The sequence below is a fragment of the Amblyomma mixtum genome, chromosome 3 (assembly GCF_055824585.1).
Source record: "Amblyomma mixtum isolate Tamu chromosome 3, ASM5582458v1, whole genome shotgun sequence".
Classification (NCBI taxonomy): Eukaryota; Metazoa; Arthropoda; class Arachnida; order Ixodida; family Ixodidae; genus Amblyomma; species Amblyomma mixtum.
This window is the reverse complement of record NC_143014.1, coordinates 305,580,457-305,723,170: the sequence shown is the minus strand read 5'-3', so window position 1 is coordinate 305,723,170 and position 142,714 is coordinate 305,580,457. Positions and strand designations below refer to the sequence as shown.

Here is a 142,714-nt window from a genome sequence, read left to right as displayed (position 1 = left end):
AGTCAAGGAAAGGAATTGGCCGGGGCGCGTTGCCCGAGGCGACACGGGGATCGGGATGACACGTGTTCGCTTTGCACCGGATCATGCGTCGTGCGGCGTCGAAGGCTGTGATGTCTTTACACACGGGCACTGAGGGGTTGTCATGTGCTGACTTGGCAAGACGATCGGCTTCGTCATTGCCGCACACACCCACGTGAGAGGGAATCCACTGGATCACAACGTCGCAGCCACGCGCACAGAGGAGACAAAATTTATGGTAGAAGCACTGCACACAACTCGCGTTGCTTTCAGGTCGCTGCATTTGCGTAAGAGCGGCACGAGAGTCACACATAATTTCGACCAGGGTGGATGTTTGGCGAGTTGGTTGCTCATGATGAAAAAGTGTAGCGCTCGAGACGAGGACACAACGCATGCTGGCGGATGTGTTGTGTTGTGTTGTCGTCTTCGTTGTGTCCTCGTCTCGAGCGCTATAGTTTTTCATAATTGCGACGTCGGTGAGCTCTGTGTGTTCCGAGATGATGTCGGCTGTCAGGTGGAGTCCAGCGATTTCGGCAGTGGTGGATGAGGAGAAATGGCGTATACGGCACTGCCTCTCAACACCCGAAGCGGGGACGACGCATGCAGCGGTGGCAGAGTTCCTGTTAGCAGAAACGGAGCCGTCTGTGTACAGATGAACTCGCGCGCTGTAGTCAAAGTCACTGCGCTGTGCGGTTTCCTGTCGAATTGCACAGGTTGAAGTGGTGCGTTTGGCTCGAATTCCTGGTATGGTGAGCTCGATGCGAAGGTTAAGTGCTGGATGCGGTGGTGGGAACGGAGGCGCAGCAAGGGAGTCAGCCCCAACGATGAGATCAAAGTCACGTAAAGCTTGCGCCATGCGTGACTGTGACGCGGCGCGGATGTCGTTAAGAAGTTGTTGGGTGCCAGGCGCTCGGTGGTGACGTTCAAGGTGGTTGAGCGCGGTGCGTTCTGCTCGGAGTGAAACAGGCCACACACGAAGTTCGGCATAGGTCGGGCCAATTTACGAGCTTCGGGGTAGGCACGCAAAGCGTCGCATGGCGATGCGCTGATCAGTGTCAAGGGTCTTCCACTGATTAGGGCGTAGGCGGATTAGCGGGAGCGCGTAGAGAATGCGTGCAGTGGCGATACCTTCATACAGGCGAAGTGGGAGGGTGGGTGTTACGCCCTCTCCACGAGCGAGTAGGCGAGATGCCATGGCTGCTATGCGCTTGTGAGCGTTGCGGAAATCTCCGACTGCGGCATTGAATGCCAGCTTCCTGTCGATGCTGAGTCCCAGGTATTTGCCGCTAGCTTGCCAGGGCAAAGGTGCTCCCTGTAGTTGCAGGGGTTGTGTAAGCTTGATGCCAGCGCCGCGAGTAAACACTATGATGAAGAGAGCCAATTGGTTGTTGCTTGCGACTTTGTTCTAATTTATTCCTGTAAAATCGTTGCGATAGGGCTGCAGTCGTGGCCGAGCGGTTAAGGCGACGGACTAGAAATCCGTTGGGGTCTACCCACGCAGGTTCGAATCCTGCCGACTGCGTTTTTATTTTTTTTGTGTATATTTTTACGTTTTTTTTACTAATGATAGTGCCTACACGCTAACCGAGAGCATTCTGGAGGATATTATGCTTACGTTTTGCGCTTGTTTCAAATTCAAAGCTGCAACAATAACTGATTACATTGTGGCGCCATCTGATGTAATCAACATGAACCATGTATGTCGACCGTGGCCTCCGCGATTATGCGCGCCGTTGCTCTGCCGGAGCTGATCTCAGAGGCCACGAACGACAAACCAGCCTATCCTATTTGAGCTTGAAGCGGCCAAATAGTTGAACGATAGGCACTATACTGTAAAAACAGTAATATAGTATTCGCGAATTAACCAATCTATGGGGCACCTGGCGGCGCAGGCAAGCAACGAAGAGTGGATGTCCAGTAGCAGACGCCCCTAGCCAGCCTCACCGCTACACGTTAGCATAACGCTCATAAGACCGCAAAAACCGAATAAAGCGAACGGGAAGCGAAATCTTAACCGTTCCGCAGTCCGTGAAACGCAGTGACACATCATTTCATAAATCTCGTTCGTGCTGTAACGATCGGCGACGGATGATTGGCCGTATTGCGATTTTACGCGTATCTTGAAAAAGTCACATCGACAGTACTATTTTCGCCAGTTATGCTGGTACGATTTCGTCTTTGCTATTGTCGACTATCTCTTCCTAAAGTTACTGAGGTGCAAAAGCCTTGCGCAGCTGTTATCCTCGTACTCACATTTGCTATTGCAAGTCGACACGCATAAACGAATGCAACTGGGATCAGAGCGCATCTCAAGCTGCTATTACAAAGTTAACGTGTTAGCGTGTAGGCACTACCATTAGTAAAAAAAACGTAAAAATATACGCACAAAAAAAACAAATACGCAAAAAAGCAGTCGGCAGGATTCGAACCTGCGTGGGGAGACCCCAACGGATTTCTAGTCCGTCGCCTTAACCGCTCGGCCAAGACTGCTTTTTTTTTCTTTATTGCCTGGCTTTGGCTCATGACATTATACAACAAAAATACACATAACGCTATATACATACGACACTGTCGTGGTCAGCCAGCACGAGACTGGCTTCGTCAGCTTAAAATTCCCGCAACATACACAACGGCTCTAGTCTTGAGAGCCACTGGGGAGGCTCCGCAGCTGCTTTTTGGATTGCAAGAAACCAGTCCATGCTTTCCCGAAAATAAATTCGGGCCGGTCGTGCGTCTTTGTCACAATGGTAGCCTGCCATTCTGGAGCGCCATATACAGTGGAGGCCCAAGAGCATTATGAGATCAAAAGGTGCCCCATCCTCATTATCAGTGCTTAAATAGCGAATTCCGTGCGCGTCAAGTGGTAGCTCTTTCTTTATGGTCCTTTGTAACGCGTCCCAAAAATAAACCTCTTCCCAGCAATGCAAAAAAACATGGTCTATTGTTTCAGGCTGTTTACAAATTAAGCAGTTCGATCCCCACGGTAAAAATAAATCCTTTCCCTCTAGAAACTTTTTAACTGGTAACGTCCCGGTGTGTAACGTAAAAAAGAAAGAAGTCTTTACTCCTGGTGGCACCTGCATTTTCTTCACCCTTTTTAAAATATCCCCCCCCCCCCCCCCCCGGGCCTCCACTGTACAAGGCCCTGTACATGGGCTCTGGGAAAACAATATCACAAAGATCATTGTACAACTTTTTCCTTTTACTTTTCCACAAATAATCGGTGGAAAAACGTGCCGAAAGAAACCGAACGCTTGCTACAATCTCTTTGTAGTAACCAAAAGTTCCACCAGAGAGCTCTTCTGTGGATACCACAAACTCCGGCAGCAATCGCCGCAGCTTCACGTGGCACACGGTGCGCAAGAACGGGTCTGTGACGTCGCGAAAAAACAAAAAACGGTTCACCAGCTGCCTTAAAAAGAGGTGCCCTAGCCCTAGCCACCCGTCTTTTACCCGCCGGAACAGATTCGTTCTGCTATAACGTTCCTATTCGGACGCCCATATGAAAACTGCAAAAATCCTGTGTAGCCTCTGAACGTTCACACGCGAGCAATGCAAAACCTGCATCACATACCAGAGTTTGCTAATAAAAAAAAGATTGCAGACTGTAGCTCTGGCGAAAATTGAAAGGCTGGTGCCTTTCCATTTCCCAGCTCGGTCACGTGCGTCTTTAGTTTGCTCTTTCCAATACTCTTCGCTATCGCAATAAGCATCGAGCGGAACGCCCAAATACTTGCCCGGGGTCGTCGCCCACGGTACGTTGGCGAAATGGTCCGGGTAGGATGGCCACCATCCATGGATGGCCACCATCCAACGCGAAGGCTGGGCTTGTTCGCATTCGGCATGCAGAACCATGGCGGTCAGGTTTGCCGTTGGGGGCTACTTTGCGCCAGTTTGGCCACTTTACGACCCCGTTTCGGAATGAAGTTTTCAGGTTGGCTGCCTGGCCACTCTCTGGCTACTTTGAACTCCTATTCTGATGCATTTAGCTTAGATTTTCTTATTTTGTTAATCACACCATCCCAGCCGATGGGAATGCTAATTGAGGCACCTCCACCTGTGTCTAGGGCAGATAGGGAGCGTACATGCGGGCGTGGCACGATTCTGAGGGACGTATCGTCTTCAGACAGAAGGTTTCATAAGACCAAAGGGGCCGTGAAATAGCGCTGCTTGCACTTCTTGAGGGAAAGAGCGGTACAACTCGTACAGAGGCTTCCAAATGCCTCGTCGGCACTTCGGAGACTGCATGCTATCAATCCTAGTGATACAGGAAGCGCGAAGAGTCATTAGAAGCTGCTGCGGCATTTTTTTTAATTTTTGATGCTGCTCCATCGACCTGGAGTCACAAATACGCCAAGTGCAAACAGTTAGCGCGAACTTGATCGTACGTCATGTATGATTTTGCGACACGCAGCGGGATCGTAAAAATACACTGGCGACGAATGCCTCTTCACACCATTGGCACAAGGCACATGAAAATTCTGCCAGTTCCAGTTTGTAACGCTCATGCTGAGCCGTGTTCTCCTGTGTGAACGTGACAAAAAATAGATGCGCAACAAAATGAGGCTAGACTACCGGTTAGCGATTTCATGAATTAAGTTCCGTCTACGGCCTCAAGATCTCCAACGCCCTACTGGCTTGTTGTCTAGAATCAAGATCCCGAAGTATACACTCTTCTTGCCTGGCAAAGAAGATTAAAAATTTTGGCGGTCCCATTTAAATCGCTCTACCATTCCTCCACCTCAATAGCTCCCGAATCAAACTACATCCGTTCCTCTCCTCGTTCTTGACTATATGCTTTTGACATGCCCAACTGGGGTAGTCGCGTTTTAGCTCAGCGCTCTGAGTGGTCGGCAAGTGTGTCTCGCCGCCTGCACAATACAGCGGAACACGCATTCTACTCAGATGCATAACGTAGGCCTCTGCAGCATGTGACGAACAAAAAAAAATTGGTGCGGTATAGCTCTGGTTAAACCTGTTTGTTGCGAAAGCAATGGAATGTTATCCTTGGTCACACAAAGACGTGCCTCCGCTTGGCTTCGTTCCGTTTAGCTTGCCTAACCCCAGCTTCTGAACTCAATACAGCTCGTTTAGCTGCTTCGGCTTCTCGTCGTTTCCGCAGTCGTTCTTCTTCTTGTTCTTCCGTTTCTTGGGCACGTTGTAACCTCATTCTTGCACTATTTCTAGCTTGCTTGGCTGTCCCTTTAGACTTAAACTGTTCGAGGCAGTAGAGAAACGAGATTCAGATATAGACTCTTCGTCGGTGACTTCCATGGCGAGACTCCTCAAGGAGCGTGGAACGACGAGCTCCTCCTGGCTGCGGTGGAGAGAGCAAGCTGATGTCACGCGTCGCCATAGCACCGGTGAGGCTGACGTCACACCATCTGTTAGGCGCGGCGGCGGCTCCTCGAGGTGAAGGGGGGTCCGCGGGCCACGGACCACGTGACGAGCGGTTAGACCTGGCATAGTATTGCTTTCGCAATAAAAAAAAAAGGGAGGAGGATCAGAATTGTGACTTCGAACCATTTCGCCTGTCGTGCATGCAAAGACTTCATGTGCTAAGACTGTAGCTGCACCACCAGAGATCCTTTTGGTGCGTTTTTGCGGGCAGTGCATTGCTGTTAACATTCCTTAGAGCCGCCGGGCATTGACATTCTTTTACCATAAGTGGTATATAGGCCATAGCTCACGCCATATTTCCGGCTTCTTCGGGATTAAACGCCCAAATATGTGCCTGTTGCTGGTTTCATCTCGATTCTACGGTATATGTGCTGGATCAAAAGAATTATTTGCTACCTTCCTGGATGCTTTCATCAGGGGTAAAGTTTCACTGAATACCATGACTCTGCGCTTTTGAGTGTCACTTGCTGATGGGCCGTAAGCTTTAGTGCAGTCTTGTGTTCTAAATTTTGTGCACACCTCGTCTGGAATGTCTGCGTCGCGTCAAGGGGAGGCCGGAAGAGGCATAAAGCCCGTCGGTTTGGGTGCCTAATGCGGTCTTAGACGTGTTATGCAAGAAGTTACTCCGTAATTTTCTGGGGTCTCTTCAAGATGTTGTCGCATAATCATTCCCTTCAATCGTTAATTCTTCGGAAGCATATATTTTCCTGACGACAAGTAGGGGCCTTTTAATACCACCATCCCAGAGAATTGGAATGTTTCGTGTCGAGTCTGTATATTGGCGAATCGAACCTTTTTGAGCCATCTTTGAGTGAAAGATCAATCTTCGAATTTTGCTTCACAGCAAAACTGGAATCTCGAAAGCGGCCCTTTTCCTGTGCGCAACTGGCTTTTACATATTCATTCTAGCCCAGGACAGTAGCTGGGTCAACGCGCAGTAAATGCGCTTGTGTTTGTAAAATGATCGCGCCTCATAATCACACTATTGTGTACAGACCTCAGTGCGTGCAGTTTTAAGCAGTGTGTGACCGCCTCTCAACCTCTGTGACGGATTATTCGCGTCGCGTTCTGAACCATGGAGTTCAGTGGTGAGCATCCTTCAACTTTTTGTCTTTTGTTTTTCGAAAGCATCCGTTGACGATTAAAATGTAGCATTGCACTAACCTTCTTGCCGTGTAGCATTTCAACCAGAAGAAGATATATTGACATCAGCTGGCGTGATATTTCCAGCTCCTTCCTTATTACAGGCCCTGAATCTTTGTCTGTTTACGCTTTGATCTCTAGTCAACGGTATATTTGCTGGCTCAAAAGAATTCTTTTTAACCGCTTAGGAGGCTTTTACACGGGAGTGCAGTTTCACTCTAGGACCACGACTTTCACGCGTTTGTGTGTCACTTGCTGATGGGTCCGAAATTTTAGCGATCTTTAGTGTTCTAAATTTTGCGAAGAAATTGTCTGTAATGTGCGCGTCGCGTCTTGGAGAGGCCCGAATAGGCATACAGCGCATAGGCGCGAGTGCCTACAACTGATCTTAAACGAGAAGAGCGAGATGTTGGCAGTTATGAGCGAAATTATGTGGGGGACCTTTACCAGGTCTGAAGGTGAAAACACCTAAACAAATCACAGAAACGTCATAACCTTCATTCGTTAAAAAGTCGGTAGGATATTTCTGCCTAACTTGTTACTAACGCCCCTTACTCCCCCCCCCCCCCCCCCCCCCCCCCCCAGAGAATCACATTATTCGGCTTGAGTCCATATCCAGGCCAATTTAGAACCATTTTCATTTGCTGTTGAGTGAATAAGAAAATTAATTATCACAAAATTTTGTTTCAAGCCAACTTTAAAATCTCAAAATCGGCCTTTTTCGCTCCCTTAACTGGTTTTAATGTGGTTATTCTTCTCCAGGGAAGTACCGCAATAACCGCAGATTGCGCGTTATAATCGACACTGTTTTGTAGAAACCTCAGTGTATGTAATATCTCGTGGTTCTTCTAGTATGTTTTTTTTTTAATTCAGAGCGCGCTTGGCTTTATAGAAAACCCCAGAAGAACGCCATATATTTAATGGCTGGAATGAAACGTGCCCCTCGTGGTTTCTTCCTCTTTCAGCCCCCCTCAATCCTGGAGTACAGTGGTGAGCATCCATCATATTCATTCTTTCTTTCTTTTTGCAGAAGCATGCGAGTGTTGTTTAAATTAAAGCATTGTAGTAAGCGTCACTCACAGAGGCGTTTCGGTCAAAATGAAGTCGACACACAACTACAGCCTAAGAGCTTAGTACCGCATTTCTGGACTCCTAAGCCGGACGGCATGAAAACAAGCGCTTCCTGGGTATATGGGATGTTTTCTCGTAACTTGAGCCAAGGCTTTGAAAAGGTTCTAGAGCGCAGCTGGGTTGAACCAACGACTTAATTTTACCCATCATGTGGCACTGCCTAAAATGTTTTTATATTCCGTCTAATTAGTTAAAATACAGAGATTAAAGATGTAAAACTTAAAATATTCGCTTTAGGGCCAAGTGCGTTCCCTTTACTTGCTGATGGCATTTTGAAAGAACCTAAACAATTTTTTTTTTTACCACGTAAGGGGGGAAAAACACCGGTGTATGGAACGAGCGAACTGTGTTCCACAGCTCCCAAAGCCGCTGCGAGCAGGAAGGCAAAAAATGACGATGCAATCCTATGCGTGTAACTGCACTTGCTTGCATCCAGACCATTTTTAACCAAATGTTATCGTTAGATATCCCGTGTTCAGCCCGAAATGCGCCCAGGACGTGTTCTACACAAGTATTTGGCCCTTTGTTGTGCCTCGTGCATGCTCCTTTTTTTCAGAATTTAAAGAAAGCCCACAAAACACTAAAGAAGATACCCGATCACGCGCTACCATAATGAAGCGCTCCCAACCAGGTTCGTAACGAACGTGATGTGCGCGCTGTCCATGCCCAAATGAGCGGCCGCCGCACACTTCGACGGGCTGCACATGACTAGAAAAGAAAACGCAGGCTACCCGAATTCTCGGTGTGCTACTGGCGCTCTGCTGTGCTTCGCACCTGCGCTGTGGGGCTAATCGATGTTCAGCTTAGCGCTATGCGTGTCCACCTGCCCACCTGTATCCACGGCGGCACACACGTTCATCGGCCACAGGGGTGCCTCTGGGCTGCATAGTTCCGTCTTTGCCCCACAGCGGAGGATGAAGAAGCGTGTGTCTTGCGGAGGCGAGTCGGAATATGTCGATATACTGAGTGGATGGGAAAACAGCCGTAGATGGCAAAATAGTGTAAATTAGGCGAAGGAGTTGTAAAGAGGAAGACGCTTAGCAGACGGAGCAACAGAACCGATGCGCGGGGCGAGGCGAGAAGACGACGATCGGCAGCTGAGGCAGCAGAACCGACGCGCGGCGCGTGGTGGGAGCATCAACTGTTCTGCGACCGGACCTGTCCTTGCCCGCTCTAACCGGCCTTCACAATCAGTCATCTCTTGCCAATAAAGGCCGCTACAGAGTGAAAATAAGACTTCAAGTTAATTGAAATGTATTTATGAGTGATAATTAATAAAGTAATAAGTTTCGTCGACATAGATTGATTAGCTAAATAATTATCAGCAAAAACCATTGGACGGTTCAATCGGTTGGACGAGGATATTGTAAGTGGACAGGAAAGCAATCACAGCGCCAAATTTGAAACACCAAAATGATTGATCGAGATAAAAGGAGGTATCATCAGAGTAAATAAATCGATCTTAATTAAAGCACAGGATAATAACGCTAATTCTGTAGTTAAATTCACAAACAAAAAAAATGATAAAGAGAGGCAAAGAGGCGACGAGTGGCGAGGAGGCGTCATTGCTTTTGCATTCTACCAACGCTGCTCGCCGCAGTGATCTCTCTCTTTTTAATTTTCTGCTTACTTTGGACTAACAAAAAGTTCTAGCCACTCCTTTAGGATGCTCAAACTTTTCTACATATATTGCCGCGAATCTTCGAACTCCTTGTTTGTTCATTCTTCAAAGGTGCAGACATGCAGCTTCTTCGCTTTGTTTGTGGTTCATGACGCGGCCGCGCCCGGATTGATCGCATCCTGGCGGGGGCGATTGGGGTTTGCTCCACCCTGATGTAGTAACTTTGTACGCCCTATCTCGGAAGTTCACTGCCTGATTTAAACTGAGCACGACCGAGAGCGTCTGCATTCTGTTCGACGACCACCGAGCACGCTTGCTGCTACGCCGCCGCCGTGTCACTTAGCTCTTTGCGGGCGCAAGTCATCCCAAATAAATAGCTTTGTTTAGTAGCCATTCCTGCTGTCTTTCTGCTCTTCGGACTGCAGTCACCACTACTGACAATATGATGCCTTTTATGGGAGGCCATTTGACGTTTTTTCCAGCAAACAACGCCAGAGACGTCCAGTGAATGTACTGTATGAGAGTCTGTGGCACACTTCAGGAGCTCTACCATAAGAAAAGTAAAGCAACTCTCGAAAGAGATTTGAATTGCACTTGACCGGAGTCGCGTGGTTCCTACCAAATTGCCCTTGAAGAAATATCCATGCTATGTTGTTACGCAGTGTGGCCTATTTATTTGATCTCGGGGCCTGCATCGACCACACAATTTTTATCGCAACGGTATATGTGCTGTCCTGAGTCCAGTTTGAATTTCCCGCCCGGGCGCCGTCTTCATCTGCGGACACTGAACTTCTCTCCTCCCCGCTCTTTCTCTTCCTTCCCCCCGTGCGCCTTCCCTCTCGCCCGCGTCCTTTCTCTCTCTTTACACCTCCCTCCGGGGTGTCATCTTACGTAACTCGTGCGTGTCTCTTTCGTTCCTTCTAACGCGTTGCACGACTGTGGCAGCACCGCGTTTTTACAAGTTGTAGATGCCTGGATAAATGTTCGATTTTCCTTGGGTTTGCGACCTGTCATCTATCTGAGGAGTGGCCACAGCCCCAACGCGTGCCACGGAATCAGAATAGTAAAAACGCGATGATCGTTGAGTCGGTGTCGCTCTTCGAAAGCACCTAGGCTCTGCTGGCTGGCTCCGCTCTTCAGAAGTTCCGTTTTCGCATCGCAGCCACGGACGACATGGCGTCACAGGACCGCAAGTCGCCCGCAGCTCAAGTGAGTCCGGACCAGTCTCATTTTGCATGCTCTGAGAAAACAGCAAGCTATGTGCAGTCACGGCATTCGTCGCGCTCAGCTCGTTCGGAGCGTTCGGCAGTCTCGACAACGCCAAGCATGCTGCCCGCCAGAGCAAGAGCGGAGGCCGCGGCGGCGCGAGCACACGCTTCTCTCAAGAAGAACGAAGCCGCGGTGACACTGGAAAAGGCCATACTGGAAGAACAAGAGAAAAGTGCGGCTGCGGCAATCGAACGCAAGAAAGCCGAGCTGGACACAGAGTTACAAGTCATGCAGTTGGAAAGAGAAGCGGCCGCCGCGGAAGCGCAAGCAGACGTCCTGGAGGCTGCCGTAGATCAGCACGGCGGGGAGCATCACATCTGTCGGACTGTCTCCGAGGCATCCGAAGACCGCGCTCAACGTACTTTTGACTACGTGCTTAACCAGGCTCACGTGCGCATCGGACCGCGCCAGCAATCGCAGCAGCATGACGGCGGGGAGAATTACGTCTGTCAGGACCAGGGTGTCGAACCGGAACCGTACCTGAACCAGAAACCGGAACCGAACCAGAATTTTTGCCCGGAACTGGAACCGAACCGAACCCAAATTTTTTTCGCCATCTTGGAACTGAACCCGAACCGGAACGATTCAAAGGAACCGCTCCGAACCTGTTCGGGACTCGGTTCAGCCGCACATTTTGTGGAACACGGCATACTTTTTTTTCTTTTTTTCAGACCAAATGGCATATGCCAGCGCGCAGATTTACCCAGGGAAAGCTGTCGGCGCTATGGAGTGCGAAAATGGCATCCAGTCGAAATGGCATCCATGTCAACAACAAAACTGAAAGAACTCTCGTAGCTAGGAAGAAAGCTAATTGGCGTTTCCGCAATGTGCTTTTGGTAATTCTGAAGTATTTTAGGCCAGATTTACGTGAAATGTTGGATTTTATAGTATCCCCCTTTCACATGCTTACGTACAGCTTTAATCGAATTGTTAGCACTGCTTTAACTCGTAAAGCACTGAGTGAGAATGGTTTCCTTTTCTTTGTGTGAAGTACCATAAATATGTAAAGCATAGGCGCAATGACCCAATCACGTTGTGCAACATTTACTTTCTGAGGCATTGCTTGTCTCACATAGCAGATAATGAATAAGACCCCTCACGATGGCTGAGTGGCTGTGGTGCTCGGCTGCTAATGCCAAGGTCGCGGGTTTGATACCGGTGGCGAGGTCGCATTTTGATAGCGACGAAATGGAAAAATGCCTGTGAGCTGTGCGATGTGAGTGCACTCTGAGTAACCCCAGCTGGTCTACGCTAATCTGGAGTCCTCCCCTACAGCGTTCCCGATAGTCTCCGCGCCGCTTTGACGCGTTAGAACACACATAATACTATTATTACAAAGCAAAGAAATATACATATGTGTTTTCTTTTTAAAGAATCCGAACATTCTTTGTTGCACGCGACGGATATAAGCAATGAAAGGTGGGAATGTAGCAGCGGTACGATACTTAGAAAAAAAAAGTGATTACACAAAGAGGCAATGCGGAAATACATGCGATCGCTGAGATGTGAAAAACGCCTAGAAAGGTGCTACTTAAATGAAATGTTACTGCTATGAAGTGATTTTCTGTTATGTCGATGCATTGAAATTGTTCTGCTCATATAAAAAAAAATGTCAATCGCTAGCAGGCAGCTTCGTCCCGCTGTTCTCAGACTGCTGTATCTTGAATTCTCTGACGAGCGGCTTATATCTGCCTCTCTCTGCCGCTCATGAGGGAAGCCAACAATAACAGAAACCAAGGAGCATAGGGGATGTACTTTTTTAAAAGTAATTTGTGGTGTCCATCAATAGTAGCTTAAAGAGCAATTATTTTTAACGATAATTGATGAAACTGAAAAACAACACATGCCCCCAATAAGATCCGAACCCTTGACCTCCGAATTTTGCGTCTGGTGCTCTACCAACTGAGCGACGGCGACGATTTTTTCTTTGCTGCATGGAAACAGTGCCGAAAAAGAAAATCGCAGTAAGTCCATGCCACAAAACACCAAGCTGTGTAATACGAGCCCACCATACCCTTGGGGCCACGGCACTGCTCACGAAATGCCTCGCCACTCACCGTTCCTGCTGTTCCAGGTGCTGGTGCTCACCGGCTATCACCTGCCTGTTGCACCGACTTGCCGACCGGTTCCGCAATCTTGCGGCGCTAGCTGGTTTCTGGACGGCTGCGGCTGCTCATCCGATCATCTGTGCGCACCCCTGCCGATTTTGGACACTTTCGACGGTCGGGCCTGGCAACATGCTACATTATCAGCTGACGAGGACACCTACATAAAGCACTCGGATTTCACCGCCCCCTTGGGCCATGGCACTGCTCACGAAATGCCTCGCCACTCACCGTTCCTGCTGTTCCAGGTTGGTTATTACGAGTGTTCTTGTTACCGTGATGATGATGTCTGTCTTGTATTGTAGCAGTGTCGTGGCCACCCCATATTCTGAAACGTTTCCGCTCGGCGGCAGTGTACATTTGGCGCATTTTGGTCCTGGGTGGGGACGTTGAAACTAACCCAGGCCCTATGACGAAGGGCCAAGAGGAAAAGCTCGAACTGGTATATGAAACTGTTCAAAGGCTTGAGATGAACCACACGAATATTCTCGAAAGTGTTAACAAGATTCTTACAATTCATATTGGCTTGCAAAATGAAATGAAGACTTTAAACGATCGTGTGCATGAACTTGAACTTAAAATCGAGTCTATTCCAGTTCTTCAAAGTGACTTACAGTATTTAGCTACCCGTGTGCAGGAACTGGAACTTAAAGAACAGTCAGTGCCTACCACAGTATCTGCCACGAGTTGTACACACGATGTATCCAACATTCAAGTAAAACTTGACGACCTGGAAAATCGTTCCCGCCGGTCTAACATTCTTTTTTATGGTGTTCAGGACGCTGAGGAGTCTGAAACTTGGGAAGACTCTGAGCGTCTTGTGAACGAATTCTGCTCTAGTAAACTTGGTATCACGTTGTCTTCCTTAGCCCGTGCTCACCGCATAGGCCGTTTTTCTCAGGAAAAAAAGAGACCCATCATTGCAAAGCTGTTCAGCGAAAAAGAAGTCGAAACGCTTATGAGTAAGGGCTATAAACTCAAAAATACCGATTTCAGCATTTCGCGAGATTACTCGAAAACGGTTCGTGAGAAACGCAGCCAACTGTGGAAGTATGCCAAATCAGTAAAAAAAGAAGGTGACAAGGTCCGTTTGTCTTTTGATAAACTGCTTATCAATGGTGTCTCGTATTTCTGGGATGATCAAACCAGTAGCGCAGTGCGCGTGTCCCTTGCCTGACGCATCCCTTCCAGTTCTCGTAAAGTGGCTGGCAAACCACCCGGGCGGCCAAACGCGCAGCGTTGCTCCAATTACGATGTCAGTTTTCTGTACGCTAACATAAGGAGTGTTCTTTCTAAAAACGTAGCTCTTTCTTCTTTAATTGATTCATGCTGCTCCTCGGTCATCGCGCTTACCGAGACTTGGTTAAATGACATGGTTCCTGATGATGTCATTTTCGCCTGTGACTCCGAATTCAACATATTTCGTTGTGACCGCACGGGCCGTAGAGGTGGCGGTGTTCTTCTGGCTGTCAATAAAGTGCTCACTGCTCTGCCTATCGAGGTCACGTCGTACATAGAATCGGTATGGGTTCGGTTGAGTTGTGGTCCCACGGTCGCCATCATTGGCGTCATTTACCGCCCTCCGGACATGAATTCTTCATTCGCAATTCAGTTTTCTAATTTACTAAGCGATCTTACTTGTCGTTTCCCGAAATCAAGCTTACTTTTACTTGGTGACTTGAACTTTCCGGCTATTAACTGGTCGTCTTTAACAGCTCCTGCCAATGATCCCGAAGCTCAGGCTTTCCTCCAGTCCTGTCTCGATTTCTCTTTGCAACAACTTATTTCTGAACCTACGCGTCGTTCCGCCACTACAGCCAATATTCTCGATCTTATCTTGACAAGTGATCCTTACCTTTGCTCCAACATTGCGCTCTTAGAAGGCCTTTCCGACCATTCCATAATCACGGGTAACCTGAATTTTGTGCCCCATAAAAAGGTAACTCGTACTAAACAAATAAGGTGCTACAACCGAGCAAACTTCGGCGAAATAAACGCTCAGTTGTCAGTCTTTGCTGATCATTTTCTTCACGAATTTTCGTCACGCTCCGTGGAAACGAACTGGAACCTGTTCAGCGTGAAACTGGCTACTCTCATTGACAGATTCATACCCGTCATCAGTATCCCTTGCACTAACACAGCGCCTTGGTTTAATAGGCATCTACGTCGCCTTAATAACAAGAAAAAGCGCCTTTACAGACAAGCCGACAAGAACAGACACTCCGAATCTTGGCAACGGTACAAACTATGTGATAAGGAATATCAGTCTGAGTTGATATCTGCACGTAGGCACTTCTTCACACACGATCTACCGGCAATGCTAACAAACAATCCACGGAAGTTCTGGCAGATAATAAACCCCGCTAATCATCCTGACATTACTCTTACTAACGCGGAAGGCAGCAGTGTTCCAGTGGCCGAATGCGCCGAACTTTTCAATAACGCATTCACATCCGTTTTTACCCGTGAAGATCTCCCTCTACCTCCTATTTCTGTCAGCACTTCTAATACATCAATGTCCGAAATATTTATCAGTGAGACCGGTATCTTATCCTTACTAGGGAAGCTTAAAACAACATCAGCATCAGATCACCTTGGCTTTAATAACAAAATACTCAAAAATTCATCTGATGGTATTCATCGCATCTTGTCCGCTATTTTTTCACAATCTCTATCATCAGGTGTCTATCATCTATCATCTCTATCATCTCTATCATCTGGACTGGCGCCTAGCTAAAGTTGTGCCAATTTTCAAGTCTGGCGATCGTTCTTCACCGCTAAATTACCGACCCATTTCATTAACTAGCACTGTTTGCAAACTTCTTGAACACGTAATTCACTCGCAGGTAATTAACTATCTTGAAGAACATAACATTATCTTTAAATATCAACATGGGTTCCGCAAAGGTTACTCTTGCGAAACGCAACTTGCCGGATTCATTCAAGACATACATTCATCGATTGATGCTGGCATTCAAGTAGACTCCATATTTCTTGATTTTTCTAAAGCTTTCGACAGAGTACCACACAACCGGTTATTAATGAAACTAGCACTGCTTAATATTAACCCTCTTGTCATTGCATGGGTTAAAGATTTTCTCTTTTCCAGGTCTCAATTTACAACTGTCAATAACCACAATTCGTCTTTCAGCCAAGTACACTCTGGCGTCCCACAGGGAAGTGTGCTTGGGCCCTTACTTTTCCTAATATTTATCAACGATTTACCGGATTCCATTTCTTCCCATATCAGACTTTTTGCTGATGATTGTGTAATTTATCGCAAAATTTATTCTAACACCGATTGCCAATCCCTTCAATCTGACCTGGATTCAGTAACAGCATGGTGCTCAACCTGGCTTATGCAACTTAACCATTCAAAAACTAAATTGATGTCTTTTACTAACCGAATGTCTCGAATTCAAACAGCATACTCCTTAAATAATACCTCACTCGAGCTAGTCACCACGTATAAGTACTTAGGAATTCACCTTCATTCAGACTTAGCATGGAACCACCATATTAACCTTATGCTTGCATCTGCTAATCGGTCATTAGGTCTCCTAAAACATAACCTAAAGCATGCTCCTCCTCACCTCCGTGCTCATGCCTATACCACTCTAATTCGACCTAAAATTGAATATGCCTCGGCTATTTGGGACCCTTACCAATCTTACCTAATAAATAACATTGAATCATTGCAGAACCGCGCCGTTCGTTTTATTTACTCCGATTATTCACGTAACACCAGCGTCACAGCCTTAAAGAAACGCGCAGGTCTCCAGGATTTATGTCTCCGCCGTAAAATTGCACGACTGTCACTTTTTCATAAACTTTATCATCATCCATCACTTCATAACGACTTTTTTTCTTTGCCTACTTCGATTTTTGACCGCCGCGATCATCCCTTTAAAGTTAGACGTTTCACGTGCAGAACATTTATCTATGCGCATTCATTCTTACCACGCACAATATCTGACTGGAATACTCTGCCTTCACATATCGCAACCACCACTGATCCTGATAAATATTTTAAACTTATATCTTCAATAACTACTGCTTAACTCTTCGCATACATTGTTATTTTATTTGTTCATGGCTTCCTTTTTTGCAGGGTTTGTGACTAAAAAGATTCATTGTATTAGTGTTCTGTTTGTATAATTTTAATAATGCAGTAATCTTCGTTCTTTGCCGCGCTGCCATTCTTTTGATTCTTTTGCTTACTTATATGTCATGCAAAGTGTCTTATTTGTGCTTTTGATTGATTCTTTTGCTTACTTATTTCATCCAGTGTGTCTTATTTGTGTTTTTGTTGTTTGTTTTATATTTGTGTTTTTTCTTTTATTCTGTTCAATTGCCTGTGCCCCCCCCCCTATGTAATACCCTCTCGAGGGCCTTTAGGGGTATTCTGTATAAATAAATATAAATAAATCCCCACCTCCCTAAACATCAGAAGTCTGAGAGGCACACCCATGCATCTAGATAGGGGAGCCAGCAAGCGGCTCTTCTAGGGTCCATCATATGGCTCTGGAGACTAAACAGTCACAGAAACAGAAATAGATCACACGACACAACACAGTTTTTCTCCACTGGCAAAAAACGGGTACTAATCCGTGTGATTTCAATGTCCTTCTCAAGTGTACGTTCGCCGTAATTATGTCCCAGAAGAGCGTAGCATCATTGCACAGAATAAAACAATGGTCAATGGTATTTCGCGCATTGCGCAGGCGGAAATTTACCATCCATGACACAAACATCTCCTCAGCATGAAGTAATAATGCATTGACAGGCAACGTCAGTGTGTGAAGTTCAGAGAAGAACGTTTTTGCAGCAGAAGAAATAAATGTACATTCGCTGTTAAGGAACTCCATAAAAGGCTGCCGATACAACAGTACAGGAACCAAATACCCTGTAAGTACATGAGTCGTCTGCCTTCTGGAGAGGCTATACAGGTAGTCTAAAGAAAAGCGCACAGTGAGGAAATTTAAGGTGTCCGCTACTTCCGCGCTGCGGCGACGACTGTCTAATCTTTTTAGCTTTCGGGGGCACTTATGTGTAGTGCAACCGAACCATGAGAGTGTTCCCCAGCTCCACCCTCGTCAATAGTAGCGAACGTAATGCATCTTCTTTTACCGAGAGTGCCACATAAAAAACTTAGCCGGACGGTGAGGACGGAAGCTGTGCAAGAACCTTCGCTTCGGGCTGTTTGTGTCTGAGGCGAGAGGCTTAAGGTTGGTTCACATGCAAGCGAATGGGCGACTGAGCGGCCCGTCACAGCGAAAATTTCCAACTTGCAACCTCGCTGCTCACCACCGCGAAGACTCAAAAACAAGTTTTTGCATTTTTTCCATCGCGGTGTCAAGATTCGCTAGCGTTTTCGCGTTCTTTTGTGGAAAAAAACGCTTTGCGACGGCACACGTGCAGCATTCACAGCATTCCACCTCAGGTATATCGGCTGCAGGTAGATGGCCCATTTTAAACCGCAGCTCTTATGCGCCCGTACCCGCGTTCCGCGTCGTAGTCGGCGTGACCGGTTGTCCAAGTAGCAGAGCGAATTAAACGCCACCTAGAAGGTGGATGCCACGGGAAGACCCCAAGATTGGCTAGCAGCATAATACGCCACATGCCAGGTAGCGTGTGATGAGTTGCGCTTAAAGTTCGCAATACCGACAATTGCAACCGTCTGTCATTTTATCGCCAGTGAGTGCCCGGATGTGCGCCGACCGAATTGTGCACGCCTGTGCATACACATGCTTAAGCGCACGCACGTACACGCACGCACGCACGTACACGCACGCACGCACGCGCGCACACACACACACACACACACACACACACACACACACACACACACACACACACACACACACACACACACACACACACACACATACACATACACATACACATACACACACACACACACACACACACACACACACACACACACACACACACACGTGCGAGCGCAGCACGGAAATTTTTGAATTTTTGAGAAAGGAGACTAAACTGCTAACGCAGTAAAGAAACCGACTAAAATACTCTAACCTTGAGTGGGAATCAAGCCAGTGGCGGCGGGCGCAACAGAGAAGCTTCGTTTACTGATGCCTTATTAGGCTACTCGGCCATCTTCGAAGATTGTTTTTATTGTTGCCGCATGGAATATCAGGAACCTCCCTGACCTCGTCTTGCCTTACTTGAGTGGATCGAATTCCGCGACCTCGGCATACGGCCTAATGCCACTATCACTCCCTTGCTCTGCCCGCACATAAAAATCCCTGAAGGCGCACATGTCAAGAAAGGGTGATCAGTCAGGAGGTTGAACTTTCGCAGCATATACGTTCTCAGCTAAAATGAACTGTTCTCTGAACAGTGTCCTCGCCGAAAGTGGCGATTATGCGTGTCTATCAATCATGCGGCTTCTTCACACGCCAGAGCAGTCTTAACAGGAAAAGTTCACACGGAATTCCGGTGTACTTCATTACTGGCACAAATCTTATAGTTTAAGGCATGATCTCAATGTCCTTTTTAAGAGACTGATGAGGTGTGCTTTGTCTAAATCGAATATAGTGTCACAAATAATTTCGTTGTTCAATAGTTCCTCCTTGCTTGCAGATGTAGCAAATCACTGATCATGGCACAAACATCCGCTTGGCTCGATGGCATGTCCTAACACGTAAGGTCGACGTTTGAAGTCTAAGAAATTTCTTAGACTTAGGCCCCAAAAGCCTTAGGTTTTTGGGGCCTATTGAATGTACATCCTCTGAACTCGCCTTAATATAAGGCCGCCAAGAAAGGCTAGGTAAGGCTGCACGTAGAGGAAGTAATGACTGATCATAACTTTTGTCAGCTTCCTTCTGGAGAAGCCGTACAGGTAATCTAAGGAAACACGAATATTTAGGAAATCAAGTGGTTGGTTTATGGTTTATGGGGTTTAACGTCCCAAAGCGACTAAGGCTATGAGAGACGCCGTAGTGGAGGGCTCCGGAAATTTCGACCACCTGGGGTTCTTTAACGTGCACTGACATCGCACAGTACACGGGCCTCGAATTTCTCCTCCAAAGAAATTCAGCCGCCGCGGCCGGGATCGAACCCGCGTCTTTCGGGCCAGCAGCCGAGCACCATAGCCACTGAGCCACCGCGGCGGCAGGAAATCAAGTGTGTCAGCACAAAATTCCTTCACGACTATGTACATTAAAGACAGATGAGCATTTAGTCACCTAATAAGCACAGCTGCCAGGAAGCGGTGGTTTTCGGTTTCGAAAAATAAAAATCATGAAACAGGTTAGTGGGCAAAAACTGCGCGAAAGACTCACCGTACTGTATAAAGGTAGCATGAAATTCTGTCCACGCATGGGCTCCCTTTTAAAGCGCCCCAGAAAAGTCACAAATATTCTATTTAACGAATTTACGGTCCTCCTCTTGTTATGCACCAATGGCAACATTTTCACAACGCAACGTCTCATCGAAGACGTCACCAGTTTGTGTCCGTACAGACACGAAGTGCACCCAACCAATGCAAGCATGCTTTTTTTATCATATTGTTTTCATCAGAGGAAAAGACGGAGATGACATCAGCATAGGCCAACATTTAGTTTTACACTGTTCTAGCGACAAGCCATGATTAGCTGTGTTTTTGAAGAAACTGAGCTATAGGTAGTCGAGATATATAACGCGAGTTACAAAGGCGATGTAGAGCAGGGGATGAAAACATGGAGGAACAGGGGATGAAAACAGTTCTTTCCTTCCTCCATGGGATGAAAATAAAATATTTTTGGTAAACTCTCTAGATGTATGCTGCAGGTGTGCCAGAGTGTGTGTGTGTGTGTGGGGGGGGGGGTGACTGGCAAGCTGCTTTTGGTGCGACAGAAAGATGTCTTGGCTGTATATACCTCCAAATACAAGGAAACTTCCGCTCATTGTGGGCGCATGCAGCGGTCCTAACGGCGCCCGCTTAAGCATTTTGCGCCGGGGAAATTCCCGATTGACACTACCTTCAAGAAAGACCTATTACTCGCCTCACGGGGACTCCGAAACTGCTGAAGCTGAAATGTTTTGTAGATGAAAAATCCATCAGCTTTTCTTTTCATGTATCTCATCAGATAGAGTCTAGTATACGTAGCCGGTGTACACTAATTCTGAGTTCTTTTGATTTCGCGGCCCTTGCGTAAATTTAAATCTTTTTGCCGCGGACAGTAAAACATCTCGCATTGAGCAAATTTTGCAGTGCTGTTTTATATGCTGATATCATAAAGAAAAGTAAACAACAAAACAAGGTTGAATAAAAACCTCATTCAGAATTTTTTATAGTCTGAACCCGTTTGAACCCGTTTGAACCGGTTCGAAGCTATCCGGAGCGGTTCGAACCAGAACGGAATGTCGCTCCGGAGCCGCACCCGGAGCTGAACCCGAAATGCGTGAACCCGAACCTGAACCGAACCCGAAAAAATTCCGGTTCGACACCCTGGTCAGGACGCCGGTGAAGCACCTGAAGATCACGCTCCATGCACACCAAGCGCTCGCAGCCAAGGCATCACGAAGAACATTGCTCGTCATCAGAGAGATGAAGCTAACTCTCCTGAACTGACCGCCATGGCAAAGTATCTGATTCGACGCGACCTTGTGAGTATCTCGCTTACGAAGTTCGACCACTGCCCTGAAAACTACCGTTCGTGGAAATCTACGTTCAAGGGAGTGACTCGGACTCTCGAAGTCACGGCAAGCGAGGAACTTGACCTTCTGGTGAAATGGCTTGGTACCGAGTCGTCAGGCTACGCGAAGAGGCTGCGTTCCGTGCACGTCGACAGCCCAGAGGCCGGGTTAAAGGTAGTTTGGGAAAGACTTGAGGAATGCTATGGTCGCCCAGAAATTATAGAAGAGGCCATCTTTCAAAGAATTTCGAGCTTCCCCAGACTGACCGACAAAGACAACCAGAAATTGAGAGAGCTGGGGGACCTGCTCCTTGAAGTTGAGGCAGCAAAATGTGACCCTCACCTGACTGGGCTCTCCTATCTCGACACCGCAAGAGGGGTAAACCCCATGGTAGAAAAGCTGCCCCAGCGCTTGCAAGACATGTGGATCGCGAAAGGCTCCAAGTACAAACAGAATCATCAGGTCGCCGTTCCCCCTTTCTCGTTCTTTGCCAGCTTTATCAGGGACCAAGCGAAAACGAGAAACGATTCTAGCTTCAAACTCAGCTCCGCAAGCAGCACCCCTTCAAGGCTCACGAGAGCAGACAAATGGGCAACGGATGGCAGCCCGAGAAGAACGCCCATCTCAGTGCAAGTGATGGACGTGGAAGCAAGCACTGACCATCCGCCCTCAAACGCATTAAAGAAGTGGCGTGATACAACCAAGTATTGTCCTCTGCACAAGAAGCCTCGCCCCCTCCTGCAGTGTCGCGCATTCAGGGAAAAGCCGCTGGATGAACGAAAATCTTTGCTGAAAAATTTTGGGATGTGCTACAGGTGCTGCACTTCGACAGACCACTTTGCAAGAGACTGCAAAACAGTTCTCAAATGTGACGATTGTGGTACCGATCGGCATGCCACGGCGCTTCATGCTGGAAATGTCAGCCACAAGCCTCCTGTAGCTCAGAACGATGCTGAAGATGCAATTCTAGACAAGGATTTTGCACTTGAGGTGTCATCTAAGTGCACAGAGGTCTGCGGTCAAAGCAACGGTGTCAAATCCTGCTCTAAGATCTGCTTGGTGAAAGTCAGTCATCCGACTCAGCCTCACAAGACTGCAAAAATGTATGCCATCTTAGACAACCAGAGCAACAGGTCCCTTGCAAGAAGAGAGTTCTTCGACATTTTCGGACTCAATGGTCACAGTTCCCCCTACACACTAAGGACATGTGCTGGAACTACAGAGGCGATGGAAGAAGGGCGTCTGCCTTTCTCATAGAAGACATTCATGGCTCCGTGAAGTTTCCCTTGCCAAAGCTTATCGAATGCAACGAAATGCCTAACAACAGGACCGAGATTCCAACACCGGATGTAGCATTGCATCACCCTCATCTCAGAGCTGTTGCTAAATTCATTCCTTGTTTGGACCCGGAGGCCAAGATTCTACTTCTCCTCGGGAGAGACATCCTCAGAATACACAAGGTTCGACAACAGCGCAACGGACCGGCTGATGCGCCATTTGCTCAGAAACTGGATCTGGGATGGGTCATCGTAGGAAATGTCTGCAGAAGTCGAAGTCGCACACCGGACTGTGTCAGCAACCTCAAAACAAACATCCTCGAAAATGGACGTCCCTCCCTTTTCGAGCCATGTGAGAATCATTTCTTGGTCAAGGAGAAGCTCACTGCCATGCAAGGGTCGTCACACTGCTTCCAACCAGCTCAGCACGCTGCTAGGAAACACAGCTAAGACGATGGGATCGCTGAAACGCTGTTCCAGACAACGGAGGATAACAACAGACCTTCACTTTCTGTCGAGGGGAGGAAGTTGTTGAAGCTGATGGACGACGAGTTCTCAAAAGACGAATCCATCATTGTGCGTTTTGCGAAGCAAGCTACAAGAGAAAACTGGTTGAAGAACAAGAAGAACCTAAAAGATAGCGACCCGCCCATTTTCATGCAAGAAAATTTAACACGCCGAAATAGAGAACTGCTTCAGGCAACTAAAGTCTGTGCCAAAGAAAAAGGCTATAAGTTCACTTGGTATGTCAATGGAAAGGTTTTCGTTAGGCGAAGTGAGGGAATGAGTGCCATTCATGTGAAGGGAAAGAGCGATTTGGATCGGCTATAGCACTCAGCATGGTATCTTTCGAGCTTCTTCTTGAAACATAATCGACATGCAGCAGATGTATTATCTGCCGAGTGACTTGAACCGCACTGCTTCGTGTGTTGCGCCGACAACGCTTAACGCTATTCACCTGAACGCACGCTCTGTAAAAAACAAGATATTGTGTTTAGAGGAGTTCTTTGGCGAATTTTCATTTGCTTTTTCTTTGATCATGCTCAGTGAGACTTGGAGCACAGATGATTCCGACGTTTTCAGGATGACCAATTACAAAACTTATTACTTGAACCGCTCCGGCCTCCGGGGGGGTGGACTGGCTTTACTGGTGTCTGATGACATTGAATGCGACAAGTTGTACTCGTACAGTCTTATTACTGAAGATTTTGAAGTGCTATCAGCCTGTACTGGAAGGTTCGTGTTTTCTGTTTGCTATCGTCCACCGAAGGGAAATATGGTTAGGTTTTTGGAATTTTACGACTGTTTTCTTTCATTTATAACAGATAACAAATACACTCTAATAGCTGGAGGTGATTTTAATATCGATATGTTGAAAGATAGCTCCTCTACTAGAGACTTTAACGCAGTCTTGGCCTCGAACGGATTTATTAATCTTATTAACGATCCAACACGGGTAACACAAGAAAGTGAGTCACTTCTTGATCTGCTGATTACGAACACTTCCCAACCGATAGTTGAGTCGGGCGTAATATCATGTGCGATCAATGACCACCTTCCAGTGTTTGCATGCATAAATAAGACTAGACTGGTAAAGTACCGACAGGAGAAAGCGAAGTACCAAAGTATAACCAATGCTACCCTCAATTCATTTCACAGCTCACTGGAACAAGTTGAGTGGGATAGTATTGACGTTACCAGTGACGCAAATGAGGCTTACGATGAGTTCCTCCGAGTATTTAAACAGCTCTACCATTCCTCTTTCCCGCTAAAAGTGCGTGCGATAAAGCGTAAAACTCGCAAACCTTGGATATCTTCTGAGTTGCGCCAAGAAATTAAAACGAAAGACAAACTGTACAAAATCTTTTTTAAACACACGTTCTTCAGATGACCTAAGCATTTTTAAGAAATACAGAAATAGATTAACAAAAAAGCTACGTCTCGCTCGTGCGGAATACTTCGCGACATTTCTTGAAATTAAAAATGGTCGCCACGATCTGTTGTGGTCAAGGTTGAATTTCTTACTGAGGCGTGAGCAACCACAGGCTGCCCCGCGGGCTTTAAAGCTTGATAATAAAGATGTATCCGGCAGAGAGTTGGCAGATGCCTTCAACAACTTTTTTACCACCCTTGCCCATAACACCCCGTCAAGTGATTTCAACACCTATTTTAGCTCTTACAATAGGGACACAATATTTCTGAACCCAGTTACGACAGAGGAGGTTATATCAGTCGTACAAAGCCTAAATAACAGCCATAGCTGTGAGATTGACGGCATTCAAGTGAGGCCTGTCAAGCATGTTATAAGAGTTATTGCCCCTGTTCTTGCAGATATATTTAACTTATGCTTTACTACGGGCACATTTCCTAAAAAAATGCAAATAGCCAAAGTAACGGTTTTGTATAAGAAAGGAGACCGCAATGATTTAGGAAATTATAGACCAGTATCGATACTCCCAATCTTCTCGAAAGCCTTTGAAAAAGTTCTGTATACACGGTTGTCTGATTTTATTGATAAACATGACCTTTTGTCACCTAATCAATTTGGGTTTTGTAAAAATAAATCTGCCGAGTTAGCACTACTCGAACAAAAGGAATATATACTAACACAGTTTGAAAATAAGGCCTTTGTTATTGGTGTCTTCGTGGACTTCTCGAAGGCATTCGATTTAGTAAACCACAGTGTACTCCTGAAAAACTTGGAGCGTTGTGGTATTCGTGGACTGGCTCAAATGATCCTGAAATCATATCTTTCGCATAGAAAACAGGCTGTAAGCATAGACAATGTGACATCTGAACTAAAACTTGTTACTTCTGGCGTTCCCCAGGGTAGTATATTGGGACCATTACTTTTTAATATGTACCTAAATGATATCTCCAACATTAACTCCGCCGCTAAATTTATTATCTACGCTGACGACACTAGCATCTTTTTTACTGGAAATGATCTTGATCTCCTGGTTCGGGAATGCAATGACACCTTGAGTGAATTACAAAAGTGGTCCGAATCCAGATACATACGTATAAATGAGAAGAAAACAAAAGCTGTCATATTTCGTCCTAAAAACAAAGTACTTCCTTCCCCCATCGAGATTAAACTAAACTCGCGACGTATAGACATAGTTGAACAATTTAAATGCCTTGGAGTAGTTTTTTCTTCCAGCATGTCTTGGGAACACCACACGGACCATATTGTCACGAAACTGGCTCAAACAACCGGAGTCATAAGTCGGCTCAGATACGTCATTCCAAAAACAGTAAAGTTACTCCTCTATAATGCACTTTTCTACTCCTATTTAAACTACTGCCATCTAGTGTGGGACACAGCTACGGTTAGCTGTCTTCAGCGTATCTACATTTTTCAGAAAAAGTTTCTTCGTCATGTTTACAATGTCCCCTGGGACTTGCCAAGCAAAGATCTCTTTCTACAAAGTGGTGTGCTAAAAATACACAACTTGTATAAATATCGCTTGAGTGTCCGGTTTAAACTGGAAACACGTAGAAATGTAAACCACATACGTAAACTTGCTGAACTACGTACCCGAGATGCAAGCTACACAACAAGGTATGCGGAGAAATGGATAGTCCCGACCCCACGGTTAAACTCGGGTAGAGAACGCCTGCAGTTCACTCTTCCGTCCCTGCTAAACGCGTATATATATAATAATTTTGACCTTTTCAGTTCGTCAAACAGGTCTTTGCGTGCTTTGTATGCTAGCATGTAGGATTTTTTGTCTTGTGCTTTTTTTTCTTCTTTCTTTTTTTTTCTTTGCTGCCATTACCTGTGTCTGCCCAATGTGAATATTGTGTCAATATTGTATAATGTTCCTTCGTTTTCTCTTGTACCTGCTCATTATTGTATACTTGTTATCACGCTTTGCAACTGCCTTTTGTATTAAAAGCCTTGCTGTCAAGCTGCTGCCAAGCGAAAGGGGGCTGCGGCTTAGTCAAGCTGTCTCTCAACTTTTTCTGCGCCTCCGCTGTCTGTATCTTTACAAGGCAGAAATAAAGAATTTGAAACAATTTTGAAATTTGAAATTTGAAACAGTTGGATAGCGCCTCTTCCCTTTCGTTCTCCAAGGCCTTGGCTTCCGAATAACAAGTGCTTGGCCACGTCAAACCTCAAGCTCCACAAAATAGCCTCTAACTGCTCTACAGTGTTGGAAGCATTTCCAGAAAAAGACCGTGCCAAGGATTTGAAGGATCTTGACTTGTGCAATGGCACGCCGCCAATCTAACGCAGTCTGGGAGTTTCTTGGAACCTGAAGAAGGATGTCTTCACATTTACGACTCCAATCCAAGAGAAGCCATTCACTCGGCGCGGTGTCTTGTCAGTGGTGAATAGCCTTTACGATCCACTTGGGTTTGTTGCTCCAGTCATCGTTCAAGGGAAGTCCCTCCTCCGAGAGCTAGTCGTTGGGACATGCGACTGGGACTGTGCACTTCCTGAAGACAAGAGGGCCGCGTGGGAGACGTGGAAAGACTCCTTGCAAGTACTCGAGCAGCTGGACATACATCGCACCTATTCCCCTGTCTCACTCACTACCGCACAGCGCAAGGAACTGCGCATATTCTCCGATGGATCAACGAAGGCTGTGGCTGCAGTGGCTTACCTCAGAGTGACATATCCGGATGGTGCGTGTCATGTTGGGTTCGTCATTGGAAAGGCTAAGCTAGAACCACATCCGGAACACACCATCCCAAGGCTTGAACTGTGCGGCGCGGTGTTGGCAGTGGACCTAGCAGAGCTCGTCAGTCGTGAAATAGATATGGAACTTGATGCTGTAAATTTCTACACTGACAGCAAGGTGGTCCTAGGTTACATACATAATGAGACTTGGAGGTTTTATGTGTATGTCAGTAACAGGGTCGAACGCATCAGGAGCTCTACACGGCGAGAGCAATGGCACTACGTTCCTTCAGACATGAACCCTGCGGACCTCGGAACAAGGTGTGTGCCAGCAGCCAAAATGGCAGGGTCGGCCTGGCTGATAGGCCCGGAGTTTTTGTATCATCAAGAACACTGCTCGCGGGTATTGAGGGGAAAGTTCGACTTGGTCGATGCTGATTCCGACACGGAGGTGCGGCCCCAGGCAAATGTTCTCGCAACCAGTGTAGACCTGCAAGAACTCGGCAGCAGGCGGTTCGAGCGCTTCTCGAGTTGGATTAAGCTGACTCGTGCAGTTGCAATGCTTGTGCGGTTGGTGAGCAAATTTCGGGGCACTTCTCACAACGTGTCAGACTGCCCGCATAACAGCTCATCTCGACAACTAGGACCTTCTACAGAACACCTAGCCCGAGCCAAGGCAGTCATTATTCTGTCTATCCAGAAAGAAGCCTTTTCAGAAGAGTTGAAAAGCTTGCAACTAGGAAAGCGACTTCCGAAGTCAAGCCCTCTGTGGAGGCTGGACCCATGGGTTGATCCGACGGTCTTTTGAGAATTGGTGCCCGACTAGACAGAGTCAACCATTTCGACCAGCAACAGCAGAAACCCATCATCATGCCAGGGCGGCACCATGTCACCAACCTGATTGTGCGGCATTACCACGAGCAGTCAAACACCAAGGACGCCATTTTACTGAGGGAGCAGTCAGTGCAGCTGGGTTCTGGATCGTCGGAGCTAAGCGTAGCATCGCCTCATACATACAGAGTTGTGTTACGTGTTGCAAGCTCAGAGGAAGGCAGCTGCAGCAGAAGGTGGCAGACCTGCCCGCAGAAAGACTAAGCACCGAGCCACCTTTCACTTATGTCGGACTAGATGTATTTGGCCCGTGGCGTGTCGCGTCTCTTCGGACCAGAGGCGGTGAGGCCAACAGCAAAAGGTGGGCCGTGCTCTTCACTTGCATGAGTATCCGCGCTGTTCACATCGAAGTGATCGAGAGCATGGACACGTCAAGTTTCATTAATGCTCTCCGGAGATTCTTCGCCATAAGGGGCCCGGCAAAGCAGCTGAGGTTCGATTGCGGGACGAATTTTGTTGGAGCGTGCTCACAACTAAAACTGGACACCAGTGGCCCAGACCACGGGAAGCTAGGAACATTCCTGTCAGACCAAGGATGCACTTGGATATTCAATCCCCCTCATGCTTCTCACATGGGAGGAGTGTGGGAAAGAATGATAGGAGTCACACGGCGAATTTTGGACTCCATGCTTCTTGAGAGTACCTCTCGTCGCCTTACTCACGAAGTCTTGGTAACTTTCTTGGCGGAAGTCTCGGGGATCATAAATTCCCGACCCCTCGTTCCTGTCTCATTGGACCCCGAGTGCTGGGAAGTGCTGACTCCTTCAACACTCCTGACCCAGAAAGTCGGCGGCAACACAGTGCCACCACCAGCCTTCGGTGGAAAGAATGTGTATCGGCGACAGTGGCGGCAGGTTCAGTGGCTGGCCGATGCGTTTTGGTGCCGTTGGCGACGCGAGTTCCTTACCACCCTGCAGAGTCGTCGGAAGTGGCAGGGGACAACTCGAACTCTCAAGGCAGGTGACCTCGTGCTCCTGAGAGACAGCCAGGTTCATCGCAACGAGAGGCCCATGGGGCTCATTGTGAACGCCATCGCGAGTGCGGACGGCAGGGTGCGAAAGGTCGAGATCAAGACGGCGACACGGGGAGTGATAAAGACGTTTCTCCGTCCTGTGACTGAGACAGTCCTGCTTATTCCGTGTGAGGACTGAACACATCACATAGTGGTTATATGTATAACCAGACGGGGAGTGTGCTGTCCCGAGTCCAGTTTGAATTTCCAGCTCGGGCGCCGGCTTCATCTGCGAACACTGGACTTCTCTCCTCCCCGCTCTTTCTCTTCCTTCTCCCCGTGCGCCTTCCCTCTCGCCCGCGTGCTTTCTCTCTCTTTACACCTCCCTCCGGGGTGTCATCTTACGTAACTCGTGTCTCTTTTGTTCCTTCTAACGCGCTGCACGACTGTGGCAGCACCGCGTTTTTACAAGTTGTAAATGCCTGGATAAATGTTCGATTTTCCTTGGGTTTGCGACCTGTCATCTATCCGAGGAGTGGCCGCAGCCCCAACGCGTGCGACGGAATCAGAATAGTATAGTCCCACTGACTGATAACTACTGCATCCCCTTCGTATCGGGGCGGTGGTGAGTGCCTTCTTGCCGAGTAAATTAATGTAATTAATTGTTTTATCTTATTTTTACTCCGCCCCTATTTTTTTTACTTTCAATGTTGTCCTGTTCATTATTTTTTTTCCAGTCAAGTCTATTTATCATGTTCTAAGCTCCTTTAATGAGATAGCCGAAGTGTTCACGAGGAATGCCGGCGTCTGCTCGTCCGCGTCCCGAAAAAGCAGGTGGCTCACATGGCACGGCGGCCAGATGACAAGCTTCCCACAAAGTTGCGGGCAACCTGCCCACCATGGCTGGAGGCAATGAAATTAAATAAAATAAATTCAGTGCGATTGCCACCTACCCACTCTGCATCAGCTCATTCGTCTTGCGGTAGCCTCACGAAGGACTGTCTGCGCAAGAATGAGCCATACGGCCGCTCGGGAAGAGCCGCCGCCGCCTCTCGGCGCAGTGGTGCATCGCTAAACCGCTGCGCCAGTAGTCGTACGGGGCCTCCCCGGGATATATCAATCAATGACACCTGTCCGGGAGGGATCTCTAATTATAACGCATTGCACTCTTAAGTGCAGGTTAGGCATCGTCTAAGTTTTTAGCTTGCTTTCAGTGTCGCTTCTTGCAAATTCTCCTACCTCCGCTACTCCATAACTTCTCGAATCTTCGCTTGATCGCTTCTACAGCTGATATGTCTATTTTGCTTACGCTATCTCTAGTGATAGAAGAACTACTTTCCTTGTCTGAAAGTGAGTGGAAGGGAACCAAGCTCCTGTCTTCCAGACTGGTCGCCAGGGAGATACACAGCACATCCTTGCGGCGATCTTTTCGGCCCCGACCATCGCATAGACTTGTACCTCTGGGTCCGAGCTGGACAACGCAGCCTTCCACTGCACTAGGTTGGAGAGTCGCAAAAGCTCCGGGGGTTTTTCCACGGGGCGTTCAAAAAGTGTGTGACGGAGAATGGCTTTGGGTGCCGCAGACATAACGCAGACCGGTCTGCACTCGATGGGGGCGACTTTGCAAGAAATGTACGGATTAAAAAAAAAGGTTGCTGTTTGTAACTGCCTACACTCTACTACTTGCTTTTTGTTGAGCCAGGGAGAAGAGGAAGGCAATTTCTGTACTGGGAAGTAATCTTTGGTACGAGACCGTTCTATAGCCCACAGCAAGGCTGAGGAATTCTAGGGCATTTTGGTTGGCTTTTTCGTTCCCCTCACTGCTGGAGCCACCTGGAACTCTGAAACCCAAAGATCCTAGAAGGATCACTACGTCCTCTATGTCATCTGGATGTATAGCTTTATTTATATCGATGTAATATCGTTGTGCTAACTTGTTCCGCAAGAAATCTGTATCAAGCGTTCTTGCGCTCATGACTGTGGAATTGTACACGTACTTTTTCTTTTCCTTTCTTGTATTTCATTTTTAATCGATTTTTTTCATATTTTAAATTTGTTATATGAATTTGCCTTTGGTCTCTCGATCTTCTTTTTCGTTTTTGTTTTACAAGTTTCCGTCCTGCCCTGCTGCTGTCATTGGAAACGGAACTTGGGGCCAGTCATGCTGCCTCGTTTGCAACTTTTCCTCCTTTTTTGCCACTACAACCCTTACCTCCTTCTTTGTGGAAATAGATCAAGTCAAATCAAATCAGTAAGTCTACCTGACATGTTTATCGTTTCCTTCGCTGCTCCCGCATGCTGCGCGAACATCATCTTAGTGGTCATACGTGCTTATTATTGCTTGATTCTAAAGGAACCCGATCCAGTCTCGAATAGAAGGATACTGCTTCTTGATTTGTCATGCAGCGTTTCCTTGGGGACTTCGCTCTTATTAGTTCTGTGTTAACGCATTGATTTTTGAGAGCGCAGCTTAGGTGCGCGTCCGTAGATTCCGCGTCGTAGTCATCGGCGATGTCGTCGTAGTCGGCGTAACACGTCGCCTGACAACCACGGAAGGTAGCAGCAGAGCGACACGCCACCTGCCGCGACGACAGCGGCAGAATGGACAACCGGGAGGTGGCTGCCACGGGAAGATCCCGGAGGGTAGCTAGCAGCGTAACCCGCCACCTGCCAGCGGCGGCAGGTGGAGTGTGAAAGGAACTGGGCTCAAATTTTGCATTACCGATGACAGTGATCGTCTGTGCATTTTTTTTTGTCCTAATTTTTTTTGCCTGCGCTTAGCCGTCTCGGTTTCGTACACTCTGAAGACGCTATAGGCAATGTATAAACGTTTTGTCTCTCTCTTTTTCTCTTGTGATGACTTCCTTTGACACCTTCAGAGGCAACACATACTTCATTTACCTTCTCGTTGCCTGCGTAGCCTGTCGAAGGCTTTCTAGCCATTTTCCTCAATCGCGTTTCAGCATTTTTACTGTACAAGTACCTGAAGACAATGGCTGCCCACATCTTCTCATCCATTCTTCGCTGTCTTTCCTCAAACGATATTTTGCTCGGCGCTATGTCTGCCTCAAACGACGACACCGCCGCCGCGGTGGCTCAGGGATTACGGCGCTCGGCTGCTGACCCGAAAACGCGGGTTCGATCCCGGCCGCGGCGGCTGAATTTCGATGAAGGCGAAATTCTAGAAGCCCGTGTGCTGTGCAATGTCAGTGCACGTTAAAGAACCCCAGGTGGTCGAAATTTTCGGAGCCCTTCACTACGGCGTCCCTCATAGCCTGAGTTGCTTCGGGACGTTAAACCCCAATAAACCAAACCAATCAAAATTACGAGGAACTTTAGCGGCTAAAGTGGTGAAAGGCGAAAGCCTGAGTGCTGCATTCTGCTACGCGATTGTTCCCTGCACATTTTGTTGGTGCATTAATTAGCTGCCAATTAATGACGCTTAAGCTTCGCCTTTAGGAGTGGAACGCGACAGCGTGTTGTAGCGCCGCCGCGGAGCCCAAGGAACGCCACCACCCGTTCGGCGCGATGCGTTGCCCTGTGAACGCAACGCTTTTTCAGGAAAGCAAATGATGCTGTAATTCTCTGTCATCTCGGTGGACACCTGAGCCGCACTGTACAGGAAGGGAGGAAGTGTGAGTGAAAGAAGAAAGAGGGGTCGTAATGAAGGAAATGAAAATTGTATTTGGGGAAAGGAAATTACGCATTAACTGTCTCACATATCTCAGTAGATACTAGTCGAAAATTGTATTTGAGGAGAGGAAGTTGCGCAGTAACTGTGTCACATATTTCTGTGGACACCCGTCAAAATTCTCGCGCGGTGACGTCACGACAATTTAGACCGATCTCAAACGCGGACAAATACGCCTTGCTCGTCGGTAAATTGGTTTTTGAGGAAAGGAAATGTATCTGTCTCTCACATCTCGGTGTACACCTAAACCTCGCCGTAACGGGAAGGGAGGAAGATGGGAGTGAACGAAGACACCGTATTCACTAGACGCACCTTTGTTCATTCAAAACCATCGAGCTGGCACGGTGGAGTGGTAGCGTGCTCGACTCGCACTCCGGAGACCGGGGTTCGATTCCCAAGCTCGGCCAATTTGTTACTCGGTTTTATTTATTTATCTGGTCTGACTAGAAAGGATAATTAGACTAATTGGTTAAGTAAGCAATTAACTAAACTCAGTCAAACTTACGTGGAGCATCACTATACGATCCCTTTAATTGGTTGCTTGGTTAGTAGCCAGAGTACAATTGACCCCGTTTGAAATTCGCGCACTGTGACATCACGACCTTTTATGCCAATTGAAAAGCGTGACATTTCTGTCGACAGCTCCTGCTTACAACGATGAGGCATTAAAGGCTTCCGCCTTAAAAGGACGACAAATCGGTACCTCCAGTACAGTTTTGCTTGTCGTCTTGCCATGGGCCCCTAGAACTACTCTGCCCGCTGTTGTTTATCAGTCTCTTGCCTTTGTACCACGCCTCATTTTGACCACAGTAACGCGTCATCAGAAGTCATCCCCAAAACCACATCACCCTTCCACAGTTCTGGGGCCGAATCCACGTGACGGTTCGCTTTGGAACCGGTTCGCTTCCCCGCCTGCCGCCGCGGCGCCACCGCGCGCAATTGGCCGCGTGTCGTCACCGCCGCCGTGACGACATGTCGCTGAGGCGGGACCACGGTTTTTGTACACGTCGCATGAGCTGTCAATCATGTCAAAGGTAACCAGTGAGTCGGCAGTTCTTGCAACCGAGACGCCGTTTTTCGCTTCATAGTACAGATGGGGTTCCTCCGTTTGCCTCCTCGAGGTGCGCGGTGTTGAGCAATCCTTATCGGCGACCGAATGTACGTGAGGATCCATTCGACATGGCTGATGAAGCTTTGAAGTGGCATTTCAGGCCTTCGAAGGAATTAGTACGCTGGCGGTCCGCCTAGCCATAGGACCGAATCAGGCCGTGATGACGAGAGAGAAATGTGATATGCATGGTTCGGTTTTTTGAACCCCTTAGGCTTCCGAGTGGACATCAGCAGGATGACATTTAAACAGATCGGAAGCGAGCCACCATCCCGCACGCGGTTGGGGTGAGTGAAAGCCTATCAAGAATCTTCAGTGACTACGAAGTGCAAACCTGCCACGTGCCTACAAGCAAGTTCAGACAGCAACTTAGATACCCCGCAGTAGATGCCACTGGGTCATTTACAGAATTCCTTCTCGGGACTGCGACAAAGCACACATCGGCGAATCTGGGAAATACAGGAGGCGACTAAGGCACCGTACAAGCGACGTTGCCAAGGGACACGCCGAGTCAAACGCCCGACTCGTCCCGAAACGCCATTGTGTTACTGCATTTTTCTTTTTTTGGTGGCTGTTTAGTTTTAAAATAGTGTTATTTCCTCGCCACACGAGTTTTCGTCAAAATTTGGACTACTAAATCAGTAACTAACTGATTGAAGCAGTTTGAAGTACCTAGGTGTTGATACGCATTCAAATCTAACGTGGAACACACCTTAGAGCACATAACTAGCAAAGCATTTAAGAAACTTGGTCTCCTGAGACGCCGTTGGTTCTTTGTAACAACGATACTAGACATCACGCGTACACAACTGGTATCAGAAAGTCACTTCGATACGCTTCACTGATATGGTACACTCACCAGGATAATCTTACTAATCTTCGCTAGTCGGTCCAAAACCAAGCAGCAATGTTTATCACCTCCTCTTGCGTCATCAAAACCGATCTGCATTAAAGCATTCTCTAGGCCTTAAAACACTATCCACGAGCTGAAAACACGCTCTCTTACCATGTTTTATACCTTGTATCATAGTAACCGTTCCCCTTCTTAAATCATATCTTTCCAGCCCCCCATTTTTTATCTTGTCCCGACCATGCTCATAAAGTGTGTTCAGTGTTCGCGCTCACAAATCAGTACTAAAACTCACCTTTCGTTCTCGCCATAAATGAATGGAATACTTTGGCATCGAGCATCGTGGCACTGTCGAACTTGCCGCATTTTCAGTCTGCATTACTAACTTTTCTTTGCACCCATAACAAATTGCAATATTTTCTGATTATTTATTGTATTTTTGCTTCTTGTGCCACAATGCACACTCTAATATCGTTTGGTCATGTATTCTGTGTAATATTTTGAAGTGCTTTTTCCGTGTTTAGATGTGCAGTATGATTTAACCCCCCCCCCCCCTATGTAATGCCCTCCTGGAACCTTCGGTAATCTGAAAATAAGAAATAAAATAAAATAGGAACTATTGTATCTCTTTAGTGCGCTGTGCTTCATTATGGTCGCGTTCATCTTTACTTTCGGCTGGAGGTCTTCTTCATGGCTCCTTAAAAATTTTCTTTCTGCAAAAAACCACACCCCCCTATTACTTGTGCTTCTCGATGCACGGTAACTGACGCCTTTGTATTGATACTGTTCTAGCAGCCCCGCAATCGTTAGATGGCATAATTCGCGATTTCGCAACACTGAATTCGAGATAGAGAAAACTTTATAAAGGCAAGTGTGTTAGACCCCCTTGGGCCCCTGGACCACCGCACGGTCCCACTATACGTCGAAACGTTCATTCGGCGTTTGTTCATGACGTCAGAAACCCGAGTCACCGCAGAAAGCTGCGATGTCGATTCCACAGATATCTAAGATAAATCATGACTTTTATCTGGGCTAATTGGTGCAGAGCTAATTGACGGAAACCGCAGGGCGAACGAACTTAGACAAGAGGGAATGGTCGCGGCAAGAGCGCCTTGAAAACGTTCAAAATGTGAGACAGCTTTAAACAATGAACATCGTTACCTGTAGGGCTCAAACAAGGTCGCACGACAAGGCCCAACAAACTAGAAACAAAATCAGCAGTTGGTCTGTAGAAGAGACGAAAACAGTATTTCATACCATCCGTCGAACTGCTTTCGAGTGTTCCACAGACGAGCTGCGGATTTTGTTTCTAGTTTGTTTGCCTTTGCCATGTGACCTTATTTGAGCCGCACAGGTAAGGATGTTCTTTGTTGATAGTTGTCTCATCATCGGAACGTTTTCAAGGCGCTCTTACCGTTATCATTCGGCCGACCGGAACACGTGGTCCAGTGTGAGTGGTATTTATCGTAATGGTTTTTTGGAAAATAAAGGGTTGGTATTCAGCGCCCGTCCTGACTTTTGTGTTCCCTCTTGTCTACATCCCTCCGCGCTGTTGTTTTCGTCAATTAGCTTTGAAAGGCGTAGTACCTATCTCGTTTAGACTGTCTTTAAAAAACACCAAATGAAGTGTGTTAAATAAATGAGGACGATATTGTAGCCCCTGTCGACTATACGATAAGTTAAACCCAGCTCTGATCTACTCTAGCAGGCAGCCGCCGCGGTGGCTCAGTGGCTATGGTGCTCGGCTGCTGGCCCGAAAGACGCGGGTTTGATCCCGGCCGCGGCGGATGAATTTCTTTGGAGGAGAAATTCGAGGCCCGTGTACTGTGCGATGTCAGTGCACGTTAAAGAACCCCAGGTGGTCGAAATTTCCGGAGCCCTCCACTACGGCGTCTCTCATAGCCTTAGTCGCTTTGGGACGTTAAACCCCATAAACCAAACCAAACTCTAGCAGGCGTTTCATCCTTGCAATTTAAATTATGGACAACAGTGAAGACAAGCGGCAGCCCTGTCCACCTTCGCCGCTCTTATTTTGCCTTTGCCAGTTTATCTGCACTCTATATACTTTTATACCGCTCTTATCAACTGCAGTTCGCTGGCATAGCACTGTTTATGTTAGAAAGTCCCGCAGTAATTCCCGGCTTACTTTATCACAGATAGATAATCAGCATCTGATTAGCATCGGTGCGTTGAAAACTATCATCTGGCCAATAATCCGTAGCATGTTCAAGATCTTTGGATTAACTGCTATTTTTTTCCTCCCATTTCTAAACTACTCTCCTGACCTTCTCCACGTGTCCTCTCGTTGTCTTTTACTTGTGTTAGAGATGACAAAAACGGTAGGGGAGGCTAGTAAGGACACTCGACGCACATACAAATCAGTAAGAATAAACAGCGTATATATTGAAGTTACAATTCAAGTTCGCGCACTTCAAAAGGGTTCGCACTTTCTTATATATATATATATATATATATATATATATATATATATATATATATATATGCGCCAGCACCAACGACGACGAAGCGATTTGTGCGTCCTTTGATACCGGCGGCCCCGTGCGTGGAGAGCTCGAGCTCGCTTTTGGTTCTGTTCTGGTGCCGCCGCTACTCTATCAGCCTGTCCCACCGTTTCGCTGCCAGTCCTTCCAGCTTTCCAATAAACCCCTCTTCATTTGGTGGAGCGTGCGGGTTCGCCTAGTACACTACCAACGTGGAGCTCCGCAGCCGCACTATTCCAATGGCGACGACCGACGGAAGCCACCAGCCAGCAGTCCCATCGCAGCCCGTCATTTGCCCTGGTGCCGTCCGGCAGCGAGACCCCGTCGTATTCAACGGACACTGCGATCAGGATGTCGAGGATTGGCTGGCTTCGTATGAGCGGGTGAGCCGTCACAACAACTGGGACGATCGCATGAAACTCAACAACGTAATATTTTACCTGAGCGACGTCGCGAATCTCTGGTTTCGAAATCACGAGGCTGATATTCCAACCTGGGACACTTTCAAGCCCATGTTTTCCGAAGTTTTTGGCCGTCCCGCCGTGCGGAAACTTCGCGCTGAGCAATACTTGCGCGCTCGTGTTCAGCATGTGGGTGAAAGTTTTACCGCCTACATTGAAGATGTGGTCGATCTATGCAAGCGTGTCGACTCTTCTATGCTTGAGGCCGACAAGATCAAGCGTATTATGAAGGGCATCGACGACGACGCTTTCCATATGCTGGTGGCCAAAAGTCCCACAACCGTCGCCTCCGTGTACGACCTGTGCCAGAGCTTCGACGAGCAGCGACTTAACGCTCGTCGCCCGCCCGCACCTGCCGAGTCCATCTCCGGCCTGACCGTCAATAGTGACCTGATGGATCACATCAAGGACTTCGTGCGTCATGAGCTGGCCCGGCAGCTTTCGCTCCTATCTGGCACGCACTCTTCGCCCCATACCCTGACCCCTGAGATACGGCAGACCATAGCACAGGAGGTAGCCGATGCGCTTCCAGTTCGTCGGCAGCCGGCTCCAGCTTCACCGGCTCCTCAAGTCAACCTCTTCTCGATGCAGCCCGCCCCCGTTGCTGCACCTTTGAGCTACGCCGCTCCCATTGCTACGCCGCCTGCCCCTACGCCTGCGCCTCTCAGGTATGCAGAAGCCGTCGCCCTACCACCGCAACCGCTGGCCTTTCCATACGTCCGGACAACGCCGCCTAGACCTCCTGCTCCCCGGCTCCGACCGGCGCCTGCTTCCTACAATTCCTGGCGCACTGCTGACAACCGGCCGATTTGTTTCAACTGTGGTCTTCCAGGCCACGTCGCCGCCACTGTCGTCACGTTCTGGCTGCGCCTGTGCCCGCTGTGCTGAACTACTACCCGTCTGGCGCCGCTCGCACACCTTCAGGGCCACCTGGGGAGGCTTTTGCTGACCACTCGCCACGCGGGTCCCGCGTCACTTCTCATCGGTCACCTTCCCCTCGTCGTCGGTCCTTGTCGCCCATGCGGCGTCGTAACATGACCGACAACCCGGAAAACTAGGAGCCGCAGTTCCCGGGGCACGAACTGCGCACACTTCGACCTGCTCAAGTCCTCGCCTTTCGCCACCGAATTTTTTAGATGTGTTAGTTGACGGCATTCGAGCACTTGCGCTTGTGGACACTGGAGCAGCCGTTTCTGTGATCGCCGAAAACTTCTGCCGTTCACTGCGCAAAGTCACCTCTTCTACTTCTGGACTCTCTCTTTGCACCGCTAGCGCCGAGCCCATTCATCCTTCTGCCGCTTGCACAGCACGTGCCGTCATCGCGGACGTTTTATATGTCGTCGAATTTTTTGTGCTCAGCTCTTGCGCCCATGACCTCATCCTTGGCTGGGATTTTCTGTCCCGCCACCATGCCGTCATAGACTGTGCCCGTGCTTACGTCTCCTCCATGCTCAGCGATGCGCCCGTCGGCGAACAGCCGTCTTGCTCTGGCGCCAAATGCGTTGTCGCCGCGGACACCGATGTTCCCCCCGGCAGTGCTGTGCTCGTTCCCTTTTACGCCACTTCTGGTTCCTGCGAGACTGTACTCTTCGCGCCTTCACCCATCTTTGCTTCTCGCCGACACATTTCTCTTCCGTTTGCCGTCGTCGACATTCGCCAAGGTGCCGCCGAGATCGTCGTCTCGAATCCCTCACCCTCTGGGTTTACGTTGCTTCATGGAGAGTGCCTTGGACATGTTGAACCCGTTGACCTGATCGCACCCTTTGACGATGATGCTCTTTCCGAAAGTTCACCCATCGCCACCCTCACGCTGCCTAACGCTGCCTCCGACCCGCTGTCCTTGGATATTTTTCACCGCGCAGTTGCCAGCGACCTCGACCCACCTCACCGCGAGCAGCTCTTCACCCTGCTTAACAAGTTCCGCTCTTCCTTCGACCACCAGACAACTTCCCTGGGCCGCGCGAACACTATCGTCCACCGCATTGATACCGGAACTCATGCCCCTCTACGCCAGCGGCCCTACCGTGTGTCGCCTCCGGAGCGCCGCGTCATCGCTGAGCAGGTTGACGACATGCTGCAACGCAGCGTTATACAGCCCTCTTCTTGTCCGTGGTCGTCTCCCGTCGTGCTCGTCAAAAAGAAGGATGGTTCGATTCGATTTTGCGTTGACTACCGCCGCCTTAACAAAATTACGCGCAAGGACGTCTACCCGCTACTCCGTATTGACGACGCCCTCGACTGTTTGCAAGGAGCCGAGTTCTTCTCTTTCTATCTAAAAACGGCGCACAGAAAAAACACGCAGAACACACGGAGAACGGACAGGACAAGAGCGCACTAGCAACTGAAGCTTGGTCGAAAAACACTTCTCACTCGGTAAGCATGCGCCAGGAAATTCAGCACGTGTGAACAAGATAAAAACCCAAATAAAAACATGACGTTGCTGTACAAACGGACTAAACAAAGATAAAAATTTAAAAAAAAATACGTAAGACAAGAATAAATACAAAAACCTAAACCCCCGAGATGACCGAAGCACCTAAATAGCACATGCAAAAAGCCAAACCTCTTGTCTTACGTATTTAAAAAAAAAAATATCGTTGTTTAGTCCGTTTGTACAGCAACGTCATGTTTGTACATGGGTTTTTATCTTGTTGACACGTGCTGGATTTCCTGGCGCATGCTTACCGAGTGAGAAGTGTTTTTTGACCAAGCTTCAGTTGCTAGTGCGCTCTTGTCCTGTCCGTTCTCCCTGTGTTCTGCGTGTTTTTTCTTTGCGCGGTTTTTAGATGGATCGATACCAACTAGCCCAACTTTGTGCTTTACTGAATCTTCTCTTTCTTGGATCTCCGATCGGGTTATTGGCAAGTGCCCATGGATGAGTCTGACCGCCCGAAAACCGGATTCGTCACACCTGACGGCCTATATGAGTTTACCGTCATGCCATTCGGACTCTGCAACGCACCCCCTACGTTTGAGCGAATGATGGACAACATCTTGCGTGGACTGAAGTGGAATATTTGCCTGTGCTGCTTAGACGATGTTGTCGTTTTTTCGCCTGATTTTCCGACTCATCTCACGCGCTTGCACAGGGTACTGACCTGTCTAACAGACGCCGGTCTTCAGCTGAACCTAAAGAAATGCCGATTTGGCGCCCGCCAGCTGACCATACTCGGCCACGTTGTCTCCAAGGATGGCGTTCTGCCCGATCCAGAGAAGCTACGTGCTGTCACGAACTTGCCCAAGCCGACTTCTGTTAAAGGGTCAGTCTACTCACCGAGAGGAGTGTATAAATAATGGCATATTCTGGTAGTTGGCACCCTATAACATCAATAATGAGGGAACTTATCCCGGTTTAGGCAGGAATTTATATTTTATTTCGGCGTTGAAAGTCGCGTAAAAATGCATGGTGGCAACCCCAAACGTTCATTTTGTTCAAGCAAGTGGTAGTCTTTTTTTGTAGAAACATAAGTGAATATACTACGTACCGTTAGTATGCCCCAATGTCACAGAAACGTACGTTTTGTTCTAGTAAACTGTAGAAGGCGTACCGCTCGCTTTTTCTGTAAATCACATGAATATTTATAGTTATAAGTACGCTAAACTCAGGCACATTCCCACTTTTAGTTCAGCGTATGCTAGCAGAGACGCAAAAATAAACTCAGCCTATAGTGGCGTCATCTGGCTGTCAGGACGGGAACCAATGCTGTAAACAAACCGACTCTCCACTTAAGCCTAGAAGTGGCAGAATCGTCACTCTAATTATTTAAATAAAGTGAATTTCTCACTCATACGTTTTCTTATAGGCGAGATGAGAAGCGAAAGACCGGCGCCCCATTTATGTCCAGTGAACGCACTGAAAAAGGCAGCAACAACGAGAATTCAGTCCGAAGCGAGAGGTCCAGCTTCGGCGGGCGCCGCCATGTTTGTCTCCCCGCGGCGGAAATCCAGTTGGTTGCCAGATGCGACTACCATCTCATACAGATGTGTTCCCACATCAATAAATTCTATTTTAAAATGTTCTACCGCACTTCTTGGCACCACAGCTGGCTAAACTGTAATTTGAGTAAAGAGCTATCGGTTGCCGCAAAGAAAATATGGCCGATAAAATTCAGTAGACTGACACTTTAAAGAGCTGCGAAGCTTCGTGGGCCTGTGCTCATATTTCCGCCGTCTTGTGCGCAACTTCGCCTCTATCACTGCGCCGCTTACAAAGCTTTTGAATGGTCCTACCAATCTATCTGCTTGGAACTCAACCTGTGACGATGCTTTCACTACGCTCCGTCGTCTTCTGACTTCACCTCCGATCCTTCGCCATTACGACCCCAGCGCGCCTACAGAGCTGCACACCGACGCCAGCGGCATTGGCCTCGGAGCAGTCCTTGCGCAGCGTAAACCGGGCTTTTCCGAATACGTAGTCGCTTACGCCAGCCGTGCACTCACCAAAGCGGAAGCCAATTACACTGTTACAGAAAAGGAGTGCCTCGCCAAAGTGTGGGCGTTAACAAAATTGCGTCCCTACTTATACGGCCACCCCCTGGATGATCACCATGCCCTCTGCTGGTTGGCTACCCTGAAAGACCCTTCTGGACGCCTCGGCCGCTGGGCCCTTCGTCTTCAGGAATATGACATTACCGTCGTGTATCGGTCGGGCCGCAAACATTCCGACGCTGACGCCTTGTCGCGCTCGCCTGTGCCATCTCCTGCGCCCGCTTCGTCCATCTCCGACTCGCAGCTGGCCGCGCTCGCCGCCACGGACCTCCCTTTCGAACAACGACGCGACCCATGGATTTCTTCGCTCCTCGACGTCCTCATTGCACCGTCTACGGCTTCGTTTCCTCCGTCCCTTCGTCGTCAAGCTCGCCATTTCGTGATTCGAGACTCTCTACTGTATCGCCGCAACTACCTCCCGGATGGCCGTAAATGGCTCTTGGTCATCCCTCGTCACCTTCGGTCTGATGTTTGTATGCATCACCATGCCGATCCACAATGTGCACATGCTGGATCGATGAAAACCTACGAGCGTCTGCGCCAGCAATACTACTGGCGCGGAATGTACACTTTTGTCCGCCGCTATATACGCTCGTGCAATGCCTGTCAGCAGCGGAAGTAACGAAGCAACGACGACGAAGCGATTTGTGCGTCCTTTGATACCGGCGGCCCCGTGCGTGGAGAGCTCGAGCTCGCTCTTGGTTCTGTGCTGGTGCCGCCGCTACTCTATCAGCCTGTGCCACCGTTTCGCTGCCAGTCCTTCCAGCTTTCCAATAAACCCCTCTTCAATATATATATATATATGGGCGTGTTCAGCTAAGAACGGTAATCGAGGTCCCATGACCATTTTTTGTTTTCAATGAAATTTTTATATATGATGGGCAAATGTGTCCACACAGGGAAATGAACCTTAGTTTTGCAAGAAGCTTCGTAGGTTTCTCGGAAAAAAATCGCACGTCACAAGAGCTGGAGAATGTTGTTTTTGGCACTTTGCAAAGTTGCAAGTTTGAAGCCTCATTCCATGCACAAACAATTTTTCCCGCGCATCAGCATTTCCTCAGACCCTCTTTACAACTTGAACAATCCTAAAAAATAAAAATTATTTTCTTGCTCTTTCAACCTTCCGAGTAAAAAATTGCAAACTTCGCTTCTGGAGCTGTGCGGTGCAAAAAAAGGCACTTTTCAGGGTAGCCTTAGGGCAAGATGCATAAAGATCTTCCCACTGAATATTTTTCTCAGTATTTTTCAGCTGTTTTTACTCACCTCAGGCAAGTTCTGTTGCTCTAGACATAACAGATAGTTTTCAGTACGGTCTCAAAATTGGCCGATGTTCAAAAACGCCAAAAAAGTGACAACTTTGACTTGGCTTTAAAAAAAAACATCATTATCGAATTTTGTTAAAATTTGCCTGAATAATCCTTAACACATGATAATTTTAAGGCACTAAAAAGTGTTGCATTATATTGTTTTAAAGTACAAAAATAAACACAAAACTGAGTTCATGTTTTCGTTATATAACATTGCTTATTACTGCCTCTTAGGAATAGTAGCTGTCAGAAATTTGATTTAGCACTCATTGAACGTGGTTACATTTTATCTACCCCAATATCCGAACCATTCTCAATGCTTATAGAGCTTCTATTCGCTTGTTAGCGGCGCTCTTAATGCGTGAAAATGGGAATAAATTCGCTATTTTGCCTGATGTCATAAGAATTGGCTGGTGGCGGTCAAACGTTGTTTGTATTCTCTAATTTATTCGTCGTACGGTCTATTGGTATATATAATCGATTCATTAAAGATATTAGATCATTTCTCGGTTCATAGAGAAATTTTTGTATATAAAGGTTAATATTAATGCGTTTCTGAAGTCGGCGTTTTCGAACCTGCGTCTATTTACCTCTGTGTTCAATGGTTCTACAAGGCACTGTCAGGAGACAAAACGTCGTCTCCTGAGGGTAGCGATTTATCTGCAAGGTTTTTAAGCATGGGGAGTTTTAATCGGGAGGCAATTTAAAAATGGGATGCCGCTTCATGTGCACATTGCAATTCAGAAAATCGTAACAAGAAATAAACGGCGGCAGTTGATTTCGGTTTTGCGCAGAATATATTGTCCAGCACGAAGCACTAACCAGATCACAGTCTCTTCCATTCAGAAGCAGCGGTGGAGGCCACGTAGGATGCACTTCCTTCAATTGACTGAACCTACTTCCACAGGTGGAGCGTCTGAACTCCAGGCACTTTCTTTGCCAGTTTCCATTGTTCCTTCTTCACTTCGCAAAAGTCTGCAAGCTCCCTCTGTGGCAGCTCCAGAATGGGGATGTTCTTTAGTGTTTCTTGAATTGCGTCTATGAGGCCTCTGGCTGTGTGTATGACGCTGCGGTACGCAGACCTGCCTAACGGGCCGTTTCCATGTTTGCAGCCTAGGGGGGGACGGCAGGAAGTAGGCTTTATCAAGCGTGCCTCGCCCGAGCGTTGTAGTGCCGGCCCTACGTGACTGTGCTTGCAGCATTTATTTTGGCTCGGTTATCATGAGCAAAGATGGCTTCTTTTTATTACTGTTTTTTTTTTATGTCCGCGATGGTTTGTCAAAAGGAACTCGCGGGAACAATAGATGATAGCGCTGCTTTTAGCCAGTAATTCTGCTGGTCCGTAGCAATCCGCTGAACCCCCCTAATACTGTAGAATGGGAATGGCCCGGCACTCTCGTTATCAGCCTCTTCGCCACCCTCAGCGCCATGCGTTGTCATTCCGGCGCTCGGGTGTTCCGTCATGTGTGCTAATCTTTTTTACCCGCGACTGTACATTGGAAACACCCTTAGTTATTCCACCACCGCCACCATTCCCTATAGACTGTATTGATGTACCCCAAGCAGCAGCAGCAGCTGGCAAGCTCCGCTTTATACCGCTGCTGTAGCGTCACGTGGTCAGCTGCAGCGCCTCTGATGTGGAGCCTCCGCCGCCGCGGCCGACCGCGCGAGCCGGCAGCCCATCTCTCCTCTGCTGTGACGTCATGTTGTCACGTGGTGTCACGTGGTCACGCTAAAGGTCAATGGTAGCTCCACCGCCGCGCTCGACGGGCTGTAGTCTAGCTCTAGTAATATGCTTCGCATAAAAACCGCGACCGAGATTTTTTTCGCTGAAGAGCAACAGTGGCGCCATCTGTTTCCTGCAGTGGAAAGCGTCACGACAAGGCAGCGAGGCGAGCGTTGCAAGATGCGCGGACCCTTTGAATATGCCGTTCCGGCATTTGCGTCCGTTTCAACCATAGAGCTATTATACCAACTATTATACTCATGGTAGAGAGAGGGTGCGGTAGATGGTCCTTGGCGATCACAAAATGAACAAGGGAGGGGAAAACCTCAGGTTGCTAGAGCCAACGTTTCGACAAGGGGACTTGTCTTCGTCTGGGCAAAGCGTTCATCATCGGCAGGGATTAAATAGGGCCTTCGCTCCGAGGAGGAAGGCCACGGGGGTGGGGAAGGAAAGTGGTGTGGGAGGGGATGCGTGTCAGGAAGGGGAGGGAGGTGAATCATGATTCGTTAGGCTGCAATAGTGGAACAACTTATATCCGGGGGGTGTGTAATGAACAAAAGGCTTTGAAGGGGCTGCGACGGGGGAAGGGGATGAGGCGCTGGGTAAACCTGCAAAACTCAGATAAAAGGATTAGTCAGCGTGGTACAGGGAAATGAGAACAAGAAAAAAAAAAGGCTAGCACTGGACGGAGAAAGGAAGGGGGGCATTTCCAAGGAAGGACAAGGCAGGGGGGGGGGGGGGGGGGAATGGCTCGTGTTCAGAGAAAGCCAAAAAGTGGGGGCGGAGGGGGTAACAGGAGTCATGGTTTCCGAGAACTGGTAGCAGGGGATTAGGAAAAAAAAAGTGAACAAAGGGAGAGGGTGACGAGGCCGGAAATGGGGTGGAAGATATGACGTGGGAAGGGTGCAAGGAGCGACAGTATACTTATGTGAGGTTCTAGGAAATAGTCTGACCACGTGCAAGACATTTGTTAATTTAAAATTATGCTGACCCTGGAATGTACCTGAGAGATTCCAGGTTTCCTCTGGACATGTTGATCCCTGTTGGTTGCAGTGTTTTAAATTTGTGGATTAGGAATGCTTCTCTGTATTTTCTGTCCCTAGTCGATTTGAAGCCTGACTGAAGAATGAACAATTTGAGTTCGTCGAATTTGTGATGGCGTTGATTAAAATGGGTCGACACTGCCTTCTGTTCATTCCGTGTTGTGTCAGCCCGGTGCCCGTTTAATCTGGCACTCATTGTTTGTCCGGTTTCTCCGATATATTGTTTCTGGCAGTAGGAGCACTGGAGCATGTAGATAATATTGGACGATGTGCAGTCAAAACTGGTCTTTATATCGAAACTGAAATCGCTTGCCGTACTTTTAACCGTAGTGTCCCTTTGTAAATGTTTGCATGTCTTGCATCTAGGTCGAGAGCATGAAGTTACTGTCGGTGGTGGTTTCTTACCGAGCCTAGCATGCACCAGGATGTCCCTCAGGTTTGTGTTGCGTCTGTATGTTACCCTTAGTGCGTCGGGAAATATTTTCTTGAGACGGTCGTTACCAGTTAAAATGGGGTGGTATTTCCGCAGGATATTGTTTATGTTTGGAAGCGCGTTTGAGTATTTCGTTATAAGTGCAGGAGGTCGTTGACTGTTAGCTTTTGTTCGTTTTTTAAGAACTACATCTCGTTTCAAAGTGGTTGCTCGTTGGAACGCATTATTAAGGGTTGTCTGTGGGTGGTTTCTGGTGATTAGTGTGTTTTTTAGCGAGTGGAGGTGCTTCAGGTAGTCATCGTCGTCGCTACATATTCTTCTTAGTCTCGTTGCCTGTCCTACGAATATACCTTGTTTGCAGTGTCTTGGATGATGGCTAGTGAAATCTAAGTATTGTTGTCGGTCAGTAGGCTTCCTGTAAAGTGTGGTTCTGAGCTTGCTATTTTCTAAATGGACAGTGGTGTCAAGGAAATTGACTTGCGTTTTCGAGGAGTTGAAGGTGAATTTAATGCTGGAGTGGAATGAATTGAAATGTGTGACGAATGCCTTCAGGGTCTCAGCCCCATGCTCCCATATCATGAAAATATCGTCTATGTACCGCAGGTATATGAGTGGTTTTTTAGAAATGAATTTAGAAGTTTAGATTATACTGTAAGACAGGCCTTCGGCTCCCGAACCTTGGGTGGCTGGCGTAAGGAAGAAGAGGACGAAGACAGCGGCGCCGATGCTCGTGCGTGTGCGCTGTTGCACCCTGACCAATCCCCTGCCGTGGGTATGTGCCATTCAGCCTGAGGACATCATCATCATCATTGTTAATGTGGCGTTAGTGCGGGGCGTGGGAGCCCCGCGTGCTACGAACCTCTCAAGGCGGTTACTGGGTGGAGACTGGGGGTTTATTACAGTAGAAGGAGAGAGACAGAGAGAGAGAGGGCGAGTGTACACGAACGCACTTCCGCTGCTGTGGGAATGCAGACGGTCACGGTAAGGGAATCGGGAATGCATCAGTCGACGGGGCTGTGGGGATCAGATGTCGTCGGGGGAGACGCCTGCTAGCTTTTGTGGGTGCTAGCTTTTGTTGGAGCGGCCGGCCCGCGCTTGTTTCTTGGAAGCGGGCGGCGAGTATGCGCGGAGGAGGCAAGGGCTGCTGGAGCGGCCTGGCGTCGCTTGGTCGACGAACACGGCAATCATCATCGCTGCCACTGGGACTGATCGCTGCCCCTGGGCTGAACCGAGACGTACCGGTAGCCGTTCACGACGCAGCGCCTTCGAAGACGTCCTACACTACACTTGGTGTGCTGTCTGCTCTCACTATCGAGATACGCCACCATGCCCAGGCTTCCAGGCTCTACCACAGTGCCCGACCCCCCGGCCCAACCTGCCCAGCCTGCTGGCCCTGCTGTCATCTGTTCTGGTGCCGTCCGTAAGCGCGACCCCACGATCTTCAGCGGCACGGATGACACCGATGTGGAGGATTGGTTGGCCTCCTATGAACGCGTAAGCGCATATAAGAAGTGGGACGACAGCGTCAAGCTTACCAACATTATATTTTATTTAACCGACGTTGCCAATCTGTGGTTCCGCAACCACGAAGCAGGCATCTCCAGCTGGGCGGATCTGAAAACCAGCCTCACGGAGGTCTTCGGCCGTCCCGCTGTGCGTAGGCTTCGTGCCGAGCAACGCTTGCGCAGTCGGGCACAACAAAGCGGTGAAAACTTTACCAGCTACATCGAAGATGTAGTCGATCTCTGCAAACGCATCAACGCTTCCATGAGCGAGGCAGACAAGATCCGAAATATTCTGAAAGGCATTGATGATGACGCCTTTCAGATGCTCGTCGCGAAGAATCCCCAGTCTGTCTCCGACGTGATAAGCCACTGCCAAAGCTTCGATGAGCTGCGCAAACAGCGTCTTTCGACCCGCCGAGCCGGCTTTCAAGTGGCAAATATTTCCAGCTTGGCTCTTCCCCGGGACGGTGCTCTGGACCATCAGTCGCTCCTCCAGCACATTCAGCAGTTCGTCCGTGAGGAAGTCGCCCGCCAGCTGTGCTTGTCGACCAGCCCACCTACTCCTCCGCCGCCGCTCACTCCCAACATCCAGCGTGTCATACAGGAGCAGGTCGCCGAGGTACTGCCCTCTCCTCCTCCACCTCCTCAGCAGCCACTGGTCACGGCTCCTTTAACGTACGCGGATGCTGTGGCGCGACCGTGACCTTCGCCTGCTGCTCCTGCCTACGGGCCTCCCCATCACCTGTTAGAGCCCCAGCGACCTGCACCAACCGCTTATCGTCCGGTTTCCCGCCCAAGACCACAGCCGCAGCCTCTAAACCCTTGGCGTACGCAAGACAACCGCCCTATTTGCTACGCCTGCGGAGTCGCTGGCCACGTGGCTCGCTTGTGCCGCAGTCGCGACTATCGTCCGTATATTTATAGGCGTGAGCCGGCTTACGATCTATCCCCGACCTCCTCGCCTGTGTCACATGAGCCGCCTCCCCATCCGTCTTCGTCTAGCTACCGTTTCCGTTCTCACCGCTCGCCGTCCCCCGGCCGACGTTCCCTCTCTCCGATGCTCCGCCGCCCACCCGCTCCGCAAGCGGAAAACTAATGGCCGCAGTTCCGGAGGAAAGAACTGCGCCGCCAGCGACTCGCTCAAGCCCTGTATCCGTGCCAGCCAACATTATCACCGTGTTCGTTGAGGGAGTCGCCGTCGAAGCACTTGTTGACACGGTGTCACAAAATTCGGCGCATTTTTAGGAACAAACAAAGAAACACCGCCGCGCGCACGGCGTCTCGCCGGCGCGAGCCCGACGGGGGAGAGGGAAAGCCCCGCCGAGCGCGTGCCTCTCTCTCCACCGCCGCGGCGTGCGCCGAGGCAATGAGTCATCCCCGCCGATTATTCTCGAACATGCGAGTCGGTTCTACAGCTGACGGGGGGAAGAGGGGGAAGCCTTGCGTGCGCTAAGACATGTCCCCCTCCTCTGCACTTGGGCGTCGGCGACGCCGCCACGACGGCGCCACGCTAGAACACGCTGGAACCTTCGCGAAACGACTCCTGACTCTGACCAATGGGGACGCGCGGCCAGTGAGAAGAGAGAAGGGAGACAGCACTGCAAATGCTGCGTGTATGTGCGCGCCTACTTTGGCGCGTACAACGAACAGACGGGAGAGCGAGCCTATAAAAGAAGGGCGTTGACCGCTATCAGTCAGTCCGGACCGCCGTTTAAGCTTCATCGAAGCGCGCCCGTTCGACTCCCGGGGAAACACCACTCGGCCAGCGTCGGACCAACGAGGCAACGGTCGCCAGTCTGCGGGACGGCATCGTCGTGGAACTCTGGTCGTCGGACTGCCGCAGTGCCCGGTGAACAAATTGTGTTTTGTTTGTTTACCTGTATTTCGAGTGTTAGTGCACTTTAGGTGCAATATTGCATTTGTATTGTACTCTCTCTCGAGTTTAACTTTGCACGTGTTGCATTGTTCAGTTAATCACTTTGTATGTGTCTGTACTAGTGATTGTGAAACCCTCTGTATCGTCTCAATTGCTGTATAAACTTTGTTTTGTTTTGTAAACCTTTGGCTCCGACCCATTCTCTGGCTTGCGACCAGCGAAAGCTGGGCACCGAACGCCCAAAAACCTCTTGTCACTTGGTAGCTGGTCTCCGCTGAGTTTGCCACGCTGAGTCGAGGGCATCTCCTTAGCTTCCCACGTAAAAGTGCGTGAAGTCTGGGTGACACACGGGCGCAGCCGTTTCGGTTCTTAGCCACACACTCTGTCGCAGACTCAAAAAAGTGACGACTCCTCTTCCCGCCGTTTCTCTCCGAACCGCCAGCGCTCAGGACATTCGACCATTAGCCGCCTGCACCGCCCGCCTGCTTATCGAGAATGTCCCCTACACAATAGAGTGTCGTGTCCGGTCGCTGTGTTGAATGCAGCGAAAGACGCACACGGTACTTTAAGACTTCGTTTATTTAAAGCCGATGAGGGTGCGACCAGCGTCGACCGAGGCAGGAGCCGAACTGGCCGCCCGAAGAAAGGAGGGAGCGGAGAAGCGTCCACGGGAGGGAGTGGCTTCCCAAAACAGGAGGAGGGTGCGGGGGCGCACCATGGGGGGGCATCTGGCGACAGCGTGCGACGAGGGGCAAGTGGTCGTTAGGAGGAGGATGCGAGTGGTCGTTAGGAGGAGGATGCGAGTGGTCGTTAGGAGGAGGATGCGGGGGCGCACACACACAAAAGCAATAAGGGGACACAACATAGAGTTCATCGTCCTCGCCCGCTCATCTCACGACGTCATTCTTGGTTGGGACTTCCTTTCCACTCATCACGCTGCTATTGACTGCGCCCGTGCTCAGCTTGAGTTATCGCCCTTCAGTGACGCTCCCTTGGACGTGCCCGACGCTGCTGCCGCTACTGTGATCGTCTCACAGGACACTGACGTTCCGCCCTTTTCTTCAGTGCTCGTGCCTCTTTCTTGTGCTGCTCTCTCCGACGCAACTGTCGCATATACGCCCTCTTTACAATGCGCTGACCAGAAATCTGTTTTGCTGCCTCATGCCGTGCTGACAATTATTCGTGGCTCCAGCGCTATTTATGTGTCTAACCCGTTCTCCTGCCCTACCACTTTGCTCCGTGGCCAATCGCTTGGTAGTGTTGCCGTGCTAGATCCCACCTCAGCATACCCCCTCGTCGATAGCTCCGCTGACCTTCACGTCAGCGCCATTACGCCTGTTTCAATCGCCAATCCGTCTCCTCTCGATGTTTTTCACCGCTAGGTCGACGCCGCCCTGACGCCTACCCAAAGGGCCCAACTTGTCGCCGTCCTGCACCGTTTTGCAGCTTCGTTTGACTACCAGCAAACATCATTGGGCCGCGCAACCACCGTTGCCCACTGTATTGACACTGGCACACATGCCCCTTTGCGCCAACGTCCGTACCGCGTGTCATCCGCTGAGCGCCGCGTCATTGACGAACAGGTACCGACATGCTCAAGCGCCACGTGATACAGCCATCGCAAAGCCCATGGGCATCACCGGTGGTCCTTGCAAGAAAAAATACGGTTCCATCCGGTTCTGCGTTGACTACCGTCGTCTGAACAAGATTACACGCAAGGACGGTTACCCTCTCCCTCGTATCGACGACGCCCTCGACTGCCTGCAGGGCGCTGAGTTCTCTTCATTGGACTTGCGCTCTGGTTACTGGCAGGTGCCGATGGCAGAGGCCGATCGCCCAAAAACTGCATTCGTCACACCCGACGGGCTATATGAATTTAATGTCATGCCCTTCGGCCTCTGCAATGCCCCCGTCACATTCGAGCGCATGATGGACAACCTACTCCGCGGCCTTAAGTGGCACATATGCCTTTGTTACTTAGATGACGTTGTGATATTTTTGCCAGATTTTTCGTCTCACCTCCAGCGCCTTGAGACTGTTCTTCGCTGCCTGGCCGACGCTGGCCTCCAACTCAATTTTGAAAAGTGCCGCTTCGGAGCTTGGCAGCTCACCAGTCTCGGACATGTCGTGTCCAAGGATGGCGTTCTCCCGGACCCGGCAAAGTTGCGAGCTGTAGCAGAATTTCCGAAACCGACTTCTGTAAAAGACCTCCGCAGCTTCGTGGTCCTCTGCTCCTATTTCTGCCGCTTTGTCCGCAACTTCGCCACTATCATCGACCCTCTGACCAAGCTCCTTTCGGGCCACGACCTTTCGGCCTGGTCGCCAGCCTGTGATGCAGCCTTTACGACACTCCGTCGCCTCTTGACCACTCCGCCAATTCTACGCTATTTCGACCCTCGTTCTCCGGCGGAACTCCACACCGATGCCAGCGGCGTCGGCCTCGGTGCAGTCCTCGCGCAGCGCAAGCCTGGCTTTGACGAATATGTTGTCGCTTACGCCAGCCGGACACTCACAAAAGCTGAAGCGAACTATTCTGTCACTGAGAAGGAGTGTTTAGCCATCCTGTGGGCGATAGTCAAATTCCGCCCTTACTTGTACGGGCGCCCTTTTGACGTTGTCACCGATCACCACGCCCTCTGCTGGTTGTCGTCTTTGAAAATCCCTCTGGTCGACTGGCGCGCTGGGCTCTGCGGCTTCAAGAGTACGACATCCGCGTGGTCTATCGTTCCGGCCGTAAACATGCGGATGCTGATGCCCTCTCACGTCCCCCTCTGCCGTCTGAGGCAGCGTCTTCTATCTGCGCACTGTGTTCTTTGACGTTTGAGCCCGCTGATATGGCTTCCGAGCGACGCAAAGACCCATGGATCGCTTGCCTCTTGGATTTCTTATCTGGCCAATCGCCTCGACCTCCTTCCCATGCTCTGCGTCGTCAGTCCCACCATTTCGCCATCAGAGACGAGCTTCTTTGCCGTCGGAACTACCTTCCAGATGGTCGAAAGTGGCTGCTTGTCATTCCGACCCATCTGCGCTCCTTCATTTGCTCTTCCTACCACGATAATCCCCAGTGTGCTCATGCCGGCTTCTTGAAGACCTTCACCCGCCTGCGACATCGGTACTACTGGCGCGGTATGTACCGTTATGTGCGCAAGTTCGTTCAGTCGTGCCCCGCATGCTAGCGCCGAAAAGCCCACCTCGCCAACCCGCCGCTCCTTTGCAACCGCTGCCTTGCCCAGCGCAGGCCTTCGAGCGTGTTGGCATCGACCTCTACGGCCCTCTTCCCAGCAGATCAGCCGGCAACCGCTGGATCATCGTCGCCATCGATCATCTTACCCGGTACGCCGAAACGTCGCCTTTGCCATCTGGTACAGCCCACGACATTGCATCCTTCATCCTCCATCGCATCGTTCTTCGCCATGGTGCTCCCAAAGAGTTGCTGAGTGATAGAGGTTCCAGCCTTTCTGTCTGAAGTTGTCGAAGCTCTCCTTCGGGAATGCAACATCGTTCACCGCACCACCTCTGCCTACCATCCGCAAACAAATGGCCTGGTTGAGCGTTTTAACCGCACTCTTGGAAACATGCTGGCCATGTATGTGGCTTCCGATCACTGCAACTGGGACCGCGTTCTACCTTTCGTCACCTATGCTTATAACTCCGCTACTCAAGCCACCACCGGATTCTCTCCATACTTTCTCCTCTACGGCCGTGAGCCTTCTTGCACAATGGACACCATTCTCCCTTACCGCCCTGATGCTTCTGAATTTACGACTCTTTCTCAAGCCGCCACTTATGCCGAAGAATGTCGCCAGCTTGCCCGGTCTTTCACTTCACACTCCCAGCAGCACCTCTGGGAGAATATAACCAGAAAAGCACCCGTGATCCCTCTGCACTACTTCCCACTTATCTTCCTGACTCTTTGGTCTGGCTCTGGGTTCCTTCCTCAAGTCCCGGCCTTTCCTCCAAACTTCTCAGCAAGTACCAGGGCCCCTACCGCATTAAGCAGACATCCCCCGTCAATTACCTCATCGAACCCCTTACACCGTCTACTGATCATCGTCGCCGAGGCCGTGAAATTGTCCACACCGACCGTCTCAAACCATACTACGACACCGCCGTCGTCACATCTCCCTAGGTCGCCAGAATGGCGCCTTTTCGCCCGGGGGCAGTTGTAAGACAGGCCTTCGGCTCCCGAACCTTGGGCGGCTGGCGTAAGAAAGAAGAGGACGAAGACAGCGGCGCCGATGCTCGTGAGTGTGCACTGATCGCTGCCGCTGAGACTGATCGCTGCCACTGGACTGAACCGAGACGTACCGCTAGCCGTTCGCGACGCAGCGCCTTCGAAGGCGTCCTACACTACAGTACCAACTATTATGCCAGCTATTATACCAACCAGCAAGTTTTATAACTGTACTTACTTAGTTGAGCCATGCATGATGAGAAAACGTAATCGTCTGCGTAGTGATCGGTGAACCAAAACCCGGAACCGAAGTTTTTTCGCTGAAGGGCGACAGTGGCGCCATCTGTTTCCTGCAGTGGAAAGCGTCACGACAAGGCGCCGAGGCGAGCGTTGCAAGATGCGCGGACCCTTTGAATATGCCGTTCCGGCATTTGCGTCCGTTTCAGCCATAGACCTATTATACCAACTATTATACCAACTATTATACCAGCTATTATACCAGCTATTATACCAACCAGCAAGTTTTATAACGGTACTTACTTAGTTGAGCCGTGCATGATGGTTTGGTTTGGTTTATGGGGTTTAACGTCCCAAAGCGACTAAGGCTATGAGAGCTGCTCATAGTGGAGGCTATGACTGGAGGGCTCCGGAAATTTCGACCACCTGGTGTTCTTTAACGTGCACTGACATCGCACAGTACACGGGCCTCTAGAATTTCTCCTCCAAATAAATTCGACCGCCGCGGCCGGGATCGAACCCGCGTCTTTCGGGTCAGCAGCCGAGCACCATAACCGCTGAGCCACCGCGGCGGCTGAGCCGTGCATGATGCGAAAACGTAATTGTCTGCATAGTGATCGGTGAACCAAAACCCGCAAACGCCGTTTTTTCGCCGAAGGGCGACAGTGGCGCCATCTGTTTCCTGCAGTGGAAAGCGTCACGACAAGGCGCCGAGGCGAGCGTTGCAAGATGCGCGGACCCTTTGAATATGCCGTTCCGGAATTTGCGTCCGTTTCAACCATAGAGCTATTATACCAACTATAGAAGAATTACAACTTGAAGAATTACAGACCAATCAGCTTATTGTCCGTTGCCTACAAGGTATTTACTAAGGTAATCGCTAATAAAGTCAGGACAACCGTGGACTTCAGTCAACCAAATGATCAGGCAAGCTTTCGTAAAGGATACTCGACAATAGACCACATTCACACTATCAATCAGGTGATAGAGAAATGCGCAGAATATAACCAACCCCTACATATAGGCTTCATAGATTACGAGAAAGCATTTGACTCAGTGGAAACCTCAGCTGTCATGTAGGCATTGCCGAATCAGGGTGTAGAAGAGTGTTATGTGAAAATATTGGAAGATATTTATAACGATTGCACAGCTACTATAGTTCTCCATAAAGTCAGCAGCAAAATTCCAATACGGAAAGGTGTCAGGCAGGGAGACACGATCTCGCCAATGCTCTTCAACTGCCTGCTTACAGGAGGTATTCCGGGGACTGGAATGGGAACAGTTGGGGATAAGAGTTAATGGAGAATACCTGAGTAATTTGCGATTCGCTGATGACATTGCCTTGTTAAGCCACTCAGGACAAGAACTGCAAAGCATGATCAATCAGTTAGACAGGCAGAGCAGAACGGTGGGGCTAAGAATTAACATGCAGAAAACCAAAGTAATGTTCAACAGCCTAGCAAGGGAACAGCAGTTCGCAATTGGTAGCGAGGTGCTGGAAGTAGTAAGAGAATATGTCTACTTAGGGCAGGTAGTGACCGCGATCCGGATCATGAGAGGGAAATAACTAGAAGATTAAGAATGGGGTGGAGCGCATTTGGCAGGTTCTCTCAGATCATGAATAGTAGCTTACCAATATCCCTAAAGAGAAAAGTATACAACAGCTGTATCCTACCGGTACTCACCTATGGGGCAGAAACGTGGAGGCTAACAAAGAGGGTTCAGCTTAAGTTAAGAACAACGCAGCGAGCTACGGAAAGGAAAATGATATGTGTAACGTTAAGAGATCGGAAGAGGGCGGAGTGGGTGAGGGAACAAACGCGGGTTAATGATATCTTAGTTGAAATCAAGAGGAAGAAATGGGCTTGGGCAGGGCATGTAATGCGAAGGCAAGATAACCGCTGGTCCTTAAGGGTAACGGAGTGGATTCCAAGAGAAAGCAAACGTAGCAGGGGACAGCAGAAAGTTAGGTGGGCGGATGAGATTAAGAAGTTTGCGGGGATACAGTGGCGGCAACCGACAAAGGACAGGGTTAATTGGAGAGACATGGGAGAGGCCTTTGCCCTGCAGTGGGTGTAGTCAGGCTGATGATGATGATGATGACCAAGTATAGAGAGAAAGCGGCGGCAGCACTCCCGTGTAAGCCCTCTCCACTTTTATTATAACTGTGGATGGCAGCCATCTTGTTACTTCGCTCATGGTTACCTGCATGATACAGACGACCAAGACCAAATTAGATGGTTTAACGTCATTTACAGCGTACTAACCTGGCAACTTTGCCCAGCATGGCCGCGCGCTTCGTAGTGCGTGCTAAAAAGCTGTGCGAGGAACGGAGCTGCGGCTTGCTTATGTACTGTGTAGATTTCTGTTTAGTTCACGTGCGAAATGTTCGCGACTGTGAGCGCACAAAGACAGTTACAGGTGGTGGTGAATCCTGTGCCGCTCATTACGTGTGATTTGTGTTTGTGTGAGATCAACGAGGATTGGTGATGAGGTTCAGCAAAGTTTGTTTTGATGTACGGGGCGTTATAAAACATGCATGCCTCATGCATTTTGGCGTTACCTGGAGTCCCTTTAGTAAAGTGTGAACCATCGTCACCTCCTGTCTTCTCCCGTGGTCAGATTTCGTACTGTTTTCATTTTCTACCACTGCCTGTCAATATGCGAATTCTGTTTGAATACAACGCGAAATCTTTAATGGACTCCGCTCTGAATGGTTTAATCTGTGTGCAACGAAGCACCGAAACGCCAACGAAGCGTACATACATGAAAGAACTTTATGCAAGAGACGTGTGAGATGAGTCGCACTCAGAGAGCGCGATAAATAGAAATGTTGGAATGCAGTTATCTCGCGTAGAGCTTTAGAAAAAAAATTCAGGGGGCACTTTGGCTCTCTAAAGGGCTGCAAGGCGAAAGCGTTTCCTGGCGCACTGTTTGTTTTTAAATAGTTTTTTATTTTTCATATATTGTTTTTTATTTATTTTTTGCTCCTTTCCTTAATTTTATTGTTTTTTATTTTTACTTCCACATCTTATCTTTATTTTGTATTTATTTTTCTTCATTTTCTTATTTTTATTTTTTATTTTCCTTTTCTTGACTTTACTCCTTTTATTTTATTTATGAAGCCCATGCATTCACTAGATGCGCCTTTATTCATGCCGGAACCTTTTAAGCCTGCCTTTTAAGCAGTGGCGCCGAAAGGTGGACGAATCTGCCGACGCGTCTGTCGACTCTCCTGCCGACGCGTCTGTCGACACTCCTGCCGACGCGTCTGTCGACACGGCTGCCGACGCGTCTGTCGACAGTCCTGCTGACGCGTCTGTCGACACGGCTGCCGACGCGTCTGCCGACACTTCTGCCGACGCGTCTGCTAACGACAGTATGAGGCATTAAAGGCTTTCGCGTTCATATTAAAAATTCATGCCAAGTTCTGTATAAAAAATGACAACCAGTGTATCTTTACAATCACAAGCATGTGAGATTACTTACTATACTACCTGCACTGCAAAGTTACAGCTGGCTTCATAGTTGACAATTATTTAACTTTAGAAGTTATGTTTGTGAATGCGTGTCTTTAATTTTTTCTATAAATTCACTGACATTACTTTGTACACATGAGAGGAATAAAAATATCATAGCATGTAAGTAATGCCTCAGTCATGCACATTGTAGCATTCAATACCTTGCACATCTGTTCACATGTTCGAAGAATGCAGATGAAAAAAATAGAAACGTTGCCAAGACCTGTGCTCTTAATTGTTCAACACCTAACAGGGCTCCTTTGATGCGGTATTGTTGGTGCTTAAGAGAGGAAAAGCGTGTTCAACTTAATACAATAATAATAATGCAATGATTTCGCATGAACAATGTTGGAATAAATGTTCCATGGCACTCTTCATCATGCCTGTTATTTATAGCACAGCTGTGCGTCTTGGGCAGATCCCTTCAGAAATAGTGTCCCTCATAGCGTGTGCCACTCTTGGATGTTAAGCCCCACAAAACCAAAAATTAGACCATCAAAAATGCACATGAGTGTCTGTGTAAAAGCTGAAATACGCAACTGCTTTGCATTTAGATTGTTTTAACACTAATAAATCAGTGAGTACTTGCTGAACACTTCAGTGGCCTTAGCAGTATTTTTGCATTACACGTATAAGGTGTGTTTTAGAAACTTCACACTAATGTTGCACTAATGGCCTGAAGTGAGAACATTGACATTGCCGGAGACACCAGCATTCGAATTCATTGTGTTTTACCTGCAAGCGTGGGAATTTCCTCAAGGGTGACTGAGCTCGTGAGGGGGGTGAGGACATTGTCTGTGAACTGCCTGCTTCTGAGCTTGCGTGCTCCTGCATAGATATACCCTGAAATAAAAATTTTGTTGCCTGAAGCATTGGCCTTTTTGCTCACCTAACCTTACCTGCTTTCGTTTTTGTGATGACATAAGTGGCGAACACTGCAATCCTGAAATAGCACTGTGAGATGTGCTTGCAACCTGAAGTAAAGTATTGCACGAGCTGAGGCACCCACTGTATTATAACTTATCACCCTACGCAGACAGACTTGGTGAGACACCACGACCTCTGTAAGAATTCTATGTAATAATGTAGACATGCCTGACCCACAGTCTCTCCTGTGTCTGCCATCTAGTGTCTGCCACCCTGCCATCTAGTGCACCACTCTGAACTGCTGATACATGATGGATTTTATTTATCATGAACCTGATTTTCTTTATGCTGCATTCCTGCCTTTACTTTCGTACTGACATAGCAATTGGTAAATTTTTAATTGTAACTTAAATATTTAGTGTTTTGCTGAAAAGTTAAGTTTACCTCTTTTTACTTACGATTTGGCTGTAAAGCCTGTAGCTAGGCTCAGCATAATTTTCAAAACTCACTCGTAACAAGCATAAAAAAATTTCACACTGAATGCAGTTTCTACTAGACATAAACAGAGAGCAGCCACAATTTGCACCTACCTGCTCACTATGTACCCTTTGGAATATCGTTGGCACTCCATCTGGTTTCAAAAAGTGCCTGGTGTGGCTGCTGTAAAAGCATGACTGCTCAAAATGTCTTGATCAGATCATCTGCCCTGTATGTAACTAGGCAGTGGTGTCGTAATAGTCCTTAGCCACTTTTGCAGAAAGTTTTTATTGTTCTCAAGAATTCATATACTGTGTCAATGCCAGGCCTGTAATATATACCACTAAACGTAAGGCTCCACGAATTAATGCATGTCATGCGTGCTGCATGCGTACAAAAAAATCTTAAATGAGAAAAAGCGCGCGACAGTGCCGTTATGAATTTTCCAGAGAACATTACTCACACATGAAGCGAAATGCCCGATCACTTTTGACACCTTGTTTTGCATATGATGCACGATGGCGGCATTCTTCTGAAACTGTGCAAGAGCGAGGCAAAGCGGGAGATCGCGTCGCGCGGAGTCAAAGCGTGGTGCGTGCCTGCGGCAACTACTGGGAACTGACAGGCGAGCGCGTATGAGTGGACTGTTTTGTTTTCTGTGTTCTGTTGTTTTTTATCAGTGTTCTTTGGGTTTTGTGAGAAGGCGGGCTTACTCGCCCGGCCGACTGCTCTGGTGTTTTCGGGTGTCCGCTTCAGCGCCGGCAATTCGCTGCGAACGCTGCCGACGGGTCTAGTGTCCAGTTTCTTGTACGCGATCGACCGACGTGCGCACAAGAAGTACGTTCGACCAATGTGCGCACCGGAGACGACTGGCGTCTGCAGTACTTTCCCGGCACCGAATCAGACATCGAAAAACAAAACCAGCAGAGAAGCCAACGCTCGTGCGAAAGACCGCGGACCGAGCGGCGGGAGTGAGTGATTCCGAAGTACACACGGCGCGGAGAGGTGTGTAATGCAGTGCGTATTCGGCGTATTAAACTGCCGTATCTTAATTCTGTCCTGCAGTCTACGCTTTAAGTAGCAATGAACTAGCACCCCTCGGTAACCTACAACTGCTACAGCACACGAAACGAAGAGGAAACTTTCCTAAGTTCTCTGGCACACGTCTGCATATTTCAATGTTTACAATAATAAAAGAATTAAGTGTAATGCTTAAGCACCTTCTTCGACGTTTAAAGTTCTAGAGGTTTATCTTTAATGCGTTCTGTCTCGCTATATTGAAAATGATCGCTTAATTTTCTATAGCATGAACCACAAATAAGTACCGGCAACTATGAGAATAACAAGATGGCTCTGCTCGAGTGTAAGACAACCTTATAGTGCCTAGACTATACTGTATATTCTAGGCACTATAACAACCTCCTCACAACGCTTTACCCACCTGGTTTCAACTGTAGCGCTTCCAACATTTTCGGCTAACTGAGCAGAACAAAATGTAACTGATTTAGGGAGTCTTTACTATTCAAAGGATATTGTTTGCAACACTCACCTCGGCGCCTTGTCGTGACGCTTTCCACTGCAGAAAACAGATGGCGCTACTGTCGCCCTTCAGCGAAAAAAGTGCGTTTGTGGCTTTTGCGTCACCGATCTCTACGCAGATGATTACGTTTTTTTTTCATTATGCACGAACCAACTAAGTAAGTACCGTTGTAAAACTTGCTACTATACAAAAGTTACCATAATAAGCAAGCTCTGTGTGCAGTTTCACCGCAAACGAGCGAGCAGTTGAGGCGGCAAAATTTTTGAAAATATTCATAATAAAAACGCACAAAACTATATATTCTTTGCTGTTGTATATTGTTGTTAGCTCATTCGGCTATCTATATTAGATAGCCGAATGAGCTAACAAACGCCCCCCCCACTAGACCAACTGCCATCCTACTTATTACACCGTCTTGGCACTTGATTACTGGGAAATGAGAGGGAGCTGTAGTAGCGACGGCCTTGTCTGATGAAATGTGGGGTATCAAAGCGCGATGTTGCTCTGGGCACGCAATCGTAAGTCGATCTTTACAACACATCCTGCAGGCAGAAGGTACCGAACGCGAGAAATAATTAGCGGCGTTGTCGCGTGCATGCCATCCGTTACTTACTTCTTGAGTTGGTAGGGACGGAATGAAAACAAACTCCAACAGCCAGAGCAGGAATCCAGATAACAGCTCCGCAAAATAAGTGATACTGCGGTGACCCACGATTGTCGCCGTTCTTTAAATCATCGCACAACTTTCCCGGCAATCGGTATAGTTTTAGGGCCCCGTGCACTGTTGTGGCAGGGCACGACACTACATCACTTCGTACCTGAGCTTTGCTTCATCATAACCACTTCTGTCATCGCGAAAATACCGCCGCGCGAAATTCCCACTTCGCACGTGCACACCGCGCTAGCAGAGCGGATGCTCCGGCAACGCCCAGAAATTTCGCGGTTCGCCGTAAGAGGATAAGCACGGCGCTGCCGTCGCGTGACCGAACTTGCGCTTGGGTTCCCTATACTTTATCTACAGCTCTCTGGTATCACGCATGAGCGCTGGTCGCGGCGCTCTTGATTCCCAGTGTTTGGGACCAGTGCCCAGCCCGCAGGCTGCAGCGTGCGGGCGCAGCGCTGCCGGCGACTTGCTGTCGGCCTAGTACTGGTGCGGTGCTTCAACACGCACACTTGCGTTGCGAGCAAAAAAGCAGTGGAGTGGGCAGCAACAGCGCTCTTTGACCCCTTGCGCTCTCTCGGCCGCAGCCAGGCGTTAGAAAAAAAAAATGGCTGTCGGTTAAGAATTGCTAAACGTGGACTGTTGCTCGAAAGCACTGTTTTTTGCCGGTGGACAGAACCGCCACGTAGCTCAAAGCGCGATTGCGGTGTCCGCTGACCCAGGGAGCCAGTTATGCGCCTTTCCTTTCCTTTCGCGACCTTTTCAGATGCTTCTCGCGAAGAGGCGGATTTTACGAGGTAGGAGGATAATAGGGCTTTCCCAATGATACGCGTGAAACTCGAGGGAGGCGGTCGTGCGACCGGACGGTGTTCCCTAAGCCGTCAAACTCAATACACACGCCCATAACACCTGCCATCGCTATAAAGCTTGGGCAAGCGCACATGCCGGATTTCTATATACCCGCCAATCGGAAGAAACGAAAAATACTTGTGCCATACTCGCGTTATGAAGTGATACAAGAGTTAAACCTTTAGACAGGCAGCAAGAAAAATTATGGAAGCGAGGCGTCCTGTTTGTGCAATTTTTGTCGCTATTCAGGTCATACAATGCGCTACTTCCCAGACAACGCTGAGGCATCCTGAAAATGTTCTCAGGATGCCTCCACTGGGATGTTTGGTTGTCCTCAGGACGTCCTTCAATGATCCTCAAATGGGTCTCAACAAGTCGTTTTGTCCGGCCCCAATACGTTTTGAGAACATCCTCAAAAGGGCACCCTAGGCCTTTTGTAGTACATTTTCAAGACATTTGTCTGAATTTAGGACATTCTCAGGATGTCCTAGAAAGGGCAACAAGGGACTAATTTAGTACATATTGAGGACACTACATTGAAGGCCTCATTGCAGTCCACGCTCAGCATTGTGAACTGTTACTCGTATTTATGCTCCATTACGTGTGCAGCTGCACCTAGCTGCTATTAGAACAAGAACAGTAACAGCTGCTACTGTAGAAAGCTAATATAATGCAACACTTGGAAGCTATAATCAAGCTGCAAATTTCCACGTGCATACGAACTATGCAATGCAAGAAACTGGCTGCAAGTTCTATGATACCCAGTACCAGAAAAGATCAGGTATAATGGCTGTCCTGAATAAACTGGCTGATATACGAGTTTATTACTTGGAAAGGCAGACAGATCAGCAGGAAAGCTGAATATCTGGCCTGCTACTCTGCACTGGGGAAAGGGAAGAGTCACAACGGGTGATTGAGCAACCTCAGTAGAACCCACATTGCATCAGTTCAGTTAGAATGGAAATGCTAGCAGGAACACAGAAAAATAATGCTGCATAAATATTTATTTCAATGCTCATTTTCTTCTTCATTCGGAAAACTCCAATTCTTCATCATGCAGCAGCTCGGTGTCTTGACCTAAAAGAATCAATCTTGGTAAAAGCAATATACCTCCAGGCAAACATTAGCAGCTTATTCTTTTTGTATGTTACTACATACGTACAAGCATTTCCACAATGAAAAATATATGATGCCTTTAACAGCACCCTGAATTCTTGTTTAGTAAAGCCAGAATTTTTTGCATGTTGAATACATGCACGTAATATTTAAGTTCCTACAGTACAGCACAAACAAGTTGAAGCAATTTTACCTGGAAAGATACTCCTCTTTCATGCAATTTTTTAAATCAAATGATCTGGTTGCAGAATAATCAGAACTTTTCATATAGTCTTAGTAGATGCGATAACTGCTCTTAACCGCATTTCATTTTGTATTAACATCTTCGAGAGAGAATACATAAAGTGAAAGGGGAAGCTGGTGAAAAGTGGCAGATATCTCTTGCAAGACAATACGGCGTTACCATTGCTTTCAAGATATTTCCTGGATACTTATGGTATACAGCAATAACATGCTATTGCTTCTTTTCCAGCAGCAGTTACAGTCCAACTTACCAGTGCTGTGAGCATGAGCTTCCTTCACATGAAGTTTGCGTAGCTTTTCTGCAGCATGTCTTAGCCAAATCTTGACTACATTTTCAATGTCATTTTTCTTAACTTCACTGAAGCATTTCTTCACTGCCTCTGGAAAAACCATTCATAATGACAGTGATTCATAATGCCCAAATGAAATTCACGCAATCATATGAAGCTGCATGGCATTAAAAAGCATATCACTGAGAAGTACACTGATTGAAAATGCTGCCAAACGCAAGAGTAAACAAGGAACTTTACAGAAACCATGTCTCGGCCTTTTTTTCTCATTTGCAAAGCTACAAGTGTGTCTCCTGCTTCTGTAGCTAACAGATGCATTATTTTCTTAGTTACCAATTGCTGCTCTCAAGATATAATGCTAGGAGCACTGCCCAAGCGAAGCTTGCTAGAGCATGTCTTGCTTTTTTTTATTTCAAACTCTTGCAAAATGGCTTAAGGTGGGACTAGAGGTGTGCTAAAGGAAAGTCGTGGAGAATACGCACTGTCTGATTGATTTCTAGACCTGAGCTTCTTTGAAATGTGCTGCGGCAGCAGGAGATAAAATACTTAATTATAACACTTCCAAGGAAAGAGAAAAAAAATTTCCTCAGTACTTAGGCCTTAATAGCTTTGTTCGCACAGCATTCCTTTCATCTTCCCTTTCTATCAAATGTCACTTGTTCACCTGACAAGAGTTTCATGAAACACTGAATCAGTTCAATGATTCATTTCATTCTTAACCCTGAAGGCTTCTTTCAAGCCAAAACATTACCCAGCTAACCTTGTTCTAAGCCACTCCGTAACTATGCCACCTTTGTGATATTGTGCTGAACTTTTTTTTTTTTAATCTAGAAAAGGATTTTTTTTTACTTATGGGAGAAGTTCTCAAACCGAGTGTTCCAATGTGCTTTATGGGGTTTCTCAAGCACTTCTATTCATGCATGCTGCATCTGCTTTCTTTTCTTTACCCTCTTTATCATGGGGCTAATCATACTATAATGCTTTCAACAACTCTTATGCAATACAGCTATTCATTAATAGAATTGGGGCAGTTGTTGAGAATTTGTACACCCACGTGCCTCTGTTTGCGTCCATATCAAGCTGAAAGCAATGGAAGCAAAGGTAGGCGAGTTCCTCGTCAGGTTTAAAAAGCCATAAGGGTTCCCCTAGAGTGCTGCACAGATATGACATAAACGTAACTTAGTGCAAATGATGTCAGTGACATTGAGTGCAGAGAAGTTGCGCTTCCCTTTCTGTCCTAACCAGCTGTACTCTACAGCCACTTGCAGACTAAGAAGTGCTGCAAGCATTCTTCTTGTTGCTGGGCCTACAGCTGAGCCCCCTAGGCTGGAGAGCTGGTGGAGCTGTAAGGAATGAATATATCATTAATAACGAGCCCTTTTCTATTCATGCTTCAACAACATGCAAAAAAAAAGCACCATACCAGTCGTGTCCTGAATGTCTCGCTACCCGACAAACTTGCATCAAATGTGAGAAATGCTTCTATATCGGTGAATGGAGTTTTCACCAAATCCTCGTGTAGGTCAGACGAAATGTGAGTTCCAGCACTGAGCCTGTCCATAATGGCCTGTAGCTGTTTGCCCTGCTGCTCAACTCTTAGGAGTATAGTTTGATTAATTCTGAGAAGTTGTTCAAATTCTGAAAAGATGAGCATATATGCATAATCAATTAAAAAAAAGAACAGAGTGAACTGGAACACTATAACATGGCAGCAACAGAACTCACTATTCTGAGCAAACACTATTCCTTGACCCAGGCTTGAACTTTTGCTCCAGGCACCAATTTTATGAGGATAAAATAAAATCCAGCCATTGCAATACAATATGATATGTATTGCAATAGATAAATACATATGGCTGTTTTTAACTGCTCGGTAATAAAGTGCCGGACATTTTCATCATAACTTCTGCATTATGCAAGGTTCATGATAATATCACTTATCACTATTCTTACTGGTGGTTGGGCCCCAACATCAAGGTGATTTAAAATGGTTCCTTCCAATGCGAGTTGACATGATAATAAGTTATCTTCCTTCTCATTCCAATCATCGACAGTGAACAAAATGCATACTTACTCTAGTTTCAGAACTGTCTCTGATTTATGCAAATGACCTGCTTCAAAGCAACAATTTTCTAAAACTTGTTCATAGCTAGTCTAAGAAGAACTCAATGACAAAAACTTGTTCTAACAGCCAGCTGAAAAACCCTTTTATTTGAAGCTATATATACTGCTGCTGTATAGAGATGCTATGTAGATGGTAATATATGTGTACTATTGGCAGGAAGAGTTGAGTTCATGCACCACAGTTGACTTAAAATTCGGTTTTTCGAAACATTCATTAGCATATTCTAAATATGCCAGATTATGCTCACTGCTTCCCAAATGAGGAGTGAAACTTGCAATAGAGCTTGAACTGTCTTTTGCTGTTCATTATAATTGAGATTACTTCTTCAGAAAAGTGCGACCACATATCTAGCAAAAACAAAAGCGACTACAGGGGTCACTTGTGTTCACTGACGAAAGGTCGTTATTTCACTCTTGGTTACCTGATTTAAGGGCGTATGTTGGAGCAGGGCTTGACACCAGATGATGGCCACTGGGCCTTGACATATGTGCTGCAGGGAGTGGAAACATCAATTTAATTATAAAACAAAAAAAGTAATGCATTCACAGGCTCACCTGGATGGAAGTGGTCATTGCCAGGTCTTGTCGGGTGCGCAGGTAGCATCCTCTGTGGCTCGTGACTTCCATAGTCATCTGACCATAATGAAACCAGAATTAAGTCTCACATAGGAACGGTACACCTGGAAGTGCCACTGCAGCAGTAAACTTACACTGTGACTGGTATCCTCTTTGGTCGCCTGGGATACGACTGTGCGGCATGCTGGAAGCGCGAGCTGAGGAATGCAACAGAAAGAGGGTGCTATATTATAACCAGCTGATGCACAATATTACTTCCAAGCATGTACAACTTACAAAAGCTCGGCAATCCTTGGCCGGGGCTCCTGGATAAATAATCTTCTTGACTGTCCCGGCTGTTATCTGTACATACAAGATATATTTGAATTAAAAATAAAAAACAGCTGCTGAGCTCGAGAGAACTTCTAGGCTTGGATTCATAGATGAATATCTAAATATACGGACTGACTTCAACCTGTGCATGCAACAAATCTTAAAATTATATCAGTCAATTAAAACTGCTTTGCACTTAGTACAAAAAAATTGCATTAGTTTGAAGCAAATGAGTAATGTGATGATGCTGCCATCATAAGAAGAGTATAGAGACAGCTCTACCTGCTCAAACTGACTTCATGGCACTACTCTTAATTCGCTTGTAACCAAAGCCTTACTCATGTAATGCAGTTCATACCACAGGACAACAAATTTTCTGCTTGAATAATACAGCTGACCCTTGATAAATGGAACTGTAAAACTTCAAGAAGTGTTTGAAATATGTGATGCTCAAATAACCAGTGCCTTTTTAACACATTTAAAGCTAGAACCAAAACTCCATGAATACAAATTAACAGACCATATGATTTCTATATTCATTATAATGCCTGCGTAACAAACAAAAAGATCATACCGTGAAGTTGAACGCTGTCCGATGAATACATAGCTCCTGTTGGTTCCTTTCGAGGCCTTTTATTGCTGTCATTTCTCGCTCCTTGAATTAAAATAACAGCAAAATGAGTAGAACTGCCACTCAAATGCAATTTTCGGTACTCACATTATAAAAGATGTCAAATAACCTGAACCACAGCCTTTTAACTGTTCATGAAAGATTTATCAGAATTTGCCCCCGTTATACTAAGAGAATTTTCACTATGAGCCTTGTCTAGTTTTTCTGCACACAACATGTTGCAACATTTAAGCCTCTTCACCCAAACAAAAGTGAGCAATAAATAGAGTTTGAGAGCTCCAACTTTGTTTTGGTTCACAGCTTTTCACTTTGAATTCTTTAGTGCATGCCATGCTTGGAAGTTTATGAAATGAAAAACGGTTGACGAGCACAAGATAATGACTGTTACTTCAAAGTGCACATGGCAAAAAACTTTTCCTCGAGAAAAAATGGATCATCAATCTCAAACTTTGTCTGCACTACCAGATCACTATAGATTTGTGCAGAATCTTTATATTAACAGTTAAGACATAGGATACAGAACCTTTGCCCCTCAAGTGTAAGATTGCAAAAAAAAAAAGAGCTATGAACTCTTACTTTTCATCATAACTTGTGGTGGCTTTGGCAGGTTCAGCTCATCATCATCCGTATCTGAGCATTCCAAATGTCTGGCTGTTTTTTTCCTCCTTCCCCTCCCGAGGTCATCTTCACTTTGGAGGTCAGACGTGTCTTCTGCCCTTCTCAGGCGTTGCCTTGCATCACCATATGTGCCTAAAAGTATAAATGGTGTAGAGCACTTTCCGTCAGTATCATGAAAGAAAGTTGTTTGCGTTTATTTTTTTCTGTGCAACCCAGTTGCTGCTGCTACCAGCTATAGAGATGCCATCACCTCAGCACCTTAATACTGTTACAACTGGGTTTGACTGCCGCACGTTTAAATGGCACATATTTCTAAAACTGAAAAATATAAAAATAACCATTACCCACTGAAATGTGCTGAACATTTGCCACATACAATTTACTTGGCCCTGGTTGCCTATACAAGGAGTACAGTGATAATGAAATGCTCTAATCTCTTCTTGGCAAGAACTTAACTGGCAGGCCAAGTTCTTTTCAGTATTTAGCACATAGCATGTTACATGCAGTATATTTTTCAAGGCACTTAGCTAACAATGTGCAGCTGTTTCTAGTTTTTCTTGTGACTACAGTTTTGCTATTTCTATTAGCTGTACCCAGAAATCACTAGTGAAAAGAAAACTAATTGATGTCACAACTGGAAGGGCATTAAGGCAAAAAACGATAGGTGGCTGTTGAAATTACTGTCATAGAGAGCAAAAATGTCTTTTTTTTTATTCTTACCAAATGGTCGTGCACAAAATTGGCTAATTTATCAGAATTCCTACAACGCACTGACTACAGAATTGCAGCTACTCAAATTTAACGACTGTGATTATAATGTGAGGATCAACTACACAGGCCCAAAAATTAAAAAATAAACAAAAACAAATGTATTTCAAGGATCGTCTTCGCGGCTGCATAATGAAAGAAGCAAGCAAGGGGTGCATGAACAGAGCAATAGGGCAGACTTTGTGGGTGCACACTAAAGGGGGAAAAAAAATAGGTTGGCATAGATACAAATACGTTTGATACTTATGTCCAGGTACATGATAGACTCAGTTATAAATAATGAATGCTTAGTTGTAATAATCTACTGTAACACAATGCATAATGGCAGATTTCTATTTCAGTAAAGTTTTGCATTACAAGTAAATAAGATAATTTGTTTATGAAAGGCTAAGTATAAGAGCAAGTAATTTAAACATTACAGCCAGCTACAATGCATGAACATAAAATCAAACACAATAATCAATTTTACCAAAGGCTTGCACAGTTGTACATGGCAGTTCTTTCCAGTCTGGGCCCGGTGTTGCTCCAGCCTTAACAAGGCTCTCAACATGCCTCATCTCTGGGGGCCACAAACAAAATCCTTTTCTTGATATCCATCGTTTGTGAATTAATGCAACTGCATCGTCCTCTTCTGGAAACTTCACTACAACGTAGTGATCACCTTATAAAAAAGAAACATACATGCATGTACCATAATTTCTTATGCAAATGTTCAGTAGTATGCAAAACATAGCAAAGCCTCACAAGTATAACTGGCTCTAGAATGATGAAGTCAAAAAATTTATTTTACAAGCACAAAAATAGAACAAATACAGAGATTTGCCATTCAATAATAAAAAGACATCAGCAAACAACACAGCTACAGAATTCGTTACACCCTTCAGCAAAACATCATCTTTAGCACTTTCTAAATGCTGTCTTGCATCGTTACCAAATCTCTTAGATAACATACCCAAAAATGTACCCAGAAGTGTTGTCACTGTCTTGGACTCCACTCTTACTCTAATGGAGCCTTTTTTTTTTTCATTGAATATGTATGTGGCTGTGCTGTGAAATGCTTTCAAAGCTACTCCTAATGTGCTTAATTTCGCTCATGATCTGGGTAATTCACCTCTACATTGCAAAGGCATACTACCACTATTACGATACCTCACCACCCATCTTCAACTCCAGAAAATTGAATTACATTTTATTCCTTTAAACTTAAGCAAACTGTGCCGCCGCGGTGGCTCAGTGGCTATGGTGCTCGGCTGCTGACCCAAAAGACGCGGGTTCGATCCCGGCCGCGGCGGCTGGAATTTCTTTGGAGGAGAAATTCTAGCGGCCCGTGTACTGTGCGATGTCAGTGCACGTTAAAGAACCCCAGGTGGTCGAAATTTCCGGAGCCCTTCACTACGGCGTCTCTCATAGCCTCAGTCGCTTTGGGACGTTAAACCCCATAAACCAACCAAACCAATTTAAGCAAACTGTAGCACTATGCCTGTACAGACCCTCAAGCTTATACTACATTTCATCCCTTAAATTAGCATAGCTGCATCATCAGCAAATTCGAGGTTACTGTTTTTTTCCAGCAATTTTCAGTACCACAAAACCATCAGACTGTCCCCTTGCCTCATTTCCCGACTCCCACTCCATCCATGGAGAACTGTCTGCTATGTAGTGCCAACAATATGCACACTTGTGCCACATGAGGTGTAAAAACAAGACAGCCAAATCAGACACTGTGTGTAATCTAGGCAAATGCTCAAGAGTGGAGGAGAGGAAAAACAACATTCTCTCTCTTAAAAAGCACTTTTAGGCATTTTTTGGCAATGCTGTGAAGAGGCCAGGACGACAGGCTAGAAGGCTGCGAAACTATGCATATACCGAGCATCGAGGATGGACAAGGCGAAGTGTACAGGTCTCTGCACTGGCGAAACTTTCTTCCAATGACACATGGGTCACCAGATGGAAAATGAGCAAAGTTTTCAATCAAAATAACAGACCCATCTAGAAGTGTGCAACAGTTATTTTTCTTGTCAGCTGCAAGCACAAGATTGCCTGGTAATGTTGCTTTAAAAAATTGTGGCCCTTGGCAAGGATCAATGAGCGGCCCTGTCTCATGCTCTGACGTGAAAAGCGGGTAACTTGTTGCCTTCACGTTGCCAGTGAAAACTGTGCCATGCTCTGCCAACCTGTTACACAGCTGTTCAAGAGGGCATTCTGGCTTCCGGAGCATGCGCTTTAAAGAAGACATATAATTTTCAAATGGAAATGCACTCCAAGCATCTAGGGGCCCTAGGTGCAACACATCAGCAGCTAGATGGTACAGCCCATGCACATTATGTGAGGCATGCTGTTGACCATAGACCTTAATAAAGCTGCTAATAAAAAAACTCAGCAGGTCTTCTGCATACTTAACTTCATTTGCTGTAGCAGCACTGCTTGACAGTACACGTATGGCTACATGCAAAGCAAGGAAATTTTTATACATCTCTGGGGGAATTACTGATTGCAAAACAATAGGTCCTGCATACAACAAAAAGAAGCGAAGTTCTGTTGCTTTCCATCTATCTAACTCTGACAGGCCCCTTGGCTTCCTGTTGAAGTCACAAGGCACAAACTCAGCTAAGTTTGTATTTCTCTCTGAAATCTCACTACAGACTTTGCTGCCTACCCTGACTTCTTTTGGACCACGGGTCCATAACAGCAGTAGCTTGCGTGTTACACCTAGACATACAAGGTGCATATAATCGAATGGCACACATTTTATGATGTCTATAGGTAGTTCTTCGATAACTGTTTCACCAGTGTGGTGCTGCTCCTGTGTTTTTGCGCGAAAGCTGTCATTTGTTCGTAGTTGTCTAGGAGCACTTGGAAAGCACACTCTACCTTCACAATATTCTCCTTTTAAAGTACATTTTGGACAACTATAGTAGCCTGTGTGGCTTCTAATATACATCACAAAAGCTTTAGCAGGAGCATCAGAGACTATGGAATGGAGCCTTACAGCAACTGTCAATATGCCAAATGTTATGCCTGTAGACATGAGACATTTCAGCTCGTCCACAAAGTCCCGCAGAAATTCATTTGCACTGTGTGGTTTGCTGTTGCCAAAGAAGACAGTTACAACAAATGGCACTTTCTCACTGATTTGTTGACCCGGCCAAGGATAGTCCAAAACTGTCCTTTAGAGCTTTTTGAGACTGGCAGGCCATCAATGTTGAAACTGAGGCTCAGTTCTGCAGGCAACTCGCCACAGTTGAGCAGCAGCCACCTCAATCCGACTTCAATACCGAAATGACGATATTTTCCTCCTGCACGCTCCAAAATTCCTGCAGATTTCTTTGGAGTCTGAAGTAGGGCTCTTGCAGATGACGGCAGAGAAGAAAAACATGCATGTGTCCGAAGAACTTTCAGCAGCGATGTCACCGCGGCGTGAGATGACTGCGATTGCACTGCCCAAATCTGCAGCTTCTGCCTAAATTTTGTGATGTCATCACTAGCATCACCTATGCCGTCCTCCGTGGAAGCGCCGTCGTTGGAGAAGGATGCAGGAGGAATGCCTCCTTCAACACCGTCCACGCCGGGGCTTTCTGCAGCTTCCCAGACCCACGCCGAGTCATAATCACTGTCAGAGCATGACGAGCAGGCTGCCTCGACACAATAGTGCTCGTCACTGTCGGATGACACACCATAAGTACTGCCTGCCCCAAGATCGCTTGACAAGCGCTTGTTCGCACCAGGCTCGCGTGATGTAGGAGCTCTAGGCAAATCACGCACAACGCACGTTGCAGGGGTCTCCAGTTGACGCGAAGTGGATGGCCCTCCTAGTATTTGATTTTGCTCCAGGTTCAACAGCTGAAGACACGCGTCAACACGCCGTTTCCTCTCCCGGCGGAACTGTCGATCAGAACTTTCAGCCATTTTGAACTTGTCTGGCGGTCTGGCTTAAAAATGGCGCGAATGTGATGTCATTTTTAACAAAAAAAAACAAAGAAAACGGCGAATGCCAAAGAAACAAGCGCAGGCGACAAGCAGTTTTGCCTATCGTGGTGACTACTAAGTTCGCAAGTTTTCCTATCAAAAAAAATTTAAGACATAACGTCAAGCATCTCACCTTTGTTTGTAAGCGTCGCCTCCATGACTTTTTCAGTGCGCTACTTCGCCTTGGAGGAAGGAAAATGCAGATTCCTATGCCCTGGCTTGGCTTGGCTTGAAGAGACTTGACTTGGCTGATTGAAAGGTGGCGTGCATGGAGGAAGGAAAAACAATTTTCCTTCCTCCATGTGGCGGTGACGCAAGGCGCTCATGGGTACCGCAAAGATATGCCGTGGTAAACGACAGATCCGGAAAGGTTCTAAAGTATAACAGTTTTCTAATTTACTGGTTAAGCAAACACAATGCTACATACAGTATACGCAACCAACTCTCGATTGCTGCAAAACAGACACTGAAAGAAAATCATTTCGTTTCCGGAGCCTCGGTGCACTTTTCCGCTGCTCGCGCATTCGCGTACGAAGAAAAGCACCCCGCCTGCCTGCTTGCGCCTGCGCTGCGACGTCGTGTTCACGCGTCGCTGTGCGGCAGAGAAATCTTCACGTAGCGCACAGCGCTGCCCAACTCGATGCCGTTGCGCTCTCGCACAAAAGGGAAAAACAGGCGGTTTAGCCGCGCGAATTTGTCAAGAATTCACCTGTGCGCTTTAGTTACCGCAATAATGACCGTGCTTTAATTACCGCAATAATTACATATAGCTGCAGGAACAACTGCAATCAAAAAAAGGGTCTGTTTGTAACTGCGTCCTCATTAGGTCCTCCAGATGACATTTCTAGGACCCTCGACTAGGCAGCGTCCTCAGGACGTCCTAAAGACACAGTCAAAAATCGTGAGGACGTTTGTATCTTTTGAGGACGTCCTCAGGATGTTTGGTGTTGTCTGGGTTGTTGTGAAGTTGACGGCCGGGCTTCGCCATCATATGCGCTCCACCACGGATTCTTAGCCTGTTCCGATAACCCGTCGAGCATGTCGTAGAGGAATCCTGGACTCGTCAACGTAGCGCCTTGCCGCGGTCGGTGCAACGAGGTCGGCGACCTCGTATTCTGTGCCGAAGCGGTACAGCGGTAGTCGATGCGCTCAAGGTTGCCCTGGCTGGCTGTCGTTATGCTTGCTGTCCGTGAATCGCAGGGGGTGGAAATCGGAGACCAGCGTGCTACACGGCCCTCGGTGAGTTATCTCGCCGCAGGCGCTCTTGGACGACGGCTATCCGCGCCGGAACTCGCCCCGGAGCCCCTATATCGCGAAAAAAATTTAAGCTGGTTTCACTAAAACCGTAGACATCGACGATTAAAAATGATGCTCCTCCTTTCCCCTCTCAACTCGTACACGCGACGCGTCAGAAAAAAAAATGCGCCTCTCCCGTAACCGAGAGTAGAGTAAGCATGAAATGTTTACGGGCCTAACACAGGCTCCATTGCTCAACTTAAGCAGCTGTGACGGTGGCGGCATTGAAATCCAGGACGATGCAGAAGCGTACGCGGACACGACGAGACGCAGGCCTGACAAGAATGTATATGCAGCGCGTTCGAATACTCCACGAGCGTGTATACGTCTGCCTGCCAGAGGGGGAAAGGGCTTGAAGGCCAAGCGGCCGGTCTTTTACATGCGTGAGTGTGGGACCGCAGCGCCATCCTTGGGGAGGGAGCGAAAGTTTTCCGCCGAAAGCCCTTCTCGCCCTCTTTCTTTAAGCGGCCTTCTCTCAAAGCCCCTAACAGATCACGTATGACAACGAAGTGTATTGTGGCATGTATGTGCTTTTTCCACGCGTTATTAGAAATCGGAAATTATAATTCCGTGCATTATCAAATGCACAGCTCGACTGATATCTTGATAAACATTGAGAAGACACTGGCAGCAGTTATTTTTTGTGACTCGTTTGGAGAGCAACCGGCGCTTGTATGCTGGTCCCGTAGGAGGGCTTAGAGAGTCTCGTTGAATCTCGTTAAGTCTCGTACGGTGCCCGGATGTTCTCGTTTCAGAGCCCGGATGAGTGGAATTCAGTGCCCGGATGAGTGGATTTCAGTGCCCGGATGATGGCTCTCGGTCTCGGCGTGACGTCACCACAATGCCGACAACGGGAGCTAAAAGCATTTCATGCTTAAAAGCGTGTGCTGGTGTGTGTGTGTGTGTGTGTGTGTGTGTGTGTGTGTATGTGTGCGGGTCGGTGCGTGCGTTCGTGCGCGAGTGTGTACGTATGTGTGTGTGTGAGTGCATATGTGCGTGTGTTAACCCTGTAGCCCTTTCGTAAATGCTGAGGCGGCTTGACCTCAATGTCGCCTGTCCGCTTCCGATGGAAGAGCACGTTTTCAGATCTGAAATACAACCGCAGTTTACGCGTTTTATGAAGCCGCACATATTCAGGGGGTTCGAGTGACAACAGCACGTGGATTTGTCAACCGTTTTGCATGCGCGTGTTCAGAACGTTATCGTTGAGGTGTCGTCAGTGATGATATTGTTTAGTTCGAAGTGCAACGTGCGAAAAATAAAAATTACGAGAACGGGCTTTGCGTGGTCCGGATAGATACCTAGTCTGTAAAACCACTTCAGTGTTTTCTTCCGCCGGGAAGATACGCCTGTCAGCCGTTTTCGGTATTTCTTGCTCAAATTCCGAGGACCCGCAGTCGGAAAAGATAACAAAAATTTCTGTTGTCACAAGCGATTTTATATATTTTATTACCAAGAACTTGTTGTAAGAGAATTCTGTGCAGTTACTACAGAAATGCACGACAGAAAAGCTACAGTACCACAGAAAAATATTGCAAAACAACAGAAAAATCTGCCATTCCGGTAATACTACAAAATATTTTGTATTTTGACATTGTTCAGTCGTTTTCTCCGACTGCGTCGTTTCACTGCCGTCAACGCCGCTTGTAGTCGAAGCTCTGACACTCGCTCTGAATCATTCCCGGCCTATGCTTGTCACACAAATCTGGCTGTGGTAGGAGCTGCAGTTTCTCACCGAGTACAGCTGTAACATCTTATCGGCATGATGAAGTGCAATATTGCAACAGTTCTGCGTCACACGACGCCGAAAGCAGGAAAATCTTCAACCTTTGGATGGAATGTAGTGCGGTTCGCACATGATTGGTGGCCGTGGCCACTTTGCGAGCCGTAACAAAATTTCTGACAAAACAATGACGGGGTTCGAAGTGTACAGACCGTCATATATTTTCAGGTATCCTAATTCCACTGACAGCAGTGACATCCTGGTCACTGAGCCCTTTCAAGAGCTAAAAAAAACTTAGGGGCGATCGGTTGGATTGATGCGGAAGAAATACGATAGCATTGTTCTTTTACCCGCCGGTTTATTTCAGTTCTTATTCCTCATTAGCTCTCGCAAGCCTTATTTGTGTACATCGCATTCTTCGTAAGGCTGTGCACGCAGACCTACTGTTGTCTGCGAAATTTGTCTTTTCTTCTAGAGGCTCCTTTTTACTCCCCTCATTTTCTCATCTGCGGTTGTTTCTTAACTCCGGCTGTGGTAACTATGCAAAGCGTGCCATAGTGATGATCGCGGCGAGTCTTCGTATACCCCACCGGCGCAGCGGTGCAGCGATGCCTACTAAATCGGCATGTCGCGCTGTTTCAAACACAGTCACCGGCGGGGCTTGCGAGTCCCAGGCGCCTCTTTACGAGCCATTCGGAAAAGAAATAGCTCCCGCAAGACTCATTTTTGCACAGATAGTTCTTGGGGAGGCTGCCTATTTCGCACGTAAGTCAGGCTGCTGTCAGAGTCATTTTGATTTTTGTTGAGTCATTCTTAGTTCGGCTTCTCCTTTATCTTGCCTAGGAGTGGAGAAGGGGAAAGTTTGTAGGCGACCGGTGAAAAGAGGGAAAGACCCCTAAACACGGTTGACACGTGGATGCTTCACACAGACGGCGCCGCCGATGTCGGACAGTTTTCTCATTCATGGCCCTCCTAATGCTATCCGCATTAAAAGGCACAGGCATGCCCAACTATAAGTGCTCGCCCCCTCACTTCTATTTCTTCGTTCGGCGCAGCGCTCGAAATATAATTACTTTTGCTTTTCAACCTAAATTCAAAATCTAATGTGGGAGTTAAGGTGGAAACAAAATACACCAAACAAGTGAAATTAAGCAAATACCTTGTAGATTACCCAGAACAAAGCACAACATAAAAGTTTAAGCATTAGATGGAAATGACAATTTCCTTAAAAACTGAAATTTTAATTCTCGAAGTAATACATCTGGCACTGTAAGATCAAAAGGCAAAGCTCGAACCAACTATAGCAGCTAATTTCTGGAAATGTTAGCGCAACACAAAAAAAACAATCACGAGAAAGAAAGACAAGATTCCGTCCTTCCTATGGCCATGTAAAGCGTCTGTGCAGAATTTTAAGCTCAGAGCTGTGGAGACAAGTGCGGCTCTTATATGACTGGCCTCGCGTTGTGTGCTACAGGCAAGACCCTCAGTGGTTAGCTGAAAGGAAGTTTCGGGTGCAAAAGAAGCTCGCGGCGCATGCTACAGAGTTCTGGTGGCGTCACTTTTTGAGCATCTTACCGAGAACTTCAGGAAGACAGAAGTTGAGCAGCAGAGCTCTGAAGGTGCTCGGCGATGTTGAGGTCGCGGAGGTTGTGAGCAAGGTCTTGGCAAAAAGACCGAAGTTCAGCCTAGAGCCAATAACAATGGATCAGGAGCTCCTGGCTCTGAATAGACTAGTGGCAGGAAAGGCGCCGTCGGAGGACCGCGAGCGATGCCTGCTGGATGTAGTGGAAGCGCTGTCAAGAACAGCTTCTATGAAAGTGTCTGATGCTGAATTCCAATGGCAGATCGAGACCGCTCCGTCGGATCGCGTACGGAGCGCGTCGGAGCGCATAGCTTTGCCACCTCCCATTTTGCGATTGGAATGCGAGTGCTCCCTCGGGAGCGGGACGCCAGCGCCGCAGCGGCGAGCCGCGGAACTAGGCACGCCGCCGGAGCGGACGCCCTGCTAGCTTCGTGTTCGAGTGCGACAGGAGTTGCGCGAGGCGCGATCTCCGCGTTCACAGACGCCGTCTCGGCGAAACAAAAAGGAGGTAGTACGAAGGCCGTAATGTACAACCAAAACCAAAGCGTATGTACAGGATGGTCCACTCTCCATGAACACGCGAGTATGCGGCCGCGGTCTTCGGAGAGCCAGTGAGCCTGTCCCTACCGTTCACGAAAGAAGTTGCTCGCTGCTCGATTTTCCAGCCTTGCGACTGCGAGACGCAAGCCGCTGAACCAATCAGCGAGACAGTCGAGCTTTCGGCAACGACGCCGCCCGCGGACACGCCGAGCGACGAACTGCGCTGCCCCCCGGCCAACGTTTCTCCCTGGCTGCCGTGGTCGTCGCTAAGCCTGTTTTTCATCGATGCCGCAGCTGAGGGCGCTTCGGAATTGGCCAGCGCTGTAGTAAAGGTGCTACTCGCGTCACCGTTTTACTGTGTTCCTCGTCTCATAATAAAATAAAGACATGATCGATTTCTGCGACGGCTCCCACAGCGGAGCTAGCAGGCAACAGGCCAGCCGCACTGGGCATCAGGGAGAAATTTGCTTGTATCGCAGTTATCACTTCTACCAGCGACTCGGTATTGGCCAACGATCCTCAAAAATAATTCATTTTTTTACATTCCTCTACTCCAGGGCTTATTATGAACGCGAACAAAGAATATTAGCGCATTTTTCTGACGCCGGCGGCAGGCATATACAGACCGGCAGCTTCACACTCGCTGTCGGTTTCAGACGAGTCTTCACTGCTGGACTCTTGAGCTTTCAGTGCCCGAGTCGGAACTGTCACTTCCATGAAGCAAAATTAGTGCCGCACGGCTCGAAGCAAGACCATTGCCGTCCACTGTTGACTGGAAAGTGCCCGGCTGTCCCGGCTCGCCCGGCTCACCACGTAGCGACGACAGGAACGAAGCGGCTGCTGCCGGTCGCGACAGGAAGCAGACGCGGCGGAAAAGAAAACGTCACGCGAGGTTCCGGTCAAATCCGCCGATTTCGGCGGATCAAGAATCGCTGCTCCACGGAGCGATCCGGGATTTACGCCTGATCCCGATCTGCCATTGGAACATACAACTCGCGCTCCCATTTTACCATTGGAATACGACTGATCCAAACCGAGCAGAAAAACTTGATCCCGATCTGCCATTGGAATTCAACATGAGTAACGCGTCGTCCTGTCTTCCTTTCTCGCGATTGTTTTTTTCCGTTGCGCAAAAATTTTCAGAAACTATTCACCAACTAGCCCAGCAACAAGTTTTACTTGAGTACAGATGCTAATGCACAATTTTAAAAGCAGAAACTCTTGCATAACTAAATTAAAAAAGATAAATCGCTGTAGAGCTAGCTTAATGACTAAGGAAAAACAAAGATCACATTGAAGTTCAAACTGTACACCATGAAGCGAAAATAAATACATGAACACTTATTTTAAGAGTTTGAAGTGAAGCACTTTCCTTAAACATGTTGAAATGAATTGGACGATTCTAAAAACTGACGGCACGATCAGGAAACACGATCCTAGATAGCTGTGATAGCAGTTGGATTTATCATCGATCATTCTCTGGAGCTTTTCCTTTTATCTGAATACTTTTACTGGGCGGATGGAGGCGGATCGAGGGTGTCGGTGGTTGGGTGGTCGTTCCCCTCCCTGGTTGGGTGCTTCTGCAGGGTGGACGCTTCAATAACCAAGGCTTAATTCACCCAGATAACGCCGGCATTTTCGCCAAGTATCACTGTTAATGCTGTCGCAGAAAAATTGCCGAAGGCTGCTCTAAACTGCCACGAAAATTGAGGAGGGTGTTATTCTCCGGAGCAGTAGTTGAGCATAAATCGCGGCTGAAGTGTACTTCGCAAAAAAAAAAACAAAAAAACATTGCCATTCTACTGCAATTATGCGCGTGTCCCAGAGGCGTTGCTTTATGACCTCTTTTTTGTTCGATCATTCATTACTGCAAGGTTTCCTGAGTTGCAATGCAGAGTTGCAATGTGCGATAGAACTCAGTCCGGTGTAGCGGCACCATTTAACTGTACGATGTGTGCTGATCGAGAAGGGCCGGTAGCCTGATGGCACTCCTCTAGTAAGGCTGCTTCTTCGGGTCTCCATCTTTAGACTTCAATACCTGAATACATTTTCTGCTTCCGAGTGGGGAAGTACAGGAGCGTGATGTCACTCCAGCGGTTTTCATTGAGAATCTTTTCCATATCCAGCACTTTTACGGAATAGCATGTGGCGGAGACCAAAGCTAGGGAGGCAGCAAGGCACACAAGAAATGAGGCTGGTGAGCCGTTGAAATGCAAGCTGTTTACTCTCACGATTTGCTGCAATAAAAGCCAATAAGGGTGCACAGCTTTCTAAACTCGAGGTCAAGTTCGTTCTGGATCTCGACCACCCGCGCTCTGTTGAACCATGCCATAGAAGTTCTCTGGTAACGCGGCAAGATTGTCCCGAAGGATCCTGTGTGGAAATTATACATGGCTTGCACTGACGTCGTAGCTAGGAACCCTGGGATACTGTTCCGCCATGTTGGTGCAGTCGCAGCAGCCGTGGTAGCCGTGGTAGTCGCGTGTACAGTGTTCTGCCAACGGCGTCGCGATGGTTATCTGCGCTGTTGTTGGATGCTCCAACCGCACTTGTTGGGCGAAGTCAACAAACACCAACTTTTTTCGTCTCCCAAAGATCATCGAGCATCAGGGGGACCGTACGAAAGCCTTGTGCGCGAAGCGACGGGATGTGTGGCTGGCTCGGTTAAAACGCGCTGATCTCAACACCGAAAGGACGGGTATACGTGTTTGCGGCGCCCACTTCGTAAAAGGTAAGCCCGTCGCATATGCACAATGTTTATTCAGATGCATGACGTGCAAGCAAGGCGGAACATCTCATTTTAAACAAATTTCTCATGCATTTGTAGGCAGACCATCAAAACTGTGGGAGGAGACGGACCCGGACTGGGCTCCTACGCTTTTGCTCGGCTACAGCGCAAAACATGGCGATCCCGGACGCCACGCTCGCGCGGCAAGACGACGGACCCAGATACGTGTGGCTCAAGCTGTGCTTCAGGCTGAGGCATCAGGTACAATGGAGGCAACGAATCCGGACGTCGTTGCCGCTTCTCCGTCGTCCTCGCCGCGAGCGGAGCCCGACGTCGGTGAAGAAGACTGCGAAACAGGTGAGCGTATTTTTTATTTTGTGCGTTTGAGGCCGGTTGCGGCGAAACAAAAAAGAAATTGGCGAGGGGAGGAGGGACTGAGTTTTTTTTTTCATTCAGGTGGGGCACCCCAGATGTCACCCTCTTGTTTCTTTGCCAGCCTCCTGTCCCCCCTGCCCTACTACAATGCTTCCCCGCACCCCACTCCATATCTCAAGTTAATTTTTTTTTTGCAGCACATGATAAACTACAGAACGAAATTCATTTTGTTGCAGGGATTGCAGTCCAGACTGACCTTAAAATGAGCGACATCGAAGCATTGGAGACGGAATGTGTGGCACTCAATGAGCGTCTTTACACTTCAAGGAATGAAAACAAGCTGCTGGAGTTGACTGAAGATGGCCTCAGATGTAGCGACGCTAAGGTTGTCTTCTACACTGGCATGGCGAATTTCACAATTCTCTATGCACTGTTTAATTTTCTTGAGAGGTTTGTGTCACACAATGCAAATAACTGTTTGGTGAAATTCCAGGAGTTCCTGCTATTCATGATGAAGCTGAAACTGAATTCACCAATCACTGACCTCGTCTTTAGGTTTAATGTGTCGGATGCCACAGTGTCACGTATCTTTTACAAATGGCTGCATTCTGCCTACTCTCGTCTAAAGTCACAAATATTGTGGCCGCAACGAAGTGCTCTGCACCGGACCATGCCACAAGCATTTTATGATTCCTTTGGGGAAAATGTTGCAGTCATAATCGACTGCTTTGAAATAAAGATAGAGAGACCATCTTCGTATTTGCCAAGAAGTGAGACATGGTCTCAGTATAAAGGCAGCAATACGGCAAAATATTTAATTGGCATTGCACCACAAGGCATTGTCAACTTCATCTCTGAAGGCTGGGGAGGGCGGTGTAGTGACAGGCACATTACTGAGCACTGTGGACTTTTAGATAATTTACTTCCAGGTGATGTAGTGCTTGCAGACCGAGGGTTCAATGTGTCCGAAAGTGTCGGGTTTTACTGTGCTAAACTTCATGTACCAGCATTCACAAAGGGAAAGAAGCAACTGTCCGCAGCAGACGTTCTGACCACGAGGAAGCTAGCTAATGTGAGAATCCACGTTGAGAGAGTTATCAGGCTTATCAGAAATAAGTATGTTATTCTGAAGGCCACGCTGCCTATTGACTATGTTGTTTGCAGACCTGGAGATAATTTGACACCTCTCGACAAGATTGTTACCGTTTGCTGTGCACTTTCCAACCTATGTCCTTCAATAGTAGCATCACTAAAACAGTGCGATGAAGACCAGGTGCCTTTCTTGGCTGGGGAATGATAATGGAAGTTATAGGTTTTCAGACCCACCAAGAAACTTTTTTTTTAGAAGTAATTTCACCTCAGGGGGTGGATTAAAATAAGTGTGCTGCATTAGCTTTTCATCGTCATCATCAACCTGACTATGCCCACTGTAGGGCAAAGTCCTCTCCCATGTCTCTCCAATTATCCCTGTCCTTCGCCAGCGTGCACCCACCAAACCTTCCGACGCCCCCTGCTGCCCTTGCGTTCTCTTGGAATCGACTCCATTACCCTTAAGGACCAGCGGTTATCTTGCCTTCGCAGTACATGCCCTGCCCAAGCCCACTTCTTCCTCTTGATTTTGACTAGGATGTCATTAACCCACATTTGTTCCCTCACCTACTCCGTCTACTTCCGATCTCTTAGCGTTACACCTATCATTTTTCTTTCTATGGCTCGCTGCGTTGTCCTTAGCTTAAGCTGAACCTTCTTTGTTAGCCTCCACGTTTTTCTGTCCCATAGGTGAGTACCGGTAAGATACAGCTGTTGTACGCTTTTCTCTTGAGGGATATTGGTAAACTGCCATTGATCTGAGAGAACCTGCTATTTGCGCTCCACCTCATTCTGACCCTTCTAGTTACTTACCTCTCATGATCCGGATCAGCAGTCACTACCTGCCTTGAGTAGACATATTCTCTTACTACTTCCAGCACCTTGCTACCAAATGTGAACTGCTGTTCCCTTGCTAGACTGTTGAACATTACTTTGGTTTTCTGCATGGTAATCTTTAGACTCACCGTTCACCTCCTGAGTGACTTAGCAAGGCAATGTCATCAGCAAATCGCAGATTATTTAGGTACAAAGCTATCCATGGCACTGTATCTTGCATCGTTTTGTACCGTCAGTGTGGTTGCCCCTCAGATTTTTGTCAATGTTGTGTTGTTTCTGCTCCATTTGTCGTTTGAAATGCATACATTTGCAGTCGCAGCATGGTAAAGATGAATATTCCTGTTAATCATCAACAATAAAGAAAAGGAGCATGATTGACATTATTCCTTTCTTTCTATTTTGTCTCCATGTCTTAAGTATACCATACTTTGTGGCCCGCATTGAATATATACACCTCTTGAACATACGAAGCAGTGTTACTGCCTTTACCACTACACATAATGTAACATCTTGAGATGTATAAATTTTTCTGATTTGATGAAAGTTGTAGATGGACTCCAATAAAGTGGTTTTACAATGCAACTTGAACACATTTTTGTATTCCTGCAATTGCCAGCTGTGTGTTATGTTCAGTGTTGTTCTTGATGCTGATGTGGAAAGATGAATAGTGCCTTGACACAGAGGGATTGAAGAAGGCAGGGTATATTTTCTTTTTATCGGCAACAGAGAAGCTGGAAGCCAGAACTGCACTTAAGTAAAAGAGCGAGGGAAAACAGGCTAATCACTCTTGTTTTCTTTGCACTCAGGACAAAACCATTTTTTTGCTCTCGGCTTGCGCTTGAGTCCAACACAGGAAAAGTGGAACCACTTGTACTGGCATGACGCACTGTCACAAGCAATCATTTTGCCAGTATCCGGTCCACGGCAGAAACAGTATTCTACACCGTCAGATGGCTTGTCCTCAAGACTGTTTTGTTGCCGTGTGAAATAGCGGCTGAACAGTTCAGGTAAAATTACCCTCTGAAAAAACTGCCGCGCACGAGCAAATATGTCAGTGCAAAACGGCTCATCACACCTTATTCTCTCAATGTGTAACACATTCGGTCCCCACACCACGAAGTCACAGAATTCAACCTGGCACACTTTCATCTGAGTCTGGATTTGATAGTAGTAAGCATGACTTTTGTCAAGCTTAAGTGTTCCATTGATGTCACTCAAACACGAATTCTTGGTGGTGATCTCTTCACCGTCTTTCAACAAAAATGGGCACTTCAACTCCACAACACCTCTCCCACAGCAGCTGCATGTGACTATGGCATCAGGTGATGCGCCAACAAATGGGTAAGCAGTGCTCAGGTGCAGCCCTGACCTTCGACACTGGAAGTCGTGGTGCTTGGTGGCTTCTTTAGCTTTGTAAGCCTCTAAAGCATCTTGCTCATGTTTCCGACCCCACATAACAGCAGGCACATTGAGAGAATTTTGTTCAGGATAACATAACGACTTCAACAGTGACAAGCTGGGGCTCTCAACACTTGTGTGACACACCCTTTTCATTACTGAAGCTGTCACTCTGCCAGCTCGGTAAAGGAACCAGTCCGATGAGTTGCTCTGGTGCCTTGTTGCAGCCTCAACTGACTTTACTGTGTCCTCTCTGACTGCAAATGTGGACAGAAAGTCGTTGGCCTTCTCCACAAGCACGTCAAGATCATTAGCCAAGTTCTCCTGTGAGTACAACTTCCTTAAGTGAGCAGGTTGTGTCCGTACAGGCTCCTGAAAACACTCGTTATATTCTGGCAGCACAGAAAATAGCGCAGGTACAACGTTGGTGTTTTGAAAAGCTCTGTAAAGTTCTCCAAGTTCTTCTTCTGTTGGTGGTGGGATATCCATTCGTTTCTTCGCTTCACTCTCATTTGAAGTGCTGCTGCTGATTGTATCATCCAGCTTTCGCTTTTTCATCCTGGATGAAGTGAAGTTGATATCTTTAAGCCTCTTGAATTGCACTTTCTCCACATAGGCAGGAAGCCAGATGTTGGTCTTCGAGGTGCAGCTGGTGGCGTTTTTCATTTTCACTCCGGTCTCAACGGCATAAAGGCAGGCTCCCACATGAGAACAGGCCTCTCCTGCTCCTGCCATACACGTGCAGTGGGCTGTGAGCACAGCCCCACTTTTTTTGCACAGAATCCACACACGTAGAGGCTGGTCTCGCAACCTTTGTGAATGGTTCACCTGCAAGGAAAATATGGCCAAGTCCAAATTAACATTGGGCACATCTCTGCACAGGTGCACATCACTGTCGATCTTGTCGCGCTACCGGACCGTCGAAAACGGCAACAGCGATGAGCTTGATCAGTTAAGGAAGGCCATAAAAACTGCGCGACGCAACAGGCGAGACCTAAATTGTTGTTCGGCAAATCTGTAGCGAGCGATAACAATCTTCACGCGTGACCCGTTTCTTTTTCGCGCAATAACTTGTTAGGTTGCCAAAACAAAACAAATCAGCAACGGTTCCTTTCATATGCCCACAAAAATAGAATGACACGTGATGAAAAATTTGAAATCGTCCAGGTACTGTACATACGAAGAGAAATGAATCACTAGCCTGACCGTTAGTAAACAGTCCTTTTTAGAACTTTACTGAGCGAGTGCTTGCACTCAGTCCCTTGTGAATTCAATAAACGTTATTATTTTACTCTCATCCTTAGTAAGATCGAAGTCCTGCGGCTTACCTCTCCAAGTAGAAGTACCTTGTCATCTTGCAGTTGTTTTGCAGACAGCCCCTTCACCCAGCCGCTAGTGAAATAATTATGCGCCTCGGTGGCCTTAAATGCCTTCATTTCCTCGAGGGTCAGGAAGTTTGCCGAGAAAACGAGGTAATTGACGATGTCGCCGTAACAAACCTCCGGGAATACGTCGACATCGCTTGTCGTGTCTGTTCCCGGCCGCAGCATGAAGGGGTCGATGTTATTGCAGAGACGAACTTTTTCCGCATACCGAACGCGCTCAGACCCCGTTAGATCTGAGCGGTAGGTCGCGTCTAATGGCTGCTTACTGACAAGCGGCGGCATGCTAGGCAAAAGGCAAAATTGCACGTGTTACCTCCAGCGAACACGACTAAACACATGCGGCCCGCACTCCGCCGACTCCGCTCACTGCACCAACATGTCCGCCGCCGCGCGCGCCGCCGGACGTGACGTCACATGCAAGCCATGTATAGGGGGAGTCTTCCGCCCCACACTCCCATTCCGCGGATGCAGCGTTTCCGCTCGCTAACCGCGGAGGGGTTAGTGCTCGGGGGAACAAAGGGAGGGACGACAAAGCTTGTGCACTCATATGCTATCTGTTACACTTACAACTATACACAGAGGGGGCCAGCTAGCTACAGAGCATCGGCGAGGCATTCCCCAGAAATAGAAGGTTATAAGAAGGGCTTCCGACTTACCGGCTGGGGTAGGGGCGCGACTTCAGAGGTTTCGGCTGCGAACGTTGGTATGCGCGGACAATGGTGGCCGGGTCTTCCCGTGTGCGCCGCATTCTTGGGCGCCAAGCCATCCCAGGGCATTTGCCGAGCGAGGTGACGACAGTGCGCGTTTGCTGCACTCGTTTTGCTTCATAGAACCAGAAGTCCAGCGGCAAGGCGCGACGGATCTTCCGTGCGCCTGCCGCGGCAGGTGACGACAGCGTGCGGCTGCAACTGCCCGTAACGCTTGCCGGGTCCCGGAGACTGACCGGTTGCGCCGAGGTCAGCGTAGCCTTCGAGGTGGCGCTCTCGTCGCTGCTTTCGCTTTCCCCATGAGGGAGATTTCTTCCTCGCCCAGCCGTTGCTGTCCTGACGTGCGATGATCATGATGACGGTCGGCCGCGTCGAATCGGAGCGGGAACAGGTTTTCCACACCTGTACACCATGGATTTACATCTGCTTTCTGATCGGTCCGTGCATATACTCTTGAACTTGAGCCGCCATACACTTGAGGAGGAGGAGGAGAAAAAGCTTTGCTTACTATAATGGCAAGAGAGAATAAGCATTTATTGTGCAAAAGGAGACCGGAGCGGATTGTGCTTGAGGTCCTCAGTCCAGGACGCCAGTAGCTTTCGCCGACGCTTTGGTGATGGCGACTTGCGGCTCCGGATCTTCCAGGGCGCCGGTGGCCAGGGTCACCTCCCATGGCTTCAGGATCGTGTTATGCGGCTTCAAGTAGTTGGATTTAGCAGCGCATGTCCATGCTGTGTGTGTGAATGTGGGAATATTAGCACACCAAGGATATGTATCTGAGTAATGTTGGGTGAATGTTGTGTATACATGGTGGAGATTGGGGCAAATGAGTGTTTGGATGCGTCTTAGCTGGTAGGGTTCAGCCGCGGAAAGTTGCTTATGTGGCGGGCGGTAGAGACGCCTATTTTGGCAGAGGGTCTCTATGCGGGTGAAAAAATGGGTCCAGAGTGGTAGGGAGTAGAGTCAGTGTGCCCCGCTTGGTAGGTACAAAATCTCGAGCTAGGGCATAGGCCCTAATATTGCCATCGAGACCTGCACGTCCTGGCACCCAGGTGCTGACATGATCTTGACCATAATGGAGGTTTAATTGAAATCAGATGGGTGGTTTCCTCATTCCAGGGCCCCATTGGCCTTTGCTGCCTCGCGGACTTGAACTCACCTCTTTCACGGAAACAGCCAAGTGGCGATAGCGAGCGCTGCTTTGTAAATTAAATTTGACGGAGTCTTGCATGAACTTCAAACATTTCTCTCCTGTCATCCCAAAATGATAAGCGGAAGGAGCAAACCTTAGTGGCTAGAATTGAATGCACGCCCCCGGACACATTACCGAACAGGCTATCACCGCAAATGAACGAACGGCTTACACAGCACATTAAGAAAAAGAAACCCGGTTGGCGAGGAGAGTAACTCCGAGGAGGGGAGTAATCCCATATATATGCGCACGGCACACCTCTTGCCTCATATGCGTATCGTGTGCATATTCAGTGCACTAACTACTGAGAAAGAGGGGATGAACCGTGGCATTGCAGTGCACGAAAATGGTGCGGAAACGACGCAAACGCAATATGACTTGTTTTTCACAGTGGGATTTTATTTAAAGCCATTGAGAACACTGCCACTGTCCGTGCCGCAGCGAATAGACAGTTGTGCATAATGAAAAAGGCTGAGTGTAGCTGGAGTGATTGGCAGCTGAGAAACGCACATATGTAGAACGTACTTCAATAAAATAAATTGGTGCTTAACGTCCCGGGACGACACATGGACCATGAGGCACGCCGCAGCGGAGGCCTCCGAATTAATTTATACCATCTGGTGTTATTTACCGTGCGCATTAACAACAGTACACAGGCGTGCTTGTATTTCGCCTCTATCGTCGAAATACGCGGCCGGCGCGGCGCGGATCGAACCAATCGAACCCGTGACCTTGGAATCAGCAACCGAACTACAAAGCCACTGAGCCACCGCGGGGGGTGCTCTTCAATATGTGTTGACTTTGGAGTTGGAGAAGCCAATGTTAAGTACGAGGGGCGTTCAATAAAGATTTCCCCTGACTCACTTCCATTTATTGCAGGACGCTGAAACTGCGCATGTGTAATGTCTGAAGTCACTATAGGTCAGGTGCCAATTTGCAACTCTGTACTAATAACAGCCTTTCTTTTAGAGGTGCTGAAGTGGTGTGAGGTGTGATAATGGATACAGTGGAATACAGAACAGTCGCCAAGTTGCTGTGCTTGAAAGGTCGCATTCCAAGGGAGACGTTCAAAGAGATAAAAGAGGTTTATGGGGAGGATTCTCCATCATATGATGTAGTGAAGAACTGGTATCGTCAATTCAAATGTCAAAGGAGGGCGCGAAGCGGGCAGCGGCCAGAGAGGGAGCGGCCGGCTCACCCAAGCCTCCCATTGTCCCCTTTCGGGGAAGGACGCGTGTTTCTCGCCGGGGCCGCTTTGTGCCAGCGCACAAAGAGCCAAGAGCCATAAAAATGTCAACGCAGCCGTTTCATCGTACGCCGACAGCTCACCGCGGCTTGACAAACACCACTTGCGGTCCAATTAAGATTCGAACGCTTCATTCGGAGGTTCGACCGCTTTTCTTTTGAAAAGAGAACACTGCCGAACGAAGCGGGGCCAGGCGCGTCCGGATGAAGGGGAGCTGTGGGCGGCGGTGCAGCTGGCTGGCGTCCGGTATAGCCCCGAGGATCGACAACTCGGTCTCAAGAAACGGGAGCGCGCAGAAGACACCACCGGACAGAACGAGCACAGCCACCTGCTTAATTGGGGACAGAGGCGGCCACTTGACTTATGTCGCCGCCCGGACCCCGGAGGACGGCTGGTGGGGTCGGCAGTCCATTGTGATCCGACTCTTATCGGAAAGTGGATCTGCGCTCCCGGGTGTTGTTTGCGACAGTCGCAGCTGGGTTGGGGCCGATAATTGCCCTAGTGCCGGGAAACGTCAAGGTCACGGGTACTGGGGAAACAGACGTACCCGTGGAAGTGTCTTGCTATGTTGTTTTGTGTGTTTTGCTTCTTCTTCCTTAGGGGAGAGAGTTGGTCTGATATAGTGGGAGTGTTTTGCTATGTTGTTTGTAAGTATTGTGCTTTTCTTTCCATAGGGGAGAGAGTTTGTTTAGTACGGTGGAAGTGTGGGGCGGGGCGCGTAACCCAGGGGGCCAATCCGTATCTGTGTGAATTCTCAGAATGTACTAGGTTTTCAGTGAAAATGATGCCCTTTTTACAATATGTACATTTGAGAGAGGGCTATGTGCCCTACGGAAGTTGGAGGGCGGGCCACACGCCTAATAACAAATCGTGTTAAGGGTTTGACACGATTGGATGCTGATGAATATGGGCCGGGCCCATGTGTCCTTAAAACTGGGTCCCGGAGCCCGGAAAAGGCGTTCTGGGCTACGGAGATAGATGTAATGCATCTTCGGCTACGCCGAGTAGGGGCCTCCCCTAAAATTTAGCCAGTTCCATGTTGTTGTTGTGCTCACTGCTCAACTTGTATATAAATGTAAACTATTGTATATAAAGCTTCAATTTATATCCGCTGCAAGTTCTCTGTTGTTTGCAAGTATCGTCTCCTATAGACCTTCAGCCTTCAAGTCACCCAAAAGCCGTCTCAGACGGGGCACCCCCGGTGCAGAAGAAAGAAGAGAAAAAGAACCCATTCGCTTTTGGTAGATGCAAAGCGAAACTTTACTCGGAGACTGAAGTCCAGTTGATCCAATGGAAGCACTTGGACTCAAAGCTCCAAACAAGGCACGAGCCCAGCCCTCGGCGGGCAAGGTCATGCTCACAGTCTTTTGAGACCAGCACGGAGTAGCCTTGATGGACTTCCTAGAAAAGGGTGCCACGATTACTGGGGCATAGTATGCTTCACTGCTGCGGAAATTGCGGAAGGTTATCAAAAGCAAGAGACGTGGCATGCTCACCAAAGGTGTCCGCCTTCTGCAAGACAATGCCCCAGTTCACAACTCACATGCCGCCCAGATGGAAGCATGCTGCTGCGGCTTTGAAATTCTACCGCATCCCCCTTATTCACCCGACCTCGCACCATCGGACTTCCATCCCTTTCCAACAATGAAATAATATTTGAAGGTCAAGCATTTTCCAGATGATGAGACTCTGATTTCTGAAGTCACAACATGTACCTTTGGAGCAACCTGTCGACTTCTACATGCGAGGTGTTTGCAGTTGCATAAAATGATGGGAAAAGTGTGTGTCTCTGGGTGACACCTATGAGAGAACGAATAATAAATCTGCAAAGTTTCATTGCTCTCCGTCCACAGGAAGTGGGCCAGGGGAAATCTTTAATGAACGCCCCTCGTAAGTAGGTAATTTTCTTTCGTTAGGAAAGTCTACAAACTTATATGATCTTTTGTTAGCATCGCAGGCACATAGCAAAATGATGATAGTGGCAAACAGACAATTTACCGTCACCAGTGCTCACCAGCAATGAAAAACGAAGGGACACGGAATGAGACCTCTGTTTTCAGCAGGCCGTAATATGCAGCTGCCAGTTACGGCAAATAAGATCAACTTAAGCGCAAAAAAAAAAAACAGAGACGGTCGATTTGGGGTTCCGAAGTGCTTCGTTTGCGGCTAAGAACGCCATTTGAACCGTTGTACTTTTCCGTTGAGCTTTACAACATCATCATCAGCCTGACTACGCCCACTGCAGGGCTAATTGGCTCTCGTATGTCTCTCCAATTAACCCAGTCTTTTGCCAGCTGCAGCCACCGTGTCCCCGCAAACTTAATAATCTCACTCGCCCCCCTAACTTTCTGCCACACCCTGTCAAAAATTCCATCAGCTTGACGGTCTGAAGGAACCCGTAATTTGGGCCTGATGGTGATGGGCCTGATGGTGATGGTCCTGATGGTGATGGTCCTGATGGTGATGGTCCTGATGGTGACGGTCCTGATGGTGACGGTCCTGATGGTGACGGTCCTGATGGTGACGGTCCTGATGGTGATGGTCCTGATGGTGATGGTCCTGATGGTGATGGTGACGGTCTGAATGTATGCTCAGATCGGTGCTCGGCAGATACTAGGCCTAACTTCACATATGTTCACGAGCACGCACCATTATGTATCGCATGAAAGGTGTATGACACTGAAAAGCCTACTGTCCCACTATGCCAAGCTTGCTAGCTGGTCAAGAGGGACAGAAGAGCTTTACAAAACATCTTTAGCAAACCACCTAATTTGTACAAATAATTTATTGATTCTCGATCCTGATGCAAATTACAGTTGAACCTGTCTATAACAAACCTCCATACAACGAATTCCTCGATTTTACGAAGTTTTTCCATTCCCCGTCGCCAGTCCCATAGAAGCCCATGTATTTGTGACCTCAAAGTAACGTAGTGGCTGGGGGAGTGAACCTCGAAATAACGAAATTGCCCCATCGACCGCCTTGCCTTTTTTCCCCATATTTTAAGAACACAGAGCTAAATTGTGCCAAATTTCTTCGTTACTTAATGGCCGAGAATGATGAATGCATAAAAAACATTCGCAGCGGCGGCGAGCGAGCATCACCACTCTCCCGCTCGGTGGTGATGATAATGCACAGGCACCGCTTGCTTTCGTTCCGGCAGCGCCACGCTTTGGCTGCTCGAGAAGTCACTTCACTTCGTATGCATGACACTAGGTGGCACAACACGCATTTCTTGAACTGTTTTCAGTTAGTTTTTCGAGCCTTTGTTCCGTTCGCCGTGCCGGCGTGTGCTGTTCGATCTTGACTTCGTGTGTGTGCGCGCCGGGTTGCCGTGTTTGTGCGCGCCGGGTCGCATTGGTGCTTTGACACATCGAGAATGAATACGACCACGAAAAAACGGAAAATATTGTCTCTTGAGGACAAAATTGCTATTCTGGACGCCATTGCTGCAGGCGAGAAAAAGAAGGATGTTGCTGCCAGGTTTCAAATCCCAGCCAGCTCTCTCTCTACGATTCTCAACGCGAAAGAGGCGATTCGCAGTGCAGTGGAGTCCGGTGCTAGTGGCAAAAAGAAGAAGCTAAAGCCATCAACGTACGCCGACGTAGACAAAGCGGTGTTCACGTGGTTCATGGACATGAGGGCTAGAAATCTTCCGATCAGCGGCACTCCCTTGCAGCAAAAGGCACGGGATTATGCCTGTATCTTGGGATTTGATGACTTAAAAGCCAGCAATGGATGGCTTCAAGAACAGGTATGGCATCGCTGGAAAGATTATAAGCGGTGAGTCCTCTTCTGCGGACAGCGATGCTGCAAATTCTTGGGTAGAAGAGAAACTGCCAGCAATTTTAGAGCGCTACGATGCGTCCGAAGTCTACAACTGTGACGGGACGGCCCTTTTTTATCAATTGCTCCTGAACCCGCACCCTTAGCCTGAAAGGCAACGTCTGCCACGGAGGCAAGCAGAGTAAACTTCGTATAACTGTTTTCAGACGGGTCTGACAAGTGCGTCCCACTGGTTATCGGGAAGAGTGCCCGCCCCAGGTGCTTCAAAGGAACACACCGGATGCCCGTGAAATACGTGGCTAACACGAAAGCGTGGATGACGCGTGCCATATTTGGTGTCTGGTTGAAGGCGTTCGATGCAGATAAAGAAGCAAGGCCGCAGAATTTTCTTATTCTTAGATAACTGTGCTGCGTACCATCATGTTGAAGGCCTCGACCTTTCAAATATTGAACTGCAGTATTTGCCCGTGAACTGCACTTCCCTAATTCAGCCCCTCGACAAAGGGATTATCAACAGCGTGAAGTGCAGCTACCGGCGTAGACTGATCCAAAAGCTGCTTCTGAACATTCGTCTTCAGCGGGAAATGAAAGTGGACATTTTCCAAGCAGTTGAGATGCTTGAAGCATCGTGGCGAGAAACAAGTGCGGCCATTACCGCCAACTGTTTCAGAAATGCCCGCATAACGAAAGAAGTTCAGGCTGCGCAAACTGACGAAGAGGAGCCCTTAGGAGTGGAGCTTTCCGGGCCACCCGATCTCGCTGAAGCTTGGGGCTTACTGCGCGTGAGTGGAGCAGCCCCTGACAACGTGCAGCTCTGTGACTTTTTGTATGCGGACGACTGTGCCGTGACTACTGAAGAGATGTCGGATGAGGCGCTGGTTGAAAGTGTCCGATGTCAGACCGGCGATGATGATGGATCTCCAGAGGTCGGGCCAGCATGTGATATGCCTTCTACAAATGAAGTGTTGGATGCCATCGACATTTTGCAACGCGCTGTGGGCTCGCTGGACGATGGCGGTACAGCTTTAAGTGTCTTCATGTCCTATGAACGATCAGTGGTGCCGACCCTCGTCAACAAACAGCACAGCAAGATCACTCGTTTCTTTTCAGAGCCACCGCGGTGGCTCAGTGGCTATGGTGCTCGGCTGCTGTCCCGAAAAACGCGGGTTCGATCCCGGCCGCGGCGGTCGAATTTCGATGGAGGCGAAATTCTAGAGGCCCGTGTACTGTGCGATGTCAGTGCACGTTAAAGAACCCCAGGTGGTCGAAATTTCCGGAACCCTCCACTACGGCGTCTCTCGTAGCCTTAGTCGCTTTGGGACGTTAAACAACAATAAACCAACCAACCAGCAATAAATGCATTCTGGGCGAGTTCACTGGCCTTGATTTACCTTAGTTTCGTTTCTGTATTTATCTTTTGAACTTTCTCGCGGAAACTGCGTATAATAAAACCTCCCTATAACGAATATTTTTCGGGAATCTTCAATTTTGTTATATCTAGGTTCAACTGTAATGAAAATAATGAAGAAAAAAAACTTAATCGCGGCACGGTCCTTTCCTCTGCATGTCTCCCAGTTTTTGGGACAGGTGTTTCCGGACGGCCTTCAGCCGCTTCTGCTGCAGATCGGCTGGCGCGTCGCCCATGTACACATGGAACAGAGCTGCACAGAATCAAATATATGATGCATTAGAACACAGCTTTATATATAGCTGGATATGTGACAAAAGCAAAATTGTGGAGCAAGTAAAATATGGCAACATTTAATTAATTTGCCCTATCAATGTGAAACTGAAACAGAAAAGCTGGAACTAGAAGCCACATTTCCAGCATTATACTTCATCTCACAAGTTGTTTGCAGCACTGTGAAGGCTGCAGTTACCTAAGCCAATTTGAACGGCATGCTCTGCAAAACGTACTCTGCACCCTTCTTGCAGCAACTGGTGGCTCCCTCCCTAGGGAGGAAAGAGCGCAGGAGACTCGGCCGACTCCATTTTTAATAATGGTGACAATACTTCGAGGCAGGCCTCCGCAGTGCTGTGTTCGTGCAGATTTTCTCTGCTAATTTAACCCGTGACTGAAACGTTTCCTTATACTTTCAAAACATTAACCAAACCTGACTTTCCAATTACTGCAATAAATGTTTGGAAAGTTGTCACAACACTGCTCAAGTATTCGAGGGACTATTTGTTGCTTGCACTGGCCAATTGAACAAGAGAGCGATACTCTTCGCAGTGCTGCAAAAAGCTTGAAATGAAGTATAGATGCATAAATGTTAACAAAATTGGCACTGGTGTTCTTTGATATTCCTATAAAAATCGTCTCAAGTATGATTTTTTAAAGAGCCACTGACCAGGGTTTGGATGTTTTTAGAAAATAAGCCCAGTGGTTAGATCAGGCATGGAAGATAGTCCCTCCAAAACACTAGAGAGGCACGCGCCCCGGAAAAGAGTAAAAAATTCAACGCAAAGCTCTTTCGCTCTTCTCTTCTTGAAAGCGACCTCCTTGCGTTTGAACCCCTGAGTGTGACGTCATGCCCGTAGGCGTTCCATCGGTTTGGCGGCGAAGGGTGGGTGTAACCCAACGCCACGCGTCCTCTCCTCGTTTGCGGTTCTCCATCCCGCATTTCGTTTTCTTTTTCCACTCGCATACATTGACGCTGTCGTGGTATTCCAAAGCGCCATAGAAAAACAGAAAAGACACAAACTCACAGGAGAAATACGCACAAAGACACATCTGGAGGCTTGTTTTCTAAGAAAAGCCGGCGGTGTCCGCGGGCCCGCGCTTCGTTCGCGCGCCCCTCTGGTCATAAAACGGAGGTGGGTCTTCCGGAAACAAACATACATGCATGAAAAGTACGAAGGGACGACACGAAACTCCACCCCTGTCGCTAACATCGGAAGAAAGGCTTGCGAGAGAGAAGGACCACGGAGCAAAAGACGAAGGAAAGGAAGACGCATTGGCACTTTGATTTCCCCGGCTTTAACTCCGCATAACTCCAGTATTAATGCGTCTATTCAAAAAGTGTTTGCGGCCACGAGTTCGGGGTGACGATGCCTCACAACCACCGGATTTAGGCCGGGGGTGTCAGTGGCCCTTTAAGAGCGCAGCTCTTAACGCCCATTCATGGACTGAGCCGCGGCACCGTAACCAAGCGAACCAACAGATTAAAGGCAACCAAAGCGAAGACATCGCATGGAGGAAAGCAGGGGAAGATAGCAAAAACAAGAACGCGTGAAGTAAAACAGACGATGGTACAGTGGCAGCGTGAAATGGGCCGGTCGCCAACGACGGCATCACCGAGGTTTGTGTGCCCACGTGTGCAGGCGCTAGAGTACCGCCGCTCACTCAGATATGGCGTCCAAGCGGTGCATGCTGTGCATGCTGTCGTCTGCTGCTGTGAAACTGCACTACTTCCCACAATCTCCAGATTAGCAAGGCAGTCGTGATACCCGACATCCACTTGTGGCGGCCGCTGCTGCTGCCGTTACGTGCTACATGAGACATTCCTGAATGCAAGCTTTGCTTCAATCAACATTTTTTTTACTGTCTCGACATTACACTCAAAGCAACTGAAAAAGCCCTCTCACCTTTCAGTGAGGAGACTTTCTCTGGAGAAAGTGCCGGTTTGGCTTCTGTCATCCCCAGTGACTTCGATTTGTTCGATATGACTCCTGTCACGCTGCGGCTTCTTAATTGGTCTGGCGTCCAGTAAATGAGCGACGCAGCGCGACAGAACATGGAGTCTGTCGGGGACCGCAGCAAAATTTCCCAGGCACTGCGGTCCAGCCACACGCCGGAGCCTGCATATACCTGCAGCAAATTCCCAGAATTTTATGTGTGCACACTGAGAGCAGTCATCAAAGAGGACCTAAATTAAATATCACTTGAAAACTGGATAGAAAACAACAATATGGACAAAGAATTTTTTTTTACAACAGCAGTGTGTCAAATCATGATCAAAACCCTCTACCTGATACACCTTGCCCATTACAGAAAAAGAACTAAGCATCTGTGCAGAACATTAAAATCAAGCTACACTCGACTTCTCAAAGTGAAAGTAGGTTCATCAGCACAAAATATATTCAAAAGGCCAAACACTGAAAGATATGTGGAAGCAGCTGCGTCCTAGTCAACAGAATTGGGGTGGCATCAGGGTCCATCCACGACGTTCACAGATACCGTTTTTATTCGAACCTAGGCTGATACTTAAAAAAAAGGTATTGAACTCTTAGGCGGGCTTAGATTCAAGGATTTTATTTCAAGGTTTCATATTCATAAAATACAAAAAAGTTGCACTTCAGTGGCGCCCCTACAAAATGTCCGCAAAAAAGAGCACTGTAGCTGTTACTATCCGTAGCCGATGCCGATCAGACCTCAAACGAGCATTCGCTGCCATTTTGGCCTTGTTCTCTCCTCGTGTGGTGGCATGAGCACATTCAGTGACAGTGGAAGTTTTCATACGTGGTTTTTCTCACGGACACCATGGCACCAACCAGGCGGTTTCGTTATACAGTTGAACCCCGCAATAACGAAATCGCCGGGGAAAGCAATTTTTTTCGTTCTCGTGAGAATTTCATTATTGCGAAAATGAGAGAAAGCAGACAAAAAAAAAAATACCACAGGAACCACGTTTTAATGAAAAAATTGCGTAATTTTGACCTGCCGTCCACGGCCTCGGAGGAGTTTTAACACTCGATCCTCACAACTCAAAATATCTTATGTGGCCACGTCGTCATCATGCGTAGGGAGGAATGACCGCACGGTGAGTGCATCAAGCACATCTCGCGGACTCGCTTGCTTGGTTGCGGTTTCGTCGCCGTCATCGCTCTCGTTAGCGCTGCGTATGCTTCTGACTATGGCATCGTCTGTTAGTTCCTCGTGGACGAACAAACCGTCGTCAACGGACAGGAAGTCGTGCAGACCCAAGCCGTGCGGCGCAGTTTTGTCCACACTCAGAAGAGCATCCCATGCCTTGCTCAGTAAGGAAAGTTCGCTCGCGTCACCAGACGCACTTGCACCTTCTGCTGGTCACTCAGACTCTGGAGGTGCAGCTGGCACCTGCTGGTTATTAAAGCCAGATGGCTGTGGCCATAGACACGTTTGTCAGCAGCGCGTAACGGACCCACTTGCATAATAAACCCACCCACCACTTCAGTCGTTGAGAGCTTACATTCTTTTTAAAGCGCTAACTTTTCTTAGCTCTTTTCTGTGTCAAGCTGTTTCCGCCGTCTGCGGACTTGCCTGTGCACCAAGATATGCTGCGCATGGCTAGCATGGCGTGTTGCTTCTGTGGAAAGGAAGGGAGGGGGCACTGAAGTTGGCAGAGCACCAAGATGCCGCGCGCTGATAACGTTACAGGGCGTTTATAGTTCGATGGTGGAGGGGTGGTACGCTCGCTCGGCAAAGTTGGTAGCGTGCCAAGATTTCGTGCGCCGTGACAGGAGCGCCGGTGACTGCACGCTTTTATTGACGAATGAAGTAACGCACCAACTGACAGACGGCTGGCCGAGCCAGCGGGCGGATATTAAATTTTCACTGTTGCAAAAAAATCTTAAAACTTTTTCCTGCGCGTAATGAACCGTCCCCCAAATTGGGGTCAACTTTTCTGGAAAAAAAGTTGGTTCATTATGCAAGTATATACGGTTGGTTTCTAAAATGCCTAAAAAACGTTTTAACACATTTTTGATTAGGATTTCACCTGGATTCGACTGTTTCTATGTTATTTTGAGATCGTGCAAAGAAAACTCGCGACCCGCTACGGCAGAAATTTTCGTTGTCGCAGGGCTGCCGGTTGAAGATGTGTCGTTGTTGAGGGATATGAAATACATGTAGCCCTACGTACCTCTGCCGGAGACTCGAAATATTTTCTTGTTGCGAAAATTTCGTTGTTGAGGGCTTTCGTTATCTGCACTTCAAGCACGAAGTTATACTCGCTGCAGAGCAATCTTCAGTTGTGCAAGCCGGGCGGGACTTCAGCGTGGATGAAAAGAATGTTTGCCATAGGAGGAGGCAATGTAATGAAATTTTTGCTTGCGCCGCAACGAGAACGGCTTTCACAGGCCCAAAGAAAGGCCGCCATCCCAAAGTGGAGTTAGCACTGGCCGAGTTCATGAAGTCGCAGAGGTCAGCAGCACTTCCAGTGACAACGGAAGTGCTACAGGCCAAAGCAAGAGAGCTGGCTAGAGAGCGAGGCATTCCCCGGGAACAGTTCAAAGCTGGCTGGGGTTGGTTGCAGAAATTCATGAAGCGCTTTGGCTTCAGCCTCCGATGTCGCATGTCCATCTGTCAAAAGCTGCCGGGCGACTATGAAGAGAACCTGATCGCATTTCAGCAGTTTGTTATATAGAGGGTGGAGCAAAGCTACGTAGTAGGGCAAACGGGAAACACCAACCAGACGGGTGTATGGTTTGGCATGCCAGTGGCGTGCACAGTGAATGAAAAAGGTGCAAAGGAGGTCAAAGTGTGCTCAGCCGGATACAAGATGCAGCGCATGACAGTAATGTTGGGCTGCACGGAGGATGGCCACAAGCTGCCGGTGTACATAATTTTCGAACGGAAGACTCTTCCAGCACGGAAGTGTTCACAACAAACGTGATCGTCCGTGCCAATGAAAATGGATGGATGGCGAGCGAAATGGTTGAGGAGTAGATAAGAATCATTCGGCAACGGCGTCCAGGGGCCCTCTTGGCCAAACATTCCCTCCTCGTCCCGGACTCCTACCGTCGGCACCTGACCGATGGCGTAAAAGGTGCGCTTGCCAAGGCCAGTACTGAAATCACCATCATACCCAGCAGCATGACAGGGCAGCTGCAGCCTCTTGGTGTATGCCTCAACAAGCCTTTTAAGGATCGGCTGCACAAATACTACATGGACTGGCTTAGTGAAGACCGCGAGCTTACACCAACAGGTCGCATAAGGCACGCATCGCTAGGAGTTGCGGCCAGCTGGACCGCTGCAGCCTGCCTACAATCTCAGCAAGTTTTTTTTTTCTGTGGCCTTCAACTTTCGGGTCTCAGCTTAGAATCGTGGTCTGCCTAGATTTGAGTAAATACGGTAATTCAACCCATATGCCCAAAATATTTCATGCAATTACCTTCCCATCGTCCCGGGTGGCACCTATGATATCGGCTCCAGGCAGCTGTAAATCGCAGCTGCCACCTTCAGCGTCAATATCCGCATCTGAGGAGATTTTTGGGAGGCATGAAAACAGTTAACACTTTCTATAAACCCCAACACAGAGCTCCATTGATTCAGCTCCCTTAGACTAAGCCTGCTGGCCACATTGGCTGTGATGCAGAAAGCACTGAAAGAGGGTACGGCTGACATGCAGTGAATTCATGGAGCAGTAAGGACAAAGTATGCTACACAGGCCAGAGTTCCCTGCCTACCATGTCTGCTTGGCACTGCAACACATTCAAGCGAAGTGGTGAGTAATGACATAATTAGGTTACTGATAACAATAGTTGAACAGCATGTATCACAAGATGATTCGCTCACCGTACATGTCCCGACTCATAGCCGCTCCACTGGTAGACGGCAGTGCTGTAAAATGATACACTTTGAGTGACATCCACACACCACAAAGCTCATTTAAGCAAGGCCCCTAAAAGAGGAAGTACCGGTTCTGTGCTACAGCATCTATATATCTTTTACACCTAATAGCCAGCTTACTCGATCTACTAAGCCAAATGGCTTAAGCCACCGCAACTTATCACCGCCCTTGCAGAAGTGTTTACTGGTGGCCCTACAATGTACAGATTTGCAACTCTAACACAAACTATTTCACCTGAACAAGACAATCAGCGTGCAAATAACCTTTATTCTAATATGAAGCCCACATATTTCAATTCAGCTCATTTGAAGGCAACGGTGCCTGCCTGCCTGCAATGTCAGTTTGGCACAGCGCCGCATTCAAGCCAGGTAGCAATAAGGCAAACTGACGATAACAGTAACACAGCATGCCTCACAAAAGGGTTTGCTCACCAAACTCGTCAGGGCCACTACTGCCAGCCACTGCGGCGGTCGACGGTGTTGAACGAGGCAGCGCTGTGAAATTGATACACATTGAATGCACATTCATACACCACAGAGCCCACTTAGGCAGGGCTCCTAAAACAGGAAAAGCCTTTCTGTGCTACAACAGCTATTCAGCTTTGACACCTACAAATCACGTTAATCTACCTGGTTGAGCTGAAAGGCATAAATTTATGAACCTGAGCTACTCTGCAAGTGTAACACAGCACACATTGCAAGCATCTGCGTTCACAAAATGGCCTTAGCTACTGCAACACATCACAGGTCCTATGAAAGGGTTTCTTGGTGGCCCTACAATGTACAGATTTGCAACTTTAACACAAACTATTTCACCTGAACAAGACAATCAGCATGCAAATAACCTTTATTCTAATATGAAGCCCACACATTTCAATTCAGCTCATTTGAAGGCAAGGGTGCCTGCCTGCCTGCAATGTCTGTTTGGCACAGGGCCGCATTCAAGCCAGGTAGCAATAAGGCAAAATAGGCTGACGATAACAGTAACACAGCATGCCTCACAAAAGGGTTTGCTCACCAAACTCGTCAGGGCCACTACTGCCAGCCACTGCGGCGGTCGACGGTGTTGAACGAGGCAGCGCTGTGAAATTGATACACATTGAATGCACATTCATACACCACAGAGCCCACTTAGGCAGGGCTCCTAAAACAGGAAAAGCCTTTCTGTGCTACAACAGCTATTCAGCTTTGACACCTACAAATCACGTTAATCTACCTGGTTGAGCTGAAAGGCATAAATTTATGAACCTGAGCTACTCTGCAAGTGTAACACAGCACACATTGCAAGCATCTGCGTTCACAAAATGGCCTTAGCTACTGCAACACATCACAGGTCCTATGAAAGGGTTTCTTGGTGGCCCTACAATGTACAGATTTGCAACTTTAACACAAACTATTTCACCTGAACAAGACAATCAGCATGCAAATAACCTTTATTCTAATATGAAGCCCACACATTTCAATTCAGCTCATTTGAAGGCAACGGTGCCTGCCTGCCTGCAATGTCTGTTTGGCACAGCGCCGCATTCAAGCCAGGTAGCAATAAGGCAAAATTAGGCTGACGATAACAGTAACACAGCATGCCTCACAAAAGGGTTTGCTCACCGAGCTCGTCAGGGCCACTATTGCCAGCCACTGCGGCGGTCGACGGTGTTGAACGAGGCAGCGCTGTGAAAATGATGTACTTTGAATGCAAATCCACACACCACAGAGCCCACTTAGGCAGGGCTCCTAAAACAGGAAAAGCCTTTCTGTGCTACAACAGCTATTCAGCTTTGACACCTACAAATCAAGTTAATCTACCTGGTTGAGCTGAAAGGCATAAATTTATGAACCTGAGCTACTCTGCAAGTGTAACACAGCACACATTGCAAGCATCTGCGTTCACAAAATGGCCTTAGCTACTGCAACTTATCACCGCCCTTGCAGAAGTGTTTACTGGTGGCCCTACAATGTACAGATTTGCAACTCTAACACAAACTATTTCACCTGAACAAGACAATCAGCGTGCAAATAACCTTTATTCTAATATGAAGCCCACACATTTCAATTCAGCTCATTTGAAGGCAACGGTGCCTGCCTGCCTGCAATGTCTGTTTGGCACAGCGCCGCATTCAAGCCAGGTAGCAATAAGGCAAAATAGGCTGACGATAACAGTAACACAGCATGCCTCACAAAAGGGTTTGCTCACCAAACTCGTCAGGGCCACTACTGCCAGCCACTGCGGCGGTCGACGGTGTTGAACGAGGCAGCGCTGTGAAATTGATACACATTGAATGCACATTCATACACCACAGAGCAAATTTAACTAAGGTCCTTAAAAGAGGAAGTACATGTTCTGTGCTACATCTCTACATCTTTCACATCTGCAAAATGAAACTTACAAAGGCTATTAGCCGAGCCTAAAGGTAAGAACTTATGGAGCTGAGCTACTCTGCAAGTGTAACACAGCACATATTGCAAGCATCTGTGTTCATATAAATGGCTCGAGCCACTGCAACTCATTACAGCCCTTGTGAAAGGGCTTACTGGTGGCAGAGGATTTGCATGGCGACGTCGGACAGTCCCTTTACCAGTCGTTTTTGAACGCTTGCAACTAGAATGTTTCCATCACTGGGCCAATTCTTGCCGCAAAAGTGAAGAAGTTTGCCTTCCTTGAATTGCTTGTTTGTTTTAAGAGGTTTAACGTCCCAAAGCGACTAAGGCTATGAGAGACGCCGTAGTGGAGGGCTCCGGAATTTCGACCACCTGAGATTTTTTAACTTGCACTGACATCGCACAGCACACGGGCCCCAGTATTTTGCCTCCATCGAAATGCAGCCACCACGACCAGGATCAATCCTGTGTCTTTCGGGTCAGCAGCAGAGCGCCATAACCGCTGAGGGCGGCCTTACATGCCGGAATAGCTGATGGGAAAATAGACCACCAGGGAATGTCAGAGCACGCTTCCGGACCTCCTGACATGAAGGTGACCTTGTTAGAAGCGGTGCAGTTTGTGTACAGTGTGTGGTACGAGGTGAGGCAGGCCACAATAAACAACTGTTCAAGAAAAGCAGGCTTTGTGCTCCATAACTGCACTGTCTCGGAAGAGACAGATGACTTGCTCCCCAAAGCTGCCGATGTGGGTTGTGATGTGTGAGTGGCGCAATGGTGTAATGTGGTCTGCCGTCATGGGCGTCCGGAAGGGGGGGCAAGGGGGGGCGGTTGCCCCCCCTTGGAATTACGGACATTATTTATGCCCTAGTAGAAAACAACTACAAACCTACCTCCTCCCCCATCCCCGGACATCGGGTGCACCCCCCTGGAAAAAGTTCTGCGGACGCCCTTGTCTGCCGTTACTAATGAGTGTGGCACTAATGATTGTACAGGTGTGTGTAAGGCTGCTGCCGCATATCCTATTGGAGTTTGCATGTGATGCACACGGGGCGAGGACTGGCACACTTGAAATTTTATCTGTCTCACCTATGCAAATGAATTACTCGTGAACAGCTTACACTCTGCTTAGATGTCAATGCAGAGCAAACTAAAACCCCTAAGTCTCTCAAGTCTCTTAGAAAGCAATAATAAAGAAAGGAGGCAGTCCAGAAAATTCAGAGGATTGAATTAAAGCAAAGCAATGTATATGGGTTTTAACACATGAACAATGTGTTGGGTGAGCTGGTAATGGTTGCAGGCTCTAGCAAACAAAGTGAAGACAACACAAAAACAAGCCAGTAGCCTCTCCTCTCTTGCGTTAGTGCTTTCATATTTTGCGGCCTTGCAACAATGGCTCAGTGGTTAAGGCACTCGGCTGCTCAGCTGAGGGACACAGGTTCAGCTCTAGCCGCACCGGCCACGTTTTGATGGAGGCGAAACACAAGGCACCCATGTACTGTGTGGTCTCAATGCACAATAAAGAACCCCAGAGATCTGAATTAATCCAGAGCCCTTCCACTACAGCGTCCCTCCATAGCCCATGTTGCATTGGGACATTAAACCCCATACACCAAACCACATTCTGCGCTAAGTCGTGCATATAGTACAAGTAGTTGCATATAGTAGCAAGTTTATAAGATTCGCCATTGTAAAGGCAGTTGAATTGAGATGCTGTTAGCTACAGGTGGGCTTAGCCTTGCTGTTTGTGCCAGCAATTGCTCCACAGTAGCGACACCTACAATAAATAAATCACATAATCCGGCACTGAACTCACAAACAAATAATAGTCACTCCTGCAGTCACCATGTGGAGACTAGGTTTATGCCCAGTAAGTCCTTTAAAAGAAGACGTGAAGCCTCCTTTTTACAGAATTGGTCTCCACGCGGGAAAACAAGGGGGGTCCTGCCTTCATGAGAGAACAGGTACTCGTGACTGATTTCTACCGCCTGGGGTGCCTTCACATGCACTGAGGGCGCACAACACGACTGTTTTTTGCATTTGGCTGAGTGTTTGGCTGGGACTTGTCCTCCACTTTGTGCTCAGCTGCAAAGCATGCCCACCACTGTGCCACCCCATTAGCTGAATGAAGTAACCAAAGTAAAAGATGCACTTTAAAAGAGCTCACTTGCCTCTGTTTTCCTGCATGCGCAGTTGTGGCACTGTGCTGTTGCGCAGTTGTGGCACTGTGCTGTTGTGCAGTTGTGGCACTGTGCTGTTGCGCAGTTGTGGCATTGCGTTTACCTGAACATCCATATTTGATGCGCAGATAAGTCTGCTTTCTGAAATGTTCGACATAACAGGTCGCATTAGATGGAACAAAACAAAAAACTAAAACTTCACACCACATTATCATCCTCAGCGAAGATTACTTTACCAATAGTTAAAGCTCTGCCCAAGTATCGCTCTTCTGTCACCCCAAAGTAAATACATGCCACTGCTGCCATATCTTTTTCACAACCTGTTTTCAAGTGCGGGCAAACCCTAGACCTTCCGACTGTTGTGACCACAATTATTTTTAAGATTCTGATTCCAAGTGCTTTAAAGGGACACTGAGGACAACTCTAGCAATTTTTTTTTCTTAGCAAAATTCGATAGTTGGGCACTTCGTGGCTTAGTTGTCGCTTGTGCGAAAGATGCATTTATTGCTGAGAGATTTGGATCCGAAGTTGAAATACTTTTTCCCGCCGCTCCAATTCAAACAGGCGGCTCTCTTGCGACGAAACAGAGAAACAGTGACGTAAACGCCGACTCCGTGATTGCTGGCGCAGTGTGGTGCGGTCTAGCAGCCGAAATAAAAGCTACCGCCGGCTGGGCGCTTAAAGCAGGAGACACATGTACGAAATCTGCTGCAGCGCTGCGCGCGAACTGTTGCAAGCGGTTCACCATGACACAGCAAGCAGGGACACATGGAGCGGCAGCGACGAATGCGTCGCTCGGCTCATCCTAAGCCCACAGCCAGTATCGCACTGCCACCCCGAAGGAGTGTCCGACAGCTGCCGAGGTGTACCCCACATTCGCATTAGTAAACACAAAACAGCCTTGTTATCAGAAAGACTGCTTGCTATATTCGAGCAGCGGCAAAGCACGTCTGCACAAGTACCGAGCTTTCAGCAACGGCGTCGATCGCGGGCGCGCCGGGCGACGAACTGAGCTGTTTCCTGGCTGCCGTAGTCGTCGCTGCCTATACCGTGTTTTGCATCGAAGACACAGCGGACAGCACTGTAATAAAAGTATACTAGTCTCGTCATTGCTTTGATATGACCCACCTCTCACAATAACAATGATATGTACGATTTCCACGACACCAGCGCAGGAAGCAGCAGACACCAGGCGAGGCGCCCCGAACAGCAGCAGCAAAGCGTTTGTGGGAAGAAATATGCATGTATCGCCGCTACCACTGCTATCGGCAACCAAGTATTGGTCAACGATCCTCAAAAATGCTCTATTTTTGCCAGTCCTCTGCATCAGGCTTTGTTATGCCCGCGAATAAACAATTTTAGCCCAGCCCCTTTTTCTGACACCGGCGTGCGGCATCCAGCCTTCCAAGATGGCCAACACGCCGGCCCCAGCAGTGCACCTATACGTCATCGTGACGTTACAGCTCTCAGCGCTCGCATTGGCTGCAGCCACTTGTCGTTGCGACGAAGGGCTGCGGCGGGTCGTTGACATCTAGCCTGTTGGACGCAGGTGGCGAGCTGTGATCGGACGTTGCGACGATGTTCGTTACCGATCCTGATAACGCAACCCTGTCAAAGAATTCCAGCCTGCACTTCAGCGGCCTCAGCCCCACAGAGCGTGCGATGCTTTGGGGGGCAGAGGCGGCTGCTTTCCGCGAAGAGCTGAAGCATACCGAAACTGAACTGGCCGCCTGTCGCACCGCCAAGTATTTTTTTTTTTTTTTTACTTCCAACACACCGGTTGTATTTTCTCCGTCTTCCTTTCGTGATAAAAGTTCCCTAGCGGCTATGAAGCAAAACTTAATTCAATTTTCACACGTGTAACCTTCATGCCCATTTGTCAGCCTCAGAGATGCGTGGTGTTTCTCTATTTCATCATCCGCCTTGTACTTGCGAGATTAGGCTGTGGCGGCGACACCTGTATTTTAGCGCTTGCTCATTTCTACCTTACAAGAGCTCTGTTTTCGGTAAGACTGGTGTTTTTGTGATTAGGGGCTGGTATTCTATCGATACAAGCCAACTTCAATTTCTCCTCAGTGTCCCTTTAAAGCCTGCCATTATCTGCTTGCCTGCTCTCTTCTTGCCCCCATCTGCATGTGACCAGATTATGCACTCACCAGATGAAAATATTTTGAGTAGCAGGCTTTTCTGAAGGTCCGCGTTCAGTGCGCGAAGTTCTTTAACTTCAGCTTCAAGTGGCTCGCAGCCCCCTTCCCTGCATGTGCAGGTGCAGTGCGGAATAGCACTGGCAGAATCTTTTTCTGCCAGCTTTCCTCTCAGGTCCGCAATCTCCTGCCTCAACGCCTGGAGTTGCTGAAGTGCAGGACATTGGCAAGCGGCTTCCACCTCTCCTGCCTGGTCCTGCATTTCCTGCAGGAGGTCCAGCTCATGTCTCCGCTGCACCTCCTTGCGCACCTTTTTAGCTGGTGGCGTTACCTGCAATTCAAAGTTTAGCAAGGCCAACCAAAACTTCAAAATGCCACAGCAACGTATTCACAGTTTTCTACGGTTGGCTTCTTGAAAGCAAAATCAAAATGACTATATACCCCCAGCACCCATTATGAACAAGCTGCAATCCCATCTCATCCTTCGTGCTCCCATACAGTGAAGCTGAAATAGAGCTTACTAGCCCCAAAAAATCTAAAACACCAAGCATGACGCTACACCTACCAATAGCAGCAGGTGCATGCCACTTCCTTTCCTTATGTCTCTACAAAGCTATAAGTAGAGCTAGCCATTATGCTCTTAACCTCTTATCACATAGTCTATCATGTGTGACACAGCATACTACTTCTTTCAAGTAGTCACGAACAATAAAAGAAGTCTGCATTATTTTCCAGGGGATGGTTGCCAGACAGCACACTGTGCTGAGACGTTGGCGCCGAGGTCTCGCATTGACAGACCCCTGTGTCTCCATGCGTAGCCTCCTAATGCCACCATTTCAGCTCCAGCAAAATGGATAGACGAGACACTGGTGCAACGCAAGACAAGTGTTGCCGCTTAGTGGTTTTGCCTTAAGATTTAAAACAAATAATTCGTAATGAACAAGCCGCAGTCACAATACCTTTTCTTTATCCTTTGCGCTGCTGCGTTTCACGCTAGCAGGCACTAGTGGCCTCCTGCGCCGCTTCTCTGAGTAGCTTGTCATCTCCTCTTCTGTTTCTGCAATTGCAGAGAACAGGACAAGATGACCAAACAAAGCAGTGCTTCTACAGTGCTTTTTTTTTTTGACAGTTATGGCGAGAGGTATATTTTGCAGCATTCTTCATCAAGTCTCACCGGGTGAGCCAGCATGGTGTGCAGTGCTCTGCGGTGGTGGCTGAGAGTGGCGTCAAGAACAACGACAAAGGGCGACCACCAGAGATTAGACCTACTGTCACCTAGTGTAGAGACTCATGGCTAGCATGGCATCGTTCAGGCCAGGCAAGTATGTAACCACTGAGGCATGCCAGCCAATTACTGGGTGTTCCAAACCTGGAACAGCTTTCAGAATACTTGTGCGCATGCTGACACTCACCAATTTCCAGGAAGTGAAAAGACACAGTAACATGCCATAGAAGCTACTGCCTAACTCCCACTGTTCAAACTTAAAATTTCTGAAAACCTAGAGGAAACAGAAACATATGTACCCAGTGCACCTTGTGTACCCATGGAATACAAAAATACACCTGTCGAGAAAGTGTGTGAGCGTGCACACATGGTGGCAGCAAGTACGGAGCTGCACCTATGACTGGTAGCTTTAAATGTGCTCCAAGACCCTTTCATCCCACCGTGCTGTGAGAGACAAAACAGATATCTCTGTAACGTTTTTCAACTTAGACGCTGTCCTGAACAGTTTTCCCTAAGCACTGCATAACTTTTCAACCTCATCCATATGGACTTGACGAGCGGTGACCGAGAGCCACATGCCTCTGGGACCTCAGAAGGCCAGTGTAGGTCTCGGTTGGCTGGTTCAGTATGCTTGCTGGGATTGCTCTCCGGTTTCTCGGTGTGCAGCGGGGCACCTAAAAACTGCCCCAGCAGGGTGCACTTCCGATCAAAAGTGGCCAGTGCAAACTAGTGTTGCTGATAAAGGATGAAAGTGCACACCAAGGCACACCCCTGTGGATGATCAAGAATGCTACTACACTCATTTAGACCGTGATTTATCATCCTTACAAAGGCAACTGAAAACATCACATGCCATGCTTTCGATACTACAGTAATGTATATCCCAGAAAATCACTCTGAAGATTACTTTAGCAGCACCGACATACATAGCTTGCATGTGACGTCATGTCAGCGCACTCACTGCTGCGCCAACCATGCTTATGAACCACTGGGCTGCCGCGCATGCATAGATGCAGACAAAAGGCCGCATTCCATCCTGACATGACCTCCTTTCTGCTTTTTGCGTAGAAATACCTCCAATTTTGACTGTGCAAACCTTTCACGAGGGTTACATATCGCAGCTATTCATATCAGTGACTGCTTGGTGCAAGAAAAATGTTTGTCCGTATGAGAGGTTGACCACCCATGATGCATCAGAAACAGAAAATATCTTGGCCTTAGGCTGTTCCTCAATGTGACATGGTAGCATTGTGAAGTACCTTATTGTGCCCCATGAATGAAAGTGTACAAATCGCTATAACTGCATGTTAACTTCGCTGTTACTATGGTGAACTTGTCAGTAACCCAGCTCATAGAGGATGTTCGAAGGGCTCTCACTTGCGCAATGTTTTTTTTTTTTTTTATGCTCTCAGCCAGCTAACTTATCTCGAGCTGTTAATGTAGCATTGCTGTTAGTGCTCATCCCTTTCTAGCTTTCTGGATGCTAAAATGCAGTTCACACAAATACTGATATCTTCAGTAATCATCATTCAGGCAGCAAGACAGACGCATGGCAGGATCACTACCCTTGGCACACAAGCCTCAACATGCTATTTCAGGAGCTTAATTCACTGGTTTTCACTCACTCGTTATTCACTGTGCGCTAGTGGCATGCAGAACCTTTATGCTTGCGACTGTACTTACAAAGTAGAGGCGAGCAACGGTGCCTCTTACGGGTAGTTCAATGGGTGGCCGTCACTCCAACACACACAATCGTGCTATACAGCAAAGGTTCCCTTGTTTCACCATCATGACACTGTTGACAGTTGACTAGAAATTCACGATTCCCGCGGTCGCAATTGGCACTTCTAATGTGCACATTCTCCCACTCAAACTGGTGCTGTGGGATCCTCCGCTTTCAACAGAACATTGTGTTGGTTAAGTTTCCTTTCCCAGCCATCACTGTGCTTGGTGGAACCTAGTATCTTGCACACAGCTGTACTCAAATGAGGCAGCATGCAGGTTGTGCCGGCTAGTGGTTCATAAGCATATATATAGAAGACCTTTCTGCACTTCACATTTTTCTACACCTTGTTACGCTTGAAAATGAATAGCTTAAGAATGGAATACGTTACAGGGAAGCATAGTTAACAGATGCAATCGTTTAATGCGCGTGCTGGAAAGACCTAATAAATGGTATACGCAGGTGCCTGGTGAGCAGCGGCAGTTCAGAAGGGCAGTTCAGTAATTTCACTGCCAGTAACAGTGACATGAACCGTGCTGCAATATATTTCACGCTTATTGGGAGATTTTTTCGCCCTTCATGCAAGACTACTCATTGCAATTTAACAATTAGAGTCTGCATTTCAGCTACGAGATTAATCTGAAGGAAGCGTTTCACTATCACACAGGACTAATGCAGTCGAAGTTTATGCAGCACAGGCGTGCATAGGCCTGTCTAGAGGGCCTCAAAACGCGGGTGCTGCATTGCAGGGGCAGTTCTAGAGCTGGAACACAGCAAGAGACATCCAAACGACACCCGAAGTACACTGCGCCAGCCTAACAAGGCAGCTCACTTCTGCACACGAGCCTGAACTCCAAGTGTGCCCGACTCGAAACCCCGAAATCGTACAGGCAAGGTCAAGAGAAACACAAGCCCATCATTATCCGCGGACTGCACACTTGTGCAAAAACAAAGGGATACATGCGCAGTGGCAACTGCTATGAAATGCACTCCGAACCGCACTGCACACCTGCCGTAACACGTTTACGCACATAAAGAACTGGTAGTGAATTGCAAAACGCTAGCACAAACCACTTACCGGTGAGATGAAGGATTTTAGCGTCGTAATAGCCACCTTGGGTGGCATCGTCGCCGCGCCAGTAGGCCTGGTACATCTTTCCAGGATCGAAATCTGCGACATTCTTTGGCGCGAAATGTTCAATGTCGCCGTGCTGTATGGTCGCGACTGTAAGGTCACAGACATACTCCACAAGCACGAACATTTTTGAATTCACGCTGAATCCCACGCACTTTTCAAGAAAATAATGCACGTCTATACTCGCACTATGATTACTCGCACCAACGCACTCTAAGGAAAGCAAGTGAAGGCATAGGGCGAGCATGGCGAGCTGTTTTGCGCGAACCACGCATGCCGGCACATCTCATTGGCGCTAGCATCTCTAGCGCTATTTCATTAGCATCGCTAGCGTATTTAAACTGACACAAATATGCCTTTTGTTTTTTATACAAAAATTAAAACGCAGTAGTGGCTTCATCTGGAGGGGAATGATCACACACTAGTTGGTCTGTATGTCTTTGCATTCGTTAGGAATTAGTGTTGCAGGGCCCGATGGTGTGTCCATCAACGTTTGTCACTGATTTATTTGCGAGTTTTATTTCACTTATCATTACATGCGGACAGCATCCTAGAACTTCGAGTAGCACGGACATTCAAACTCCTTTCCTCATTACAGCTTTTTGACGCCTGTTTGACAGGCTAGCCTTGTCACGTTTGCTGTACGAATCAACGTTTTTAGGTACGAATAGCAGGTAGCAGTTACCTTGTTTATCGTACGGCGATCCTAAAACTGCCTAAAAAATGCCACATGGTCGTTTGCTTAAACTGCTAGGAAAGGAGGGTGGTCACTTAGTAACAAAATTTGTTCCAGTAGACAAGAAAAAAAAAACAGGCCCATCTTGTCCTTTCCCCTTTTTTTGCATGGACACTTATTGTACTACGTTGTAATAGCAGTGTTGAGGCCCTAATTATTTCAGAGCAGGAACTAACATGTCTTACATACGCTGTTCGACCGTATCAAGCACAAACGTCTGAAATGCATGGCGAACTTCTCTGTCGATCTAGTGTTCTAGAGATCGTGCAATGCGTCACAGTTTACAATGAGGCCATGGAATCACACGAAGACGTGTCCAGTGCAGATGCTCTTGCATGCAGTCCACGCCTTAATTGACTACGCATAAATTGCTCCACGAAAGCAAGTTTAATTCTCTATATCGACCCTGCCTGCCTGTATAATCTAGTGCGCCATAGGCACGTACGCTCTCCCGGTGCATTACACACCTAGGCGCGCTGTGGGGTACCCGATCGACGGTGTCCAAGCTACACACACATATATAAAAAGCACCGTGATAGAAGTATCCGGATTAATTTTGAGTACGTTGCACTGCACGACATTTATCGCACAGTATATGGCCCGGGCCTTTAATGTATCTCGTCTCCGCGCTGAGAAGCAAACTGCAAACGCCCTGCGCATATATGCCGGAGGTGCGAGGGGCACGCAGACTAGTCCGCCACCTGACAATCAGCAATTGCGCTCTCCCTGGCTTTAAGACCGAAGTTTTTCATCAGTGACGAATGGATATGTGCCGTCGTCGCCGAATACGCGCATCTTGGAATGCTAGGATCGAATAATAGGAGCTCAATACAAAGCCGCAGAACTACCGGTTGCGATGCCAGCCGGGCCCGTAGGGTTCTTCCAGCAGCACAATGCAGCACATACGGCTGTCGCTTTGCTTGGAAAAAGTTCTGAGAATTTGAGGGAGACCGGCGGCGACCGGATCAGCACGCGCCCGGGGTGGCCACAGATGCTTCGAGCAATATGCACCAACATGAATGGCTTCTAATAAAGGACGCGATGCAATCAATCAATCTCACTGAAACGTGGCCCGCTGGGGTGGACCTTTTATCCCGTGTCCTCGCGGTAAGCATCTGACGCCATGGCCACTGAGCCATATCGCGCCAGGTGAATACATGTATTAAAATGATAGTATATGTTTTCGTACAGGACGTTCACACATTAGATTGTTGGAAGCTAGGGCGCACTGTGCGGCGCGTTCGTTGTTTGCTGCTCAGAGATATAATCGTTTGACATATGTGCGACCCACCCAAATATAATACAGCCATGCACGGCCACCGTGGTTCTTGCATATCTCGTCTCGGTATACGCATGGAGGGTATACGCCACGAGCTGTGGAACTGTAGTAGGCTAGTCTAGCCACCCTAGCTGTGGACCAGCTCGCGTCTACCGCACAGCCAAATCCATATCCTTGTCCACTCACGCGTTCTGGATTTCCTTTTCTCTTTCTCTGAATAGTGAGACTTCACCTGAGATAAAAGCGCGCAAAACGCTAGCTTCAAGGGCTGGCGTTCCGTGGTGGCTTCAACTGATATCGCGATGTCAGGAAAGCCACGACAGCGCTACAGGCGTTACCTCGAGCAGGGAACCAGCGTTCAAGTTCCTAGGCAAACTGTGTCCAATGTAAACAAGAGAGCCAGGACTTCAGCTATTGTTCAGGTAGGTGCACATGTGGTGCAATGAAGTGCTTACGCAAGGCCTCCGGAATGAAGGGAGGAGAAAGAGGGGGAGGGGGCGTTCTCCCCCCTTCCTTCCTCCAAACATTTTTCCACAGGCCCCTGTTGTATCCCCAGTTGCAAGCCTGGTCAGGTCTCTGACAAATGCTTACATTCCAGGGCTTATTAATATAAAGCGCAGTGAAGCTGAGCTTGTTGGCTTCATTGACCACTGGATCATAAAACTTTCATTTCAGTAGCCTACAGAAAATGTACCATTTTTAACATGGTTGATCACTCTTTGTGTGGATCTTAAGCTGCCTATTTTAATGTAGGTTTTATATGCATTAACAAATAAGTCTTTGAACAATGTGAAATAAATATATGCAGGGTCAAATGTATAAATATCTAAATAAAACAAATAATCAAATAAAACAAATGAGGTCTTGCCCCTCACTCAAAAAATAGTTCTGGAGTCCCTGTACTTATGAGTTTTCAGCAAGAAGTTTGCATCATTTGCACTCATTTGCATCACTGCAATTTACTAATTCGGCCATGAGTGCGCATGGAAAAGTGATTTCCTAGGGAATGTGTACTGAAGCGGCATACACTTGTGCTTAATCAGCATCACCAGCTTGCTTGCGGTCACAAGGCATTCAAACTCACTTTGCCGGCACATTTGATACAGGCAGTTGAGTGCCTGTGAACAAATGTTGAGAAAATATTATGTAAAGGTACGTTCATGTATTATGGTTTATGGTTTATGGGGTTTAACGTCCCAAAGCGACTAAGGCTATGAGAGACGCCGTAGTGGAGGGCTCCGGAAATTTCGACCACCTGGGGTTCTTTAACGTGCACTGACATCGCACAGTACACGGGCCTGTAGAATTTCTCCTCCAAAGAAATTCCAGCCGCCGCGGCCGGGATCGAACCCACGCCTTTTGGGTCAGCAGCCGAGCACCATAACCACTGAGCCACCGCGGCGGCGTTCATGTATTCAATATTCATTTCACATTGCATGTCTGGTAATAGTTAACAGGTGCAGAGTAGTATGGTACCAAATGGGAGGCAGTAAACAATGACAGAAATTTTAGCATCTCTGCCATTTGGCTACTCCCTGTTCCATGACTCATAGACCACATTGTAACAATTGCGTTAGTCCACTGACATTTCAGTGTTTACAGTTTACTGTATCCTAGTAGTAACTGAAGCATTTTATCAGTATATTTGTCCTTTTGGCTTTCTTGATAGACTTCAGAATCGTTTCTTTCTCACCACTTGAATGATTACACGTAATTCTGTGACTGCAGCTGACGGCTTTTTTTTTTTTTCACGTTTTCCTGATCTCTTTTTTTGCACTCTTCTGCCTTTCTTTCTTCGAGTGCATTCCCTATGGACAGCACCATTTTCAAGTTGTATACAGCTGGCTAAAATCTCATGTTTCTCATAAGGAGCATGTATTGTTATTGTCAGCATGGCTACACATACTTCAACCATTGGGAACTTTCTTTATTGGGCAAAATGCAGTTGGTGAAGGATAAAAAGTTGGATAATCTATGCACGCACAAATTCAAATTGTTCATATTTATTGCAAGCCACATGATGTTTATTTTCATTTGCAGGACAATCAGAACCAGGCAGCTGGAGGTTCATGCCAGCGTGAAGGCAGTGAGAGTGAATCTCTGAGTGTTGGTGGCGGTGAAGGCCCAAGTACAGGCTTGACTCATATCAGCCCAGGGACAGCCCCAAATGATGCTGCAGATCCTCTTACATATGAAGATGAAAGTGCTGCCTTTGCCAGTGATGGTGGCCAGGACTGTCAGACAGGCTACAGCACGGACACTTCAGACAAAGAATGTGTGGAATACACCGTAAATGAAGACATGGGAGAAAACTGTGATGATGTCGAGGGAAATGAAACTGACAACCCAGACTTCTCTGACGACTTCGAGGCCTACCTTGGGAAACTTTCTCAGGAAAAGCTGCCACATCAGTCAACAACAAAAGCACAAGCACTGCTGTTAATCTTAGCTTACATCGTGACAGCAGGGCTCACTTGGTCACAGGTTAGGGGCCTCCTTGTCCTTCTCAACGCCCTCTTTGGAGAAGTGGTTGTGCCACCAACTACCTATCTACTAAGGAAGGTCTGGAAGGACAAAAAACAAGCACTGAGGCTGCATCTGTTCTGCTGGCATTGTCATGAATATCTTGGCATTACTCATGAAGTCCCTGCCAAAAGTGAAATAACATGTAACAGCTGCAACAGGAAGAAGAGTGTGAAAAATTTGATAGCAATGGGAAGTTTTTTCGTCATGTTTGACCTCAAACAGCAACTAACAAATTTGATCAGGCATTACAGCTCTGTCCTGTTTCAAAATCTGGAGAAGCTTTCGACAGTGATTCGTGAGCCAGGAACCTACAAAGATGTCACTGATGGTGACCTATACAGAAGCATTCGGCGACAACTCAACATGTCATGGAGTGACATCACACTGACTTTTAACACTGACGGGGCGCCTGTGTTCGAGTCGTCCAAGAGTTCCATCTGGCCTATTCAGGTCATGGTAAACGAACTGCCCGTAGAACTCCGGTGGAAAAATGTTGCACTATCAGGGCTGTGGTTTGCAAAGGACCACCCACCTATGCATATTTTTATGCGCAGGTTTGTTGACGAGGTCAACAGTATTGGGACAGTTGTTTGGTCCCATGCTGGAACAATTGTGAAGTCATCGGTACATGCGGTTATGTGTTGTGTGGACTCGCCGGCAAGAGCATCTGTCCTCAACATTAAGCAGTTTAATGGGTATTACGGGTGCAGCTGGTGCCTTGAGGAAGGTACATGTGTTGATGGTAAGTTTAATTCACACTTTCAAAGGGGGTTCATTTCTTAATGGGTCCGCAGCAATACTGACTAACTGACAATTAGGTGTCATAGTGGTATTATGAAAGTGTGGATTTAATGGTAAGCAAAAGCAAAACACTTATACCAAGCAGCTAGGCATTCATTTTAGGTCCTGTGTACAGTGCCTACTTATTGCTCTGTAACAGATGCATGAGGTTTTTGTTAATCACATGAGCAATGTTTTAAATGTCATAAAATGCATATTTCTATGTTCTGGAAAAGCTAAGCTCCTTTATTACTGGAAATTTCTTGTGCAGCTAAAAAATATAAATTGAGCATGTCTTTCTATATAATACAAAGTGCTGCAAGCTTTAGGTGCAGTGTTGCATTTGGAAGGTTTAGGCTGAATTTTGTGGGTCAGATTATTAATGAAAAGGAATTGAAGCCTACATGCAATTTTTACAGGCACAGTCAAGTACCTGTACCACGGCCAGCTAGCCTGTGAAAGGACCCATGGGCGTGTCCTGGAAGCGATGCGGCAAGCAGGGGTACAGCAAGTAGCAGTCGAAGGTTTTAAGGGGCCATCTTCGTTGATAAAACTGAAGGGCCTTGACCTTGTGTGGGGCCTACCTCCAGATTACATGCATTGCATCCTCGAGGGTGTGACGAAGCAACTTGTTGACCTATGGCTGTCGCTAACAGGCTCTGCATTCTATGTCGGGCGGCATGTCAGGCTGTTAGATTCCAGACTGCGATTAATAAGACCTCCCATCACCTTCTCGAGGATTGGGCGACCCCTCTCGGAGCGTGCTTACTGGAAAGCAACTGAATGGCGTTACTGGCTTTTGTTTTATAGTATTCCATGTTTATCCGATCTCCTGCCTCGGCCATACTTGGTACACTTTGCACTCCTTGTAAAGGCAGTGTTTTTGTTGTTAAAAGACACTGTAACTGAAAGTGACATCTGTGTAGCTGAAAGGTTGCTGTTGTCATTCGTTGAACAGGTATCTAGGCTCTATGGCAATGCAGTGATGACTTTCAATGTTCATCAACTGCTTCACCTTTCCAAAGCTACACGTATGTTTGGCCCATTGTGGGGAATGTCCACATTTCCTTTTGAAGATGGGATTGGCCATGCACTGCGGCTTGTGTCAGCAGCCAAGCTTGTTCCCATGCAGATTGCTGAACGGTGCATTATGCACCAAACCTATCGGAGTTTGGGCAGGCACTTGCAACTTCCAGCTCATTTGGCTGGCGCCAAGAAAGATATTACTGCTCAGTACAAAAAGAGCCACCAAATATGTCCTCTTGGCATGCCACAACCTATTTCAGGTTGTTCTGAACATCTGAGAACTGTTTTAAATTCACGCTTTGGCTGCATTCCTGAGATGTCCAAGTATTTTCGCGCGCAAATCGGTGGCATTATTGTACACAGTTCAGATTATTTAACACCAAAGAAGACATGTTCTTGCTATGTAAAAATGGTGGATGGTTCTTATTGTTATGTACTTGGAATTTATGTAATCACAAACTGTATATATTTGCACTCTCAAAGATTGATTACCTCGCCACTTGTGTTTGATATGCCACACATTAAGCGGTGTCAACATCCACCAGGTGCTCAGAATAATTGTTTGTATCGTTTTGATGATGTGGCCCTGCAATGTGTTTTCTTTAATGTGAATAATGTCTCGTACTTGTGTGATGTGCCTAATCAAAAGGAAAGGGACTGATAAGTAGTGAAGGTGGTTTCAGTGTAATATTATTCTTGTTTACCTTTCGGTACCTCATTAGTGTGTTTATTTTTTTCAAATTAGTTTTATGGGGTTTAACATCCCAAGAGGACTCAGTCTATGAGGAATGGCATAGCTATAGTAAAGGGCTCCATATAATTTTGACCACCTGGTGTTCTTTAACGTACACTGACATCGCACAGCATTTCACCTCGATCAAAATGTGACTGCCACGGCCAGGATCAAAGCCACATCTTTTGGGTCAGCCGCCAGACACCGCAGCCACCAAGCCACCTTAGAGGCTATTTTAAAATTTATGGCCACAAAACTCATCACAGTTAATGATTATGCTGCTTCTTTAGAGTGCGACAAAAGGTCATTTCATAAGAACTGAAATGCCAAATATTTACACAAATGCATTAAAGAGGAATTTGTGAGATATATGTCTAGAAAGTAAACAGTACAAAAATGTAAAAACAGCCTGCATGGCTGTGTAGTGCTCCTATTCAGCACAATCCAAAGGTAACCACATTTCTTCATTTTCCCACATATTTTCTGCATTATTCAAGCCCTCGTTTAGGCTGCCAACCAACTTCTGAATGCCATGGCCATAAAATTAACACTCTGCCATCCCTGTAAACCTCATCATACCTTGTGTCACTTTGTGTTGTATCAGTGAACCATTTTCCTGCAGGATGTTTCTTCACATAATGGAACAAGTGAAACTCACTGGTCGCCTCACCCATGCTACACAGGGAATGCTCCAAAGCACTTGAATATTGCCAAAAGCGAGGAGAAGGTATGCATGCTGTAGACCCTGGCATTGTTGAAGCATCTGTAGGCACATTGTCATCAGTCCCCTTCATTATGATTGGAATACCACAGCCATTCTAAATTTTTGTGGTTTATAGCGGCACTACTTTTGTCTTGAGGCATGAAGTTTACAGACACAATGCCAGTTTGTCCCGGAAGACTGTGACCATCAGCTGCGTGGGATGGAACTCTTGAATACATGTTCTTTTGGGGAAAACACGTGCTGCACTGTTTCTTATTTGGATATAAGTGTGTGGTGGAAAACCATTTTCTTGCCCGGCCTACATTGAGTCCAGTGATTGGTCTCAGTATTGTGAAGAAAATCAATAATGGCACATGGCCTCATGCTCTTTTTTTGTTTGCCTGAGCATCCACTCTCCTTTCCCATTAATGGTTGCACTATTTCACTACATTGTGTCTATTCATAACATCACTGCAAACACAAGCATGTCTGTAATGCCCGACAGTCTTTTTATTCATCTGTACTAAAAGCCTACTATGGATTGCACCTAGCAATTGGTGGGAGTCTGGATCAGTCCAAACAATTGTAGTAGCTGCCGTTTATATGAAGTGTTTAATAAGGCCAGTTTTTCACTTGAAAGTGTGTAGTGCAAATAATGTAAGTGACCACTTTGTTCGGCCCATAGGCTATATAACATGAAATCCGCTGATTGCATTTATATGATACAAGAATATTATACACCTTACCTTGCATCCTCATAAGCTGATTATGCTTTCTCCTTGTTTTGTCGTGTGTTTGAGATGTTTGCTGCTTTATTTAATTATAATGAATGCATTGTCATCATAATTTGCTCACATATGCATTTTCAATTCTAACATGCTCATTTTCCCATTTATTGCTTCCCGATCTGCTTTGATGTTGTGATCCAGAATGTGTAATAAATCATATTTGTGAGTGTGGAAAACTCAAAACTGTCTACAGAAGCAAAACTGTATTACTGCTGTGAATGTACACCCTGGAGCTACATACACATATGCAATTAACTGAAACATGCTAGGGCAATTAAATGGGCCTTAAATGGTGTCCAGCCGATGGTGCCGGCCGGTTGTTATGACGCGCTCGTAATCCCTATTCCCTGCTATAGTACGTACATGTGACACATACATGCGAAGAACTAGAAATTAAGTGCAGGGGCTGGATTATTTACAAATCCAGCGCCATGGCAATTTGTGGTCGATGGAGCTAGGGCCTCCTTTGAGGGGCATTTGTTGCTGTGATCTTGAGTTACATCTCACTAGATAACTGTCACATGGCATGCAATTTTAATCTTTTCGTCAACGCGTCTTCGGGCGTCATTCACGATTAGCTTAATCTGTATGGCTGCATGTCGTACTCGCCTCGAAGCGCCTTCGATGCGCTCGCAAGTGTAAGGGTCTCGCCGCACATTATGCGAGCCCGGAATTGTCTGCGCCGTCCGGAATCGTCTGCGCCGTAATGCGCATTACGGCGCAGCCGATTCCGGGCTCGCATAATGTGCGGCGAGAATAAGGAATCCGCCGAAACCGGGTTTCCGTCAAAGGGCGGTTTCATTTGCTGCATGCAAAACGCAGGCGTATGCTTCAGCTGAAGCGATCGAACGATTACCTGGGCTTGCATGACACGCGCGGTCGAGCAAGGTATATCACCGTTGCACTTACAACGAGACAACAGTTACCGCAGTGTCCAAGGCGCACTGTTTTGTTGCAGGCGAGCGAGCAGACGAAACGAATTAGATCGAAAAACCGCTGCAATTACCGAGTGCAGAATGTGCTCCATCACGACTGGTTCCGTTCGTATGCAGGACAGATGCCCTATCGGAAGCTCGTTCATTCTTAATGAGTGCTAGAAACGTCTGTGATCGTGCAACTTATGTGCGTAATATATAGAACGCTTACCGATCGCGATCGTATAGCTGCGTGCGCGCGCATATGCATCCAGCTGGCTTGCTTTCTGCCATAAGCTAAGCATATATGATCGAGAGCGCGAGCTCTACAGCGATTCATGGCCTCCGTGCAAAGAATTTTCAGGCACTATCGGAAGGGCGCGCAGCTCACATACACTTAATGCGTGCTTGCAAGAATCATGCAATTTGCACGAATATTGTATGTGTTTGAGCATACGTACGTGTGTTTCAGCTATGTCCCCGCTAATTTCGTAAGCTGCTTTCTGGCCAAATAAATCTCCACCGGTGAGCGGTTGTGCTGGTACTACAAGATGCTACACAAACCGATTAAAACGTACAATTAAGCTTCTTGCCAGTATTATAACTTTCCCGAAGCGATTCGCAGCTATGCCGGTGACGGTCGAAGCTTACGTCGCCCGCAGACAGAGCAGCTGCATGCAGATTTCTGCAGGACCGTCAGAGCCACGCCGGTAAACAGAGCTGCTGACGGAGATGCCTTCAGCACCGTCAGAGTCGTGCCGGTACAAACAGACGTGCTGACGGAGATCCCTTCAGCAACATCAGAGACGCGCCGGTGCAAACAGAGCTGCTGACGGAAATGCCTTCAGCACCGTCAGAGTCGTGCCGGTACAAACAGACGTGCTGACGGAGATCCCTTCAGCAACATCAGAGACGCGCCGGTGCAAACAGAGCTGCTAATGGAGATGCCTTCAGCCCCGTCAGAGTCGCGCCATTGCAAACAGAGCATCCATCAGATTCCTTCAGGACCTTCAGGTGCATGTAGAGGTGACAGTCAAGAATCCTGTTGGCTCCTTGAAGGAACTTTGAAGGATTTTTTGACCGGGCACCCTGCTATGCTTGCCTTCTCTTTAAATCCACTCGGTTACCTGTAAGGACCTGCGGTTATCTTGCCTTCGCATTACATGCCCTGCCCAAGCCCATTTCTTCATCTTGATTTCGACTAGGATGTCATTAAACCGCGTTTGTTCCCTACCCACTCCTCCCGCTTCCGGTCTCTTAACGTTGCACCTATCATTTTCTTTCAATGGCTCGCTGCGTTGTGCTTAGCTTAAGCTGAACCTTTTTCGTTAGCCTCCACGTGTCTGCCCCATAGGTTAGCAAGATACAGCTATTGTATACTTCTTTGTTCTTTACTAAAGGATGACATTGTAGGAGCACTGTGAAATCAAAAAGGCGCCTTGCAAAACTAGAGAAGTGCATTTCCATGTCTATAACTCGCACCTTTCCACCCTCCCAAAAGGGTGCAAGGTATGTTTGCCTCACCCATAGTAAGGGTTAGATCCTCACATTCGCGTTCTTTCTCCGACTGCTTTACAGTTTCATAGGTTTTGAATTCTTTAAAAGACGCTGCTCAATTCTTTTTTTTTGGGGGGGTGGGGGCGGGGGTTGCACTCTTGGTGGGAAGCTAAACATTCCCTTCGAAAAGCTGTCGACGACTGTCTAACTTTGCATTACAGTTCCGGCATCGCGAACTATATTTATAATATCTAGATGTGTCTTTCACGGTGTTTCTGAACCTGTTGTCTATGGAGTCACATTTTTTTATGTCTGCTTGATGTTCACGGCATCAAAACGAAGCTTGCTAAAGGAGGCCAACATTCAGCAAACCCGCTCGCACAGTAATGCAATGCTATAATGTGCCACGCATTTTTGCCAAAGGAACATGAACAGGTATAAGCGTAACTGGAATGAGTCATACAAAGCTACTTAGGTGACAGAGTTCAACACAAAAAACGCCACTGCTGCCCGCGATACTTACTTGTCATGACGTGCATACTTTCTCCAAGTTTATACATGTATATGCCATTTCAGCGAGCCCCTATTTGGAGTCAGTGTTGCTTAGCTAAAATAATTCACTTAATTATCACATTATAGGGGCGCGAATCCCAGTTATATCTGCTCGCATTAAGGCTGCAACTGTCATTTAATGGAAAACTCGAAAAGCTCACATCATATTAAAAGCACGCTTGATTGAACTACTGAAATGTTGTCGGAGAAGTCAAAGAACACCCGTACACCCTTACGCACCCTTGCACCCGAATGAGCTACAAGACCCCTGCACCCGTGCAGCTTTGAGGGTGCATGGGTGCATTAAAGGTGCTAACGTGCACAGTGAAACCTTTTTTTCAAGAAAAACAACAACAAAAATAAGGGTGTTGAAAGGGTGCAGTCATCAGAGTTAACCTTTAAGGGTGCAAATTTTTTACTTTGTAGGTGAGTACCGGTAAGATACAGCAATTGTATACTTTTCTGAAGAATGGCCTGAGGGGCGAGTTGGTGCATGATGAAATGAACGGCGGCGCAACAAGGACACTAACATGAGAGGGGACACCACATGCGCACACTACCAACTGTTTATTGCATGCAAAGGTGACGTATTTAAACATACAGCTCAGACATGACACTCATGCCATGGGTTCGGAGCGATAATTGGATGAGTGTCATGCCTGAGCTGTATGTTTAAATATGTCCCCTTTCCATGCAATAAACAGTTGGTAGTGTGCGCATGTGGTGTAACCTCTCTTGTTAGTGTCCTTGTTGCGCCGCCGTTCATTTCATCGTATACTTTTCTCTTGAGGGATATTGGTAAACTGCCAATCTTGATCTGAGAGAACCTGCCATATGCGCTCCACCCTATTCTTATTCTTTATTTCATTCTCACGATCCAGATCAGCGGTCGCTACCTGCCCTAAGTGTATTCGCTTACCACTTCCAGCACCTCGCTACCAATTGTGAACTGCTGTTTCCTTGCTAAACCGTTGAACATTACTTTGGTTTTGTGCCTGTTAATTTCTAGACCCACCGTTTTTCTATGCCTGCCTAACTAAGCATTGCAGGTCTTCGCCTGAGTGACTTAGCAAGACAATATCACATGTATTTTCCATTAGCTCTTATACCCAACTGTTCCCAATTCAGGCCTCAGAATACTTCCTGTAAACAGGCGCTTAACATCATTGGCGAAATCGTGTCTTCCTCTCTTACATTCTTCCTTATTGGGATTTTATTGCTGACTTTATGGAGGATTATGTTAGCTGTGCAGTCGTTGTAGATATCTTCCAGTTAATTTCACATAACACTCCTCTACACCCTGATTACGCAATGCCTGCATGACTGCTGAGGTTTCCACTCAGCCGTATGGTGTCTCGTAATCAGTGAAGGCTATACAGAGGGGTTGGTTATATTCTGCGCATTTCTATGTCACCTAATTGATAGTGTGAGTGTCACAGACCAATGGAATGTGTCTCGTCAGGAATTCTCTCGGGGCTCGGCTATCGGCGAACGAAGCCGACTGGAATTCCAGGAGTGGAAAGTTCTACAGCGGTGGTACGGGTGCGCTGTTTTTTTTTAAAGTGGAGAATGCAGGCATAGCCGACTCGACGACGCCTGTCACGGAAGACTGACCTTTTGCGTTCCCTCCTGCTCTCCCGCGCGGCGCTCTGAGGGAGCTGAGTCCCCTCTGCCCCGTCGTCACCGCGTTGACAAAAGCGCCCCGATGATGAGGGAAAGGGAAGAAGTATGCTATCTGCCGGCCCGTCCAGGTTGCAGAGGGCGGTTAGAGGTTGGGTGGTGTGTTTGCGGGCGTGGAGGGCCGAGTTACCGCGCCGAGGCACGCGTTCCATCGCACAAGGCCCGCCGCCGTCGAGCCATCGTCGCATCCACAACCACCCGAACCAGAGTCATCGCCGCAGCCCCCGTATGTGAATTGTCCGTCGGACTTTCTGTTCTTTTTCCTATTTAACTTTTTGTATATTACTTATTTTCATGCCCTGTACGCCTTCTTGTTCTCTGTAGTTGGATTTGTGTGTTCTTTGTATTGCATGTCTCCTACTTGTCGCGTTTCGTGTTTTGTATAGTTTTTCGGCTACTCCTCGGTTCGTTTTACCTGTTTTTGTGTTTTCCTGCATTCGAGTAAATATTTCTTCTAAACCCGCAACCCCTTGAGTTCCTTTGGAGGACTGACGCACCGACACACGTGCACCTCGCACGGGCTGACCGACCTCAACAAATAAATGTTGCACAACGCTCGCTTTTAGGCCACAGGGGAGCGTAAAGCGGCCCCTGTGCCTCGACGGCTTGCACCAGGCAGCCGGTTGGTGGGCGATAGTTGTAACAATAATTGGCGTCCGCGCGACAGGACCGGTCAGCCGCGTGTCGGGGCTGAGGCTCCGAAGGGACTAAGGAGAGGGTCGTGCTAGTGGTTAGATATCCACTGTTTCCTGAGCACGATGGCAGAGGTTGAGTTTGACAAACTGGTCGAGCAGGGAAGAAGCTTCGGCTTCGACGGGAAAGAACTGTTCTCGTGGATTGAACAGGAGCGTGCTAGGCGCCGAGAGGAGAGAAATGCAGAACGCACTTGGCGCAAGGAGGAAACCGAACGCGAAGCACGTATGAGAGATGAGGAGTTGGAGAGGCAACGAGAAGAATCCAATATAAGAATGGCTTTGCTAGAAAAGGAAAAGGAGGTGTTACTGTTGAGGCGGGAACCCGCAAGTGCCTCTGAAACGGACTCCAGGTCCGCCTCGGAAGAGAGAGGGACGATGCAGGGGAACAAAGTGAACCCGCACAAAGTTATGCCTATTTTTAATGAACAGCGCGATGACCTCGATGCCTATTTGAGGCGTTTTGAGCGCGTGGCAGAGAGCCAAGGTTGGCCACGGGATCAATGGGCCACTTATTTGAGCCTGTGTTTGAGCGGCGAGGCTCTACACGTTTTTATCCGAATGTCCGCGCCCGATTGTACGAGCTACGAGAAGCTGAAGCAAGCTCTGTTGCTGCGATTTCGGCTGACGGAGGAAGGATTCCGAGAGAAGTTTAAGGGGGCATCGCCCATGAATGGAGAAACGTGCTCCCAGTTTGTGACTCGGCTGAGGAACTTCCTCGAGCGGTGGGTAGAGCTTTCCAGCACCAAGAAGGAGTATAAGGCTTTGTTTGAGCTGATGGTGAAGGACCAGTTCCTTTCAAGCTGTGCGGCACCGCTGGAGCTCTTTCTTAAAGAGAAAAAGGACCCTACCCTCGAAGAACTGGTTGAAAGAGCGGAGCAGTACGTGGACGCTCACGCATGGGAAAATTTTCCAAAACTTGAAGCGCCAAAGAAAGAGCTGTCAGTTAGAGCCAGCTCTGAACAAAGAGGCGAAATGAAAGACGGGAGCAAGTCGGTCGCGAAGCCGAATGATTGGAAAGTTCAAAAATGTTTCATTTGCTCACGCCTCGGACACCGACCCGAAAATTGCCACGTGGGCAGAATGGAGGGCAACAGACCACCTCCGAAGTGTTTCAAGTGCGGGCGAACAGGCCACACTAGCTGGAAGTGTTGGCAGAAGAGCTCGACGAAGCCAAAAGACGGCGCTGAAGAATCATCATCAGTATATATCGAGGATGGATACATTGAATTGAAAAATGGGACAAAGTTTCCCGTTGTTGGCGCCGCTCTGTCTAACAAGGCTTTAACTATGAGTGAGAAGCTTCCTGTAGTCACCGGTTTGGTTGGTAACCAAAGGGTTCGAGTGCTTAGAGACACCGGATGCAACACGGTGATAGTGAGGAGGAGCCTGGTCAAAGATGCCGATCTCACAGGATTCAAATCTCCCGTTTGCCTCCTCGACCGGTCGGTTCTCATGCTTCCCGAGGCTTGGGTCGACGTTGACACCCCATACATCAAGGGACGGCTCCGTGCGAAGTGCGTGGAAGATCCCCTTTACGACCTCGTATTAGGCAACGTTGAAGGAGCCAGACATGCCGCCGACCCAGATCCCAGTTGGAAATTAGAAACGATGGCTGCGAAGATGCCGTCGTCAAAAGGGTCAGAGCCACCAGGGAGTGGTAGCGCTGCGGAGGTGGACGCCACCGGGGAAAATGGGAAGCAGCTTCCGCAGACAGATGATGACCGGGCAAACGCCGTGCTGACGAGGGGGCAAGCCCGGGAGAATGGAAAACTACGAGGACTGAGAGTGTCGGTCAACTCTGAAAACGTAAGCAGCGAAGTCCTATGCCAAGAGCAGAAGCGTGACCCCACGCTGCGGGCATGCTTTGACCGAGTGGATCGGGTGGTACACAGCAGGAAAGGAGACAGCTACCAGTTTTTCTTCCAAGGCGGAGTTCTCCAACGCAAATTCTCGTCTAGATTTGGACGGGATTACATTCAAGTAGTTGTTCCCACGAAATTTCGGACAGCTGTGCTCGAACACGCTCACGGCGGTGTAATGGGAGAACATCAGGGCCCCATAAAAACAGTGCGCAAAGTTCGGAGTGAATTTTTCTGGCCGAGACTGCAGGCCGACGCGAAACGTTTTGTCATGTCCTGCGGCTCCTGCCAGCGGACTACTCCCAGAGGCCACACATGAAAGGCACCCCGTGCGAATGTTCCTGTCATTGAGACGCCCTTTCAGAGAGTGATAACATCAGGGCAGACTACATGAGTCGGTAGGCTAATTGGCCCAGGCGGGTTGTTTAGATTGCTGTCACACTTTTCTAGTGACAGTTTTCTTTTTTTTTTGTGTGTGTGTGTGTCCGCCATCTTGATCACATGCAGTGATCTTTTGTATACCCTTGACTGTGTCCACTGTGATGACGTTGTGTCGTAATATAAATGTAAGCTGTATGCTGTTAAGATGTGACACGTGTCATGTGATGCCCGAATTGGACTTCATGAGGACGTCGACAGTGAGTGCAGTGCGGTGCGCGTGAACTGACAAGCGTCCGCGAGATCGAGTGCACATACTCTTGCGTGTGTGAAGAGACTGTCGTGACTATGCGGTGGTCAAATGATTGAATAGCCGCTTGTATGGCTGTAGGTTGTAACATGTACGCCACTTTTGAGTGCTCATTGCTTTTTGTGTGTGTTTGTGACGCGGAACGGTTAAAACCTTTTTTCCATGTTCTCGTTGTTGATGGCGATTTGGCGTTGGTCTGTGCCTAGCAAAATATTATGGTATAATATTCTTTAGTGGGGGGCTGTGTCACAGACCAATGGAATGTGTCTCGTCAGGAATTCTCTCGGGGCTCGGCTATCGGCGAACGAAGCCGACTGGAATTCCAGGAGTGGAAAGTTCTACAGCGGTGGTACGGGTGCGCTGTTTTTTTTAAAGTGGAGAATGCAGGCATAGCCGACTCGACGACGCCTGTCACGGAAGACTGACCTTTTGCGTTCCCTCCTGCTCTCCCGCGCGGCGCTCTGAGGGAGCTGAGCGGGTTAATGCGTCCCCTCTGCCCCGTCGTCACCGCGTTGACAAAAGCGCCACAATGATGAAGGAAAGGGAGGAAGTATGCGATCTGCCCGTCCGTCCAGGTTTCAGCGGGCGGTTGGCGTGGAGGGCCGAGTTACCGCGCCGAGGCACGCGTTCCATCGCACAAGGCCCGCCGCCGTCGAGCCATCGTCGCATCCACAACCACCCGAACCAGAGTCATCGCCGCAGCCCCCGTATGTGAACTGTCCGTCGGACTTTCTGCTTTTCTAGCTCTAACTTTTTGTATATTACTTATTTTCATGCCCTGTACGCCTTCTTGTTCTCTGTAGTTGGATTTGTGTGTTCTTTGTATTGCATGTCTCCTACTTGTCGCGTTTCGTGTTTTGTATAGTTTTTCGGCTACTCCTCGGTTCGTTTTACCTGTTTTTGTGTTTTCCTGCATTCGAGTAAATATTTCTTCTAAACCCGCAACCCCTTGAGTTCCTTTGGAGGACTGACGCACCGACACACGTGCACCTCGCACGGGCTGACCGACCTCAACAAATAAATGTTGCACAACGCTCGCTTTTAGGCTACAGGGGAGCGTAAAGCGGCCCCTTTGCCTCGACGGCTTGCACCAGGCAGCCGGTTGGTGGGCGATAGTTGTGACAGTGAGTATGGTCTATTGTGGGTGTACCTTTTAAAAAAGCCTGCCTAATCATTTGGTTGATTCAAATTTAAGGTTTCCCTCACTCTGTTAGCGATTACCTTAGTACATGCCTTGTAGGCAACGGACAATAAGGTGATTGCTCTAATTTTTCATGTCCTTGACGTCTCCTTTCTTATGAATTAAGATAATGCTAACGTTCTTCCAAGCTTCGGGTACGGCTGAGCTCATAAGGCACTGCGTATACAGGGTGGCTAGTTTTTCTAGCACAATCTGTCCTCCGTCCTTCAACAAATCTGCTGTTACCTGACACTCACCAGCTGTTTTGCCCCTTTGCATTGCTCCTAAGACTTTCCTTACCCCTCTTTCGTTACTGGCCGGATGTCCCATTGCTGTGCGCTACTGTCTTCCTCGTTAACGTTCTGATTACATACATTCGCTACTGCATAGATTTGTATAGAACTCTCCGGCCACTTTAACTATCTTATCCACACTGCTAACGACATTGCCCTGTTCGTCTCTCAATGCATACATCTAGTTTCTGCCTATGCCTAGGTCCCACTTCCTCGATTTTAGGCTACCTCTATTCTTTAGCGTATGCCCGATCCTCTCCATATTAAACTTTCTTATGGCGGCTACCTTGCGCTTATTTATTAACTTTAATAGCTCTGTTAGTTCTGTTGTGTCTGTAGGGTTAGACGCCCTCATTGTTTGGCGCTTCTAAATCAGATATTTCGTCTCCTGAGATAGCTTGCCGGTATCCTGTCGAACTATCCTACCTCCCACTTCTATGGAGCACTCCGTAATGATGGCTGTGAGATTATTGTTCATTGCTTGAATATTAAAATCGTCTTCCTCAGTTAAAGGTGAATATTTGGTCTGCAGCGAAATCCTGAATTCATCTTTTTTGCTTTGCGCTAACTCGTTAATGCACTTCTGCTTCACTAGTTTCTTCCGTTCCCTCTTAATATCTAGGCTAATTCGAGACCTTACCAAACTGTGGTCTCTACAATGAACCTTTCCGACAACCTCCACATCCTGCACGATGCTAGGGGGAGCGCATGATATGAAATCTATTTCAGTTTTACCATTGGGGCTCTTCCACGTTCATCTCCTGTTATCTCGTTTTCGGAAGAAGGTATTCATGATCTGTAAAATATTTTATATCTTCGAACTCGACTAATCACTCTTCACTTCTATTCCTATATAAACTATGACATAGTCGCCTGCCGCCTGGTTTTTGCCTACCTTCGCATTTAATTCGTCAATCAGTAATGTGTACTGTGATTTTACTTTGTTCATTGCCAGCCTTACGTCTTCATGTAAGCTTTCAACGATCTGGTCATCATCACTGGATGCATGCGCGTAGGCCTGCACCACCTTCCGCTTGTACCTCTTAATAAGCCTAATAACGATAGCTGCCACCCCTTCGTTAATACCATAAATCTCCTCTATGTTACAAGCTATATCCTAATTGATGAGGAATCCCCCATCTAGTTCTCTTCTGTCCGCTAATCCACGATAGCACAGTACGTGCCCGTCCTTTAGAACTGTATAGGCCTCATCTGTCCTCTTGACCTTACTAAGCCTCACTCCTAACCTGACTGAGCCCTATGACATCCCACTTAATACCCGCTAGTTCATCGAACAGCACTGCTAGGCTAGCCTCTAGATAAGGGTCTAGCATTAAACGTTTCCAGCTTCAGTTTGATATGGTGGCCGGTCCGGAGCCAGATATTCTTAGCACCCTTCGCTGCGTCACATGTCTGACCGCCGTCTTGGTCAGTTTCTCGCAGCCGCAGGGTACTGAGGGCCAAGGGTTGACTGGTTTCTTCAAAGAAGGTTGTGGTCAAGTACTACACCATGGTGACCAAATCCTGTTCTGGTGAGGGAGTGCGTTGTCGGTTCGGGTCACCGAGATCAGGCCGCACGCCATGCAGGTCTGGTAATGCAATTCCACCAGCGGGCAGAGTTTTTTTTTCTCCTCTTTTTCAAACCCGGTGGAGAATTGCGCGGCCCCGGGATTCAAAACCCTGTCCTCTTGCACGCGAGGCGGATGCTCTACCTCTACGCCATTGCTGCCCTGATAAGGTTTACATCAGCTGAATGCGGAAGCATATGGGAGCAAAATCACCATGTTCTGCTTATCATAAAAATGCGAGTGGGCTAGACCCAAACAACATACGGGCTTCGTATCTTAGGCTTTTCTTTTGTACGCCGAATTGTCCGCAGTTGTGAACTAATGATGCGCGCTCGCTTCCTATACTAGAGATCGTGATTACGAATACTGCTGTATTCATACTTGGCAATTCCTGCTTCGTTTATAGTTGGTCATGCACGGAGCTACCCAGGCAAATCAAATATCAATAATGGAGTGACGGGCAGCCCTGAACGACTGTTTGAAGAAAGCGCATATTTGAATATCCCGCTTCTTCAGTGATCGCCTTTCCGCGACGACTGTAGTTGGCCTCGCGAACGAAGGCGAACGGGTGTGGAGCGGACGGCTCGCGCTTCGCCAAGCGCCGCCATATTTCACACTGCGAGAGGGGCAGGCTGGGGACCGCTAGGGAGCTAGGAGGAAGTAGCACTAGACTAGCGAAAATTCTGCCACTATTTCTTCATATTACTCAAAGAGTGAATTAACAACGTTCTTGCACCCTGACCCAGGAGAAAAAGTTGTCAGCCCTCGACAGCTGAAGGCCCCTTGTGCACTCGAAAACGTGTTGTCAGCTTAACGGCTTTGCAGCGGCCAGCGCCAATCGTGCGTGCGCGGAGCTGACGAACTAGTTGAGATGGCGACAAGCGGCGCTCAGCTGATGCGCTGATACAGCGAGCGACAACGAGGCTACACGAAGGTTGAAGGCGAATCCTCGTGCCCTTGATTGCTGTCGCTGACTGTGCCTAAAGCCGCGCGCCTGCGACGTTCGCCTTTCATTCCGGCTCGGCGGTGCCCCACGCTTTGCAGCTGAGTGGAGAGGTGAGCAGAACTCTTGATATTTTTGCATGTCGGCGTAGACTTTAGACGAGCCCATGGAAACATCATAGTTCCTTCGGAGTCTGCACGTTGAAAAGGTTAGAAAGAATCCTGTATCACCATCACCATCCTGTTTTTCGACACTTGCATAAAGTGCCAGCTTTGTATAACAAGGTATTCAGCAGTTATACCTGCTGTCAGTATAGGGCACAAACTTGGAGGCAAATGAAACGAAGAAATTGGGCTGAGGACAGCGCAGCGAACTACGGAAGGAAAATTTATAGGTGCAACGTTAAGAGACGGGAGACGAGCACAGTGGGTCAATTAGTGATTGTCACGAAGTTCGTGCCTGCCTTGTACTTCTTTTAATTACGCGGCTGGGGCAGCCAAGGCTCCTTTGTTTTTCGCAAGCATGTCGCGGCGTGGTGGCGACGATTTTTACCTCCCGCGTGAACGGTTAACCCCCCGCGACGCTGGATGTTTGTTAGGATCGGGGTTTTCCCTTGTGCTCTTTCCCTATTTCTTCGTGTTTTTCCCCCCTTTCAAAATTTGCGTCTCGTTTGTACGCGGCGCCTGAACAGTTGTTTTTTTTTTTTCTCGCTCGCCACGAGAACGCGGCGGCCGGAAATCCGCGAGCCGAGCAGTTAGCATGGAGATTTCGGTGTGTGCGAACATGAGTGAGGTCAGGCAGGGAAATGTTCGTCAAGCGAGCCTAGGCGGGGGTCTGACACGTAGAGCGCGGTGACGGTGGCCCCGAAGACGCGTGGCCCAAGTTCGCCCGTACCCGCAACACCCCATCAGCCCCGCAACAAGCATCCGCAGCCCGACGCTCCCAGCGACCGGAACTTTCCACTCCGCAGCTAACGCACCGTTCCTCCCCCCTCTCTTGAACTGTTCTCTTTGTCTTGTCGCTGTTTCTCGTCCCAATTTTTTGTACAGTATTACTTTAATTTTCTAACGTTGTTGTAAAGTTACTGCCTTTATGTTTCCTGCTCTACGTTAATAGTAGTGTTTGCGTCCTCATTGTATTTGTTATTTGCATCGCACCTGTGTACTCACGCTATTTTGCCAGACTGGTCTTGTAGCATTTGCTTGTTGACGTTTGCCTGCGTAAGTGTTTGTTGCCGAACTTGTATATGCCTCATGCCTCCGGCCTCATGCCTCCGGCCTCATGCCTCATGTCTCCGGTATACGCCTCATGCTAATCAGGTGTGGCCCCTATCGCCGGTCAGCAGTACGAACCTCTTCTTTCGCACGCCGGGTGGAGAAGTTTGTCGCTCCACCCCCTCTAGACTTACGGAGAGTGCAGTGGTGGGCAGGTTGATCCGATTAGTTATAATTTCGGCGCCAGCCAACGATCAAGCCGCCCACAATATCCTGACAGTGCTATACTAGTCAAAATGAAAAAAAATAAATGAGCATGGGCAGGGCGTGTTGCGAAGGCAAGGTAACCGATGGTCCTTCAGGTGGCGGAATTGATTCAATAGTGGGCAAGCATGGAAGGGGGCTGCGGAGTGTGAGGTTCGAGAATGAGATTAGAATGTCGGCGCGGTAAGATGGCAGCAGATGGCCCAAGAGATGGTTAATTGGAAGGCTATGGAAGAGGCCCTGCAGGGGACGCAGTTGAGCTGATGAGGATGAAAGAAATTATGTACTTGTCAGTTTTGTTTAAACGCAAAATGTTTGTGCCAGCGTGTTTATCCCGAACGCCAGCTTACTTCCTTCGCGCACAAGTTCAGGCCTAGCAGTACAAACGTATTTAATTCGCGCTGTGGGCAAAGAGAGTCGTTTCTAAACGCATTCTTACTATACCTTTCAAACCTTAATAGTAACTTCTGAACGAACTTTTTGCCTGTTTTGATTTTTGACAAGTATGACAACTTCATCATAATGTGTTTTAGAATGATCACTATTCGCTGCCGTAGTCATTGCTGTCAGGCTGAAAGGCTAGCGAGCAAAAAGAAAAAAAAATTGCCTTTTGGGTGTGACACGACGGGAGTCGTTTGCAGACGCGTAATGGTTAGGTTGTGGTGAAATTCTGAATGTAGGGAACAAACAAACAATGTTGTCATTTTTTTCAGGCATAGGCAGTTATATGGTGCTTTTTCGTGACTGCCCGATTATAAGTCAACGCCCCTCAGAGGGAGAAGGTATATCCATGCAAGTCTGTTTATTGTGCTTTGAGTCTCTTGGCTGAAATCCCCGCCGCGGTGGCTCAGTGGTTACGGCGCTCGGCTGCTGACCCGAAAGACCCGCCCAGAGCCGAGCCTCAGTGTAAACCGACACAGCTGGCGCGACACCCGAGCTGTAGCACGAGATAGGCTCGAACTACGGAGAACCAGGTGGCTGAGATAAGGCAGAACTAAGGAGAGTGCGATAGTGGGAGCCGGACTTCGCGCGAAACTTTAGCCCAGCCTGGCGCCAAAGCCACCGCGCAGCTTAAGATAAGAAAAAGTAGATATTGGGAGAGCTAGCGCGATCTTAGTGCCAATATACGGCCTATGTTAGAGGTATGGTATGGTGCTATGAGGAGGCTGCGGTGTTTCAGATAAGAAGAGTTGCTGGTTTGTTAGTTACTGCTAAGGCCGACGCAGAAGCTGTCGACCGCCGCCACGCACAGCAGCGTGGAAGTCGTCGCAGCCGCAACTATCGTGCGCGCTGCCGAGTGGGGAGCCGATCGGCGCCGGAGCCAGAGTGAGCATGGGCGTCATATGGAGAGTGCCCGTGAAACATTGCAGGAATGTGTGCTGTGCGCTCGCCTGAATGCTCAACCTCGCTCACCTGTCAACCGGGGCTACCTGCAGCCGTACGTGAAGGATCTGCTAGTGCTTGCGGCGACTTTAACATAGAAGCGACGCATAAGCACTTCGTAAAAAGCATGAAAGAGATGCTCGACATCGGCCTGCAACTCGTTTCGGACGCAGCAAAGCCAACAATAAAGCAGACGTGTATTGACTTGCGCTCAGAGAATACATAGAGCTGATTAGCACGCACTTCATGGACCATAAGGCCGTACTCATGCGCTTTGAAACGCAGTAAGGAAAAGATAGATGTTACAAAATATCGCCCGTCTTTTTTTACTTTCTTACCACAGCTCAGCGCGCCTGTTTTCCCCTGTAGCCGTTCTGCGCTGTGTAAGTAAAACACCAAAGCAGCTAAGCCCAGCGCGTAGTAAACCGGCTGCCGCTGGAAATGTATGCGCCAAGCAAGGAAGCTTAGCAATGCCTGTCTTTATTCGCAAATGAGACAGCTTTAAGTGAAGCTGAAAAGCAGTGACTGATATCCGGATTCGGTAGTGTGAAAAAAAGTCCCAGAATTATCACCATATCTCGTGGCGATGTAACAAGTGTTGTATTCATTGGCGTGCCCAGGTCTCTCTATAAAGGGAGGACAAAGATCGTGGTAGTGCATGACTTCAGGATAGAAGGGAACAATGTGGGGCAAAATTGCCGCCCCCATAATAGGACGCCCACTGCCTCCCTTGCTCCGCTCCTTTGTGCACGCCTGTGGCTGTGTTGCGCCTCTCTCACCCAAATGTGTTCCCAAGTGCTTTGATGCACGATCCAAACTGTGCGACGAATAACGCCCCTGAATGGCGAGAGAAAAACTCCCAAGTTCATTGCCACCGCTCGCTTACAACCTCGTGGCCCAGCTGCCTCCCATATTGAGCGCAAGCACAAGTCAACGGCGAAGGTAAAAAATGCGCTATCAACATATCACTTCGGATTTCAGATCAAGCTTTGCCCGGCCTGTGCCTCTACGTAGGTTTCCTTGTTGTCTCACTGCCGATGCATAAAGAAATGCCCTGTCACGTGCCTCACGTACTGAAAGTAAATTGTCTCTGAAACGTGTTGCCTCTTGAGCTGGGGTGGCAACGAACGGTTTGGCGCCGGTATCACGGCTGACCTGGGTGGACCTTTTCTGTGGAGAACAAACGTTCAAAGCATGCCTATTCAGGTGCAGATATCACCGTGTTGAAACGGAAAGTGGTGCCTCAGAAAATCCGGAAGCAGCGAAGTGGGATGGTATGCTTTACGGGTCGCGTTTGGGCACACAGTAACAGCCGAGCTCTTTTATGTTCCATTGAGTTTGCCCTCGGAAGATGGTGGCACAAGCCCGCAACTAGTGACTTTATGCGCGTTTGCGCATGAGCTAGCTGGAGAGGTTGATGCCCTACTGACCCCGGACGTTTTCGAGGCACTCGAATGAGAGCATTATCGCTTTCCAAAGCGATGCCACAAATCTCGCGGTTAGTATAATACAAGCGGAAACTGAGATCGCCCAACACGACCGAAAGGTAATACGAGAGTTAGAATTTGAAACAAGCGAGAGAGCTGAGGAGAACATGACATCAGAAAGTACACAGCTCGCACCGCCGGAGCCAGAGGAGAGCACGGCGGACCCTATGTTCGCCAGTGAACAAAGAGGAGACGTCTCCCTGGCAGACTCCTGGTCACAGGCGCAGGCCGGAACACATAACATATGGTAATAGGAGTACTGCTATTTCATCAGGAAGTGTTGGATGGCAGACAGTGTCGGCAGCTAGTACTCCCACTGAGTCGTCAGAAACAAGTGCATACTCTTGCGCACGATACTCCCTGTGGAGGACACTTTTCTGAAAAGACACTAAGCAGCGTGTCCGAAGTGCATTTTTCTGGCCTAGCCTTGCGGTCGACGTCAGAAGGCATTGTCAAACCTGCCTTACTTTTCGATCGTTTTCGAAGAGAAAGACGACAGATAGGATGCCAATCAAACCGCTGACTCGGCCAAAGGAGCCTTTTAAAGTGATTAACTTGGTCTGCATTGGACCTGTCGAGCCCATATCAGCGCGGGGACATCGATACTCTTTATGTGTTATCGATATATATCCCAGGTGGCCAGAGGTGATACCGCTGTGATCGCTAACAGCTAAGACCACTTGCCAGGCGCTTCTCGACGTTTTATCGCGGTCTGGTATCCTTCAGCTCATTTGCTGTGACCAAGGGACAAACTTTACATCAGCACTGACTCATGAACTTATGCAGCGCTTAGGGATAAACATGAGGTTTTCAACGCCAGATCATCCGCAGAGCTATGGCATCACTGAGCGCTGAAACGGCACGTTCAAGGCTATTCTCAGGCACACAATAGGTGGCCGCGCGCGGGGATAGGACCGGTTCATGCCCTGCATGCAGTGGGCATACCGAGATGTGCCACACGAGAACACGGGAGCGTCCCCTTTGAGGTTATGTATGGGCGCGTCCCGCAGCGTCCATTAGGTATCTTCTAAAAGACATGGACAGGGAATTGGTCAACACCTACGGCCTAAATAAGGCTGCTTCAGAGTATCTGATCAAGCTCTGGCAGCAAATGGCCGAAGTCACAGAGAGGGTAGATCGCCAAATCAAGCAGCTACAGCAAGCGTATGCGGATAAATACAGTGTAAGGGTACGGGCCAAAGGGTTCTTTGAGGGTGAATAAATTATGAGAACAAAGAATAACTGCGCAAAAAGGACGGGACAAGAGAGAAGAGCCACACGGGACAAGCGCGACTGCGCTTGTCCCGTATGGTTCTTCTTTCTTGTCCCATCGTTTTTGCGCAGTTATTCTTTGTTCTCATAATGTCATACCAACTAGCCAATCACTGCACTCTTCTAGGGTGAAGAAGTTCTTTTGTTGGATACGAACCAGCAGAACAAAATGCGATGTTCCTAACCTTACGGGAGACCTTCTTTCCGCGAATGTTCGATGGAGAAAGCCAGCTTACTCTGAAAGCTCTCCTCGCCTCTCCTCAAGTGAGGAACGCATGCCGCGCGGCTTGGTTTAGCTTTACGCGAACGCCTTATCCAATAAAAAAAAATAGTTAGTTGCACAAATCTTTAATTTATTACTAATATACAGGAGCACCGATCGGTACAGGACCGATTTCTGCCGCCGGAAAAATTCCTCCGATTCGACTAATCGGACACCGAGTAGGAAGTTGCATTCCCGCGGCGAAAAACACGGCGGCGCCCTTCGAAGCTGGACCCCTCGCTTCGGTCTGAATTTGTCCTTGTTACTGCGTTTTTCAGTGCGTTCGCTGGCCATAGATGGGGCATCGGTCTTTCGCTTTGTCTCATCTGGCCTGGAAGGAAATTATGAGTGATAAATTTGCCTAACTTTTTTATTTCGATTGACGATTCTGTCGCTTTTATGCTTAAGAAGACCGTCGGTTTGTTGACAGAAATGGTTTCCGTCCTAACAGCCAGATGGCGCCACTAGGCTGAGCTGTGCGGAAAACACCCCCACTCAGACGCAAACGGCATAGCCACATAATCGTCAATCGTCATGCCATTGCGTCACTGTATGCTTGGTTTATGGTTGGTTTACTGGGGTTTAACGTCCCAAAGCGACTAAGGCTATGAGAGACGCCGCAGTAGAGGGCTCCGGAAATTTCGACCACCAGTGGTTCTTGATCGTGCCCTGACATCGCACAGTACACGGGCCTCGAATTTCTCCTCCAAAGAAATTCAGCCGCCACGGCCGGGATCGAACCCGCGTCTTTCGGGTCAGCAGCCGAGCACCATAGCCACTGAGCCACCGCGGCGGCTCCGTCATTGTATGCATACGCTGAACTAAAAGTGGAAAGTTGAGAAATGTCGTAACGTCCTGCAAAATACCTGCGTTTAGCGTACGTGAGCATGCATACGCTTATGGTACATAGACAGCGTCGATTTATGCTATTTTCTAACCATATCTTTGTACGCCACGAGCGGCAACGTGGTGGCCGGGAGGTGTGAACGAAGCAACATTTCGGCGGCGGCGATTTCGCTCGCTGTCGTCGCCGAATGCCCAAGTGGGACCGAGCCGCACCGGTGCGGAATCTGAACGCAAATTCTTCCTCTGAGTACACTTCCACTGTAAACACCGCGTCGCGAAGTGACCTAGCTGTTGGAGGATGCAGGTACACTTCATCGTATGCATATTCGCAAGAACGGCTAAAAAATTGTGTGTAGTCGCCGCGTAGAGGTCAGTCGACGCTGCCATTTTTTTCCTGCCTGCTCAAATGCGCTCACGCCGGGGCTCGCGTCCTTACGTCGCGTCTCGCCGCCCGCGCGAGTGTGCGGAGTCACTTGTGGCAGTAGTGAGGCGAAGCGCTCCTCTAGGGCAAGGAGCGACGAAAGGACGCATGAAAGCAGCCTTAACTCTGAGGCTGCACCAACGACGACCTTACTTAGGGCTGCTTAGTAAGAAAGCTTTCAGGTTGACATTATAATAATAATAACAATCTCTTTATTTGTGTCGTAGGGCGCACGGTCGACACTGGAGGCCGGCAGTAAAAGCTGTCACAAACGACAGCTTGACAGTGCCGCAGGCCCCCATGCACTTGGCAGCGGTACAGTGGCAATGCTTATATGCAAAAAAGATACTATATACAGTACAGTTCACAGTACACCCTGATAAATAAATTCCATTTTTCTAGACAGGACCCAAAATAAAAGTTTGTGATATACGGCATAAATTAATAGATAGACCATAGAACAGAACATACAACCTGATGGATAGAACATAAAATTACTGTGGCTTGAGGCATGAAACAATGAGAGAACGAATTCTATGAACTAATAAGAACATGTAATGCCTCCGGGCCTTTAAGGGACAAATAAATGAAATGAAATGCACAGGCGGGTATAGACTAGTAAGGCAAGAAAAGAGAATCAAGATTACAGTTCACTCGTCAGGAGGAAATAGCATGGATACCATACAATAAAAACATGGTCACGTTGTGTAAGGAGAAATTATGCAGTTGAAAAGGATATGGGTGTAGAAACAAACTCAAGTATTTAAGAAGCAGAAAAAGAAGTGTAATTTCGGATTGTCAGTGACAATCAGGCATGATCATTTGAATATGTAGTATTTTCTGATTTCTTTAAATGGACATATTTGTAATTGTACATTTTCTCTGTTCAATTTATTTAATAACCTCGCCAACTGATTTTGCAGAGTTTGATGACCATATGTTGTGCAGTATGTTTTTACCATCCAGTATTCGCTGTAACGGGTGACATGACTCGGGGTGTTCTTTTGTAGATTCGCTAACTGTTTTAAGAATGTACCACCATTCATTACTTCCTGTTTATGAAGCTTACACAGTCGGTAGTCATACATTGTCATAATAGGCATCACATTGAATTTTAAAGATACTTCATGGGTGTGAAAGCGACTATGTACATTTTCTACTGTACGAAGAAACCTTTTTTTCCAGTATATGAAACTTTTGTACATTTTCTTTTGTTGTAGACGCCCAGACTAACTGAGAGTAGTTTAACCTTGAGGAGAACAGGGAGTTATAAATGGCCAGCGTAACCTTTCGGGGCAGAATATTTCGATTGCGATATATGAGGCCTATAACTTGAGAGAGTTTTGCTGCTAGATGGTTGATATGATAATGTCAGGATAAAGTTTCATGAAAAATAACTCTTAAGGTTTTAAAAGTAGGAACAATTTCAATCGGAATAGAGTGTAAAGCTATATTTCTGTTTACTGTTATATTTCTCCTCTCAGACCTGAACAAAATGCATTTAGTTTTGGACACATTGACCGCCTCGCAGTTTTTCTGAGTCCATTCCTCTAAAGCAAGTAGTGTAGATTATGCGGAGTCACATAATTCTTCAATATCTTTTCCTGCAACAAAATGCTCGTATATAATAAATTTTCGTATATAATAAATTTTGCAGTGAGAGAAATGTTTGTGATATCATTTATGTACATGATGAACAAGAATGGACACAAAATACTGGCCTGCGGTACACCACTACGCACCTCTAGTTCAGAGACCGAGTCAGCTATTCTAACTATTTGTTTTCGATGTTCCAAGTATGATCGTATTAAACGTATCGCGTTGCCACGAAAACCGTACCGCTGACATTTCAGAATTAATATTTCGTGATTTATGAGGTCGAACGCTTTGGAAAAGTCTAAAAATACTCAAAGTAAAAAATTACCTTGCTCGAAATGTGTTAAATATGTTCTTTTAGTGTCAGAGGAGCAAATTCTGTACTTAGACCTCGCCGAAAGCCATAGTGAGAGTTAGTTATTATATTATGTTTTTCTTCAAATTTGCTAAAGCGGCACAAAATCACTTTCTCGAAAGCTTTAGATAAAATAGGTAAGATAGAGATAGGCCGATAGTTGTTCATGTCATTCTTGTTGCCCTTTTTGTGAACAACAGTTACTCTTGCAAGCTGCATTTTGTGGGAAAAGACACCTTGGCTAAGACCAAGGTTGAAAATATGTGCTATAACTGAGGCAAGGAGATCAGCAACATATTTAAGAGGTTTTGTTTTAAAACCATCGACATCTCTGGCATTACTGTTGTTTATGCTCGTCATAACTGTAAACACGTCAGCCTCGCGTGTTGGGTGCAGAAAAATTGTCTCTATTCCAACGAAGGTTTTCCAGATTCTTGTGAACGGTATCTTTCACTTTGAGATTGACGAGATATTTATTAAACGCATCTGCAAGTGGTTTTCCAGTTAGTTCGGCGCCATCTATATTCGGTTCTCAATATAATTTGGTGATGCCTTATAATTCAATAGTGAAGCTGATCTCTTCCATGTGACGTCTGTGGATCCTGGTTTAAATTCCGGAAGATTTGCAAAATGTTTACGACGTGCTATTGCTAAGTCCTTGTTCAGGCGATTTCGATAGACTTTAAAATCTTTAGACTTTATTTCGATAGTCTTTAAAATCTCACTGCAGTGATGGCTTTCTTACTGAGGTAAGGACGATTTCAGCGTTTGGGGGTAAGAAAGTATTACACCAGGGTGTCACGGGTCAGGCCTTCATTCACCCGGCCCGGAACGAGTTAAAGCAATGGGACAGCTCAACCGATTACCAAGAAAAAGCTGCGTAGCGCGCTTGGACTTTTTAACTATTACCGCGACTACGTCCCCTCGTATTCGGAGATTCCGTGCCTTAACGGATCTCACCAACCGGCGGGTCCCAAATATGATCCCATGGACAAAGGAAGTGGAACGGGCGTTTAACGCCGTCAAATATGCCTTGAGCGAGTTGCCTATGCTCACTGCCCCTGACCTCAACAAAGGGTTCGTGTTATCAACAAACGCGTCGGAAAGAGCGGTCGCGGCATGTCTGGCACAAGAGGTGAACGAGCAAGAAAAACCATTTGTCTTTTTGAGTAAAAAGCTAACGCCGCAGCAGGCTAAGTGGTTTGCTATAAAAAGAGAAGCTTACGGAGTCATATGGGCATTGGGGTGTTCGGAGACGTGGCTCTTCGGCGCGAGGATTGAGGTGAACACTGACCATAATCCCTTGACTTACTTAACAAGGTCAACTTCCTCAAGCGCCCGGTTGACTCGTTGGAGCCTGGCTCTCCAAATGTACAACCTTGAATTCGCTAATATAAAGGGCTCTCTCAACAAATGCGTCGACGCCCTGTCCAGGTTGGACACCGACTCCCGACTCTGCCCCACATGTTCCACAGAGGTTATAGCTACGACCGTTGCAAACGCGAGAGAGTCCCAGCGATTCGAATTCGCGTAAAAAAAAAAGAAAAGAGAAATTAACCAGAGACAGCTGCCGCCTGTTGCTGGGTGGATGGTTCGGACGTCAAGGAACCTGCCGGACGGTGGCCCAACCTGCGTGTGTAATTGCTTCTGGACTGCAAACTCAAGTGCATAGACGTTGGACTCCTTATGTTACAAGTGTTTCGACTGTTGTGTTTGGTTGCAAAAAAAAAATAAAGAAGGTGAATGTAGATGCATGCAGCAAGATATCTTCTTTAACACGACGCAGAAGCGCTCTTTCTCTTGTTGGCACAGCGCCCAGTTTAAGGGCCGGGGACCTTGTGCTTTTGCGCGTTTTTTTTTTATTTTCTTGAGGGCCGGGTCCTTTCTGCTTTTGTGCGCTTGTAAGTTGTGTG

General features: G+C 47.7%; 7 protein-coding genes and 2 non-coding genes across 9 annotated transcripts; 4 read left to right on the top strand and 5 right to left on the bottom strand.

Moving 5' to 3' along the window:
• Positions 1 to 1,458: 1,458 nt before the first annotated feature.
• Positions 1,459 to 1,540, top strand: TRNAS-AGA (transfer RNA serine (anticodon AGA)). The gene has a single exon. It is a non-coding gene; the product is annotated as a tRNA-Ser (tRNA).
• An 886-nt stretch (positions 1,541 to 2,426) lies between these two features.
• TRNAS-AGA (transfer RNA serine (anticodon AGA)) lies at positions 2,427 to 2,508 on the bottom strand. Its single transcript has one exon. It is a non-coding gene; the product is annotated as a tRNA-Ser (tRNA).
• A 62,687-nt stretch (positions 2,509 to 65,195) lies between these two features.
• On the bottom strand, positions 65,196 to 73,531 carry LOC149355474 (uncharacterized). The gene is made up of 10 exons (XM_089576122.1): positions 73,179 to 73,531; positions 69,549 to 69,740; positions 68,270 to 68,443; positions 67,637 to 67,717; positions 67,027 to 67,092; positions 66,885 to 66,947; positions 66,730 to 66,807; positions 66,597 to 66,665; positions 65,474 to 65,688; positions 65,196 to 65,393 (listed from the first exon to the last, which is right to left on the bottom strand). Exons 1-10 carry the CDS (start codon positions 73,201 to 73,203, stop codon positions 65,196 to 65,198), a joined length of 1,161 nt encoding a protein of 386 aa, XP_089432248.1. The 5' UTR covers positions 73,204 to 73,531.
• Positions 70,535 to 72,003, bottom strand: LOC149355475 (uncharacterized). Its single transcript, XM_089583812.1, has one exon. The coding sequence runs from the start codon at positions 71,805 to 71,807 to the stop codon at positions 70,824 to 70,826; it is 984 nt and encodes a 327-aa protein (XP_089439938.1). The 5' UTR covers positions 71,808 to 72,003; the 3' UTR covers positions 70,535 to 70,823.
• A 7,059-nt stretch (positions 73,532 to 80,590) lies between the features above and the next one.
• LOC149355473 (uncharacterized) lies at positions 80,591 to 82,586 on the top strand. The gene is made up of 3 exons (XM_089577646.1): positions 80,591 to 80,917; positions 81,014 to 81,271; positions 81,526 to 82,586. Exons 1-3 carry the CDS (start codon positions 80,698 to 80,700, stop codon positions 82,584 to 82,586), a joined length of 1,539 nt encoding a protein of 512 aa, XP_089433772.1. The 5' UTR covers positions 80,591 to 80,697.
• A 1,041-nt stretch (positions 82,587 to 83,627) lies between these two features.
• On the bottom strand, positions 83,628 to 86,364 carry LOC149355472 (uncharacterized). The gene is made up of 2 exons (XM_089577645.1): positions 85,942 to 86,364; positions 83,628 to 85,441 (listed from the first exon to the last, which is right to left on the bottom strand). Exons 1-2 carry the CDS (start codon positions 86,278 to 86,280, stop codon positions 83,993 to 83,995), a joined length of 1,788 nt encoding a protein of 595 aa, XP_089433771.1. The 5' UTR covers positions 86,281 to 86,364; the 3' UTR covers positions 83,628 to 83,992.
• Positions 86,365 to 91,910: 5,546 nt separating this feature from the next.
• LOC149355471 (uncharacterized) lies at positions 91,911 to 111,709 on the bottom strand. The gene is made up of 10 exons (XM_089576121.1): positions 111,205 to 111,709; positions 108,138 to 108,235; positions 107,191 to 107,509; positions 105,026 to 105,175; positions 102,673 to 102,735; positions 100,914 to 100,976; positions 100,428 to 100,472; positions 100,024 to 100,109; positions 96,518 to 96,740; positions 91,911 to 94,590 (listed from the first exon to the last, which is right to left on the bottom strand). The coding sequence occupies exons 1-10, from the start codon at positions 111,506 to 111,508 to the stop codon at positions 94,466 to 94,468; spliced, it is 1,476 nt and encodes a 491-aa protein (XP_089432247.1). The 5' UTR covers positions 111,509 to 111,709; the 3' UTR covers positions 91,911 to 94,465.
• Positions 111,710 to 112,898: 1,189 nt separating this feature from the next.
• LOC149355470 (uncharacterized) lies at positions 112,899 to 116,736 on the top strand. The gene is made up of 2 exons (XM_089583810.1): positions 112,899 to 113,698; positions 115,317 to 116,736. Exons 1-2 carry the CDS (start codon positions 113,579 to 113,581, stop codon positions 116,583 to 116,585), a joined length of 1,389 nt encoding a protein of 462 aa, XP_089439936.1. The 5' UTR covers positions 112,899 to 113,578; the 3' UTR covers positions 116,586 to 116,736.
• Positions 116,737 to 116,870: 134 nt separating this feature from the next.
• LOC149355469 (uncharacterized) lies at positions 116,871 to 118,413 on the top strand. Its single transcript, XM_089583811.1, has one exon. It carries the CDS (start codon positions 117,070 to 117,072, stop codon positions 118,267 to 118,269), a length of 1,200 nt encoding a protein of 399 aa, XP_089439937.1. The 5' UTR covers positions 116,871 to 117,069; the 3' UTR covers positions 118,270 to 118,413.
• Positions 118,414 to 142,714: the final 24,301 nt, after the last annotated feature.

Excerpts from the sequence above, each read along its gene's own strand:
- LOC149355475 (XM_089583812.1), bottom strand. The coding sequence starts at position 71,807 with ATGCACCTTGTATGTCTAGGTGTAACACGCAAGCTACTGCTGTTATGG.
- LOC149355474 (XM_089576122.1), bottom strand. The coding sequence starts at position 73,203 with ATGGAGGCGACGCTTACAAACAAAG. Across the intron at positions 66,808-66,884 it reads AAGAGGATACCAGTCACAGT|ATGACTATGGAAGTCACGAG; the intron begins GTAAGTTTACTG and ends CATTATGGTCAG. Across the intron at positions 65,689-66,596 it reads AACATACGCCCTTAAATCAG|AATTTGAACAACTTCTCAGA; the intron begins GTAACCAAGAGT and ends TCATCTTTTCAG.
- LOC149355469 (XM_089583811.1), top strand. The coding sequence starts at position 117,070 with ATGCGGCAAGCAGGGGTACAGCAAGTAGCAGTCGAAGGTTTTAAGGGG.
- LOC149355472 (XM_089577645.1), bottom strand. The coding sequence starts at position 86,280 with ATGCCGCCGCTTGTCAGTAAGCAGCCATTAGACGCGACCTACCGCTCA. Across the intron at positions 85,442-85,941 it reads AGGTACTTCTACTTGGAGAG|GTGAACCATTCACAAAGGTT; the intron begins GTAAGCCGCAGG and ends TTTTCCTTGCAG.
- LOC149355471 (XM_089576121.1), bottom strand. The coding sequence starts at position 111,508 with ATGCTCGCCCTATGCCTTCACTTGCTTTCCTTAGAGTGCGTTGGTGCG. Across the intron at positions 100,473-100,913 it reads TAGTGGCCCTGACGAGTTTG|CACTGCCGTCTACCAGTGGA; the intron begins GTGAGCAAACCC and ends ATCATTTTACAG. Across the intron at positions 100,110-100,427 it reads TATGAGTCGGGACATGTACG|ATGCGGATATTGACGCTGAA; the intron begins GTGAGCGAATCA and ends AAATCTCCTCAG.
- LOC149355473 (XM_089577646.1), top strand. The coding sequence starts at position 80,698 with ATGGTTATCTGCGCTGTTGTTGGATGCTCCAACCGCACTTGTTGGGCG. Across the intron at positions 80,918-81,013 it reads CGGCGCCCACTTCGTAAAAG|GCAGACCATCAAAACTGTGG; the intron begins GTAAGCCCGTCG and ends ATGCATTTGTAG. Across the intron at positions 81,272-81,525 it reads TGAAGAAGACTGCGAAACAG|GGATTGCAGTCCAGACTGAC; the intron begins GTGAGCGTATTT and ends ATTTTGTTGCAG.
- LOC149355470 (XM_089583810.1), top strand. The coding sequence starts at position 113,579 with ATGTCAGGAAAGCCACGACAGCGCTACAGGCGTTACCTCGAGCAGGGA. Across the intron at positions 113,699-115,316 it reads GGACTTCAGCTATTGTTCAG|GACAATCAGAACCAGGCAGC; the intron begins GTAGGTGCACAT and ends TTTCATTTGCAG.